We start from the raw sequence: 144,179 nt of genomic DNA on the forward strand, positions 1-144,179 counted from the left end.
TTATTATCATACATTCTGGTTGTCAGGCACCCAAATTTTGATCACGTAACAGCAGGGATGCTGTGACAATCATAAGTGCAAAGACTGGTCATGTCACTTTTTAATGCTATTGTAACTTTGAATGTTCATTAAACTAAGGTTCACAAGTTGAGGATTACCTGTAATGTTCTAAAGCTGAGGTAATGTACTTGTGCAGTAGAGTTTATTATGCTTATACAAGGCAACACTTAACTTCCCTGACTGTGGCTGTATTTATATTCAAGCTGCATGAACTATATAACATGAGAAGGGGAAAGAATAATTTTTGCAAATGCACTAAAAGCAATTTAAAGGATCAAGTAACTAGCTTGCTTTTTTCAGAGTTTCTGTGCATCGAGATGGTTGAATCAAAGTCTAATTTACCAGACAACAGAAGATGAATTCTGAAAATAGACACAAGATTGTCTGCATCAGAATTGGCCCATGTATGAATATTAAAGGCTGCACCAAGTAGTTTGTGAGAAGATGTAATCCTGATTGCATGACTTTTCACCACGGAAGTGTGAAGTAAGATTGTTAACTGGTGTGTGAAGTATTTTGTTTCATAAATACGGTGTTCTAGTTACAGAAACAAAAATAGAAACCAGCAAACTAGTTATTCTTCGGAAGGCAGCTGTGCATTGAGTGTAAAACATTTACTGTGTGGCTTTTTTTAATGAAAAATAAAATTGCAAAATAAGAGATGAATTCAAATCCCTATATTGAGCGTGCCTACAGTCATTCTACATTTATGTCAATGTATAAGTGTATCTGATCCTATTGTCACATAGGCATGGTAGGCAAAAGTGATAGCCATGAGTCAAGTCATTTAGATAAACTAGAACCCAGAAAAATATATAATCCAAAATTCACAGGTTTTAAACTTGGATTTGATAAGAAGTACCAATAACAACCAAATTAGTAATACTAATGATGAGAAAAGACCTTTTTAGAACTTAGAAGCATGAGAAGGGAGGCATATGCAGAGTTGTTATGAAATAAACATAACAAAAATACAAGGAATCAATAGAAACACGGGGATGTATTTCCCAAAATACGGGAAAACTAGAAGAACAACTAAGCGTAGACATTGGTGGCTGCTAAAAAGAATACGTGAGTACCCTGTGGTGTAAGCACTTCTATTGGGAGGCCTGCCAATTAGACTTTATGCCATTTCTAGAGTCAACTACTTAGCTAACAAAGAAAAGGAAAGTAGATTTAACAACTACCAGCTTGCACAATTAGACAGCCAATCCTCTAAACCAGGGGTATCCAACCTTCACATATTTTAAGAGTTGTGGATTTCACCTCCCAGAATTTTCCAGCCAATATAGCTCGCTGGTGGAATTCTGGGAGTTGAAGTCCACAACTCTTAAAAGTTGCCAAGGTTCGACACTTGTGCTCTAAATAATTCTTATGCAAATCAGAAGAAGAAAAAACAGCAATAGATGTGCTGCCCTAAGCATAGTAGGGTTGGTTCATTTTTCTCTCCTAAAACTTTTAACCCTACAATATTTTTTTTGAGTTGATAGAAGTGGTAAACTATATGTGTGATCTACAAAGTCCATGAAAAAATGGGATAATTGAATGTTATTTTTAACTTCCTTTACATCATATCTGTCTACAGAAAGCGGTACTTTATCTTGAAATTTATTTGCTGTATATATATTTATTTTTTCCTCTTAAAAAAATAAAACGTATGTCCATGTTTTTCTCAAGTCTTTTCCTATGCACCTCATAAAACTACTTTAGTAGCCAAAAAAATGGAACAGTGTGTTAGATGATTGTGTGGTAATATTCAGAACGTTTGGTAAAGATAATACAGGTAGTCTTTGACTTACAACAGTTCATTCAGTGAGCATTCGAAGTTACAACAGTATTGGAAAAAGTGACAACCATTTTTCATACTTATGACCATTGTAGCATGCCCATGGACAAGTGATCAAAATTCAGATGCTTGGCAAATGACTCATATTTATAATGGTTGCGTGTCCCAGTGTCATGTGATCACCTTTTGTAACCTGATAAGCAAAATCAAGGGGGAAGCCAGATTTACTAATACCTGCAGTGATTCATTTATCAAGTGTGGCAAGAAAGGTGGTAAAATCGGGCAAAACTCACTTAACAAATGTTTCACTTAACATCAGAAATTTTGGGCTCAATTGTGGTTGTAAGTCAAGAATTACCTGAACATTTTTTTTTTTTTTTTTTTGCAAGATACCTGCCATATTTGTAAGAATAATTATTTTCATGTTAGGAAATAAAGTTTTCTTTCCACTGTTCAAGGCTTTATTAAATAACATTATTTGTTGCATTGTAGAGAAAAATATGTTGTACGTAACTAGTGAAATGTTGATGTGAGAGGCTTTTCATAAAATAGAAACATCCTTTTTAAAGTGCCAGTACTCATAAGACCATTGGAAGTGGAAGACTGCATTTTTGCTCATAAATCTGGCTAATGTTTTTTACATAGAAGAAATAAAATAGAACTGGATTAACTGTACTAACAATGGTCAATGTTCTAAGTAGTACTTCCCAACTAACTTGATTTCCTTATTCTGTAGATGTCATTGAAAGTTGAATTTTTTTTCCATCCTCTTGTTTGCAGATTTTCATGCTTGTAGTCAATTTTTACAAAAAAAAAAAAAAAAATTACATGCACAGCATTCCAGGACCTCACAATCAGCTAGGAGAAAGATGAGAAGGTCAGTTATACACTATATACTATATTTCTCATTTCAGCTCATATTTTCAAATCATTTTCTTTCCTCCCCCCATTGCTGTTCCTTTCTTTATCATCATGCCTCATGAAGACTACAGGGGAAACTTTAAAAAAATTCACACTATTTTGTTTTCCTTAAATTGTCCTATTATAGATTAGAGGAACCTTCCAATATTGGGGATCTGTGCACAAAAAAATATAGATCTGTAAATTTACTAATATTTAATGTTCACTATAAAGTATGTTTAATTATCAATAACTATATTCACATCATTCAGGACAATATTGATATAATATTTTACTTGAGATGTAAATAACTTGTGATATTTGGGAAAACCATTAGTAATTTGAAATTATCAAATTCTCCATTTATTTCTTAAAATATTTTGAGATTCTAATTTTAAGTTATGAAAATACTTTGCGACTTCCTGCTATTACCAATCAATTACCAATCAAAAAGTCGTGCCTTCTTAGCTTTTTTATAAAAAATCTCAAGATTGAATCTAAAAGTTCACTTCTTATAGTAGAGGAATGCGTTTTAAATGGTACCATTTTAAAAGTACCGTTTGCAAAAGGGAGGGACATTTTGATTGTGGACAAGGAATATCCAACCACTACTTTACATCTTACAGTTTGCCAAGATGTTAATATTCAAAATTATGATGTGTTATCATCGCTACTTGACCAGTTTATTTTTTCAAACATTTAAGTAAGCTAATAAAGCAACGTTTCATTTTGCAAAAGTGCTGATTCTGTGTAAGCAGCATTTATTTAAACAACTCTAGCCCATAGCTATGATAAATTATTAGTAGAATATTTTAAAAAGATGTGGTACAGGACCCACCAATCAGCCTTAAACTTTGCATTAAATGCATATATTTCCGAGAAGACATCACAACTCACCAGGTTTAAATGAATTTTTTAAAGTTCCTATTAACTTTTAAATTAGCCTTAGAAGATTGCTGAACAAAAGGTAACTGTACTGTCCTTTCTTATCTCTGGCATTGTTGTCTAACTGTTATGGCCCGTCAGTGGCCTGTGCAGCTAGTAGCTAATTCCGACAGCGAGGAGGCTGGTGTGGTGTTGCGCCAGCAGCCTGTGCAGCTGGCACTCAAGTCAGACAATGAGGAGGCTGGAGAAGATGTGGTGCCAGAGGCGGGGATTCAGCCAGGGCCTTCAGAACTTCCAGAAGCTCCCATAAATGAAGAGGGGGAGCCTCTTCTCGATGCATGGGCGCACAGAGCTGCCAAAAGGCAGGAGTGGGTCCTCAGGAGGAGGTCTCCTCGAGAGTAAGGCTTGGAGCTAATTGGCCACTTAGCCTATTTAAGGAAGGACGACGACTGAAGCAATTTGCAGGGAACAACTTCATTCACTCTTCTTTGCATCTGGATCTTAGTTCTCTTATCAGTTTCCTGAAAATTGCTTCTGGGCTTTCTGCCAACCATAGTAAGATTACAATTATTTATTCTTTGGATTCTTGTAGGCTGTTAAGAAAGTTAATTAACAGCCTTTGTTTGAAATAGACTGATTTTAGTAAACTAAGATTTGTACAGACTTTGTGTGTGCTGCATTCTTTGGGGTCCGTAGCTGGGGCAGAACACTAACCAACTTCTCTATTTAATGAGTTCTAGTTTATTTCAGCTAAACAGATAACCATTATTAATTATTACTGACAAGTTAACTGCTACAGTCTATCTCTGCTCTTCATTTTTGCTAAATATTACTGATCCTGATACTGTCTTCAGCTGACATCTTTTTCTGGTAAGAAGGCTTATTATGATACATAATTATGTCAGTAATTCAGTTATTTATGTTTAAATGTGTTAGTTGAATGCTACCAAGTTATTGATATTTTTAAAACGGAAAGTACATCCTCAGCTATATTAGATTTTCTTCAAATGTTTACCTTTTACCCACTTCATTGGAATTTCCTATCTTCATTTGGTTTCTCTTCCATACCATTTTCACGTCAGATTTTTCTATTCTAATCATTTTTCAATCATTTAAATAGAATAGAATATAATTTTTTTTTATTGGCAAAGTGTGATTGGACACACAAGGAATTTGTCTTGTTGCATATGCTCTCAGTGTACATAAAAGAAAAAATATGTTCACCAAGAATCATGAGATACAACACTTAATGATAGTCATAGGGTACAAATAAGCAATCAGGAAACTATCAATATACATCATAAGGATACAAGCAACAAAGTTACAGTTATATAGTCATAAGTGGAAAGAGTTGGGTGATGGGAACGATGAGAAGATTAATAGTGCAGACTTAGTAAATAGTTTGACAGTGTTGAGGGAATTACTTGTTTAGCAGAGTGATGGCGTTCAGGAAAAAACTGTTCTTGTGTCTAGTTGTTCTGGTGTGCAGTGCTCTATAGCGTCGTTTTGAGGGTAGGAGTTGAAAAAGTTTATGTCCAGGATGTGAGGGGTCTGTAGATATTTTCACAGCCCTCTTTTTGACTCATGCAGTATACAGGTCCTCAGTGGAAGGCAGGTTGGTAGCCATTGTTTTTTCTGCAGTTCTAATTATCCCTTGAAGTCTGTGTCTGTCTTGTTGGGTTGCAGAACCAAACCAGACAATTATAGAGGTGCAGATGACATACTCATTAATTCCTCTCTAGAATTGTATCAGCAGCTCCAACATATATTGAACTGTTATTAGTGATAATGATGTGTTGTGACAATGTAAGTTGCTACACTGAATTGTGTAAAATGTATGTAAATGTATTAAAGGGTAGCTTATTTAAAAATGACACAATAATTTAAGAAGTATCATTAAGTAGAATAATGCAGTACAGGCAGTCCTTGACTTACGACCACAATTGAGTCCAAAATTTCCGTTGCTAAGCCAGACAGTTAATAAGTGAGTTGCACCCATTTTACAGACTTTCTTTGCTACAGTTAAGCAAATCACTGCAGTTGTAACCTGATCATGCAGTCATTAAGCGAATCTGGACCTCCCACACTGACTTTGCTTTGCAGGGCAACTGTCATAAACACATGCTAATTGCCAAGCGCCCAAATTTTGATCACATGATCATGGCAATGCTGCAACGGTCCGAAGTGTGAAACCAGTCATAAGTCATTTTTTTCAGTGCTGTGTAACTTTGAAAGGTCACCAAACAAGAGGTTGTGAGTAGATACCTGTAGTACTTTCTGCCCCCGAAGATGTGTTTGTAACATTTTTTTGAGATGAAAGTTGCAATTTAATGTTATACTTTCTTTAATATATTGAGTGTGGGCTGCTGCTTCTGATAAGATGGTGTGGCAGAATAGCTTCAAAAAGTTTGAAAGAACATTCATATTTTATACAGAAAGCAAACAATCTCTTTTTGGGGGGGGGGGTTGAGTGATGTCTAGGAGATGAAAATTTGTGGAAAACATGTAAAGTTTTAGACTTCTATTTTACTATGCATTATTAAAAAGTAATTAAATTTCTTAGCAACCTTCTTCATAGCAACATCTGAAAAAGCCTAATGTTCCAACTGAAAATATGGCACTTATTTTACAAGTGAGTTTCAGATTTATAACAGTATTTTGAGTCCTGAAGGCATGATTAAATTTATTTACTCATTAAAATAAATACTAAAAAAACAAATTTTGCATTTAAAATGTGTGTGCGCGTGTGTGTGTGTGTGGTTGTTTGAGTTTTAAATCTCAGTATGAGACTTTTTAATTTTGCAGGATAAGGATTCTGTCACAAATATATAGTTTCACCCACTCATCACCATCTGCTGTGGAGAATTAAATGTACAACTAAAAAATGAAATGCTACAGCGTTGATGTAAAAAGGTCTTTGTTTGAATTTAAACAAGGCTGTGGAAATCAGCAAACATATTGTAAAATATCATAAAAACAACAACAAATGTGTTCATCTCTGGGTCATCTAACTATGCTTTTTTCTGTACAGTACTGGATCAACTGCACTTCTTATTACACTTCAATGTGTAATAAACTTGTATCAGCATCTTAAATCCATTTTTTGCCAAAGCTTTCAAATGGTACTTTCAAATATGACAAATTACTCTATGAATGCCTCAGCCATGTTAAATAGAATTAAGAAGGTAATCTTAACATTTGCAGTTTTAGCATCAAAATAATAAAATTTCTCACTTACCGTATTTTCCGGCGTATAAGACGACTTTTTAACACATGAAAATCTTCTCAAAAGTCGGGGGTCGTCTTATACGCCGGGTGTAGTTCTCCTGTAACCAGGCTGACGAGCCTTAAATGGCTCTGGCGATCCCAGCTGAGTTCCCTGCAACTCAGCTGGGATCGCCAGAAACCACGTAAAAGGGAAAAAGTTTTTTCCCTTTTACTCTGAGGATCCCAGCTCTGACGATCCCAGCTGAGTTCCCTGCAACTCAGTTGGGATCGCCAGAAACCACGTAAAAGGGAAAAAGTTTTTTCCCTTTTACTCTGAGGATCCCAGCTCTGAGGATCCCAGCTGAGTTCCCTGCAACTCAGTTGGGATCGCCAGAAACCACGTAAAAGGGAAAAAGTTTTTTCCCTTTTACTCTGAGGATCCCAGCTCTGACGATCCCAGCTGAGTTCCCTGCAACTCAGCTGGGATCGCCAGAACCATGGCTCTGACGGTCCCAGTTCTGACGGTCGATCCCATCCCAGCTGAGTTCCCTGCAACTCAGCTGGGATGGCCAGAGCCATGTAAAAGGGAAAAAGTTTTCCCCCTCCAGCTTGCTTACCTCAGCTGCTAATCGCAACGCTTGCCTTGCTTTGCTTGCTTGAATCTATTCAGGCAAGCAAGCAACTCCCTGCCTGCAATCAAGCAAGGAGTTAGTTGTGGACTTCAACTCCCAGAATTCCTCAGCCAGCAAAGCAAAGCTGGCTGAGGAATTCTGGGAGTTGAAGTCTACAAGTCTTAAAGTTGCCAAGGTTGGAGACCCCTGTTCTATTGGGTAAGATTTTTCCCCTTTGGGAGCTTTAAAAAAAATAGTCAATTGGGTTTTTTTTAGTTGTTCTTTTTTAGACCTAGCCATTTAGGAAGCCGTTTAGGAAGTTTTAAATTTAGCTTTCATATAAAAATTAAAATAAAATAAAATAAAATAATATTTGTGCAGCTTTCTGAGATTTAGTGTGTTTCTGTAGTGTTTCACTCCAACTACACAAACACACAAAATCTCACAAAGCTGTATGTGGAATTTTGTGTGTGTAAAGTGTGAAAGTTGGTTTTTTGGACTTTTTGTGGCTGTGTGAGGTTCCTGCTTGTTGCAGGGGCCATTTTGGGTCTAGCACAGCTGCTTTTACATTGTGGGTGAGCCAGTTGTGTTGTGTTGTGTGCGTTTAGAGTGTGAAAGTTTTTTGGGGGGGCTTTTTGTGGCTGTGTGAGGTTCCTGCTTGTTACAGGGGCCATTTTGGGTCTAGCACAGCTGCTTTTACATTGTAGGTGAGCCAGTTGATGTTTTTTTAATTTTTATTTGGTGTGCATTGGAAGAGGGGCAGTCTTATATGGCAAGTATAGCCCAAACCCTATATTTTAACAGGAAAAGTTGAGGGTCGTCTTATATGCCCAGTCGTCTTATACGCCGGAAAATACGGTACTTGGAATATTACTGAAATACAAGTGGTGGTCATTATTTATAGTTTCACATATCAGCAATTGATAAATAGAATACATATCTTGATATATACGTTATGGTAATACTCTTATTAAGTAAGGTTAATGCCCTTATCTTTTGTTACCTTATGAACCTATAGCTGCAAATGGGCTTCTGCACAGATACAAATTTAGTGTTTTTTAAGGGCTAAGAATCTGCAGAATGCGTCAATATTTGCACCTCCTCATTTAGTTATGGTAGATCTTACCAAGTCAGTCTTCTTGTGATACTGCATGCAACTTCCTTGTAGCAGTGACCTTTGGAGGGAATGACTTGATACTGGTGGTTCTTCCACAACCTTAGTGGAAGGGCACCTTGACCATCTGGCTGGTTATTAGTGCTACCCGCCCCACCCCCCAAGAGATCATGATAAGCTATGGAAGAGACATATATAATTATTTCAGTCAGAGGGAAACACATAAGAGATGTAACTTGAAAATGCAAGATGCAAGTACGAATAAAGCCAAATAAAGTATTATTTTTCAAAAGGTAGAACAAAATAGAGCACTTCTTTTAATTAACTATTATTCAGTCTCTTCCAGTAATTTACTGCAAATAACTAGTTTTGCTTAACTGTGTTATACTACATATTATCTCCCATTATATGCTGTGCTACTTAAAATAATAACGCTATTAAAGTTCTTTGGTCTACTGATAAAGGCACCAGGCTAGAGACAGTGATTTCTAATCCCACCTTAGCCATGAAAGCCGATTTTGGGCCATTCATTCTCTCTCAGCCCAATTCACCTTGCAGGGTTGTTGTGGGGAAAATAGGAAGAGAAAGGTTCACTGCCTTGAGTTATTTATAAAAATAATAAAGGTGGGGTAAAAATATATAATGTAATATAAAGTTATGTAATGTTATGTAATATATAAATAAAATAATATATTTATTTATTTTATTTATTTTATTTTATTTTTGAATTTGTATACCGCCCTTCTCCCTGAGGACTCAGGGCAGTGAACAGCCAAATAAAAACATCAAATACAAATATTAAAATACAGTTAAAATATATATATAAATTTGGCCCCATTAATTAAAACAATAAACAAAACAATTAAAAACACTTAAAAAGAATTAGGCCAGCCCGGCTTGTTGGAAAAGGAAGGTTTTAAGGGCACGGCGGAAGGCACTGAGGTCATGGATTCTCCTTATCTCAGGGGGCAACTGATTCCAGAGGGTGGGAGCCCCCACAGAGAAGGCCCTCCCCCTGGGGGTCACCAGCCTGCATTGTTTGGTTGATGGCACTCCGAGGAGGCCCTCTCTGTGGGAGCGCACGGGTCGATGGGAGGTCGTCGGTGGCAGCAGGCGGTCTCGGAGATAGCTAGGCCCTATGCCATGGAGCGCTTTAAAGGTGATAACCAACACCTTGAAGCGCACCCGGAAGACCACTGGGAGCCAGTGCAGCTCGCGCAGGATATAAAATATAAAATTTATATAATTAAAATAACATTAATATAATATAATAAAACATTAATATAATATAATATAATATATAACATTAATATAATTAATATAATATAATTAATATAATATAATATAATATAATATAATATAATATAATATAATATAATATAATATAATATAATATAATATAATATAATATAATATAATATATTTAACAGGAATTAATTCCAAGATTGGATATGTTCAAACAGTCTAGACTGTCACTTCTCAGGGATGCTTTAATTTGTATTTCTCCACTAAACAGAAAGTCCATTAGCTGACCTAATAGCCCCTTTCACTCAGTAATTCTATGGGAAAAGCTGCCATATTATTTTAAAACTTTATTCAAATGCCGAGCAGGCCTTTGATTTGCTATAGGGAAGCAGCTGTCTGTTCCTTTTGTGCTAAAATCACTATTTTAGAAAATAAGGCTGCCCAGTTTTATACATTACATGGTGAAACTCATTACCGGTCACTGAATGAGTATATACTTGACAGGGACTTTGAGCCTGTTTCAGCCCTCTGGGTCAGCATACCAAGTAATGAATGTCTGAGACACTAATAAGTTTGTACATGAGTACATAGAATATTTCATAAGATTTGTATTTATTTATTAACAATATTTATAGCCAAATCATTATTCAGATGCTTTTGTAACCAGTTAGAGCCGATAAGAATGAGACAGAGCTATAAAACTAAATAATAAATCACTCAGTAATAAACAAGCAATACTAACAGAGTGACACGTCAGGGACAAGAGGCACACTCCGACTGTGATTGCTAAGTCCAAGTGAATGAAAAACTAGCCTGAAATGAAATGAAAAACTAGTACCGTGGGAAAAAAGATTTTTGGCGGTAGGTTTTGCGACATCAAGTTCAGAATTCCCACAAGAGGGAAAGCTTTCTCCAATATCCCTGTAGATAAAATATTTCCCTCAGCTATGGAATGTTGACATTAGAGCAGATATATTTTGGGAGAAGCACTCCCTTAGCTTTCAGAGTACAAAACCATGAAACATCTTTATTACTGTAGAACCTTGACATTCAACTAATAACATATCCCCAGTCAAGGTTCAGTTAAGGGCTGGAGAACTTGGAGAATTTACCTGAATGGAAGAACAGGAATGCAGAGAGTATAAACAAGCATCCATTATCAACAGATTCTAGGCTATAGCTCTACAAGCTCTGGGACTGAATTTCTGTATATAGAACCATAGTTGTGTTCCTGAGTTTTTTAGATATGACATGGCAAGCAGATAAAATGCAGCTTTTTTCACTCCATGTAATAGTTGTGATTGAGGAATTTCTATTGTACAAATGGATGAGGGTTTTTAAAAAATTTCTTAAAGAGAATTTACTGAAATTTCTCAAAGTCCATCATAAATATTTTTTAATATATTATATTTTTTAATACATAAATCTTTTTAATATAATATATAAGGGGAAAAAATCTGGAAGATTCTCTGTTTCCAAATAATTTGAAGTATATGGGAACAACTGAGGTAAGGATCCTAGTTTTGTTCCTGTGAATTATTTGACCTACATTTGACCTACATTGGGGAATAAGGGAGAAGATATAGGAGGAAAAACATGACTGGAGAAAAATAGACAGAAAGCACATGCCCATCTCCTCTCACGTGAAGAATTACAGTATCTGTATCTACAGTATCTAAAAGTGAAAAGGAAAAGATCGCCTTTTATAATCCAATTCCATTTCTCTATTTTGAGAATGTATTAAAACTTTGAAACTATGCCACCTTGCTAAACAAAAAACAAAAAAAATCTCATCCACTCTTTCAGGTATTGTGTTCATTCTTTCAGATGGGGGACTCTTGCAAGATACAGTGGGACTTTCTTTTCACCGATACTACTACTTTAATCCCTCTGTAATCTACATAATTTTATTTTTTTCAGTTTGTATCATGTTGTACATTTATTTATTTATTTATTTTTATTTATTATTTTTTCTTTTATACCGCCCTTCTCCCGAAGGACTCTGGGCGGTGAACAGCCAAGGTTAAAATACATACAGTATGAAAATTAAAATATTTTTAAAAATAATTAAATCAATTTGGCTACCCAATTAATTGGCTTAATTAATTAAAATCTTAAGCCAGCCCGGCTCGCTGAAACAAGAAAGTCTTCGGAGCTCGACGGAAAGTACGGAGGTCCGGGATCAGTCGTATCCCTAGGGGTAGTTCGTTCCAGAGGGCGGGTGCCCCCACAGAGAAGGCTCTCCCCCTGGGGGGTCGCCAGTCGACATTGCTTGACCGACAGCACACTGAGGAGACCCTCTCTGTGGGAGCGTATTGGACATATTAAATGGGAAGAGATTAGACTGTAACATCCTAATGCTCATGTCATCATTTATCTCATCTCATCTCTGCTGCCTGCTCCCACCACCCCACTGCTTTTCTCTTCATTACCATGGCCAGCTAATTTGCTTAGAAAAATTGAGAATGCTGGAACAGACAGTGAACCAGCTCAGTCCAAAAGTACAAATATAGAATAAGACAAAGCAGCACAAAGTCAAAGCAAACTCCACAAAAAGACCAGATATCCAACATCATGGATGCAAAATAGCAGCTACATTGGCCAAAAGCTAATTTAAAACTAGTGTTGGTACTGAAAAATTGGGGAAAACAGAGCCTCTTAACTTCTTGTGACCTATGCAAGTCAGCTAAAAATTTTGCATGCCTATTCTAGAATACCTCTGATCATAAAGAAGGTAATTTTTCAACTGAATACATCTTCGGAAGAGTCAGTCTTCATCTTGTGAATCACGTGGTATTTTCTTAACATGAGAGTTTAAAGCAATTCCAGATATAGAACCAAGTCTCAAAACCAGCTGTTTTCCTCAGACATCTAATCTTCAGTGAAAATTCCTCTTATGACAGCAAGAGCTGTCGTACCACTGTTCCAAAGGAATTCATAGGTTTATAAAAGCATTATCCAGTATAGCACCATGTAAGCATAAACCACCTTAAATAATATCAAATACATTTCACTGCCTAAGTATTATAAGACAATCATTCTGTTCACTGAAACTATTCTGGGTGTTTTGGGTTTTTTTTTTAATTTCCTTGGGGAAAAAAATCTTCTTTTCACTCTGCCTTAATCTGAAATGGGAACATTACACTTTCGCAAGCATTTCAAGGAATTTATACAAAGTCTCTGCCATAATTACCATGCTTTCAAAAAGTGATATAATGGCCATGGTATTTTATTTATTTGCCTTTTTATATACCCTTTTAGCTTACCTTTTGGGACCCTCATAGTTAAAATAATGTGAAACAGCACAAAAAATAGTATGAAAGAAGCATCAGGTAAAAAGAAAGTCAGCATGAGTAAAATAAATTAAGCCATTAGGGACATTTAAAAGAAATGAGATCAACTGGCACTACCCATTATACATCACTACTAAAATATTTCTCTCATCTCTTTACAGGTAAGGCAAGCAGCTTATGCATATAGAAACAAAGAACAAAGCGCTTGCTCGCTCTCTCCTCCCTCCCTCCCCCCTTCTCTCTCACACACAGAAACTACTCTTTTCTATGCAGACAACAAGCAGGACCTATAGCTGCAGAAACAATCTGAGAAATTTTAGGTAGGTATTAGATGGTAGAAGTGCCTGGGAAAGTGGAGTATTTTGAGTATTTAGAATTGAAATTCTATCAAAATAGAAGATGACAAGGAGCAAAATTTGGGAAGCTTTATGCCAGGGAAGGGATGTGCAGACTAGTGTTTTGCTCATCAGTAAGTTACTGAGAAATGAGGAAAACATGTTAAAGTAAACTTCTTACATCTTTGGCATGTCTTACATGGATATGGCATTGAAGACTGGAGACTTTATTCAGTAAGAGCAGTATATGATGGAAGGAAGGTGTGAGAATAAATGCAATTAAATATATATATAAATTCATATTGGAGACAAGGTAAGAAAGAAAGGCAATGTATTAAATAATGTATAGATGGTCATGCAAGCAAGGATGGTTTGTGAGAAGAAGGTATGGAGTTGTAAATTGTATTGGTATAAAATACATTGAACTTCTGATTTTATGCCATCAATGTCTTTGACATGGCATTTCTTTATCCCTTTCTGCAATTTGCAAAATGGATTCACTAGGAATCCAGTGTTATGAATGCTAATCCTACTATTATAAGGTTACAGTAATAGAATCTTGAAAGTTTGAACATGCTTTTCCCCATCCCCTCTTTACAGACATGAGACTAAGGAAGGTCAAATTTGAGATGCTTTCTGAAATTACATTTCTGCCCGAGACTCAGATGTCTTTTATCTGACTCTTGACTGTGGCTCTTCCTCCTGGTCCTCAAAAATATTCCTACTGCCTATTATAATATACATCCTAATCTGAAACACAGGTGAAAAGGGTCCAGATAATCAATTTTTCACCAGGGCCTTCTGAAGCTGTAAACTTACAACCACCTCAGCAGCCTTCCCTAGGAATGGAGGAAGACAAGATAAAAATTGTGCTGTTGGATCCAGAGATGGTTTCAGATCACCACCTTTTTAAGAGCCAACAGAACCACCTCATCGTTTTCATCACCAGCTGATTGGAACCACACCTTATCTCAGAAAACCCTGGAGAGCTATGAATCTAATACACAGGTGGTTTCATTTAACAGCCCCAAGGACCCTGTCCACGTCTTCAGGACCAACTACACTAGAGTCGGCCTAAATCAATTTCAGAAGACCTGCATAGGCAAAGTCCAACTTGGAATCAATCCAAGCAATTTTATCTGATGGATGCATCATTCAATGCTTATGCAAGCAGGCCTGCATAAGTTCCTTTGGTCCTTCCCTCTGTTATGATAGTTATATCAACAGAAAACACAGGGGCACAAGTTGTTATATTTTAAACTATAACCATTTGTATAGAGATCTAAAGAATACCTGTAAAATTTATAAAGGTGAGAGCCACACCGATAAATTGACTGTGGTGTATCTCACGAGGGTATTTAACAGGCCACATGCTGTGCTGATACATTCTGAAGTATTAATGATTGCACATTTGATAATATCTTTTGACCATGGTTCTTTCAAACGCTTTCCCTTAAAAGAAAGTAACAACTAAAAGTACATTAAATACATTAAGAGAATTTACTGATCTGTGAATATGCAGTTTATTTCTTTTGTACATTAGAATTAAGGCTCGTGGAAGAGCTCTGACTTATCGGGTGCCTGAAAAGACTTGTCCTGCCTTTTTTTTAAAGTCCATTGATTTGTTTATTTCAGTGTTTTTTTTAACGACACAAGCTAGAGAATCTGAATGGTGTGCAACAATATTAAAAAGGCATTCTTGAATGCCTAAAGTAAAGGGGCCAGGTACAGGTAGTCCTCAATTTACGGCCATAATTGAGCCCAAAATTTCTGTTGTTAAGTGAGACATTTGTTGTGATTTTCATTCTTGCTTCAGTTGTTAAGCTTCCCCATTGACTTTCCTTGTCAGAAGGTAGCAAAAGATGATCATATCACCTTGGGACACAGCAACGGTCATAAATATGAACCAGTTGCCAAACACCTGAATTTTGATTCCATGACCATGGGGATGCTGCAAAGGTCATAATTGAAAAATAGTCATAACTCACTTTTTTCAGTGCTGTTGTAACTTTGAATGGTCACTAAAAGAAGTGTTGTAAGTCAAGGACTACCTGTATACTTCTGGCATCTGTTCTGCAATGTGGGGACAATCACCAAGATGGAATTTTGATCCATGTTCCTCCTTTCTCCTGTTAGATGGGACCTTCAGTATACCATTTATAGTTGCCCAATATGGCAGGCAGGCAGTCCCATAGATGTTAAGGAGGTTTCTTGTAGTTATAACCAGGGAAGGGTCATATCTTCCTAATGTATCTGCCTCTACTACCCTTTTTTTCCTGCTAAAAGTCTCTCAAAGCTGCAGATTTGCAAATTCAATGTACAATAAAGGATTTAAAAGTAGAATAAACTTTTTTTTAAATAAAGTATTCAGTCTGGAGTGTCTATGCAAGAGGATAGTATTCTCTGCAACTCCCTTTTTACAACCCTGTAATCCTGAATTGCATAAAAATAATACCAACTTCACTTCCACCTGCAAGGCATTCAACTTTAGGAGTGAATAAGAATGCTATTGGAAAAGAGTGCTTTGAGATAACAGAAACTTCATGTGGAATTTTGTCTTTGGAAGTGAAGTATTATAAAACTCACTAGCATACACAAGCACTTTCCTCAGGTTATTTAGACAACTTGCATATTTTGATCATTGAAATTGTTAAAGAAAGGAGACAATAGCATATATGATGTCTGTATATTCAAAAATCTGGAGCATGCCTTCATAAAGCTATCTTTCTCAGGTTGGCATACTTCAGATAGGAATACAAGAAATTGTGGGTGTTACATTCTAGCATACAGTGTACGCTACCCTGTGAAACCTATCTGCCTTCAAAATAAAAGGCATAGATTCTGGTATTAAGCCAAAATATGCTTCTTATACAGAGTTCCTTTATGTTCTAAGGTACTTGTAAAACAAAATCTCTGAAAAATAGGAACAAAAGTTGAAATAAGTTATTTTTTCTCAAAGGTAGGCACTCAGCTGAGGTGGATTTGCCCAAACTCAAGTACTGAAATGGAGCACATTGTCATCACAATATAGTGAAGTATATCTCCTCCATCCAGGCCTACTTCCTATTTAGTTGGTATAAACCATAAATAAGACAATTAAGTTATAACTTCTTCATCCTTTAATTAACTCTGAAGCTTCAGCATAAAAGCCACGTTCATATGACATGCTTAAAATAAGCACCAGCAAATACGTGTGCAATATTTTTTAAGCCTTAACTGCTCTTTAAATCAGGTTTAGAATCACTCAAAACTCAATCTCTTTTGAACCTCTTTAACCTGTATGCAGGGCTGCTGGGATTAAAAGAAATATAGTGGCTGTGAACATGCAGTTCGAGCCCTTTGGGGCAGGGCTACATGCAATCACAATTGCCATCTTGACCCCCATGTTCCAGTGTTGTTGTAGGTCATAACATTAAAATTAAAATGTTTTAAGATATTTTTGCTGAATGTAGTGATAAGGTACATACCATATTTTCAAGCGTTCTATTGGAAAAAATGAAGTGTGGGAGAATGATAAATGACACTGAGAAGAAAAGGAATTTACTATTTATAGCTAGAGAAGCAAGTGATTGAGACCTTGATAGAGTCTTGGGTGTGACCTACAAAATTAATTGAATAAGCAATCTGCCTAAAAAAAATAGGCATATTTCACCTGCAGATTTTGAAGATTTAAGGCAACCATGCTTGTGAACTAGTACAACTCAAAAAAACCAACAAAAAATATTCAAATGTTCCATAGCCATATTTAATGGATTGCAGTGGCTCATGGGGTTAGGACACTAAATCAAAAGGCCATTGAGAAGTTGACAGTTCAACAGTTCAAATCCCAAGAGAAAGCCGAGTAATGGAATGAACTCCAGTCAATTCAATGAACTCCTGCCCACCTAGCAAATTGAAAGCATGCAAATGCAAGTAGATAAATAGGTACCACTTCGATGGGAAAATAACGGACATGAAAGGAGCCCCCTCAGACATCCCCTGGGCAACAATGATGTCACCGGCTAATCCTTTTAACCCAGAAGTGCCTTGGTAGAAGCTTCCGACATGAATGGAGTACTATTTTAATCATATTTAAAGAACAACATTTTCTAAGATGGCTATAGATTATAAAAATAATTCAGCAAAGATGTTCACCATCTATCTGGAGTTAGATATTTCATATAGCTTGCAGGATTCAGATAGTTGTCTACGCTTGAATCCAAAGAGCAGGTAGTATCTAGTAATGGGAAGTTAGATGTCAAATTTTAGTTGTTTAATTTGACAACAGATAAAATAACATATCAAATCATATTTGCAATATGCCTTCAATTTTTATTTTATTTTAAATTGTTTCAAATTTTATTTTTTTAAATTAGAAGTGTCAAGACCAATCGATACTGAGAGTTATCAAAGACTTAAATTTTCATCTAAGTGAATATAAAAACAGTCTGATTTCTGTTTTCCATTTGGCAAAGAACTATAATTTTATGTAAGTTTCAAATAATTTTGGTTAATACTTGGAATTTAAATTTCCAGTATATATATATGTATATATGTATTAAACTATAATTATATTGTGAATGTTTTTAAATTTGGAGTATAATTATTTAAATTTGAATAAACTAATGGCCATGAACAGTACTTGTTATAGATTCTGAACTGAGTAGGATTTCAAAGTGTCTAAACATACAGCAAATTGCTGTGTTATTAATAGTGGGACTTAGACATCCATTACTCCATTTCTCACTTTTTGGAGTGTCTAATTAAAAGAGTGATTGAGGAATTGATGTTCACTGTTACAACTTTGCTAGTTGAAAGGTGCAAAGTAAAAGCTCCTTTCATACCCTTGAAAGTGTAATGGAGTCTGTCTGTCAAAAATTTTAAAAGTAAATGAAATTACTACCAGCCTTCACTCATAACCAATAAAATCAGACTGAATAAAAAATTAAGCAACAGAGAATTTACATAGATGTTTTCTCAGAAAAGTCACAAAATGTATCAGGTCTAAAACGCTAAAACAGCATTTTGCATGGAAACAGATGCTTTTCTCCTACTTCAGCCAATTTTAGAATGTGAAGTGGTTTTGAATTTCAGAAATGGATTCAGGCTTCCCTGTATTTGGCATATATCAGGTTTTTATCTCTACTGGGATTCTATTCAACTCTGCATTGCAAAAATAATGCAGGTCATTGCTCCCCGCTGATTGTACATCCCCCACCATGAACATGCAGAATCAGCAAGTTCATCTCTTGCTTATGCATATTTATGCATTGGTCAGGACCAGGTGTCACAGTTGTGCTTCCACATACCAGGCTTCTGAAGTTACTGTCTTTTTTTTCTTTTCTTTTTCTTTTCTTCATTATTTTGTTTTAATGTGACTGAGTGCAAGAGGGAACCTGCTGATTCTGTATGTTCACTGCTGTGGAGAGGAGGAAAAATCAATATGAGAGCCAAGCACAGCTACAATGGTGTACTGCAAAGTGTAACATTAAGCTCTTTCTGGATGGAAACAGAGCTGATTTATTCTTAATGACTTCACTTTGCTGACCATCGGTTTTTTGTTTCATTATTCAAAGGCAAAGACTGAGCCAGCATTTTCTGAAAGTGCCAAGCACTCTGGAGTGGGAGCAAGTAAGCACAAACTACGTCCTTCAGATGTCTCATTTATTGAATACATATGATTTTAGGGAACCCTTTGCTCTTAAAATGCATGTAAAATTGTGTCAGCCTTGCAAGGTAATCCAGACAGGAAGCACATTCAGATGAGCTAATTCTCCATTATTGTAAGGTGACATTAACACAATCATGCAAGTCTGAAAATAAGATTTGTCTCCTGCTGCTTTTACAGCCCCCAAAACTAGGGAGGTGTTTGCCATGCGCACATTCCTTCTGCAGGTCAATTTTCCAACCAATCCCCCTGGCTGTGACTCCCCTGTCTCCCAAGGTCATTCTCACATACCGTTACAAACTGATCCCGTTCGAGTAATAACATAACAGACACACAAACACAATTTTCATATTCATGTAAGTGATGGAATGGCCACTTATGCAAAGAATATCACTTCCCTTCAATTTATTCCTATATATTATGCTTCACTTGGGGGTGGGGAGGAGTTTAATGTATCAAATCATTTAAATTCTACAGAATTTAAGAAATTGCATTTTGTATCATTTATGACATCACAGATATCAAAAGTGTCAGTGTGGTGTTGAACCCAATCATCTTGGTAAACTGTCCTAGAATTATCAGGTTATGCAGCTTCTTGAGATATGGTAATATATTAAATTTTTAAAAATTCAGTGTTGGAAAGAATAAATAATGATGCTATTTTATTCCTAATGAATATTCCCTAGCTGAAGCTGCACATCTTGTAACACATATACAGTAGCAAATAAGCCATATATACTGGTGTTCTAGTTGTTTAACAATGCAATTATTTTACTGCCCAGTGTATAGCATCCTGTACATCAGGCTGAATTAGAATTTGCAGTCTGTCTTTCCTTAGATATTCATAGTAACTACTTTTGAAATGATACTGAAATTATTTAGTTACCTGGAAGATGGTGTCTGTAGCTATACTTAAAATCTCAACATTTCACCCGATTACACAGAATTTTGAATACAATGATGAGAGAAAAAAATATCCACTGCTGAAATTAAAATTCAGGTTTCCCAGTTGGATTAATTTATAGTGCTGGGAATTCTAGAAATAACAAGCAGAACTTATGGAAAGCATTAAGCCAGAAAAAGTAGAGATATGTAGAAAGATAAGTTGTAGTACCTACTTATTCAGATTTGACTTCTGGCCCCATGGTTAAGAAGTAATATTACTTGGGGATTGGGGTGAGTGCAGGAGTGGAGATTTGTTTCTCTCTAATGTCTAAAATAGACATTGATAAGAGCTCCACTGAAGCCCTTCCTTGAACCAGAGATCTATGCAATTATAGACCTGCTCTCAAACATGCCATTGCTAGGAAAGGTGACCGAAGAACTGATGGTCTTGCAATTCTAAACCTTCCTGGAAGATAATGATTTCTGGATCTATTTTAATCAGGCTTTCTTGATGGATGACCTCTACTAGAAGCTGGATGGTTCAATGCTGAATTGCTAATTCTTTGGAATTTCTCATCAGGTTTTGATAGCATAGTCCTTGGTGTCCTTCAGTAGGATTTAACTCATGGAGGCTCCTTGTCCCCGCTTCCATGCTCCAGGCTCCCCGCTGTTTAGCATTTCAACAAATAAAATCACTGGTGAAAACTTCAGAACTTTTAAAGTGACATCACAATGCTAATAACACTGAACTTGACTTACCACCCATTTTCAGAGAAGCAATTACAGTGGGGCAAAAAAGTATTTAGTCAGCCACCAATTGTGCAAGTTCTCCCACTTAAAAAGATGAGAGAGGCCTGTAATTGTCATCATAGGTAGACCTCAACTATGAGAGACAAAATGAGAAAACAAATCCAGACAATCACATTGTCTGATTTGGAAAGAATTTATTTGCAAATTATGGTGGAAAGTAAGTATTTGGTCAATATCAAAAGTTCATCTCAATACTTTGTTATATATCCTTTGTTGGCAATGACATAGGTCAAACGTTTTCTGTAAGTCTTCACAAGGTTGGCACACACTGTTGCTGATATGATGGCCCACTCCTCCATGCAGATCTCCTCTAGAGCAGTGATGTTTTGGGGCTGTCGCTGGGCAACATGGACTTTCAACTCCCTCCAAAGGTTTTCTATGGGGTTGAGATCTGGAGACTGGTTAGGCCACTTCAGGACCTTGAAATGCTTCTTATGAAGCCACTCCTTCGTTGCCCGAGCGGTGTGTTTGGGATCATTGTCATGCTGAAAGATCCAGCCACGTTTCATCTTCAATGCCCTTGCTGATGGAAGGAGGTTGGCACTCAAAATCTCACAATACATGGCCCCATTCATTCTTTCCTGTACACGGATCAGTCGTCCTGGTCCCTTTGCAGAGAAACAGCCCCAAAGCACGATGTTGCCACCCCCATGCTTCACAGTAGGTATGGTGTTCTTTGGATTCAACTCAGCATTCTCTCTCCTCCAAACACGATGAGTTGTGTTTCTACCAAACAGTTCTACTTTGGTTTCTTCTGACCATATGACATTCTCCCAATCTTCCTCTGGATCATCCAAATGCTCTTTAGCAAACTTCAGACGGGCCCAGACATGTACTGGCTTAAGCAGGGGGGCACGTCTGGCACTGCAGGATCTGAGTCCCTGGCGGCGTAGTGTGTTACTGATGGTAGCCTTTGTTACGTTGGTCCCAGCTCTCTGCAGGTCATTCACTAGGTCCCCCCGTGTGGTTCTGGGATTTTTGCTCACCGTTCTTGTGATCATTTTGACCCCACGGGGTGAGATCTTGCGTGGAGCCCCAGATTGAGGGAGATTATCAGTGGTCTTGTATGTCTTCCATTTTCTAATTATTGCTCCCACAGTTCATTTCTTCACACCAAGCTGCTTGCCTATTGCAGATTCAGTCTTCCCAGCCTGGTGCAGGTCTACAATTTTGTTTCTGGTGTCCTTCGACAGCTCTTTGGTCTTCACCATAGTGGAGTTTGGAGTGTGACTGTTTGAGGTTGTGGACAGGTGTCTTTTATACTGATAACAAGTTCAAACAGGTGCCATTAATACAGGTAATGAGTGGAGGACAGAGGAGTCTCTTAAAGAAGAAGTTACAGGTCTGTGAGAACCAGAAATCTTGCTTGTTTGTAGGTGACCAAATACTTATTTTCCACCATAATTTGCAAATAAATTCTTTCCAAATCAGACAATGTGATTGTCTGGATTTGTTTTCTCATTTTGTCTCTCATAGTTGAGGTCTACCTATGATGACAATTACAGGCCTCTCTCATCTTTTTAAGTGGGAGAACTTGCACAATTGGTGGCTGACTAAATACTTTTTTGCCCCACTGTATAATAAATGTGAAAAAGGCTCTTCTTCCCTTTGCTTACCACTCAGTCTACGCTCAGAAAGTAGGGCTTTCAATTATTAATACATTTTAGCACTATTCTCATTTCTATTTTTTTACCTTTATACTCTGCATATTGTTATTAATTTCAATTCTATATTAATATGTTTCAGTAGACAGGCATGATATGAATATAAATGAATAAATAAATAAATACTATAGATCATTGTTTCCATTGACACATATTAAGACTGTGCAGATCCTTTGAATGAGGGGCTTTGGAATGAGCCAGAATATTTACCTTAACTACTGAATTCCAGATTCAAGACCTTACTGATAAAATTACCACAAACACCATTTTTTAAAGAAATTGAAAAAGATTCTGTTCCCAAGGAGGGGGTGAGCGAAATATTTAAATTCTATTTTTCTAATTGCAGTTAAATTATCTCAAACTCCACAAAACTGGTAGAGGATTGCAGCCTAATATATATAATTTGACAAACGGTAGTTTTACTTATTTGTTTTATTTTCATTATTTTCTTAAGTTATTATTTGGTTAATATAGTATTCTAAATTATATAATCTCTTTAGTTAATGATGGATTGGGGTGGAACTTTGTTGCCTCTTTAGAAAATAAAGTTGTTTTATAATGGAAAGCAGGATTGAATAGATTGTAAATCCTAAAGCAATTTATTGTTCTGCCAATATGTATTACAACAATATTAAATATATGCAGCTTCACTTAAGGATTTTATTTAAGACCAAAGGAGTTGGTTTCTTGCACTTACTGAAATTTAATAGTTTCATTTTTCCACTGGGCCTAGTGAAAATCCGTTGAGAATTAAAATTCTCATTAAGGCCACAAGAAAGCAGAATTTAATCAAATGAATTCAAAAGCTCCCTATTTAAAAATATGCAACTATAAATTGAATTTCTACAGTAGCTGGCATAGCTTTTGGTAGCAGCTAAAGTCTTATTTATTATACTATGAATGCAAAACAAAATAAAAATTGAATTGTACATCATCTGTAGCTGCAGTCTAGATGTGTTCCTTGCACATGAAACTATTCTGTTTTAAAAAGCATCATCATATGTCACCTTTCCAAACTCGTAATCTGAAATTGGAAGATAAATATAAGATGTGTGTCTTTCTGTCATGACTTAAATAATGTTAAAATTGCTGAGATATATTCTTCTAACAAAGGTAAACTGGATCTAATGAAAGATAAAATGAGTTTTCATCTCAGTAATTTTGATAGCTTGTAATTTGTACTGATATTTTTCTCAGTTCTGCAAAGATTACAAGTGAATCCTTCCATAATCATGGGATATTTTCCCCCATGTTATTTCTCTATATGCAATACACTTCACTTTCAAAAAAGAAAAGGACTTTGAGTGCTTGAGGCAATAAATATAGCATTGAGCCAGTTGTTATTGGAACAGATTGCCTGATATTAAAGTATTGTTAGGAGCCACCTGGACAGTTCTAAACCATCTTGACCTCAGACTTCTCTTTACAATGGATGTTATTTTTAAAATACACACACACAATCTTTGTGCTGTATGACATTGGTCTGTAAGAAACTTAAGAAATCCACTTTAGTGGAAAGTAACAATCCTGCTCGTAATAAAACTCCGATTAACAATATTGACTGTGAGGCAAATGACTGCATTTTTTGTTACAAATGCTATGCATAGTTAATAAAATTTAAATTATAAATTTAAAACGTGGCCTTCTCTTCCCTTGTTATTTTTTTGTCACAGAGCTTTTAATATTGGAAAACTTCAGTATCTACACACACATTAGACTTCATTGTCAAGTACATCAACATACACAACATTAAAGTGTGCACTTGAAATTCCATTTTGGCTCAATATATTTCCGAGATATGGATCAAGACAACCAGTATCAGAATGTGAAATGATGGCATCCAGAAGTCTAGACATTTCAAGAAAGAATATACCTCATTAGCTCATACATTAGTGTTTTCCCTCCCTTTCAATATCTATTTCAATTTTCCCTTTATACTTTAAACAGGCGTCCCCAACACCTGGGCTGCGGCCCAGTAGTGGGTTGCCCCCGGTTTAGACCGCCCACCCAGCCCAACGTAATCAAAACGCTTCTGCGCATGCACACAAGAGTATGCGAGCGAAGCAAGCACGCATGCACGGCCCTATTGTGAACTGGTAGTAAAGGTAAGTAGAACCCACGCCTGCTGCTGCCCACTACCAGACTGTGGCCTATTTGGATCCAGGTTTCACAACTGGTGGGCCAGTGCGCGTAGCTCAACTTGCGCAAGTTGAGATGCACGCATGGGCGCTAGCCCGCCGTTCGCACAAGTCAAGTTCACGCCGCCCGATTCCTCTCTCCACCCACCCACCCCACCAAGTCACAAAGGTTGGGGACTGCTGTTTTAAAACAAAAGAACTCACATATTGTCCTTAAATATTCCCTGTTTTTCCAAAGTCTAAATTTTGGTGAGTTATCTTTTCTGCCTGGGGTATGAAATATTCATATAATAAATCAAGTAATGCTTTATAATAAATGCAAATAATTTTTAATTAAATAAAAATAGAGTTAAGTCATTTTTCCTGTTTACTCTTCTATGTGTGAATTTTCAGAAATGTATATTTTTCAAATAAATTATTCAATACTATAATTGTTCAATTGTTGATGTTCTTTAAAAAATTCCCTCTTGAAACTGAAAATTTATTTCTGAGGAAGTCTGAAAGCTGAAACAACCAAGTCGGGTAATTGGCTACATTTGCACATTGTGCAAAGCCAGTATTTATTTAGTCAAATGAACCATAGTTCAACCCATAAAATGCGGTGTTGCTACATTGAACCACAGTATCTGGATCCACAATACATTAAACCAAAGTAAATCACATCATATCTGATTATGTTGGAGAAAGGAGATTTCACATTTTAGAAACTTCTTTTCCAGTTAAATTCATAACATCAGATGACTTCCTAGATGAATCTATTAGTCAAAACAGAGAAGAACAACCCTATTCTCAAGATCCAAAGAAGCAGTGAAGGAAATGTAGATTCTGCACCAATGCTATGAAGGATTTGTTTGCTCATTATTCATATACAGGTTGGCAAGCTCAGCTTAGGCTATTCGTGATGCAGACTGGAGACACAGTAATATCCAGGTATTCTCTTATTTGAGAGGCAATCTGCATTGTACCAGACCTTAAAATATATTGTGCATTGTAATTTTATTACTGGAATGAAATCTGAGCTAAGGGAGAAGAGTCTGAAGAGGCTTATTCTGACACTCTGGAATATTGAAGCTAAAATTAGTATTCAAATTACAAATCCATGACCCTTGGCTATATTTTCTTGTCAGTCCAGATCTCACTGCAAAACTATGACTGTGATTTCTTTGGCAGTAAATTCTATTTGTTTCCAGTTAGGAAGATACTGGGAATGTCCTTACTAGATCTACAAGTTTTTCTTGTTGCTAGCCATTTCTTCACTTTCTCACAGGTAAAAATACAATTTTCTTTAAAAAAAAAAAAACAAGAAAAAAGGAAAATCAAAGTATGGGTCATTTTCAAGTTCAAAAAAAAGTTCACAATCACACACATTAATATCTCAGACTTCTCCAACTGTGGATTTGTTCCTATTGTTAATGGTTAACTTGTATGTGAGATTCAGATCGTGCTTTACTATTTATTTATTTGTCAAATTTATGTAGTCATTCATCTTCCTGAAAATGCCTCTAGGCAGCATACAACAATATAAAACCACAATAAAAAAGCAAACATTATAAAACATCATAAAAATATGGACACAATTATTATAAATTAAAAATCAGGGGAAAAAATTAAAATATACAAACAACAAATGGAAAGAGAAATATCATACACAATAGAGGAGCTGCCCTAAATGTTGCCAGTTCTCTGGGATTCCCAAAAGAGCCTGTTCAGTCTAAAGCCGTGATGGTGAACCTATGGCACACGTGCCGGAAGTGGCACACGGAGCTGTTGCCTGTTGCTCTTCCAGGTTCCGGTGCGCTGGCCAGCTGGTATTCACGCGCGCGGGAATGCCGGAAACCAAAGAGCAGCTACCCAATGCACTAAGAAGATAATCTTCTGTTTTCTGGCACGTGCATGTGCACGGGCCACCTGGTCTTCCGCTTTCTGGTGCTCATGCATGCTCAAAGACCAGCTGGCTGGTGTGGATGTGCACACCGGAAACCGGAAATCATCTTCCTGGCACGCATATGCGCATCGGGGGGCTGCTGTTCTGGTTTCTGGCACGTGCGCATGCACTCCCATTTCAGCACTCAGTGCCGAAAAGGTTCACCAACACTGGCCTAGAGGTTAAGATATCAGGATAGAAATCAGAAGACTGCAAGTTCTAATCCTGCCTAAGGCATGAAAGCTAGCCCAACTCATATTGTAGGGTTGTTACTGTATGGGGAAACTATTGGGTGTGTTTATAAAAATAATTAAAGGCAAGAAAAAAGTATTAAAAATTTAAAAACATCGTTAAGAAGCCTGATGCTACAACCAGTTTTTGAGGGCCTACTTGAAAATTCCCAGCAAGTTTGGGGAGAACATATGATAAGGTAGGTGCCATAGCAGAAAAGTCTTACTTCCTGGGACTCTTCAAATGTAGGTCCCTTGCAGATGGAACTTGTAGAAGTTCCAGATCTATTGGGATGAGGTGATATAATTGGGGAGAGGCCATCCCTCAGATAACCCAGTTCCATGCCATGAAGGGCTTTAATGGTCAAAAACAGCAGCTTGAATTGGATCTGTAAACAATCTGGCAGCCAATATAGCTCACAGAGCAGAGGTATGACATGCTAATCTAAGGGCACACAAATGCACCGCTGCATTTGGCACCAGTTGAAGGTTCTGGATACTCTTCAAGGACAGCCCTATCTAAAGTGCATTATAATAGTCCAATCTGGAGGTGACCAAGGATGTAAGTGATCATGAATAGAGCCTCCTGGTCCATGTATGGGCACAACTAGCACACAACATGAAGCTGCATAAAGGCCTCTTAGCCACAACTACCACTTGCTCTTTGAGCAGGACTTGTGAGTTCAGGAGAAACCCCAGATTACACATCAGGTCTGTCTGGAGCAGTGCCACCCCAATTGGAAACAAAGATGGGATTGTCCTAGAACCAAAAGTGCCACTCAGTCTTGTCAGGATTCATCTGCAGTCTGTTGTTCCTCATCCGGACTTTCACAGCCTCGAGGCATCAGGATAACAGTTCCATCCATAACATTGCTTAATTTGCTGGAGCCGAGATGTATAGTTCGGTACCATTAGCATACTGATGTTACCGTGCCCCATGGTGATGTAGATCTAAAATGGAAGAGGAGAAAGCACCAACCCATATAGTAGCACAAAGAGTGGGACTTTTGCCCAATCATGACCATCTGGAATTGACTTGAAGAAAGGAGATGAACCCACCTCCACTCCTCAACTGATCCAGAAGGATGGCATGATCAATGATATTAAAAGATGCTGAGATGTCAGGTAGGGCAAGGATGAATGCACAATCTCTATCCACCCAGAGATCATCCAAAAGAATAACCATTGGTGCTTTTATCCCATACCCAGGCCTGAATCTTGACTGGAAAGGATCCAGATAATTCAATCAGAATATAACTGGAAGGGACCTTGGAAGTGTTATAGTCGAAACCCCTGCTCAAGCAGAAGACCCTCAAATATTGGAATACTGTTATGATGTCATCCTTAGTTGTCCTTTTCACTAGACTCGACATTACCCAATTCCTGAAACTATTCTTAATATGTTTTTGGCTCCAGGCCCTTAATCGTCTTAGTTGCTGTTCTTTACACTTTTTCCAATTCTGTGGTTGTCTACTATATTCTCAAGGGAGAAAAACAATATATTGTTCCACATTTTGTTATGTTTCTTTACATGGAAATATAGTTCTTCCTAGGACACGGGAAGTGAGTTGAAATGCAATTACTAATAAGTACTACTCAACCTAAAGGGATTTTCTTTTAAACAAAACTACTTAGGATTAAGGTCCACCAGCTATCTCTAGACATAGACTGGGTGGTAAAAACAGACTCCTATTTCATATTCTAAACTGGGTAATATGCAGGAAGGGACGGTCTTAAAGGTGTTGGCCACAATTGTGTGATTGCAGCCCCACCGCTTTTTTTTTTTTTACACCCAGATACTCATTTAAAAAGGCAGGTCTTCAAAATTATATGGTTGTGGCAAACACCTTGAGTTGTCCCTGTGTGGACACTCGGTTTCTAAGGAATAACCCATGTTTAAGCAAGTGGAGTCTTATTAGCATTTCATTTGGTAGATTTCAAAGGTGCATCTCTTTCTCAGCGCATCTCTTTCTGATCTGACAGGCCTATTCTTTTCCTTGTGGGAATATTTTGACTCCTGCTGAGACTCTGTTAGAAAGACAACAATGCACTGATTCATTGTCATGCTCCCAGAAAAACTAGTGGCTGAATAGCAATGTTTAAAATGGGGAGTGGTGAGTTATTGTAAAACAGAAAGAAATAGACAGTAGTCATAGTAGAATGTTAGTAGTTATAGTATACTGCTCAAAAAAATAAAGGGAACACAAGCAGAAGATATCCGAGATCTGAATGAATGAAATAGCCTTATTAAATACTTTGTTCTTTACATACAGTAGTTTATACACTGCTCAAACTAAAGGGAACACAAAACTACTGTATGTAACAAACAAAGTATTTAATAAGGCTATTTCATTCATTCAGATCTCGGATGTCTTCTGCTTGTCTTCCCTTTATTTTTTTGAGCAGTGTATATATAGTAGTAGCAGCAGCAGCAGAATGATGTTCAGTTATATTGAGAACATAAAATACTCCTAAAGTTCTACCTTGTATTTACATAGATTTGCATGAAAAGAAGCAAATGGGTGAACTTAAGCTGATCATAGAAAGCTACTCAAAGTCTAACTACAGGTAGTTTTTGTCTTACTGGAGCCTGCCCATCATGGTCATAACTTGTGATGATCGTAAAATGGTTGATGTTTTTTGCAGCAGTCATGAAATGAATGTGGTTGTTATAAACTAGCTATCATGGTTATTAAGCAAATACCATGGTTCTTAAGCAAATCAATGGTTTGCATAGGATGGGATTTTGCCGGGAACTGAAAATAAATGCTAATTCTCAGCAAAACTGTCGTTAAACATGGTCATGTGACCATGGGACTCTAGAAACAACCATAAATGTGGTCAGGTTATCGAGCACCCAAAGTTCGGTCATAGGACTGTGGGGGAGGGGAAAACCATTGGACCTTCAAATCCAGGTCCTAAATAATACCCAGGAGGTTCATCATAAGCTCAAAAGTCACTAAATGACCGGTCATAAGTCAAGGACTACCTGTACCTAGTACTTGAATGAAAAACTACTAGGAAATTTTAAGATATAAGCTAGATGAAGATATTGAAAAAATATCCCAGAAGGCAACCAGAACAAACCACTGCCACATTGCTGCCAAGATAACTACATGGGTGTGTGTCCATGTATTCATGAGAAATCCCATCCAATTTAACTCAAGAGAGAGTTACCTTCACTTCACTTGAGCTTCTGAACTAAGGACTCATCAGCAATATATTTACGCAGAAATATTTGTGTCGTTATAGAAATGTGGAGAGAAATTTCAGAATTGTATGTGACATTGCATATAGGTGGTCTTGAAGACACTGTTTTGATCTTTTACACTTCCGTGGCAAATTGGAAGTGACTTTAAAAATGAACTTACATAATGAATTTTGGATTCTTGTTACAGTATTATTCTTCATAATTATTTATCTTAAGCAACTTTGGATAATAAAATTACATAAATACAAGCACAACGAATACCAAATAAAAATACAAAACTCAAGATATCACATCCATAATCTTCAGTTTCAAATTCACCAATATCAGGTTTCACTAACAAACTGGCTGCTGCCTATAGAACATCATAGAGAACCCACAATCATTTCAGAGATTCCAGAGTACATCCAGCATAGTCTCAATTTTATTTATCTTTTATAAAAATATGTGTAGGGAAGCTAGGACTGTGATGGAACATTCAGACAACTACCTAATCTGGGAAGACCTATTGCAGGTATTCTGTATCTAGGTATGCCCATTTTATTTTTATGACCCTGTTAATACCTTGCTTTATGGTGGGGACAGAGTGGCTGAGTGGACCTAAGTGTTTACTGGCCAGAGGCCCTTCCTGATGCCTACACAGAGTTCACAGCAGATGTTTTCTCTTTGCACCCTGATAAAAAAACATCTGTCGCTGCCTGGAATTGAACTCTCAAACTTCCAAGTGGGAGGCAAGAATCTTCATACCCATATTTGGGCATACACTATATCACTCATACCCATGTATGCCCATATATACACATAAAACACAAATGTACACCCAATACTTATTGCTCAAAAGCAATTGTGTTAGTGATCCTTACTGTGGTAAAAACATACAGTTCTCCATTAAGTGTTGTCTCAAATATGGTTGATCAAGAATCTTGAGTACTATCTTATCGTGCCTGTTGAGAAAAAATGCACTATGGATTCAAAGAGGTTCACTTTCAGCAGAGTGGATATAAAATTGCTAGCAGTATTTTCTCTAGAGACTTTTATTTGTTAAAAAAACTTGTTAAAAATAAGCTAATGTAAGATGGATCCTTTTTGAGCTCTCTACTCATTGTTCAATATTACAAAGTATGAACCAATTTTCATAATACAGTATAAATGTTTCAGCTTCTTCTCTCTCTACTGTCATATAATTCCTTACTTATTTTATGACACAGAACAACTAGTACGTGTAGTCCTCAATTTACGATCTTAATTGGGACAGGAACTTCCGTTGCTAAGTGTTGTGATTGTTAAGTGAATTGTTATCAATTTTATGACCTTTTGGCCAAAGCCATTAAGCGAATCATGTCAATAGTGAGTGAATCTGGCTTGCCCCATTGTCAGGAGCCCCCTGGGAAGGTTGCAAATGGCAAATACATGTTACTGGACGCTACAACCATTATAAATATAGGCCAGATTCCAAGAACACAAATTTTGTGACTGCAAAGATGCTGTGATGGTCATAAGTGCAAGAAACAGTCATAAGTCACTTTGTTTCAGTGCCATTGTAGCTTTGAGTGGTAGTTATAGACATGGTCATAATTTGAGGACTAATGTATAGCTTAATTGAATGAACAAATCATGACTTCATTATTAAAGCTCCAATCTTTTTTTTTTAATAATGCACATAAAAAGGAACAGGACTTTAGAATTACTATTTTGACTTTTTTGACCATCCCAAGGTTACTCTAATTGGTAACTGTTTATTTGGTAACTGTTTATTAGACTCAAGAGCTCAGTACAGATAAACTATTATTCATGTACCATATTTATTTTTAATGTAAACATTAAAACAGAGAATTACCAAGCCAATATTAATATGCTGAATAAAATGGTATTAAATAGGATAAATTTGGAAGCTTTGTATAAGCCTTCCTATGATTGTAAGCATAGCTTTTACTAAGTGTTTGCATACTATGTATTAATATAATGTGATTTTACTTATTCATATTTTATTCTTCAGATTTAATAACTTTTCTAAATTTGCGAAACATTAAATTGCAAAATGCAGAGCAACAACAAGCCCACAACAGTAGTAATGACATTTCATGTTATTAAAATGTATGCCCACTAATTATTGATCTGATGCTGTTCTATATAAAGGTGGCATGCTTGGTTGCATAGAAATATTCAAGATCATTAATATACATGTGTTATTTTGCTGAGCCTGAATTGGAAGTGCTAGATTATTCCTATTGTCTAACAAATTAGGAAATGTGACAGCGAATGCCATGTAGCCCTGATATATGATTTCTTTCCCCATCTTCTTATTAATTTCTGTCAAATTAAAACTAAAATACCATTGCAAACCTTGCAGAACGTAATATGAAAATCAAATATGAATAGCTATTACAAAAAAATAGTACTCTCAATTGCGGAGGGAGGGAGGAAAGAGAGAGAGAAAGGAAAGAAAGGAAAAGAAAGAGAGAGAGAAGAAAGAAGGAAGGAAGGAAGGAAGAAAGGAAGGAAGGAAGGAAGGAAGGAAGGAAGAAAGAAAGAAAGAAAGAAAGAAAGAAAGAAAGAAAGAAAGAAAGAAAGAAAGAAAGAAAGAAAGAAAGAAAAGGTCTAATTAAGAAAACTATGGAACTTATAACATTCATAACATTCAAAATTCTAATTCTTTTGTGCTATTGATTCCCATTACCACTTTCAGTTTTTTTCTCAAAACAGAAACCTAAGAATTATTCAGTATGCTGCTAAATTGCCAATCCATCATTTAACACTGAGGGCAGATTAATAATTTTCTATCTTGTTTCAGACACTTTTCATAACCAAGATATCCTGAAATTTTTACACCTCCTTGAGATGACCTTTCTACTGTCCTTATTTCACCAAATATCACAAGCTATGTTTTTCCCATTCCAGCAACCTTCAGGATACATAGATCTTGATATTACTTTGGAGCTGCTATGCTATAGAGGCCTCTGTAAATAATTGATGACATATAGCCCATTCATTGTGAAATTCTGAAGAGTCTTAATACTGGGAGAGCACATACATCTTTAATGCATTTTGTATAACTCAAAGTTAACCTTTAGAGAAGGTACATGCTTCTTTTGTATGAATCCCTAAATCAGCTTTTCTAATCTAACACTGGATAATCACATATCCGTCTCTTAGCAGTAGCCAAACTCATGCTGTGAGTTTGACTTACAAATATAAAGCATAATGCAACCTGATAGAATATGCAATTAGGTTTAAATATTTTTTGTTAATTCTTTAATAATCAGATTCAGTTACACTAGTATGGGTATTTTTTTTTTAATTCTTTGCTACAATAACCATTCATCTGATCACCATCACAGTATTTCACAAAATATTTGAAATTACTGATGCCATAAAATATAGTTTGTTCACTTGATGAAATTCTCAGATTCTCCCATTGATAGCTGAACAAATTAAAAAGACTGGCTGAATGAACTGACATGAGTAGCTGAATAAAACGAGAAAGCATACGCAAAGAAATGCAAAATCTAACCAGCTAATGCAATTACTGATCACAGATCACACTCTTTATAGTTAGAAACAGGGTTAACAATGAATCCAAAGTATTTCTAAGACACCCCACTCCTGAAATATTCTGTCTGGCAAGCAAAATAATGAATTAAAATACACTTCAATTAATACATTAAAAAATTCAAATCATCATGGTGCTCTATCCCCATTGACATAAACCAAAGGTTTGATCTAATAACATTGTTTTAAACCCCTCCGAGAGCGAATCCCACTCCCTTCTAGCACTGAAGATGTTATCTAGTCAGGTAATAAAATGTCTACAAGCATACCATCAAGCTCAGAGAGCTCCAACAATTCTACAACACTGTTTTAACCTGGCCAAGGGAGTATGAGCTATATGTATATCCAAGGGAATAAAGTTCTATAAAATGAGAAATGCTACAGAGAAAGGTTGCCACTTTGACTCATCCCATGTCCTCCAGAAAAGAAGAGACACTTAGTAGGCTATCTCATGATGACCAGACTGGATGGACATATTCTATTCTGGCAACTCATTGCTTGATATAAGTTGGTGTTTGGTTAACAAGCAGCATCTGAATTGGGACTGGAAGCCTGTTGGTAACTGGTGTAGCTATTTTAAAATTTGTGTTATTGTACACTGATGAGACAGAATCACAATCACTCTAATCACTGTTTTTCACAAATTGTAGGTTCCAAGTCATTTCAAAAGGTGGACCAATACAGATTAAATTGCAGTTGTACAGCCACATTACATTTAAGCATCAGGACATCCTGATTCAAGTAGGGCAATTGAGTGAATCCAACTGGGTGGACTTCAGACAACAATATCCCCATCTTTGCCCACTAGAATTTCAGTAAAACTGTAGATGTCCAGGCTGAACCTAAGGGAGGGGTCAAACACGTCATCAGTCTCAAGTCCCTTTCATAGCCACAAGAGATCTAAGTCCAACCCACCTTGAATTCCATTGACTCTTATCTACCGCCAATTTGCTTTGACTGTTAGTAGTTCAGATTCTTGTAGAGACCTTAAGCTTGCAATAAATCCTTATATTCATTTGAACTGCCTGGGTTTCTGGATTTCTGAGCTTGACAAAAACTCTCTCTTAGCCCAATCCACTTCACAGAGTTGTTGTGAAAAAATGGGAGGAGGAAGGAGTATTAGGTATGCTCATGACCTTGAGTTATTTATAAAAATAGTAAATGGATGATATAAACTGTTTAAAGATGCACACAACTCAACCTGTTCATCCATCACAATATCATATATGCACTTGATCTTATTGCAGTTCACCCTCATATTTACCAGGCAATTAAAGGCCAAAGTACACACAAATTTGCTCATTGGGATCTACCTATGCCCCCGCCCCATCCTTTAATTCTTATGGTCACAACATCAGCCTTCATTTCCTCACCTAGAAAGGTTGAATAAATTTTCCAGCCCTTTCTGTCCTTGCCTGCCCCTACTTACCATAACCCCACAATGTGCAAACATCTCTGTTTGTCTAACCTGTTAGGCACAATCAACAACACTACTTCTAACCTACCTCAGTCATTCACTCAATTAGCTCACATATATTCTCTATTTCTCCATTTAACATACTATATCCCCCAGCTTTCCTCAGGCTTATGGATCTAGTTTTCATACATATCACCAATCATCTATTCCTCCCTCCCCCCTCGCCCCTACCCCATGTACTATCACTCCAATGGGGTGGAAGAACCATCTTCTATCCATACACAGATTGTGACTTTATTTAAAAATGAAAAGAATCCGACTACTTTTTAAGTAGCTATGTATCATTCATTATCTCAATTGAAGAACAATGTTACAATACAATTACAGCATCAGTTAAATACAGTGTAGGTGGATTTGACAGACAGGAACAATTTTAAAATCAATTCAAATTATTTAATTGTCACAAAAGAAAGATCTTTCCTCTCCAGGGGAAAACAGGAAGAGAGAGTACTAATTTTTATAGTCCTTTGGTATCCTGGGCAGATGTTAACTTGCGTCAGTAATATTTATGGCACCAAAAAACAAACTGGTAATTAATATAAGTAATGCACACTTGGTATAATATGGCCTTACATAACAGTGCTGACTAACTCCTTGCCATCAGATTGAACAGTCTTCAAAGATGCTCCAACATAGATAGAACCAAGTCTTGCCTAATCATAGCCAAATCAGTTCTTAGGAATGATGGCAGGTGATACCTTATCCAAAGCTGGGTCAAGAATTATTGGCTGCCATAGTTAGTTCAACAATCAAGAGGAAAGCCAAATCTGAGAACATCTTTAGGGTCTCAATTCAAATATTATTCAGTTAAGATACTAGGAGGAAACAAACTTTGCAGATTAAGAAAAATATGCAATATTTAATTTCTAATGAAATCTGGACCTACATGTGTATTAGATAACAGTATGAATCGCTAAGAAAGTATTGAGAATTCAATTACCATATTTCCATGGGGAAATATGTTGTCTATGGGTCGGACACAACTTTGCAACTAACAACAAAACATAGATACAGATACAGATATAGACATATAATAAAATTAAAAGCTGTAAAAATTGTTAATGTCCATTGGAAATTACTATGGCAGCAGAAAGGACAATGTTATAGAGTACAGTTTTATTCTTCTGTTTTTCCTTCTAGAGTTTCTTTATACCAGACTTTATGATCAGACTTGCCAATGTACCCAGAGAAGATAAACAGGAGGAGGAACAAAAGTTTATAAACATGAGCACAGTAAAGTGTGTGTGTGTCTGAGAGAGAGTGAGAGAGCGAGAGAGAGCATATGTATGTGTGTGTTGTGTGTGTTGTGTGTGTATACACACAGAGACACTTTTTCAGATCCTACCCAACATGTTCTCATTGCCAAAGATAATTTGCAAAACAAATTGGCAAAGGGAGAAAGGGAGAAGAAAAACTGCAATAAATTGTTTAAATATGTTTAAGGGTTCTTTGATATCTCCATCTGGATTTAGAACTCATAAGTATGAGGAAATTTCAAAGGTTTACAACTTTGAACTATGAAATGTCATGCGAATTCTGTATGCACAGATTACTTTATATTACATTACATTAGGGTGGCGCAGTGGCTCAGCGGTTAAGACGCTGGAAAGCCAGCAGCCCAGGTTCGAGACCTGAGCGCCACGTGACAGGGTGAGATTGCCCCAGTTCTGCAAACCTAGCAGTTTGAAAGCATGCAAATGCAAGTAGATAAATAGGTATCATTTCAGTGGGAAGGTAACAGTACTCCATGATGTCATGCTGGCCACATGACCATGTAAATATCTTTGGATTGTGCTGGCTCAATGGCTTTGAAACTGAGATGAGCACTGGCCCCTATAATTGGCAATGACTAGTGGAGTAAAATCCACAGGGACCCTTACCTTTTACTCAGTGGTGAAATCCAAATTTTTTTACTATCGGTTCTGTGGGCGTGACTTGGTGGGCATGATGTGGCTTGGTGGGCGTGGCTTGGTGAGCTTGGCAAGGGAAGGATACTGCAAAATTTCCATTCCCACCTCACTCCAGGGAAAGGATACTGCAAAATCCCCATTCCCTCCCCACTCCTGGGGACAGCCAGAGGTGGTATTTGCCGGTTCTCCGAACTACTCAAAATTTCCGCTACCAGTTCTCCAGAACCTATCAGAACCTGCTGGATTTCACCCCTGCTTTTACCTTACATTTATTATTTTACCTATTCCTTCTCTTCTTGCTTCTGCAATTTCTAAATTCTGAAAAACAAATTTAATGCTTTTTGAATTTTAATTCAGTGATCTTTAGCACATCTATGTGGGAAATCCACCTGCAACACGGGAAACATTTTCAGAAGCGCTTATTCAGTTGGAGATATTTCCCAATGCTAATGTGTGAATCCCAAAGAAAATGCTATATTTAAGGTGAACAGTTCTTTCACAAATCTTCTGTTATTACCCATGATCCCAATACAGTACAACTCTAGTTCTGTCAAAAGAAAAAAATTGAAAGCAAGCAAAACAGAAAATAGCTCAAATAAATGTAGTTTCAGTTATACAAATAACATGAATAATTAAACAACAGCATATAATTAAGAAGTGGCTCATTCAAAATAAATACTAGATGGCAAAAAGGACAAAATTTTACACTCTGAAGGAGAGTCAGTAAATTATTGTCCCATCAATGGTATTAGGAAATATCCTTTATCCAAGGAAGTGAGCCAATCCACAACAGGGAACACAACCAGGGAAATCTCTAATCTATGGCCTGTTTTGATTTTTTTTGCTTTATATTTCACATGGATCTTTCCTGTTTATACATCTGAGCAAATATTTTCCCCTGGCTGCCAGTGGTAGTTGTGTCTCACAATGTTGCAGTCTCATACTAGATTATTAACATATTGATTACATTACTGGAAACAAATGTACTTGGGATATATTAAAAATTCATGCGAGCATTGTAACCAACCTCAATACTTCTTGGCTGGACAGGGACCAACTGTAATGGAAGGTGAACAATATTCTTCAAGGTCCTTTGTCAGCTAGGAAAAACAAAATGGCAACAGCTGTTACAGTCCACATATTAAAATGTTCCATGTTAGGAAACTAAAATGGATATGAATTGAATTTCACTTGTTTCTTAAAAATTGAGAATATTAGACATACAAGACCAGTTTAAATATCTGAGAAAAATATGAAACACACTGCATTAATAATAGCAGGGCATGCAGCAAATCATTAATAGATTTAGAAAGCATTTATAAACGTGTAACACTGAAGCCAACTGTCAATGAATCCATGGTGAAATATGCAAAGCAGATCTTTTAACTAAAATGAATAAAGTGTTTAAAAACATCACTCTAATTCCACACATTTTTTTAAAAAATATGTATACCTGGGATCCTCAATCTAGAAGAGAAACCACAGAAAATATGATAGTGACATTAATGTTCTCCTCTGTTATTTATTTCACTGCTCAGTTTTCTAAGATTATTGTGTTAGAATAAACAAGAGGCTTTTCAAACAAATAAAGAAGGTTCTTAATCTTTGGATGTCCGATTTCACTTCACATGCTCCTCATGCGTGCCAGGTTTTATTGGTGAAATATTATATTAGATAACTACATATTATGAAGAGTGCACAGGTAGTCCTTGACTTGCAGCCACAAATGAGCCCAAAATTTTTGTTGTTAAGTGAGAATTTGTTAAGTGAGTTTTGCCCCATTTTACGACTTTCTTGCCACAGTTGTTAAGTGAATCACTGCAGCGGATAAATCAGTAACCTGGTTGTTAAGTGAATCTGGCTTCCCCATTGACTTTGCTTGTCAGAAGGTTGCAAAAAGTGATCACATGACCCTAGGACACTGCAACAGTCCTAAGTATGAACCAGTTCCCAAAAGGATCTGAATTTTGACAACATGACCAGGGGGATGCTGCAATGGTTGTAAGAGCCTGTAGTACAGTGAACTAAGCACTGTTATTAACATCCGCTGCTTGCAATTACTGCAAGTTCAAATCTCACCAGGCTCAAGGTTGACTCAGCCTTCCATCCTTTCAAAGGTAGGTGAAATGAGGACCCAGATTGTGGGGGCAATAAGCTGACTTTGTATAAATATACAAAAGTATGAAGGCTATTGCTTAACGCATTGTAAGCCGCCCTGAGTCTCTGGAGAAGGGCGGCATATAAATTAAAGCAAAAAAAAAAAAAAACCCTATGAAAAATAGACAGAAATCGCTTTTTTCAGTGCCCTTGTAACTTTGAATGGTCACTAAATGAACTGTTTTAAGTCGAGGACTAGCTGTACTCTATTGGTTAAAATAACAACCCCACCAAATAAGTTTAGAATTCCAGATGCTAAATATTGAAAAAAATAAAATGCTATAAATTTATATGGAACCCACAAGCAGAGCCTATGAATAAGGGCTACATTTATTAAATGCCTTAACTTAAAAATATCTCTGATCAATTGTGCAAATTCTTTTTTTCCCCTTTCTTTCTTTCTTTCTTTCTTTCTTTCTTTCTTTCTTTCTTTCTTTCTTTCTTTCATAAAACAAAATGTAGGAAAGAAAGATTAAAATAGAAAAAGCATTACAAAAATAGTTCTACAATTATCAATTGTGTAATAGGCTGTCTGGTTAAGAAAAAGATTATTATTTTAATTGGGACTGGCAAGATTGTATCCGTTTATGAAGAAAAAAAGGGTATAATCCTATCAGTCCTAGCAATATAAGGCTCTCCCTCTGTTTTTTGAGCAGATGAATTTTTATCAAAGTTCTTTTAAACCAGGACTATTGACCAAATTTTATCAAGCCATTTTTGAATAAAAAAAATTGCCTACCTTTCCACTGCTACACAATGATTAGTTAAAAGCAGGTGCACAATAAGAAGCACCCTTCTACCAATAATAGGATCTGATTTCTGAAGATGGACGGGTGGGACAACTGAGACGGCTCCTGCTGTATTACCCTTCCAAATGAACAGCTATGCCCCTGTCCAAGTTGTGGGTTGCTGATGAATTTTTCCCAGAGTTATTGTGGCCTTCCTTGTGGGAGGGTGTGGTAGCAGTTAAAGAGGACATGAGTGTCACAGCAAGCAATGGCTTGTTACAGGTTGTTAAGGGCCCGAATCAGAGGAAGGCCACATATTAGTTCTGGGTACTCAAAGCAAGTTAGATGTGATTAGAGGGTGAAGGACACTGCTTGGTCAAGTTACTACCTAGTTGCCAAACAGCTAAGTGCCACTTATTTCCAAAGATGATGGATCCTTTCAACTGGGGTTTCTATAGGCATTTGGGTGGCATTCTGTGGCCTTTTCTATCTAGGCTCTAATCACGAACAAATAATGTCAGTAATGTACACCAAGAAAACCAGATGGTTAGAATCACACCGTGCATGTTTTGGGCAATAATTCCCACAGAATTCAAGACTCCACATTCAGGAATGTATTTATTCCATTTCCACAGGATGAATAGTGGGCTACATTTTTATACAGGGAATCAGGTATTTCTATCAAAGACTACTGACCACTGTAGGCAACCTCATTTCATAGAATCCTTTCGGCAAAACAATGTATTATGCTTGATCAATATAAACTCATAATATACATCAGCGGTAAAACAACAACAACAAAGACTAGCTTAGTCTCAAAATAGTCTAATGATCACCATTACTGTGGACCTGAAAGCAAAATTTTCTTTCCAAAATTGTGTAACTGTTTTCCTGGAAATAAGTACTACAGCTACCAGCTTATATGGAGATAATTAAAGACAGATACATACCTGATTTTCAGTTCTTATAGTAATTTCCTATTTGGGGCAGTATAATAATACAGGAAATGCATGAATGACCACTTAATATAATATCTCTATCATATGTTCCTCTGGTAAAACGTTTTATTCTATTATGGCTGCATTTCAAGAAGATTAAAACTATACTCTTTTTTTTTTTACATGGAAGAGGTTTCCAGTAAAAGCTTCCATAATATATTTATGACATATCTTATACTCTCTCTAATGTGCCATCTAACTATGCAATCCCATTAAGTCGTAGAACCTGAAATGTCCATGAATTTGATTAGAGGGGGGTGGAAATCATGAGCTTTGTACATATGCCTCTTTAATAGGATTTTCTTTGGAACTAATCAGATAGGAACTTATTACTGAAAGCTAAGATTATTTTTCCAAGAAATATGTGTACCATCAGGATCTGAAATTTCAGCCTCAATTGCATCTTTCCATCCCCTGCTTAGGTTTACACATAACTCTATTAGATTTTGCTGATGACATAATGAAATGACACTGCTGTGGCCAGAACGCAGAGGGCTGTTACTGTTTTATTACAGAACATCCCTGGTGCCTCAAGTAGACAGACTCAGAATTAGAAATGTTAGACAGGAAAGCTTAAATGCCACAATTTGGGGGAATGGGATGTGTCTCTGTTTTTATATAGGCTTTAACTCAACATTTGTTCTTTGGCACTTGATATTTATGCCAATCTTCTGCTTAAACGACAAAGATTTTACAGCTGCCTATACAAGTTTTTAATACATTCATACCCCTCCTCGTCCCTTTCTGTGATGAGTGTCAGTCAATGTCTCTTCCATGAGTTAAATATCATCAAATCATAATAATGCTTATTAATTTCTCTCCCTGTTGAGTCATGACTGCTTAAGAGTTTTATATTCTCATTAAGTACTGGTTGCTCCTTTCAAACACAAACAGTCTTGAGCTTGGAATCACTAAACTGTACCTTTGAAACCTAATACAGGCTTGGTATTAATATTACCAAAGAGTTTAACCTCTCATGAGATAGGAATTGCAGTATGTTTAGAATTATTTATATACTATAGTTTGATCCCATGCTTTTAACTGGATTGGTTTGATGCAAATTCAAACCAAGGCAAGTTGCAGCCCAAAGAATGTATACTTGTAAGTAACATCAATTACTGTAATTGCATAAACCTCACTTTTAAATAGCTAGACAAGTTATTACAAGAATTCCTTCTCTCCATGAATCCCTCAGCTATGGTCTAGTATATTATGTTTTCATATGAAAACTACATTGCAGTCAATTAGAATTAGAATAGAATCTTTATTAGCCAAGTGTGATTGGACACAAGGAATTTGCCTCTGGTACATAAGCTCTCAATGTACATGCAACAACAAAGTGATAGGCCATATGTCATAGATCATAGTTACAATCATTATTCATAAGATAGAACAATGTGATAAATCATAGATGCCAATGGGAGAAAGATGTAGTAGGAAGGATGAGAAGATGAGAAGGATGAGAAGGTTAATATCAATACAGCCCTACTACATGGATAAATATCTTTAGGCCTAATGCTAAAATGCTGATGTTGTAATGAGGAAATAGGCTATCTGTCTAAAGATAAAAAGATATGATTGTTTATGCATTTGTTAAACTTATATCTGTTATTTCTTTTAGAATATCTAGATGGGATGTACCTTCCTCTAATTTCCCCCCCACAACAACTCTTTGAGATAGGATGATCTGAGAGAAAGTAAGTAACTAACGTCACATACTGAAGATTGATGATTATGAGTGGACTTGAATTTGAGTTTTTCTAGTTTTAATCCCTTAACTCCTATACCGCACTGCCTCTTACTAATGTTAGTTATTAATGCTAAAATATTGTTTTAATTAGAAATTCTAATTAATGCTAATGACACAGTTAGAACATTCACCGGAAAAGAACAAAATTTCATGCCGAAAAAGAAGATAACAAAATACTCTCGACTATTTTGTGTCAAAAAGCTATAATAGAGAAAAATAGAAAATGTGATAAATAGGGAAGGCTGATTGTTCCTTCAAGCAGCAAAATGCTATTACCTGACAAAAAATAAATGAAGGCTATTTTTCTTTCTACTCTGTGCAAGGTATATTGCTACACTCGTGGTTCATCTACCATTTGCATATTAGTTCAAAAAGAAATATGTTACCATTTTAACAATTCAACTAGGTGGATCAAGAAATTCAGTGAAATACCGGGAAAGTGGAAAATGTTCTTAGAATGGATAAATTCCACAACATGGAAGCAAAAAAAAAAAAAAGCACAAATATTTTAAAATAGAGGAAATGAAATACAACAATGAGTATTCCTAAATTACCTAATTAGATTTTTGTTTGCCTTTATCTATCAAAGACTGGTTTTCTTCTCTCAGTCTGGTCTTTATAAATGGAGTGGAATCTCTTGTCTTGTGAAGAGACATGCTTGCTTGCTTGCTTTGTTTTTCACTATTTAGGAAGTCACCCAAATAGCTCAAAGGGGCATTCGAGCCTTGAACTCACTGAGATGAGAAATGTATAGATCAGTCAACTCAACTGTTTGAATTACTAGAATATTACACACTGATGAGGTTTTTATTCACTTAAAAACATTACAAATTGAATGCATAATCTTTCCTAAAACAAAGTTTCTAATATTATTTGTATTAACTAAGCTACATAGTATTAATTCCCAAATAATGAAAGGAAGGACTGGAAGTTTGCTGTGTCCAGTGAGCAAGAGGCACTGAACTGTAATTGCAGACAGAGAGAAGAGAAAAGAATGGAGAAAGTGGAATCATGAATGGAAACAAATCAATTGCTGGAGCAGCTGGATGGAAGTCAATGGTGCCAGTGGCTGGGGAAGATTCTGGACTGTTTAAAGCAGGGGTGGGCTCAGGAGCATGGTTGGCTCAGGAATTCTGGGAATTGAAGTCCACAGGTCATAAAGGGGGCCATAGTTGCCCATCTCTGATTTAGAGTAGGTGAGGAACTAGTGGAGTGAGACTGACTTGCAGATGAAGTCAAATGGATATTTTTAGAAGTGAGCTTGTTACCTAGCTCAAAGCTTTGGGCTAGTCCTCAACCTACGACCACAATTGAGCCCAAAATTTCCATTGCTAAGCAACACATTGTTAAGTGAATTTTGCTCCATTTTATGACCTTTCTTGCCACATTTGTTCAGTGAATCACTGCACAAGTTAAATTAGTAACATGGTTGTTAAATTAATCTGATTTATTGAAGGTCACAAAAGGTGATCACATGACTCCAGGATACTGCAACAATCATAAAAATGAACCAGCTGCAAGTGGCTGAATTTTGAACACGTGACTATGGGGATGCTGCAACAATTGTAAGTGTGGAAAAACAGTTATAAGTCACTTGTTTCAGTGCCGTTGTAACTTTAAATGGTCACTAAACAAACTATTTTAAGTCGAGGGCTGCCTGCATGATTTCACTCATATATTCAATTTGAAATATCAAAATAAAAATGCCACCATTATTGATTGTAAGAAATGCAATGAGCGAATGGAAATTAAAATTAATTCCATTCTACAAACAAAAGCCTCTAACACTAATGAAATCCTACTAGCCTATGAACTGTGACAAACATTAAACTGCAACTTTGCTGAAATGTGAAGACTTTTATAAGAGTGACAGCCTACTGCAATGCATGTTAAAAATATTTCTTGTGCATTTGGATGATATAGTTAAACTTTCTACAGTGCACAACTGGAATGGGAGTAACAGATTCAACCACATATTGATATATATTCTATACAAAATTTCTTGTAGTGTGCTTGATGTGTTCGGTTGATGTGTCCTATATCCCACTATATTGAATGCTACAAAGAGTTCCTCATTATGATGAAATGTATTATATTTGTTTAAACTGTAGAAGTTATTTCTTCTGCGTATGCATATACTGTATACAATGATTTATGCACATTTATATCTTCCTTTTTCATAATGCATGACTACAGCATATTTCCAACAGTAGAGACCTTCAAATTTCTAGATTCTACCATATCTCATGACCTAAAAGCGGACACCCAACATCAAAAACATCATCAAAAAAGCACAACAAAGAATGTTCTTTCTGCGCCAACTCAGAAAGCTCAAACTGCCCAAGGAACTGCTGATACAGTTCAACAGAGGAACTATTGAGTCTGTCATCTGCACCTCTATAACTGTCTGGTTTGGTTTTGCAACCCAACAAGACAGACACAGACTTCAGAGGATAATTAGAACTGCAGAAAAAACAATTACTACTAATCTGCCTTCCATTGAGGACCTGTATACTGCACGAATCAAAAAGAGAGCTGTGAAAATATTTACAGACCCTCACATCCTGGACATAAACTGTTTCAACTCCTACCCTCAAAATGATGCTATAGAGCACTGCACACCAAAACAACTAGACACAAGAACAGTTTTTTCCCGAACGCCATCACTCTGCTAAACAAATAATTCCCTCAACACTGTCAAACTAATTACTAAATCTGCATTACTATTAATCTTCTCATCGTTCCTATCATCCATCTCCTCCCACTTATGACTGTATGACTGTAACCTTGTTGCTGGTATCCTTAAGATTTATATTGACTGTTTCCCTATGACTATCATTAAGTGTTGTACCTTATGATTCTTGACGAATATATCTTTTCTTTTATGTACACCGAGAGCGTATGCATCAAGACAAATTCCTTGTGTGTCCAATTACACTTGGCCAATAAATAATTCTACTCTATTCTATTCTATTTATATTTTATATGTATCAGGTTTTGGTATTCTTAATTTCATAAAGATGTCTAAGAAATACAGTAGCAAAACTGTTGAAGCCACAAGTGATTTCAAAGTGGCTTCTGTGACTTCACTTTGAATGCAGACCATGTTTATGAAAACTATAATTTTCCAGGTACTATCTTTCACTTAGAAATATTTTACTATATTTTATAAACAGAGATTGGTGATGCCCTCGGGTATGAGGAACTATATCCTGTAATAATAGAATTATTTTTAAGTAAAGATGGTTAAGATCAATAGCCAATGCCAAGCCCAGATTAATGATTCCTCATCAATATGAGATGTATTCATCCAATTAATAATCATTCATTTGCTAGAAATGGTGAATAAGTACTCACATCTTCCAAAACTGACTTTCATATCCCAAACTAGGCTAATTCCTTGCTAGAGGACATCAGCAAAAGGACTTCCCGTGCCATTTGTATTTATTTTTTCTTCTCTTAGTCTGCTGGCATGAAATTATTTTAAAAGCTATTTTCAACTAGGGCAGCAATAACTTTGATGGCTGCACATACAAATGTGCTTGCTATTTTAAGAAAAACAAATGAAACATTCAGCAAATCTCAAGGGATGTACCAGGAAATCATCCAGTGGACTTCCACAATGTGCTAAAAAAATTATGGTTTGTTAGTTTTGCCTTAATCTGTTGTATGAACCCTGCCGTTATAAATTACCGAACAAAATATAGATAAAACTATGGCTTTAGGTCTCCTCCCTTTGTTTTAAATTCTGTTGGGTTTTCTCTGCCTCATCAAATACCTGCCAGTTCATGAACATGGAAACTCATTCAGCTGGTTTCTAAACTGCAAATGTTGGAGACAGAAGTGCGACTGGAAAGCAGTGATAACTACCTTCCATTCTACTTTTGGCAAAATAGTTCCATTTGAATGTAAACCTATGTTTCCTGGTACAAGCTGGGAGAGGTACTTACATACTCTTTCCTCATACTTTTTTTTCTCTCCTTCCTCCCAATATACTGCTGCAAGACAAAGATCCTTCAGTGAAAAAAAAAGAAAAAAAGAACAGTAAGTATGATTGGGTAAGCATAGGAAAATCAGTCTCTTTGGTTTAGGCCTCAGATAAAGCACAATGCAGTGGTGGGATTCAAATTTTTTTACTACCAGTTGTGTGGGCGTGGCTTGGTGGGTGTGGCATGGCTTGGTGGCCATGGCAGGGGAAGGATACTGTAAAATCTCCATTCCCTCCCCACTCCAGGGGAAGGTTACTGCAAAATCCCCATTTCCTTCCAGCTGGGACTCGGGAGGCAGAGAATAGATGGGGGCAGGGCCAGTCAGAGGTGGTATTTACCGGTATTTCTCCAAACTACTCAAAATTTCTGCTACTGGTTCTCCAGAACTGGTTAGAATACCACCTCTGGCACAATGTGATGGTGGGCAAACTTTCCCTAGAAAGGTAAATTCTGATCATGGTATGTTATTCAGAAAGTGGTGTTTTTCCACAAGAAAAATAAAGTTATATACATCACCAGTACATTTTATGCTCTTTACACCACCCAGCCACACCTTAGTCTCTGGAGTAGTGTTACTGTTGTATTCCAATTCTAGCCATAACCACCCCACTTTCCATGATGAAAACCAAAGGGGGGGGAATACCTTTGTTATTTATGCTGGGAGCTTGAGCTGACCAACATTGAATTATAACTTTGTTCCACTAATGAGCCCTCCCAGAAGAGAAGATCTCCAGTATGTATAGCCCAAGAGAACTTCAAATACTTCATCTACCAATTGTGCAGATTAGTGACACCTTCCAAAGAGGAAGCTGCTGTTTTAGATTAATCAAGTCAGATCCTCCTTTGAGATGTAAAATGTCTTAGCTGCTTATCCTTGGGAAATTAAAGATTAATCAAAAAGGACTTGCTCTTTTTTAGACCAAGAGGCCAATTTCAATAAGTTGTTTTCCGATGCTTCCATGTCTCATCCACCCCAGCGTAAAAGAGGCTGTAATTTCCTAATAAAAGTATTTTCCAGCATCAAAAGACAGCAACTGTCACCATGTAATTTCTTGTCCAGATACACATTTGTCCAGGGATAGGAATAGCTTCTGCATTCCTAACTCAAGAGAAAGCAAGTTAATTACTACTAGTTAAACAAAGGCTCAAAGACTTGATGGAACAGCTTTCTTGCAGACTTCCCTACAACATATTCTAGCTATCCAAATTCTCAGTGCCATATGTGACTTGGCTTTCAAGTCATTGTGGCAATGAAGTAGCACAAGTTACACCACCTGATCTGCTTCATTAGTCTGATTTTTACCTCCCAGATTCCTCTTTTCAGCAGTCTGCTGCTTCTGCAAGTGTGAGAAACATATGAATTCCCTGCAGAGTTATCTTGAGTCTTTTGTCCTTCCAATCAAAGCAGACGGCATGCTTTTTGTTTGTGCTTCATTCAGGAGCTAAAAAACACAAAACCAAGTAAAATATGCCTAATTATGAATAAACTGGGAAGCACAGAAGAGAAAGAAAGAAAGAAAGAAAGAAAGAAAGAAAGAAAGAAAGAAAGAAAGAAAGAAAGAAAGGGGGGAGGGGGAGGAGAGGGGGAGGGAAGGAGAGAGAGAGAGAGAAAGAAAGAAAGAAAGAAAGAAAGAAAGAAAGAAAGAAAGAAAGAAAGAAAGAAAGAAAGAAAGAAAGAATTCAGATTCAGTTGCTATTATAATTTTGAGAAGTTCACTTAATGATCCAGATCCACCAAGGTTCTAGAGCAGGGATGTCAAACTCACAGCCCGCAGACACACTGGCCATGCCCACCCCATTTCCCCAAAGGAGGAAAAAGTCGCAATACTTTTGCGTAATACTCATGTGATGACAACGTGATGCCGTGAGTTTGACACCCTGTTCTGGAGTTCAAAACATTGTGGTTTTTCATAAAGATCCTATTCCCTCCCCCATATCCCTTAAAAAATATATCATAAAAGATAATGGGTTCCAGAAGTCAGTGAAAGAAGTTGTCTGTAATTTCACCCACATGGAAGGTTCCCTGTAATTATTACTGTCCACTAAATTACTGGAAAATAGCTTGTCTAGTAGATAGGTTGCTGGGCTAGGAGCAGAGAAACCAGAGTTCTAGTCCTGTTTTAGTCATACACAACCGGCTGAGTTACTTTGGGCCAATCATTCCCTCTCAAAAAAAAATGCAATGATGATCTTCTAAAATGGTACCTGGAAAAATTCCATGAATGTCTCCATATAGTCACAAGGAATCAAGTGTGACTCCAAGCCCCTTCCCTCTCCTAAAATTAAATAAACACTATTAAATATTATTTCTGATGTTTTGGAAGCGAACCTGCAGGCATTCAGAAATATGGTTGGGAATTCTTTTGCTCTAAAGCATTCAATCTATTATGCTACTTATTTAAATAAGTCCCCTGAAGGGACTGAAATGTTAGTAGTTTTTCCATATCACATATAGCTTCACTAAAGTGCTGTGCCACTACCCTGATCTGAGAATTGGCTGGCAAAATGGAGGAAATATTTTATGAAACCTAATCCTTCCACATACGAGAATTGAACAGAAATCTGCAATTTAAAAAAAAATTAATTGAAGTAAACATGTTTGCATTTAGGTACTTTTATAACCCCCAATGTTAAGTATGGTTATTATTGATGGAGAATGCCTATGCGAATGAATGTAGTATTATATATACATCAATAATATATGAAACCTACCAAAAGAAGACAAAAGGGTCAACCAATAGAGGCATAACTGTCAACTATCAAACCACAAAAAGTAATAGTCCTACTGTATTCTGGAATATTATCTCCATTGTAGATGTTGCACTTTAAGGATTTTAACACATTGAAATGTTCATGGGAAATATTAAAGGTAGTCAGGTAGTCACCATGAAATAAATGCCAAGAAAGAAGGATAGTCTGGGCCCAGTGGTGAAATCCATTTTTTTTTTACTACCGGTTCTGTGGACATGGCGTGGCTTGGTCAGCGTAGCTTGGTGGGCATGGCAGGGAAAATATACTGCAAAATCTTCATTCCCTGCCCACTCCAGGGGAAGGATATTGCAAAATCTCCATTCCCACCTCACTCTGGTGCCAGCCAGTGGTGGTATTTGCCGGTTCTCCGAACTGCTCAAAATTTCCTCTACCGGTTCTCCTGAACCTGTCAGAATTTCACCCCTGGATTTCACCCCTGGCTGGGCCACTCGCCTATTGGCCAAGTGGAAGAGACACTAATTGGCTCATTAGGAATTCTAAGATTTGCACAGATGATAATGTGGGAAGCCCCACCCCACCCCAGAAGAATGAAATATTTTGGGAACTATTAAAAAAGGCAGAATATTATATTTCCCCAAAGGAAGAAATTGAGAAATATGTTTTAGAGGCAGAAAGCAGCCCCCAAATCTTTCTTAATAGCCCACAGCAGATGCCTCATTTAAGAGATAAAAAGCTTATTAAAAGAGGAAGACAAGAATCTAGATAGCTCTATTCATAAGCAAAGCAAATACTGCAGGCAGAAATCCATTTAAGACAGGATAGTTCGAAACTCCTTGCAGCAAAGTTTGACAGCTAAAAAAGGCAGAATGGTAGGGTTAGAAAGTAGCCCTCACCCAAGATCCAACACAAGACGAAAGCCATTAGCCACTATAGGAATTGCCCAACACCCTTTCAGAACAGTTCAAAAAAAAAAGTCACAGAAACCTATAAAGATCCATCCACTCATTCAACCGTTTGTTCAGCTGACCCAGAACTGCACACTATCTTTGTGGTTCTGTTCAATAAACTTTCTTTCCAATCAGCCTCCATGTTGTTTCTAGAGACTTTCTCCCAGCTTGGAACTGAACCAATTGGATTTTCCTTCCACCGATAGCAGTGAGTAGACCTGCAGGCTGACTCAAAAATGTACTTGAATCTGGCTTGTGACAGTACAGTAGTACTCTTGCTTTCTGAAGCTTTAGAAAGTAGGAGTACATGGATCCAATGTTTAAAGTAGAAAAGACTTTCATGAGAAATGTATTGGCATAGCAGTTGAAAATGGAACCCATTATCTAGAGAATTGATAGATTCTCCTCACTGGCAATGTTCAAGTACAGTCTAGACCAGGACTGTCAAACTCCCGCCCTGCGGACCGGATGTGTCACGTGCTGGCTACGCCATTCCCGATTTAGCAAAGGAGAAAAAAAGTCCTGATACATCACGTGATGCTGCCATGATGACGTGAGTTTGACACCCCTGGTCTAGAGAGCCTTCTCTTGATAACATTTTAGCTGGAATTTCTAGCATCAAGCAAGGTGATGAACTACCAAATCCATTTGACCTCTGATGCAGCATTGTTAATACACAGATGGAGAAATGTCAGTGCTAGTCAAGTGTCCTTTTTAACTTAAATCAGCTGAATTATCTTTCTGGCAGCTGTTGGAAAAAACCTGAAGAGATCAACCATCAGGAATGAGGGCAGGGAGCGAAGAAAAGATGGAAAATGTATTCAAACATCTATTCTGTCAAGGACATCTGTAACACAAGGCACCTGAAGTAAGCCTTGCTGTCAAAAGCGTAAGAAAGGCCTTTTTGTTTACATTTGTTTGTATTCCATTATTGGTTTTTTCCCTCCGCCTAAATGACTGCTCTCTGAATTTTCTCTTTTACGTGCACTGCAGTTAAATGACTTTTACCTGATAAATATGGAGAACTTGATGACTTGAAAAAAAAAAATCCTTCTGTGTCAATTTGGCAGTTCATATTCATGCTGAGATTGTATCTAATTTTGAAAATCTTCACACTTGTGCCCTGCCATCATGTGTAATCTTTTATGCATGGCTACTTCCGCTGCTGCTGCTGAGGCAGTTGCTATGCAACAGATGAACCTGCACCATAGGGCCCTGACATTAGTAAAAGCAAATTGACCACGGGAGCACTAATCTAGCATGAAAAGCAGTTGGTGCCATATATTTCCTTGAGAAGGATTTCCTAATCAACAAGCAAAACCTACCTTCAAACGTGAGCTGAATTACCTGGGCTTGGAGTTCCCTCATTCACACCTTCTTTGCTGCATCACATTATTATCAAGGGCTAATGCTTTGGGGCTAAAAAGATAAGTAGAAGCTTGTGGTACTTGCTGGGCATTTTCAGTTAATTCCATGTGCTCCTCTCATATAGTGACTGAAAACAGCTTCTTTTTTCATCCTTAGGAATTTGAGCCCCTTTTTACTATTAGGGATCCTCTTTTTTTTCCAGCCCATTCACCTGTTGAGAAACTGCTGCACTTTTCTGAGGATCACATCTGGTGCATATGGAATATTGCCTCTGCTTATCAGCTTCAATAACTGCCCTGTTATGAGTAGGAGTTATAGAGATTTACCAGATTGTCTTCTAGAAAGGCTGGGGGAGGTTTAGGGCAGGGGTGAAATCCAGTAGGTTCTGACTGGTTCTGGAGAACCAGTAGTGGAAATTTTGAGTAGTTTGGAGAACCGGCAAATACCACCTCTGGCTGGCCCCAGAGTGGGATGGGAATGGAGATTTTGCAATATCCTTCCCCTGCCACACCCACCAACCATGCCCACCAAGCCACACCATGTCCACTAAGCCACACCCACAGAACCGGTAGTAAAAAAAATTGAATTTCATCACTGGTGTAGGGTTTTTTTGTTTTGTTTTGTTTTGTTTTGTTCTTTTTTTAAAGATCTTTGCTAAGCAATAAAAGAGCGTCATTTAGCAGCAAGCAAATTGCCCTGGGCAACATTTTCCAAGTATGATTGTTGAGTTGTAAAGGCTCCAGTCTCAGATTTGGGGCATTTGATTATGGGGAACAGTTCCATGTAGCATTTACATCCCACACCTTTTGGAGTATTAAAGTCAAGCCACACTATTTTTAATTGTCTTATAGTAATTTGAGAGTATTATAGTAATTTGGGAGCTGACAATATGTGTCTTTTGGTCAAAGGAAGGATTTGCATATTGCAATATGCATATTGGCAATTTGAAGTCATACAGAGTTTTTTATTTTATTTATAATGCCTTGGTAAGGCCACCCTTGGAATACTGCATCCAGTTTTGGTTGCCACGATGTAAAAAAATGTTGAGACTCTAGAAAGAGTGCAGAGAAGAGCAACAAAGATGATTGGGGACTGGAGGCTAAAACATATAAAGAACAGTTGCTGGAATTGTGTATGTCTAGTTTAATGAAAAGAAGGACTAAGGGTGACATGATAGCAGTGTTCTGATATCTCAGGGGTTGCCACAAAGAAGAGGGAGTCAAGCTATTCTCCAAAGCACCTGACGGCAGGACAATAAGCAATGGATGGAAATTAATCAAGGAGAGAAGCAACCTAGAACTAAGAAGAAATTTCCTGACAGTTAGAATAATTAATCAGTGGAACAACTTGCCTCCAGAAGTTGTGAGGTCCTCCTATACTGGAAGTTTTTAAGAAGAACCATTTGTCTGAAATGGTATAGGGTTATGGTTTCCTGCCTGAGCAGGGGGTTGGACTAGAAGACCTCCAAGGTCCCTTCCAACTATTCTATTGTAATCTAATCTAATCTAATCTACCCCAGTTCTTCAACAGTTTCCTTAAGCAGTTTACAAGAAAGGAAAAAAACCCTAAAACATATTAAATAAAATTAAATAGTTTTTTGGTTTCTGGTCTATCCTTTATGATAACATGTTACCAGAATGATATAGGATAATATGGGATTCAAGTTAATGTGTAACAAAGGTAGAAGGAAGGAACTTGAACTGGAAATGAGCACAGTGGATGATATAAATTTTACCTGCACACTATAGTGCAATTGAGGCAAAATTGTTTGAAAATTCAGCTTTCAGAAAATAACTGTTTTTCAAAAGCAAAGATTTGCTGGGAGGCCCCAACAGGCAGGTACTTAGAAATCAGTCGGTATGAAGATGGCAATTGTGTGCAGAACTCAGAAGTTAGGAAAACTTTAGCTTAGTTTAGTTTAGTTTTATTTGATTTGTATACCGCCCTACTCCCGAAGGACTCAGGGCGGTGAACAGCCAAGCAATAAAATACATAAATACAAAAATTTAAAAAACCAGTTAAAATCAAATTAAATCATTTTGGCCCAGACAAATTAAAACACCCCAATAATTTAAGAACAGATTTAAAATTTATATATTAAAAGAGGGAGGAGATTAGGCCAAGCCTGCTTGATGGAATAAAAGAGTCTTCACAGCGCGGCGGAAGGTGCCAGATCCGGGATCCTCCGTATCTCTGGGGGAGCTCATTCCAGACGGTAGGTGCCCCCACAGAGAAGGCTCTCCCCCTAGGGGTCGCCAGCCGACATTGTTTGGCTGACGGCACCCGGAGGAGTCCCTCTCTATGAGAGCGTACTGGCCAGTGGGAGGCTATTGGTGGTAGTAGGCGGTCCCGTAGATAACCAGGTCCTAAGCCATGGAGCGCTTTAAAGGTGGTAACCAAAACCTTGAAGCGCACCCGGAAGACCACCGGGAGCCAGTGCAGCTCGCGCAGGAGAGGTATCACATGGGAGCGCCATGACGCTCCCATTACTAAATCTCCCAAATCTAAAGGCAAACTTTAGATTTTAAAACATACATTTTTGTTCAACTCTGGATCATTTGAATATTTGTAACTTGCCTTCATTTCGGTGAAGGCTATTACAGAAAGTGCAACAAGTGCTCTACTGTTCATTCCATTCTTTGTACTTTCTTACTTACGTGCCATCAATATGCCCATTTATTAAAAATTGCTCTGGAGACATTTTTCTTGGTACTCATGTTATCATGGGAATGTGGCAGGAGGATGAAAGCATATTTATTTGATTTATGCCTTGCCTTTCATTAAAATGTGCTCTCTTCTGCTATATTTCCTCACTGCAAGCTTGAATGGTAGATTGGATTGAGAAAAAGAGTAGCTTAAAATCATTCAGCCATTTCTGTGGCTATTCTGAAGTTTCCCTACTCAAAGCCCAGGGCCGTCAAACTCCCAGCCCATGGGCCAGATGCTTCACGTACTAGCCACACCCACACCCGGTTTAGCATAGGGGAGAATCCTAGCCTAACACCTTAACTATCATACCTCTGGCTACCATTCCTGAACTTATCTTTCCCATTCTGAAATAATGTTCTACTTGGACAATAGTGATGGCTGAAGGGAGTGATAGAGGCCATTTCTTTTTTCTAGGTAAAATAAGTTATCACAGACCTCAGAAATACTGAATCAAGATAATTATATTTTACAGTTTAGATGATATGAGTTAAGAATATAGAATAACAGAGTTAGAAGGGACCTTGGAGGTCTTCTAGTCCAACCCACTGTACCATTTCAGACAAATGGTTATCCAATCTCTTAAAAACTTCCAGTGTAGGAGCATTCACAACTTCTGGAGGCAAGTTGTTCCACTGATTAATTGTTCTAACTGTCAGGAAATTTCTCCTTAATTCTAGGTTGCTTCTCTCCTTGATTAGTTTCCACCCATTGCTTCTTGTCCTACCCTCAGATGCTTTGGAGAACAGCTTGACTCCCTCTTCTTTGTGGCAGCCCCTGAGATATTGGAACACTGCTATCATGTCACCCCATTCCTTCTTTTCATCACACTAGACATACCCAATTCCAGCAACTGTTGTTTATATGTTTTAGCCTCCAGTCCCCTAATTATCTTTGTTGCTCTGCTATATGGACTATAATGCCCAAGAAACTAAAAAAAAAATGATAAAACCAGAATGATTGGCTTTCCGTACGATTGATTTCAAGCAGTTGTTAGTCATCCTGTTTTCCTAATCAATTGCTGTGACTCAGTTTTTCTTGCTGAGGTGTTAACCAATCAAATATTTATTTATCAAAACAAAATGTAATGATTATACATCAATTTATCTTTGACTTGCTAAAAGCCATACTTTTTAGTTATCACTTTTTAAGAATATTTGGCTACTTCTGACACTTCTTTGCCTTTTTTTTTCAACAAAAGATTTATCTAAACAGAATGAGAAAGAAAGTACAATGTATGTTCTTTTTAAAAATAGCATACCATACTTCCCTTCAGGAAAACATCCACGGTTCATGCATTCAGTATAAAATAGCTATCACTTTTAGAAACTCTTTTAAAAATTGAATAGAATTGAAATCTTCATCATACTTCTTAGTTTGTAAGACTGCTGTTTCATTACAAGTCTGAGACTGAAGGTCAGCTGCAGAATTATATTAAATGTGGAATTAGCAATTACAATTTTTAAAAAGTATCTATGATCCTCAATTTATTTTTAGACTGCATTGGCTATGCAGCTGTTTTGTGTCTGGGTTCCAGTAAACCTCATATTCCAATTTTTTTTAAAGGAAATGTGTTATTGTTTCCACTAGTAATTATTAATCTGAGTGCATATTGTATGTACAAAATCATTTTCCATAGAAACCAGTTTGACTTTCGGATTGTTTGTTACAGGCTGCTAAAAGATGCAGTCTTGAAAATCTAATGGTTTGTTTTAGTCAATATGAGTGTTTCTTTAATAGTTTCAGACAGAAAGCCGCTGCTCTGTTGACCTCAGAGAGGGAAAGATACCAGAAAGGTAAGGAAACTACTTTTATAGGGCTAACATCTGTTAACGAGAGTTCAAGCTTTTCACCTCAGTGAACCCTGCATGAAGAATAGCACTTAGAAGCTTATATATTCCCTCACCAACAGATGCCAGCCCAGTAAAAGGCATCATTTCACCCCCTCATATCTTCATGTTCCTTTAATTATTTCATAATGAGATTACACTAGAGTCTAAAACAGAAGGCCTGCATTTCTGAGCTGGAGGAACATTATTGCCTGGTTCTGGAAAACATGAGAAGCAAAAATCAGTCCATTTATTGGAATCCGATGATTACCATGAAATGTTATGGAAGCTTACGAATAAGCTTTCCATTGTAGTGAATCTTTAGAGTAAACAAGCTTTTGAATTAGAAAAAAAGCCTTTTCAAAAACTTGCATAATTCCCTGTTGTTGTTGTTGTTGTTGTTGTTAATTACTTGTCCTCCCCTGTGTCCAAGATTAATGAACCAGGATTCTACACTTTTCTAAAACTCCCATCATATTTCCCCAGTATCCTAACTCAATAATTGCATTTTGGAAAGTTTTAAATCCACTTAGTGTCTTTTTTTCTTTCTTTCTAATGGTTGCCAGGCAGGCAACAAAAAACTGTAGAAAGGTTTGTCTCTATAGACCACAATAGTTTAGATACGGTTACATCTAAGCATATTGAAGTACTGGAGAATTGTAGAGAACATTATGGATCTTTGTGACTCAAAAGCACCAGAAAGGCAGACATTCAAATGAAAATAATTAAGCATTGTCTGCCTTAATCTCTGCTCTCCTTCAGCATAGTCTTAATTTTCACATGCAAAACAAAACAAACAAAATTACTCTTTCATTTACTGCATCCAATGAATTGCTTCTGTAGCACCACTGCTATCTATTTCTTAGATCCTGCTAAAACAAAAATGGTTGGGGTGACTGACTATTCAGCACGCAATATTTGGGACTTAGCAGTACAGCACTCATTAACTGTAACCGAGATTCAGGCGGCTTAATCTCCACTCTGAATATTTAACCCTGACTGTCTTGCTTTTTCAGTCAGTATAAACTCCCTTGATCAGTGAGATAAATAACAACAAAAACTCTTTGATTTTTAAAGTCACATTTATTTTAATGTATGTATTTTAATGCATTTGGGGGCTTTGAATATTTCATTTATATCCTTCCACTGCATTTATGCTTTAATCTACTGCATGAGAACAGTGTAAATTCAGTATTGATAAAACGGATTGGTCTCTTCAGTGCACCTGTGGAATAACATTTATTAATGTTTTCCATGGCTTGGGTATTTTAAGAATAAAACATCTTCCTGGACACTGTCAGCTAAACACATCAAGATTCGATCTAACTTTTTCTGATGTGCTTTTTATTTTACTTTCATAGAATTTCTTTACATTTTAGAATCCTTTTTCCTGAGTTTACTATCTTTCTTATGATATGTGTGTAAATAAGACATACAATTCTAAAGATTTCCAAAATGCACTTTCAAAAAAACATATTTGTAAAATTCTTCATAGTATCCACCTGGCTAATTTTTTAAAAAAATTCTACATTCCTGCATGAGAATAGAATTAAGCAAACAGAACAGAATGGGTTTTTCCTGACATCCTGTTTCCTCCACTGGGGATTATTGCACAAGGAAGCCCCTGAAAGCCTTAGAGCTTTGAGAGGACAGTTTCTTCAGTTGGTTTCATGCCATGGAAAGTAAGTATACTTAGAATTTTTTTAAGATTTAGATTTTTGCCTCCATTACAACCTCGCCTCATAAGATGGAAAGTCCCATCAACTGTGTTGGCGAAGCATGGTTTCAAAGTGGAGACATTTTGATATTTGATGTATTTATGAAATATATAATGATCATGAATGGAAATGATTAGCATTCTTACCAACATCACCCTACATCAGCTCCTCCATGAGAGATGTCCTGAGGATGATGCCTTCCTTGAGCCCATATATATACTGTATGAACTTCTAGGCAGAGGGGAAAGAATGGGTAACACAGATAATTGCATCATTTGTACATTGATGTAGTAACACAAAATTGCTATTTTTGACATCATTGTGATTTCTGACACATATATATGTGTTGTGAATTAATTACTAAACTGCATTTGCCTATGGAAAGAGAAGAGACTGTAATGTTGGGATATGCTGTATTGCTTACTTTCTGTGAGGAAGATCTTCATTCCTGATGTAAATTCTCATGTTGAAAATATTTGTTATGACCATTATTATGGCTTCTTCTCTTCTAAGTGGTATTATATAAGAAATATGCTGCAAATAATATCAACTGTGAGAGGGATCTTGGGGTCCTAGTGGACAATGATTTAAATATGAGGCAGCAGTGTGCCAAAAAAAGTTAACACAGTTCTAGGCTGCATTAAGAGAGGGATAGAATCAAGATGATGTGAAGTGTTAATACCACTTTATAATGCCTTGGTAAGGCCACACTTGGAATACTGCATCCAGTTTTGGTCACCCACCAAAGAAGATGGAGTCAAGCTATTCTCCAAAGCACCTGAGGGCAGGACAAGAAGCAATGGTTGGAAACTAATCAAGGAGAGAAGCATCCTAGAACTAAGAAGAAATTTCCTGATAGAACAATTGATCAGTGGAACAACTTGTCTCCAGAAGTTGTGAATGCTCCAGCACTGCAAGTTTTTAAGAAGAGATTGGACAGCCATTTGTCTGAAAGGTTTCCTGCCTAAACAGTGGGTTGGACTAGAAGACCTCCAAGATCCCTTCCAACTGTGTTATTCTATTTTATTCTAAATGGATTGGCAAATGAAAAAGAAGCAAGGTCATGGGGACATCAATTGTTAACAAGCATAAGTGAAAATTTAAAATTGTCTAGTACACCAATGGGTCAAGGTTGCTACAAGTAATTTCTTTTCATTGAATTAAACAGGATTCAGATATAATCAATGTTGAAAATACAGTATCTAAAACATTGCATGTACATACATATTCTTCTATAGCTCCCCTTGCCTGCAAATGTCCAACAGTGTCTGCACAGTGTTTTCTTCAGGGTCCCAACTGAGTTACCAAACTGCTGTTCTCTGTATGATAACAACCTAAAGTGCTGACAACACGCTACCTGTCAACAGGCAAATGAAGGCCTACCATCTGTTCTAGTATAAATTGTCTCCAGTTCTCTCAACTTGAGAATCGATTTTAAAGACTCTGTAATTATGTAGTATAACCTGAGCCAAATGAGGCAATATTATTATTTTAACTGGATCTTCACTGCCACAGGGGAAAACAAACCTTGAAAGAAATGAACAAAGAAAATATATTTCTAAAATCTTGGTTGTCTGAATGTCTGCAAATGACCCAACTTGCTCTTACAGCAAACACCAGTGTAGTTCAACCAATAACTATAATGGTTACATTAATAGGACACATAGAATCACAAATTAGTCAATTACATATTGGCAATCATATTTTTAAACTAAAATGTTATTTGAGCCCAGTATTTGTAGCTTATGATTTCTTAAAGTTTGAAGTTTAACTTAATACATTGAGTATACTGTATGTAAGATGATTGTTTACTTATCATGTGAACACAAAAATAATTAGGCCAAAAGTGATTAAAGGTTTTCTATAGCCAGTGATATTTGTATAAAAGTAAAATCTTCTTCAAGTAAAGTTCTATTGAGTTCATAGCTAGATCCATATAGTGTTCTTGGGATCAATGCAGATGCTGTTTGCCACTCAAGTCTTCTAGAACAATGTTTCTCAAGCTTGGAATCTTGAAGATGTGTGCACTTCAACTCTCAGAATTCCCCAGCCAGCATGCTATCCACATATCTTCAAGTTGCAAGGTTGAGGAACACTGTTCTAGACAGTTTTCAATCCCTCAGTTCCTTTCTTCTTTAGCAACTTCTTATGAATGGAGCTCCACTTATGAGTTGCTTCAATCTCAGACATTGTTCTTAAATCATTTGTTTCATTTTCATCAACTTGATGCATGTTGCTTCGGGAGAGGTGAGTTTTCTTAAAGGGTGGCTCAACAGAATAGAGTAGAGTAGAGTAGAGTAGAGTAGAGTAGAGTAGAGTAGAGTAGAGTAGAAGAGAAGAGAAGAGAAGAGAAGAGAAGAGAAGAGAAGAGAAGAGAAGAGAAGCTGGAAGGGACCTTGGAGGTCTTCTAGTCCAGCTCTAGAATAGAATGAGCACTCCTCTCTAGAAAAATCAGATTATTAGATACATTGAGATTCAATTTGCTAGTTCCAGAATTCCTTAAAGCAATAGATCTGTGATGGCGAACCTATGGCATGCATGCCAGAGGTGGTATGCAGTGCCCTCTCTGATGGCACCTGAGCCATTGCCCCAGTTCAGCTATGTTGCACATATGCATGCGCCTCCCACTGGCCAACTGATCTTTGGAACTCTGCTGTGCATGCACGGGAGCGGGGCATGTGCAGGGCACATGCATTGCATTTTGGGGGTTCAGGCACACACGTGTGCATTGGCATGTGCACATGCACACTTTGGGCACTCAGTCCAGAAAAGGTTAGTCATCAGTGCAATAGATCTTAGACTTATATACTGCCCCATAGTGCTTTACAGCACTCTCTGAGCAGTTTACAATGTCAGCATATTGCCCCGAATAGTCTGGGTCCTCATTTTACTGACCTTTAAAGGATAGAAGACTGAGTCAACCTTGAGGCCCATCAGGAACAAACTCCAAGCTGTGGGAGAGAGCTTGCCTGCAATACTGCATTCTAAACACTGAGCCACAAGGGCTCATGAATGAGAGAGGGGCAACTAACAGGAATCAAAACAAGAAGAGGTAAAGACAAGTAAAGATTATAAATTATAGGGCAACTATCATCTGTCTATTGATAAATTTAAGGGGGGAAAGCCAAAGTTGAAGAGCAAAATGATTATTGAGTATCAAATCTTACTTCTACCACATGCCATGTACAAAAACAAATTGACACCCATGTGTGAAAGAGGGACCTCATCTGACATCTTTATCTGATGAAGATATCCTAACATGAGTTTCCAGTGAGTGATCATGATTTAGTTTCTCACTTTAGCAGACATATACAAAGAATAATAGATCAAAGTCATAGAAAATCTTAGCTCACATCTCTTCCTTCTGCATCTTATATTCAGATTCTTTATCACCTGCATGTTGAGAACAGAATGAATAATGATGGTGGAGAGAGTGTGCTAAAACTCTGAAAATCTGAGCTGTTATGTACGAAGCTAACACATTCAGTAATCAAGCCCCCTCCCTTTTTTTCAGAAGGGCTTGGGAGCCACATTATATCTGCATGTTATAGTAGTTATAAAAATGAGTATTTTGGTATAAGCCCCACATGCAGATCAAACTGACAGGCTCCTTGGGGAATAAACTCCCATCATCTTCTGAATGCAAGACAAGCATAAAACTAGTGCAGCAGCAGGAGGAAAAATATCAGCTTGAAAATAATTAAACAGCAAGTCAACCACCCATAATGATATTCAGCAGTGCACATTAGGGACAGTTTGCTGGGAATGCACAAGAGCACTCCAGTTGTTTAATTAACATTGAAACGGCAGTTCCACAAGAACTAAAAATCCTGTTAATTTATGTGTCTGTTAATGATGCTCATTTAAATACTGTCAACTTTTCTTGGGTTTAATATTCATGATTTCTAGTCATTAAAACACCAAGGCTCAGTTTGAGGATTCATCACAGAACAAATTGTTGGATAAGGCTGAGAAGATGACTGTATTTTAAAGTTAGGGTACTACTCTTAAGTATAAAGCACTTCGCAGCACTTCAGTTTAACAAGGTCCCAAGGACCGTCTATGAAGAATCTCATTTTGGAAATGCAATAAAATAATAAGGTGTTTTTTTTTAAATAGAGGCTCAATTTACTACATTAAAAATACTTCCATAACAAGAGTTATCTTTCCAATATAAAATGCTTTTGCTCCATGTAAATATGTAGTAAGAGTTTATATGCAAATTTTGTTAGAATATATGACTAGTGAATTGTGTCTAATAGTATTTTTGTAACTAGAAAAAGGCTGTCCCTTTTAAAGGAGAGTGAAATTCTCTGCTCATGAAATAGGGAAGTGATATTTGCTTACACCTCTGACTCTTTATATCTGTTCCACGTTGTGCAACACTGGAAGTTGCCATGGAAAGAAAAATAATTATGCATCCAAACTTTCTATAATATATATTGAAATGAATTTGAATTTTGAAAAGTTGTTATTTTTCTGATCTATGCTAATAGTCCTAACATTAGAATCATAAGCATGTCTATATTTTTAAAAGAATAGAGTTTGCAGAAAAATGTCAACCAATCTGTGTTCATTTTCAGCCAGCATTCTTTGGGTCTACCTGAAGGTCCCACCCCATGCGTCAAAAAACTTACACAAGTAAGTAAAATAAAAAAATAAAACTAAAATAAAAAAATAAAAAAGTAAAATAAAAAACTTGCTTATATATCCCTCTCTTCCAAACTCCATGATCCATGCATCTATTTCCATTTGTCTTAACTTTTTACAAAACATTTTTTGAATGTATAGTAGGGAGGAAAAATCGATGTTGCATAAACAATGCTCTAGACCGGGGGTGTACAGTACAGCTTTGGCAACTTGTGGACTTCAGGTCCCAAAATTCCCCAGCCAGCATTCTAAAGGAAACTAAAGAATGTCACTATAGACAAAAAACTTGCATGAAAAAATAGGGCTTTGCAGGTTCAAAGATAGGGCCATGCCACGCCCACCAAATTTTTTCTGTAGTAAAAAATTTTGAAACCCACCACTGGAAAGGACTAAGTTTGGATTAAGAAACTATGGACAGATCAGTGTTGGGTTTCTACCGGGTCACCCCAATTCAGGCAAGTGAAGCGAGCACACACTCACAGTTCCGAACCAGTAGCAAAGGTAAGTGAAACCGGGACAGATGAACCCAGTGCATCTCAGAAGGACATTTTTGTATTGAAGGTGAAGTGCTACAGAGCCGTATTAAGAATAATTTAGGACTACTAATGTCTTTTTTTTTTTTGACCTGCTTTGTGTACATTCAAAAGTCCTATATATGCATGTAGGAACTGAAATAACTAAAAGAAAGAACCCTGAAAGAGGAAGGTGAAAAGACTGATGATGATAATTTAAGGCACTTACATTAAAACAATAAAAACAATCAGCATTAAGCTAAGCTATGAAGAAATATATTTTAAGAAACAGTTTCAGGAATTGCATATATTTATTTTAGCTGAACAGAGTTCAAAAGCATCTAGTACATAGAGTTTGAAGGTTGTTCTGAACCCATTTCTAAAAGTATGCCATTGCAGAATAAAGATAATATATCCCACATTCTATCCATAGAATTGATACGTTCTTTTTTTCTATTCATAATTTATATTTCATCTTGCTGGCAAAATAGCTCCAGGAGTTATGTGTAGTTCTTTAACTCTGGGTGGTAAGTTGATCCAAGGGTTAATTATTACTCTAAGGTCACCCGGTGAGTTTCATATCTAAATGAGTTTCCAAATCTAGATATTTTTTTTAAGGGCAAGATCTACCTTAGCATTACTTTCATTTCTGAGGCACCATACTGGTCCTTTTCCAACTGCAATTGCTGTTCAGTTGACACACCTTAACTAATGCAGTGTGGTAATTGCTATCTTTATAACACAATTTAGTCTTACACCAGTACATAGTATCTAATTTCAGGAGATGTGGGTGAAATTGGAAATGATAGCTATGTTTTATCATATGTACTAATAGCATTTGCTCATGCTGCAAGCCACCTGTGGCATAACAAATGTGGCAGATGCCAGGAGCCCCACTGCCATATCAGATCGCAATTTCACAAAACCTAGTCACTGCACAGCTGCACAGTTGTTCAATAAAACAGGTTTTTTAAAAATGAAAAGCTAGGTTATTTATAGGTGTTCAGTTTTGTAGGTGTGTGATGGAAAAGTGACTTTTTAAACCATGGGTTTCACACCTGTTCATTCTTTCCCCTTGCCTTTAATTAATATTTATAAATATGAGTCAGATATATTGGAGCATGCGTAGCTTGGTAGCATAGGAATACGGTAATCTCCCCCAAGTCCACAATAAAATAGTTGGGAAAGAAGAATGAATATCGAGTGAGTTGTCTTGCAGCGAGTTGGCCATTGCAAGTTGGCTGTGGTGAGTTGTCCCATTCCAGAATGCAGAAACCCACGTGCTGACAAGTGAAAATTATTACAGCCTACTATGGTGCGATGCTGGAGCAATATCTCTAGATTTCAAAGTGCTGTTTTTTGACCTTTCAGGTGTCAAATGGCTTGGCTTCCGGGTACTTGCAGGATCACCTTCTCCAGACAGAACCAAATTATTCAATATAGGTTTTCACTACATAAGAAGTAGGGCCACAATGATAGCTATGCTAGGTAATGTTTGAAGAGTTGGGGATCACAATTAACAACCTTCATGAACATTGCAAGGATGTGATTGATGATACCATGATTTCAGTGGAAGAGGCACAGCTGCGTGTTTTCAGCACTTTGTGATAGTGCAGGGGTGTCAAACTGGCAGCCCGCGGGCTGGATGCGTCACACATAGGCCACGTTCACCCCAGCTCCACGAAGGAAAAAAGCATCGCAAAACGTCACGTAACACGGCAAGTTTGACACCCGTATGATAGCGTGAAAGGTTGGTTTGATGTCATTTTTCAGGTGGGAACAGAAACAGGAGGACTCTGGGAGGCAAACTGCTGCCAATCTATTCTCCCAATACAATTTAAAATCATAGCTTCCAAATTCAACTATTTTGCTACTGTATTTTTACCACATAGTTGGAAATGCTGGGGTCAATAGGATGCTAGGAGAAGTGCATGAACTGTCTGACCTTGGTTCTAAATCTTATATCATAATTCTACCAACTATTTTCCAATAATTGAATATTTGTTTTTCTTAAGAAATAGGAAGCTGGCAATGGTGGTTCCAACAATAGTCAGAATTCCTGAATAACAGGGTGAAGAAAGGAGCTCCACGCAGAAATTGAAAAGTTTTATTAATATATATCACCTATAGCCCACACCTCAATTAAATCAAAATGTATAATTAAATCACTAAACTCGTATTGGTGATCTTCTGTGAAATCTTGTGTGAAAACTCTGAAATATCACTAGATGTCAAGCAATTTCAAAGGAAGAGCCCCAGCAATTTTGTGGAATTATTTCGCCAGAAGCCACGCTGATACTTGCTAAGCCAACCCTGAATGTTACCTTACCCTCAAAAACATCCACATACCCAGTAAATATCTACTGCTTCCTCAAGGGGAAGGAAGAAATTAAAGACATCCCCAAATAATAGAAATTAATATTGATAGAGATTTAGTATAACCATCTATCTAAAAGATTTTATTGGAACAAAGCCTTGAATATCTACAGGGAAATGTTAAAACACTCCCATAGATTACTGTATTGGGCTGAATTTGTAAAATACTTGGGAATTAAACCACTTCCTAATGAGAGATCAGCATCAAAGCAATTTACCAAACAAATTATCTTTTAGTTATTAGTGGCAGTGGTATATATTTTAATTAACTAGAGGGACCAAGAGCTGTGGATATAAATACAATGGTATTTAAAATACAAAACACAGTTTCGTAGAAGTCCACATTATCACTAACAGAAGCAGCTTCAGAATAAATTCAGATTTAATCTTATCTTTCTGAAAACATATTTCTTTTAAAATGAAAAGTTTATTATTTATAGTAATCTTAGTGAGAGTATCAGATTATGGATACTCTCCGTAAGAGTACTGGAGAAGATAAAACTTTACTGTTTCCTTGTGGCCTATATTTGCCTGTCACACATTCACTTAGCTAGGCTCCTTAATGTATCAGTTTACACCAACCATTCTGTACTTTATACAAACAATTGTGAATAAATTATTACTTGTGTATAACAAGTGCTTAGACGTCTGCCCAACTTTACTGTGATGAGGCAGAAATAAAGCAATACTTCAGCCCTTTTTTAATTTTGGCTTCCGAAATGGATAGATTATAAAGACTATAGCATGAGAACTTTTGAGATATAATCCTACAATCTATTGTGATTATAAAATGGTGCATAGGATAGAAGACAACAAACCTGACACAAGCATACTTTTAACTTAGCATTGGGACTTAATATGGAATATGATGCTAGTATATTATGTTAATATTAGTCTGTTTCTTTATGGTATTTCTTAAGACTTTTATGTAATCAGGCACGATAACATAGAAAATTAGTGTTGTAGCCATTTTTATCACAATAAAGAAATATCTTCCAAGCATCATTCAAGTGTGGTGCCATTTTATAATTTATAGCAGTAAATATCATAGAATTGTGATATTTAGCTAGGCAAGCAAATGGATCCATAAGATCATTTGTATATCATGTTTCAAGATAGTGAGTTGACATATCCAACTTCTCTCTAGGAGAAATATCTAATCATTATAATTTACCAGCTGACGCCAAACTGACTCTAGGCTTCTCAGAATATAATAAAAAAATAAAAGCACAATACTGCACAAAGCAGTTTGGATTCCAGTCAATCTATACAGAAACATACCCAACCAAGCAAGGGCTCCATGCATCATAACCTAAGATGGAATACAAAGATGGATTGGAGCAACTTGGGCTTCAGGGAAAATTTCATTCTGGAAGATAAGATAGTGTGACAGAGAAGGCACACTTCCTAAGTTGCAATGGATGGCATTGTTCAATTGAAAAAACTCAGAGCACACCAATTCTGCTGGCATATACCAGCCAGAAAGAAATCATGGGATAGGTGGTCCTCCATATAACCTGGTCCTATGCTATGTAAGTCTTTGAAAGCGATGGCCAGGATCAACCTAAAAGAATAGTGGTAAACAGTATAGCTCATAACACAATGGTGTCATATGAGCATACCAAGTTATGGTCTAGGACAACTCGCTTGGCCAGGTTTGTCATGGCCAACTTGCCGCAGGATAACTTACCACATAACTCTCTATGGGATGACTTGCCATGGACAAGAGTTACACTAATATCAAAGAAATGTGGAATAGAATCATTAAAGAAAGGATGCAAAAAGAGGGACAAAATGAAATGTGAATGACAAAAATTAAAATATTTTAAAAGTTATTTTAAATAAATTAATTGAATTGTTGAATTGTCGCATGGCCAGTTGACTGCAGCAATTTAGCTACTGCAAAACGGCTGTGGCAAGTTGACAATGGCAAGTTGGCCACAACAAGTTGGCCACGGCAAGTTATTCCATTCTGCCAAGGCACATCTCCAGTGCTTTTGCTGCTGCACTTGGAATAATCATGTAGATAATCATGTAAATGCCTCTATGAATCCCACAATATTTAATAAATTTCAGCTAGTTGTAGGCATTCCATTCCTCAGAGAGCTACTTACATATGGCATCACAGCTCCAGCTGTTCCCAGATGATACAGTTCATAATCCATTTTAATCCAGATACCCACATAGCTATGGAACAGGAACAAAATTTCTGTTTTGAAAATTACACTAGAATATTAGAAAAAAACTTGTTAATATTCTAATATAATTTTCTGCCATTATTTATGGGCAAACAGATCTTTAGTAACCAGTCCCTTCCAGTAGTATCTCAAGTGACTACATCCTTAGAACCACCCTTCGTTTGAATTAGTTCTTAGTTTGCTTATTGGTAATGTATAATTATCAGTACATGAGACTAGAGGTGGGTTTCAGCCGGTTCTGACCAGTTCTAGAGAACCAGTAGCGGAAATTTTGAGTAGTTTGGAGAACCGGTAGTAAAAATTCTAACTGGCCCATCCCCATCTATTCTTTGCCTCCCAAATCCCAGCTGATCGGGAGGAAATGGGGATTTTGCAGTAACCTTCCCCAGATTGGGGACGGAATGGAGATTTTACAGTATCCTTCCCCTGGAGTGGGGTGGGAATGGAGATTTTATAGTATCCTTCCCCTGCCACGCCCACAAGCCACACCCACAGAACCGGTAGTAAAAAAATTTGAAACCCACTACTGCATGAGACCTATAGCAACCGTATATAGAATCGTAGGTTTGAAAGGGAGATCCTCTAGTCCAGGGGTCTCCAACCTTGGCAACTTTAAGACTTGTGGACTTCAACTCCCAGAATTTGCTGGCTGAGGAACTCTGAGAGTTGAAGTCCACAAGTCTTAAAGTTGCCAAGTTTGGAGACCCCCTGCTCTAGTCCAACTCCTTGCCCAAGGCAGGGGTCTGTATACCATCCTGGAAAATGTGTTCATTCTATTTATTTCATTGTCTTACAAAGCTCTTGTGTCTTTGCTTAAGATCTTTCTTCTAGTGCGTGACACCGCATGTGCCAAACCTTCTGAGCATCTCAACTTTACTGTATGTCTCTAGCAAGAGAGTAACTCCAATTTTCTATTACAAAGACCCTTCCAATAACTTACATTCAGTTTTAAAGCCTGGCTCCTCTTGAGTCCTTCAAATGTCATTTTCCAATTCATTGTGAATTGCCCTACCTTTGGAACAATAAAAAATTAAACATAAATATAAAATACACATATTTTTTGCACTATGGGACAGAATGGAGAGGCAGCAAGAGCTGGAAGCAGAGGTTCGGAATAAGAAAAGGCTGTGAGAATAAATCTGACATGAAGCCGCTACTTGTGGTAACTCTGGGAGCAATTGCCTTTATTTTACAACCACGGAGATGTGTGAGAAAAGGCTCTGTGTTATCACTGGCTGCATTCAGTGCTGAGCTTTTTATTTCTAGACTTTTAAGAACTCAGTATCTGGCACATGTCCAAAGAAATCCCATCTGCTTTAGCATGTGGTAGGAGGTTAATGGTGACAAAAAGTCACACTTTATGAGAGCTTTTCTCATTTCTTCAGTTTTCCTGACAAGTGGCTTTGCCAGCTTTCAAGCCTCTTTTTTCTCACAAAGGGCACCGATGTTTCATTAACCCTTTTCACTCCACAAGATGGCTTATTCATCGAAGAACGCTGCTGCTGCTGCTTCCTCAACCTTCTGCCTTTACTGGCAGGGCTGTCAGGAGCCTTTAATTTAACACAGTTTGGGGAAAGACCATTTCTTTTCTTTCTTCAAATGCCAAGGTGAAGCCCAGTAAACTTCTCCCTCTGCTTTGTGCAAGGCTATTAAGGAAGAAGAAAAAGAACTTCCATTATTGGCAGGTCAAAATTCTTTCCTGATGTCAAGCAATGCGTTTCCAGACTGTAACCATGCTGACATTTGCTGTCGCCCTTAGAAAGCCAAAGCATTGAATGGAGTCATAAATGACTTTTTGACTGAGTTCAATCTTGCTCCTTGTGAATTTCATTGCTTCACTTGATACAAATTGCTACCGGAGGTTTTCTGGAGCAAATACTAAACCTCAACAAGTTTCCTGTGGTATAAACGCATGCTAGCAAATAAGAAGAAATCTACACATATTTGTTTCAAGAGATGTTTTGAAATGCAGAACTTTTTCAGGAAGGAAGCACGAGCGTCTGTGTCGGTGAGCAAGAAAAGATGTGCAAGAAGATGGAGTACGTTTGCTACATGCTGTGAGCATTTTCCATGTGCAAAATATGTGTGTGGGGGGGGGCATGTTCAAATGAAAAGGACTTTGTTTGCAAATACTGTTTGCAATCAGCATTGTCTAAGAGCCAGACAATCTTCTGAAAAAGAATATTTCATTTATCCAACAATCAAAATTAGAATGAATTTACATAAGAGGCAAACTAGTGTGTTTCCATTATGTATTTCCTTTAATATTTTACATTTAACTCAGCCAGATTTTCTATCCTGCCTTTTTAGATTATAGTAAGTGATCAGTAAGGCTTCATTGCTCACAGCTTTTTCTTTGTATAAAAATAGGTTATCTTTATCAAATGGAACAGGAGAGATTTCCTTCCATCATTCATGTTACCTATCATGAATGATGGAAGGAATAGTCTCAATAACTATTTCCATGTGTGTTGAATGGGTTAATGCTTGTTGATAATGACTTAGTGTCTGACAAATCTACTTTTAAACTGATGATGATTTACCTATGGTGACATATGATACTGTACTATACTATACTGCATCTGTAAGTCCTGACTCCAGGCCAGTGGTGAAATTCATTTTTTTTTACTACCAGTTCTGTGGGCGTGGCTTGGTGGGCGTGGTGTGGTGTGGCTTGGTGGGCGTGGCAGGGGAAGTATATTGCAAAATCCCCATTCCCTCCCCACTCCTGGGGGAAGGATATTGCAAAATCTCCATTCCCACCCCACTCTGGGACCAGCCAGAGGTGGTATTTGCCGGTTCTCCGAACTACTCAAAATTTCTGCTACCAGTTCTCCAGAACCTGTCAAAACCTGCTGGATTTCATCCCTGCTCTAGGCCCTTGATATCACTGAACAGCATTGATTTTATCAACCAAGTCCAAACTTTCCTAAAATTCCCCTAGATTGGGGTAGAAACCTTATAACATTAGGTTGCATATAGCCATCAGTTCCATTTCCTGAAGAGATGTGTTCACTTCAGGCTTTATCCAGCCCACCCCCACCCACAAATATTAAAAATATTTATTGGATAAAGTAACCAACTAATAATGAAGAATAATTATCCCTTAGTCAGCAATAGTTTTATTAAAGCAAAGGGAAAGAATCTTCTTTACGATCGGTGAAGTGGATTTGGTTTTCTCAAACTATCAATGCACTATGTTGTGCAAGGTATCAAACAATTTCTTCCCCAATTCGTGATAATAGTAGTAAGCTTAACGTGAGAGCTGCCTTGCTTTTTTCAGCTTTCCTCTCAATCATAATTATCATGGTGTGACATGATTTTTTTTACTATAAGTCTGAGAATGATGAATTTGAAAGTCATTTTTTTAAATAAAGAGAAAGGTAAAATTATGATGATTATAAGCATAAATAGAATTATAGGATTAAGTCATCAGGTGTGAAACCTGCTTAGTGAAAGAATCCAAAGTAATTAATACTAGTGCTATCTAAATTTCTAACATAATACAACTGACTTCCCAGGGTTTTTTTTTTAATCTATTCATTTATTTTATTCATTCATTCATTCTGATCTGACCTTCATTCTGTTCTCTAACCATACTCCTCTGACTCCATTCATCTTACCTAATGCCACTCATTTTTCCACTTCTTCATCTGTAACAGATGGCTTTGGAAGAAAATGTTCTTTGATCGGCCGCTTTTATGACAGCTGGTCCCAGGGGCATATGCAGGGGAGAGTCGAAATAGTTAAGACAGTGGCCATGTCCATGCTGGTGAAGCCCACCCTTTTATAAGAATTATGCATCCAATGCATGTAAAAATGAGCAGGACTTTGATTTCATTTGTGCTGCAACTATTTGGACTTTTTAATCTTCTCCTGCAAATACTTTATATGTTGTGGCTCCCTTACCTGAGCCTGTGTCATCGGCAGGAGAGGACTCCGAGAGTGAAGGAGAGGAGTTGGCATGGCCTCCCTCTCCAGGACCCTCCTCTTTGGCAATGCCTTCGGTGTCTGCTGAAGGGCAAGAGATAGCATGTCCACGCAGCCACAGGTGGACAGTGATGAGAGTAATGAGTCTTGGCTGGATCCACGCCAGCGTTGCAGAGATAAATGCGCACAACAGAAGAAAAGGCGTGCCCGAGATTAGGTTGAGTCACTGGACCACACCCCACAAGATATAAAAGAGAGCGTGGTGGCCAGTCAAGCCTTGTGACGAACAAAGCTGAAAGCTTCCACGCCATTCTGCATTGCCGGACTTTTGCTATAGACTTTGCTGGATTATCTTTGGACTTGATTGACTCTGTAATTATTGAGCTGTTTCCTTTGATGTACCAGAAGCGGGGAGAAGTTATCTCTCCTCTTTGTAAGAAATAAACTCTTGGCAGGCAGCCACTAGGTTGTTGCCAAGTTCCGTCATCATAAGGAAAATGATTTTGCCGGCTGGTTTAGTCTTTAACTCTTGGACGTCTGTTGGTGTGCGTGCGTGTGGGATGGGGACAGAACGTTATCTGGTCCTAATAGTAGGAACAGTGCTATACAAATGTACCTTCTTATTGGTTAATTTTCCGCAGTTGTATTCTTGCATTCTACTTATAGTACTAGTGGTTAGAAAAGCTAGAAAGCAAGAGGCTGTGAGTTCAAGTCCTGCCTTACCCATGAAAGCCAGCTGAGTGTCTTTGGGCCAGTCACTCTCTCTCAGCCCAACCGACCTCACAAGGTTGCTGTTGTGGGGAAAATAGGAGGAGGAAGGATACATTCACCGTGTTGAATTATTGTAAAAATAATAAAGGTGGGATACAAATTAAATAAATAACTTGATACAAATTGCTGACTCTCCAAATTGGTTTCCAAGCGTGGAACTGACGATATAAACAGTGTTTATAGAGAGCCATGGTGGCACAGTGATTAGAATGCACTATTGCAGGCTAATTCTGCCCACTGTCAGGAGTTCAATTCTGACAGGTTCAAGGTTGACTCAGCCTTCCATCCTTCCAAGGTTGATAAAATGAGGACCTAGATTGTTGGGGGCAACATGCTGACTTTGTAAATTGCTTAGAGAGGGCTATAAAGCACTGTGAATCAGTATATAAGTCTAAGTGCTATTGCTATTGCTTTTGCTATAGAAATGCATGTTCCCCTCTCAAACATATGCATACAGAGAAAGACAATCCTATTGTGTGATCAGTAAGAGAATTATTTATTCACTTGTTTCCTACAAATCACACTATACTGAAATTGAGGGTTTTCAAACTGGGTTTGAAAGATTCCATGAAGACATGAATGGGTCAGATTATATTAAAGGAGATAAAAATGCAAATGTATTCAGCCATTCACCCCTAACTTAATCCTGCTCTATTAGAGGTGTCCACAGCAATTTTTTAAAAATACAGCAGAAAACGAGAAACTAACTGACATTGAGAAACTAACTGCTACCTCTCTTGACCATCTTCTTCAGCACCCACTCTTCCATTGTTCATATTGTCTGAGTCAACACTTATGCATAAAAAGTCTTGCTGCTGTTATCATAAATAAAAACAAAATTATAATATATAAAAACAAAGTTCCATGACTTTTTGTCAATAAATCCCCCCCAAAACACATCTTTGGCTTCAATTGTATATTAATCCTTAAAGTCTCCTGAATTAATGGGTGTATTTAAATGACAACTAGACAGATCTTACAATGGAAAGAATAGCTTTTTTCAATTAGTGTTTCCATTTTTACTAGGAAAGGAGAAGGCCCAAAGTGCCAAATTGTATCTCATGGCTTTAAGCATGTAAGTATTTAAGAGCTGCCAAGATCATTGCAAAATATGAGACAATTCTGGGTTTGCTGCTTGGCAGCAAAACTTAATGAAAAAGCCAAGAGACCAGCAATGAAATCTTTAAACTGCAAAACATATAGACATGATTAGGTCATGTTCTTGATGGTATTAGAGTACCACAGAAACATCTGTCTGGAAATCCAAAAATAGGTAGTCAAGATACAGCGAACTGTAGATTGAAAATATCTATGCCTCACCCAAGACATTTCCTTACCTGAGGCAAAGCAGCAAATAGCTCTCAGCTTGTATGTCAAGGTGCAAAGTACTTAAAGTCATCTCTGCACATGAACTAAAGGAAAACACAAGAACATCTATAAGTAACTTCTCCTTATCTGACAGTTGCAAACAATTAAATAATAAATATTTTGCCATTCTTTCACAACAGTGTTGCCTGAGGCAATTGCTTGCCTCCATCTGATGGGACTGGCTCTGAATAAAGGCTTCAGAAGCTGGTTGCCCTAGAGATGTGTGACCTCCTCCCTCCCAACAGGTGTGGCTTTGTTTGTATGGGCACATCTGCCATCTTGACTTTTTCACATGTCTACAAACCCTCATGGATGTCCCTTGTGTTATACAGACAGAAAATATGTCTTTGATGAACTGGAATGTAGTTACAATGCAGGTAACTGTACTTGAAAAGAGCTCTAGTTTTTTTCCAAAAGATTTTTCATATATCCCAGTCATGATGTAGTCCAATTTATGTTCAAGAAGCAATTTTAGCAGTTTGCCTTGGCATTATATTTCACCCCTACAGGATTAATTGTGCCTTGAAAGTAAAATCTGCAATGCTTTCTACATGGGGCTCCCCTTGAGGAGCACCCGGAGGCTCCAGCTGGTCCAGAATGCGGCCGCACAGATGGTTATGGGAGCAGCGTGACCCACCTCCTGGGCGAGCTGCACTGGTTCGCGGTGGTCTTCCGGGTGCGCTTTAAGGTTTTGGTTACCACCTTTAGAGCGCTCCATGGCATCGGACCGGGGTATTTACAAGACCGCCTGCTGCTACCAATAGCCTCTCACCGACCAGTACGCTCCCATAGAGAGGGGCTTCTCAGGGTGCCGTCGGCCAAACAGTGTCGACTGGCCGCCCCCAGGGGGAGAGCCTTCTCTGTGGGGGCACCTACCATCTGGAACGAGCTCTCCTCGGAGATACGGAGGATCCCGGATCTGCGCACGTTTCGTCGTGCTCTCAAAACATTTTTATTTCAGCAGGCTGGCCTGGCTTAACTCTCCCTTTTAAATTTTTAAATAGTTTAATCTGTTTAACAAATTGGGTGTTTTAAATTTGTTTTCGGCCAAAATATTTAATAATTTTAATGGACTTTTAATGTTTGTATTATCTGTATTTTATCTTGGCTGTTCACCGCCCTGAGTCCTCCGGGAGTAGAGCGGTATAGAAATTTGATAAATAAATAAATAAATAAATAAATAAATAAATAAATAAATAAATAAATAAACAAACAAACAAACAAACAAACAAACAAATAAAAATCCTAGTTGGTACAACTTTTTTTTTAAAATAATGAACAATTTTGTGTTACTTTGCAGGAACCAGCATTCAGTTCACAAGTGTAACTTGAGAGAGGAGCAGGCCTGACTTTAAAAACAGCAGAACTCCAGCCCATTGCTAAAAGAGGCAAGCCAAGGCTGGTCTCTGAACAAAAGATGATTACCTGTGACTTGTTTTTTTTTTTTAATTAAGTTTTAAACAGAGATATAAAGACAATACAAAAAATACAAAGACATTACAAAGACAAACAACTCCAAAACTCCGGCATAAATATTGATTGGTGGCCCTATACTCAAATACACTCAAGACACATAGCAGACAAAAAGCAATATGGAATCTCGAATAATTTGAACGAATTGGACAAGATTTTACAAGGCCCAGAACAAAAGATGATAACCAAATTATATAACTACTTTCTTAGATATAAATTATTGGAAGAAACAGTAAAAGAAAATATGATAAGATGGGCCAGGGACATAGGGCACAACATTCAATTGGCAAACTGGGAGAAATTGTGGAAACAGAACATCAAAATGACAAGAGCCATACCCTACAAAGAAAACCTCATAAAAATGTTTTACAGATGGCACTTAGCACCAGCCAGATTAGCTAAAATATACCCGAACACCTCTCCACACTGTTGGAAGTGCAAAACAAAAAAGGGGACATACTACCATGCCTGGTGGAAATGTACAAAGGCCCAACAATACTGGAAGGACATAAAGGAAATTATTGAAGAAATAATAAATCAACAAGTAGAAAACACTCCAGAATTTTTTTATTTGGAATGATAACAACACAACACAACACAACAAAGAAACAAAATACCTCATCATACACATTTTGACAGCAGCACGGTTACTGTTCGCGCAAAATTGGAAATCAGACCAACTCCCAACCAAAGACAAACTAATCTCAAAGATAACAGAATGTGCCGAAATGGATAGACTGACACTAGAACTCCAAGATAAAGAAGAAAGTGAATTCTATCTTGTGTGGCACCAGTGGTATCAATGGCTGGAAAAGAAAATCAGTACAAATATAGATGAAAGAAAATAGGGTAGAAAAATTAAAATCGGAAATGAATAAAGAGGAGATGCAAGATTATTTCTAATTTAAAACACCTGAATTGACAATGTATCATTTATATATTAACTTATAAAGCAATATATATTCTGATGATGATCAAAACATATATGTAAAGTATGGTGTGGGTAGGTTGGTGATTACCTGTGACTTGTTGCTTCTTTTATGCAAACAATCTTTTATAAAATGGAGCTGAATTTTAAGGGGACACATTCTCAGCGCAAAAGGGATCTTATTAAGTGTTAAGAGATCTTGATTTTCTTTTTTCCCTCAAAGCAAAATAAAATACTAAGGTTCTGTTTGATTTTGCATTGTTCTGCAAAAACGTTAACAACCTGTTCTATTCCTTTTGGCAGTTGTTTGGGTACATATTGTAAAAGGAGCTTTCTTTCTCTTTAGGTCTATGGCAGTTTTTTCAATCTTGGCAACTTTCAGAGGTGTGGACTTCACCTCCCAGAATTCCACAGCCAATCTTAAAATTGCCAAGTTTGAAAAACAATATGAGATCCCAACTGTAGGATCAAGTAATTAATGAGATGAATCAGCCCAGAATTGGCGATCTTGTACTCCCCCGTGTGCTTTAAATTGAAACCCACACAATCCCTTGCCACTAGTGTTTCTCAATCTCAGCAACATTAAGATGTGTGGACTTCAACTCCCAGAATGGCTGGCTGTGGAATTCTGGGAGTTGAAGTCCACACATCTTAATGTTGCCAAAGTTGAGAAACATTGCCTTGCCACTCCATCTGACGATCCCATGGATAGAAATCCAAAATATCTATAGGGCAGTATGTTGCCTTCCTTTGAAGGGAGACAAATGTATCTGCTTTCCTGATATCTTTCTGAAAAGGGAAACATTTTCCACCCTATTTTCATCTTCTTTATTAGGCCTTTTTCAGCCTTTCCCTTTCTCTTGATACATTCACAGTTTCTTCATGTGGGAGGAAAGCACACCACCACTGCAGAGGTGATATTCAGCAGGTTCTGACCAGTTCTGGAGAACCAGTAGTGGAAATTTTGAGTAGTTTGGAGAACCGGTAAATACCACGTCTGACTGGCCCCGCCCCCATCTATTCTCTGCCTCCCGAGTCCCAGCTGATCTGCTGGGTCTTCTTCTTCTTCTTTTTTTTTTTTATTTGATTTATATGCCGCCCTTCTCCGGAGACTCAAGGCTGCTTACAATGCATTAAGCAATAGCCTTCATACTTTTGTATATTTATACAAAGTCAGCTTATTGCCCCCATAATCTGGGTCCTCATTTTACCTACCTTAGAAAGGATGGAAGGCTGAGTCAACCTTGAGCCTGGGGAGATTTGAACTTGCAGTAATTGCAGGCAGCAGATGTAAGTGGATGTTAATAACAGTGCTTTAGTCTGCTGAGCCACCAGAGCTCTTTTATTGCCCTGCACAGGGGAATGGAGCTGGAAAGCAGGTTAGTGGGGTGGGGTGGGAATGGGGATTTTGCAGTAACCTTCCCCTGCCATACTCACCAAGCCACATCCACTAAGCCATACCACGCCCACCAAGCCACGCCCACAGAACCAGTAGTAAAAAATGTTGAATCCCACCACTGCACCAGGGGTGGGTTTCACTTAACTTTTCTACCGATTTGCAACAGGAGCGCGCTCGCACGCAGTGCTTCTGTGCATGCACAAAAGTTTCTGCGCATGCGCAGAGCGTCCATGATGAAGTCCAGGGGGGTGGGCGGAGCCTCCCACCGCTGTTAGTACCGGTTTTCAAGATCCGCACCGAACCAGTAGCAACCCACCACTGCATTGCACCACTGCCCACATAGTGTACTTGTTGCCACACCTTCAAATGAGGCCAGCAAAGGTCTGCAGTTCGCAGAGGGATGCTTTGGGAAAGCATAGACTTAAAATGGAAGCATGGAAGCAGGTCTGGGGACAGGAAAGAAAAGGGGTGAGCTCTTAGGTTTGCTGCTGTTGCAAGGCTCTGGTTGCCAAAGTGGTTCTGTTCTATACATCCAACTGAAATCCTGCAGGTCACCTTCCTACCTCAGGATTCACCTCCATGCAAAACAGAATGTTTGCATAGGAGGATAGATTTCTGCTGGATTACTTTGATCTGTCTTCAGCCTGCCTCAATGACAGGCTAGCTTCGAGATACCGGTTTGTTATAAAACATGGCCTCAACAAACAATTGGACAAAGAGGATGTGTGGATGAGGCCTTACGCACAGAGAAGGCTCTATCCAAAATGTGATTCACTGTTTAAAATTATTAGCTGAATCCCCATTTTTCATTTGAGGCAGTAAAGCTAACTAGACTAGTATTTGGGGCTCCCTTCATATTACAATTTACTAGGATGCAAACCAATTTTTTTCCCTTACATTCAATCAATCAATCAATCAATCAATCAATCAATCAATCAATAAATTTCTATACCGCCCTTCTCCCAAAGGACTCAGGGCAGTGTACAGCCTATTAAAAGCACAAAGACAGACATCAGTTAAAAATAATTAAAATTATCAAATAATTTCGGCTCAGATTTAAAACCGCAAAAATTTAAAACACCCAATTTAAAAATCATTACATTGATAGGCCGGCTTGGCGGAACAGCAGGGTCTTGAGGGCACAGCGAAATACACGGAGGTTGGAGATCTTACGCATTTCCGGGGGCAGTTCATTCCACAGGGCAGGGGCTCCCACAGAGAAGGCCCTCCCCCTGGGTGTCGCCAGCCGACATAACTTGGCTGATGGCATCCTGAGGAGACCCTCTCTGTGGGAGCGAACTGGCCAGTGGGAGGCTGTTGGTGGCAGAAGTCGGTCTCGAAGGTACCCGGGTCCTATGCCATGTCTGACACTTGGAGACTGCCTGGAGAAGTTCCCACAGTTTTCGTAGTGAGGTTTTTCAGAAGTGGTTAGCTATTGCCTCCATCCTAGGACTGAGAGAAAGAGACTAGTTCAGAGTCACCCAGTTGATTTTGTGCCCAAGGCAGGACTAGAACTCACAGTCTTCTGGTTTCTAACCTGATGCCTGAACATTAATAGACAGATAGGACTATGAAACAGATGAATTCCCTTTTATTTTTTTGTTCTTATTCTCTTCAACACTCATAATCTGTTTTATGACTTCTTTCTTACTCCTGCTTCCTGTTAGAAAAACAAAGTACAGTTAATCCTTGATTTACAATAGCTCATTTAGTGACCATTCAAAGTTACAACGGCACTGAAAAAAGTGACTTATGACTGGTTTTTCACACTCACGACTGTTACAGCATCCCCACAGTCACGTGATCACGATTCCAACATATTTATGACAGTTACAGTGTCCTGAGGTCATGGAATCCTCTTTTGCGACCTTCCAAAAAGCAAAGTCAATGGGAAAGCCAGATTCACTTAACAACTGTGTGACTAACTTAACAACTGCACTGATTCACTTAACAACGGTGACAAGAAAAGTCATAAAATGAGGTAAAGCTCACTTAACAAATGTTTTACTTAGCAACAGAAATTTTGGGCTCAATTGTGGTCCTAAGTCGAGTACTTATACAATATTGTATCAGACTGTACTTATCAATATTGTAGAGGTATCATATCTATAATGTGCATTTCTTATGAAGTTTTGATTTGGTTTCCTGTGCTGGTTAATTTTTAGTGTACAAAGAAACCTCATCCTATCCACTTAAGTCTTTTTGAAATCTGATCGTCTCAAATGCTACATCTCCATTTAGTAGATTGTTGTTGTAATAGTCCTTGAAACATCATTGTTAATGTGCACTTAAACAAAGGGCATGCATCAACTTTCCACCGGGGGTGGAGGAGAATGAAAAATTGGCAACCGGGTTTAAGAATCCATTTACTCCATTAGCAATGCCATATACATAAGAATCAGAAATGAAGGATTTGGTGTTTGTTCCTACCACTATGCATTTTATGCCAATCCTTTTTTTAAAAACCTGTTTTAGTAGGCTGGAAATACGGTCTTACTTTTTAATTATTATAGTCTAATATGGAAATTATGTTTTATTCATGAGTGTTTTCATCCTTGGAAACTGAGAGCATTTTGGTGTTTCAGAGGTTACAAGAAGTCTGTTTATAGCCTTTCATGTTCCTATTCAAGAGTGGAGCGGGGGGCAGCATTGAGGAGAGGGTCTGGGTCTGACAAATCTACTTTCAAATTACAAAATATTTTATCTAGTATCCCTTGACCACCGTGAAGGATGGGTGTTCAGTCTTTGCTAATAGGAGTTTTTCTTGAAAACTTTCCTGCTTTGGGCACAAAACCAACTGGGTGATTCTGAACTAGTCTCTTTCTCTCAGTCCTAGGATGGAGGCAAGGAGTTTTCCTTGAAAACTTTCATAAGGGTAAACAAAAGAGGATTTGTTTGTGCCTTCTATGCCTTTCTAATCTAATATTCTCTTCCAATTCCTGCTCCAGTTTCCCAGTTCTTCCTACTTTCCGCTTCATTTTACACCCTAATCCCGTGATGGTGAACCTATGGCATGGGTGCCAGTGGTGGCACGCAGAGCACTCTCTGTGGGCACGCGTGCCATCGCCAGCTGCTCTTCTGGTTTCTGTTTCCAGGCCTTTTCCGGGCTGTCTTCTGGGCTATTTTCAGGCCATTTTTGGCCTGAAAAATGGCCTATTTTGGGGGCATTTTTGGGCCATTTTTAGGCTGCTTTTTGGCCCGTTTGTGGGCTATTTTCAGGCCATTTTTCAGGCCCCAAAACAGCCAAAAAACAGGCATGCGTGCACCGGCCAGCTGGTGTTTGGGTTTCTGGCACTCCGGCACATGCACAGGCATGCATGCCCATTCCAGTTTGGGCACCCGGTGCCGAAAAGGTTCACCATCACTGCCCTAATCCCTTTCCAGAAGTTAAATTTCATTTATTATTATCCTTTTTTATCTATTCCATTTGTACAGACAATGGCACCATCCTCACCTTCCCTCTTTTCATCCGGGTCCTTGTTCTAAGTTTTGTACTTGTTATATATGTCCCTGTAACTGACCTGTCTTGATATTCATGGCATGTATTACAATATATTATTATTGTATATATTATTACTTTCAGAGGCAGTTCCAAGTTGAACAAATTAAATGGTGGCATCACAGTTGCCTAGGGGGTGCCCAGTTGGGGGCTCCTTTCATGTCCCCATTAATGAGCCCACCAAAGTGGTATCTATAGGTAGTCCTCAACTTACGACCACAATGGAGCCCCAAATTTATCTTGCTAATTGAAACATTGGTTAAGTGAGTTTTGCCCCATTTTACAACTTTTCCTGCCACAGTTGTTAAGTGAATCAGTTGTGCAGTTGTGAAACTAGTCACCCGGTTGTTACGTGAATCTGGCTTACCCATTGGCTTGGCTTGTCAAAAGGTCGCAAAAGGAGGTCACCTGACTGACACACTGCAACTGTCATAAATGTGAGTCAGTTGTCATGCATCTGAATGTAAATCAAATGAGCATGAGGATGCTGCAATGGTCAGAAGTGTGAAAAATGGTCAGAAGTCATTTTTTTCAGTGCTGTTGTAACTTCAAATGGTCACTAAACGAACTGTTGTAAATCAAGGACTACCTGTATTTACTTACTCGTGTTTGCACGCTTCCGAACTGTTAGGTTGGCAGGAGCTGGAGCGAAGGACAGGAGCTCACCCCACCACACAGCAGCATTCAGATCTTGAACATGGACTTGTAGACTATCAACCCAGTGTTCCAATCATATGAGCCATCACACTCCTTGGCAAAATGGTTGCAAAATGGTTCACCTTTCCTTTTGTACCTGTGTTTGAAAATCAAACATAACTTTTGGGTTAGATTTCTATCTAGATTTGGGTTACATTTTTCCTCCAGAAGATCAAAGCCATATCTGTATTTGGCATGCAGAGTCCCTTAAAGTTTTGTGGCTCAGCCCTTCTACTTTCTCCTGTAACTCTTGAATCACTGCTACAACAGTCCATTGCCTTTTTTTAACTTATCTCTTCCTGCCATATCCTGTATTGCTTCCTTCTATTTTCCTTTCAAACTGCGCAAAAAGATCTGAAGGGAATACACAAACAAAATGAGGATTTTCAAGAATTAGTGTGCTTTTCCCCATTGGGTTACTCTTGAAAAAAGCTATTTGCAATTGCTGTAAGATGTTAGTTTAGCAGTAAGCACTTTTTATTATTCCATGGAGATTCCACCACCGAGTGCAAAGTTCTGCCTTTAAAGTTGCTTCTTATGCTCTTAGAAGCAATGCAATTATACTTAGAGGTTTGGATTTATTTTCTTCCTTCTGTCACAAAGTGATAACTGCCATCTCAGTTGTACTCCTTTTCAAGAAGATCCTACTTCTGACACCAAATGTGTTATGCACGGAAGTTGTCACTTAATTCCATGCACGTGACTGGGGAATTCTGGGAGTTGAACTCCACACTTCTTAAGAGTTGCCAAGTTGGAAAAATATCCAATTCAGAGAGTCGTGTCCCTAACATCCCCGAGGACCAACATTTTTCTTTCAGGTATAATTGTATCTGAGCACTCCCTCCATTCCAGAGTATGAGCATCCAAAAATCTTATTAAAAATTTATTTATTTATTTATTTATTTTATTCGGCTTATATGCCGCCCTATCTCACAATGGACTCAGGGCGGCTCACAACAATAAAACACAAGCCACAATAAAAATAAAGACTAAAATCTAAAAAAATTAAAATTAACCCATTAAAACCCTTAAAACCCCATCATCAGACCAGGTCAAGGGATTTGAAAAGCCAAGTTTTTAATTCCCGGCGGAAGGTGCGAAGGTCAGGCGCTAGTCGGAGCTCCAAGGGGAGTTGATTCCAGAGGGTGGGCGCCCCAACCGAGAAGGCTCTACCCCTGGGGGCCGCCAGCCACCACTGTCTAGCCGACGGCACCCTGAGTAGGCCCTGTCTATGGGCGCAAACCAGGCGATGGGATGTTGTTGCTGGCTGTAGGTGGTCCGCCAAATATCCTGGTCCTAAGCCATGTAGGGCTTTATAGGTCAACACCAGCACCTTGAATCTCACCCGGAGGGCAACCGGTAGCCAATGCAAACCGCGCAGGAGGGGTGTAACATGGGAGTATCGGGATTCTCCCATCACAACCCGCGCGGCTGCATTCTGCACCAGCTGAAGCCTCCGAGTGGTCCTCAAGGGCAGCCCCATGTAAAATACATGCAGCACTTGTATTTCTGCTATTATTTCTGTTTTGCCACACAAAACAGAAATAATACCAGAATTTTCAGCAAGCTAAGCTGAGAACATGATATAGACTAGAACAGCTCTCGATAATAAACCTCCTGTTCCTTCTAATTAAGTTAACTGATTGTCCCCAATGGTCATTTTTTAATAGAAGCAATGGCTGCAAATTGGACCACACAATTTGACCCACGTGATAGCTTGTTATGTACAGCAAATCTTCTTAAAAGAAGGATTAAAGCAGGTGGCCCGAGTGGTGGGAAATGCATTTAGCTAGTCTAGTCTTTCTCTTACCAGAATCCAACCAGCATATAAATTGTGGCCACAAGAGTAATGTTGCATAACTGAATGATAGAAAAGGGCAGAGAAGGAGCAAGACTATTCATCAGCGAACAATAGCAATGGTTCTTTAAAACATGGAAATAAAAGAGGTCTTCAAAAGGGATAAAGCAAAGAAAACAGAGGAAGACAGCAAAAAATAGATGAAAGATAAGAAAACACCAAACGAAACCATAAACGAAATATCTCTAAAAACAGATATAATATGTGCACAAGTATTTACCCTACAGAGAAAGGAAATTCAGGTTTTCTTATTCAAAAGGGAGGTGAATAAAACAAAAAAAAAATCTACAAGTGATAAAAGCCACAGTATAGAAAAAAAATCCTTGCAAACCACAGACACTAATGACGTCCACGTATGTGCATGTAAATCCATGCAAACAATAGAATGACTTAAAAAAAACAATTTTAAACATGTGAAGGCAAAAAATAAGAATGTATTGGAGCTCCATCTCTACTCCTCAATGGAGGCAGTACTCAACTTTTCAAGAACAATTCCAGGAGAATGGAAAATGCAGAACTAGAAATTTTTAAGAATAGGTAATGAGTAGAATTTGGGAAGAGCACTATGCCTCTCACAGATGAACCAAACATATGTCCATCAGAACTATTTTATCCAGCCATTGGGAAATTATGCCTGTTAAATGTCTGCTTTGAAATACATCTCTAGAGTTCAGTGTTGACTTGAATTGTGAATCAAAATGTAGGTGCATGGCCTTGGCCTTGTAAAGTCATAATATCATTTGTGATAGAGCAGTATTTCAATTTATAGTGGTGTATAAATTGGAATACTGCTCTATCACATATGATATTATGACAAGTCCAGGTCCACGTGCTTACAATTATAGTTTAATTGGAGTCTTATATTGGAGTTTCTTGAATTTAACAATCCAAGTGGAAATTGAATTCTATTCTCACCTTTAAACAGAAGGTTGATATATATATATATCTATATCTATCTATCTATCTATCTATCTATCTATCTATCTATCTATCTATCTATCTCTCTCTCTCTCTCTCTATATATATATATATATTGTGTGTGTGTGTGTGTGTGTGTGTGTGTGTGAATATATATAAGAATGAACCAATTAGGGAAGAGTTGTTATCACTGAATCCTGAAGCTTTAGATGTCACCATTGTAGTGTGATGAAAAGAATATTAGCCCTGAAAATCCTGTTCCTGCTTTTCAGTGCACTTATTTTCATCAACAATACCTACTTTTGCTCCCCGGCTCTTGCTTCTCCCATGCTAGCAATAGAATTAGCATAAGCTGAAGATGATTTCCAACCCAAACATATTGTTGTTTTAGCCATTCTTATCAGTGAAAAGCAGCCACATTAATGCAACGGTAAATAATACCTGGTGCTTGAAAGGCAGTGAAATAAAAAGCCCAAGAACACACTAAGCAAATTATTCATTGCTGAATGGGAAAGAAAATTTTCCTCCTGATTTCCACAGTTGATCAACTTATGCCTTGAAGCATTAGACTTCATTGTGCTAATCATTATTTTAGCTTACATAGCTGCAAACTTTATTAGTGTTGCCCAGTGACTTTGCTACTTTGGGAATTTAATCAAACAGTTAGAGTAAATGGAGCTATTTGCTTTATCCCTAGAGGCAGACAATTTTTTTATATAAAAAAGAAACCCACTTCAAATATCATTGCAATAAATATTAGACTCTATACTCCGGTGAATTTCAAAAGGTTTATATTATTATTTTTTAAACTTCAGATGCCTTTACACCAATTCAGTCTTTGCAATTTCCCTGCAGTTTCTTCTAAATCTCCACTCACTCAGCAGCATGATAATATTGAAGGATACCAAGATCTGGATTTTGCCATATTTTATCTTACAATACATTTATGCTATTATAATATTATAACCATAATCAATGATTTGATGACCAGAGCTGACCCGGATTTTAAAAATTCATGTTTTCACTTTTCATTTAATAATTAAAATTGCATGCAGACTTAGAAAAGTTCATTCTTCCTGGGGACCTCTTAAAGCAAGGGAAATATTTGGCATGGTGATTCCTTCGTGTTTACATGAGGTATAGACAGCTAGAATATATCTTGAAAAATATCTTGAGGTGTATGGTGATAGATTACAACAGAGCACACTTTATAAGATTTATTTTTAACTAGGGCAGGATCTACACTGAAACTTCTTTCATATTTGAAGAATTATACTTGAAGAATCATTTCGGCATTGTTGAAAAAAGTGGATGGTATCTCCACTTTTTTGGTGGAGATTTGGTCAATTTCCTTACGGTTCTCACTGTGTAATTTTCATACCTAATGTGAAACAGAACTCTCTAGACCAGGTGTGTCCAACCCAGAGTTCAATGGCAGTATGCAACCCTGGAGAGCTGCTATGTGGCCCCACAAGATTGTATCATATTCTTTTAAAAAAGGAAGTTTGTTATTTATATACATTAATTATATTACACACACACACACACACACACACACACACATATATCCCAAGATAATTCGTCTTCACTCAATGTGGCCCAGGAAAGCTAAACAGCAGCTATGGGCCAGATACATCACGTGTAGGCCCCGCCCACCTCAGCTCTGCAAAGGCAAAAAACTTCACGATATGTCACATAATATCACGTGACGCGATTAAGTTTGACACCAGTGCTCCAGACTCTATTTTTACTTAGATGGATCTATCTGGAAAAGATCAATTATAGCCAAGCAAAATTGTGAGGGTTCAGATGGATAATGGATGGATTAACTATTCTTTAGCACTTCTTTTTAGAGATTAATTTGTATCCAGCAAATAATGCCTTTTTTATAATCCACATTATAAAAGGCGTTATTCCATTTGTTAGTTCCTCTTTAGAGAAGCTTTAAAAAGCTTTCATCTAGCATGTATATCATAATGTTCTCTGCTTTTTGATCAGCTTTGGAAATCACTTTTTAAAAGAAGAATAGAACATTTTTGCATATTTGTTTGTTTCATTTTAAGCAAATCTGTCATTTTTCATGAGAACAATGTATTATTTAATGTCAGTATCCTATTCCATGCAGACATAACTCAAAGTATCTGTCAGACCTTCAGACTCCATTATTAGAACTCACCTGTATTGAGATATGCTTAAATCTGTTACATTTGCTTCATTCCCCTCTACATCCCGCTGTTGTTTGCCTTGCTAATTCCTAGCTTTTTCATGGTCTTAAGTGGGAAGTAATTATTCTGCAGAATTTACATGGCTTTGAATCACAAATCAGCAATGTTTTAATCCCCTTCTATGTGCCACTTCATCTTGCACAGATTTATTTTTATGACCGGATCCAGAAGAAGGTCATGTACCTGATAATTATCATCCTGAACTTAGTCTGCTTTTGCTGAAGTTGATTAGCATGTTTCCAGCCTCACTGCTAATCACTCTATCTTTGCTTTTGCTTGCCAATTCACACTGCCTTTCTGGCACAACAAATATTTTCTTGGTCCAAACTAATTCCCACTCATTCTTTTGTCTTGGTGACATAAAACATATTTTCCTTTTTTACAAGGGACTGCCAGGCACTGTGAAATGGAAGGAAGGAAGGAAGAATAGAAAAAATAGAACAGAACAGAAAAGAACAGAACAGAACAGAACAGAACAGAATAGAAGAGAATTCTTTATTGGCCAAGTGTGGTTGGACACACAAGGAATTTGTCTTCGGTGCATAAACTCTCAGTGTTCATAAAAGTTATAAGTGATAAATCATAAAAATACATTCATCATAAATCATAAGGTACGAGACTTAGTGATAGTCACAGGATACCCGTGTTTTCCTGAAAATAAGACCCCGTCTTATATTTTTTTTGAACCCTGAAATTAGCGCTTGGCCTTATTGCCATGCACTCAAAAGCCCAATTAGGCTTGTAACAGGGGATGTATTATTTTGGGGAAAACAGGGTACTAAATAAGCAATCAACATAAATCATACTAGGAAACTAAATAAAACAATATAAATCGTAAAGACACAAGCAACAAAGTTATAGTCATAAGAAAAAAATGAGATAGGTAATAGGAAAGATGAGAAGAATAATAGTAATACAGCCTTATTAAATAGTTTGACAGTGTTGTGGGAATTAATTGTTTAGCAGAGTGATGGCATAGAGGGAAAACTGTCCTTGTGTCTAGTTGCAATGCCCTATAGGGCGTGCAATGCCCTATAGCGTCGTTTTGAGGGTAGAAATTGAAACAATTTATGTCCAGGATGTAGATATTTTCACAGCCCTCTTTTTGACTCCTGCAGTATACAGGTCCTCAATGGAAGGCAGGTTGGTAGCAATTGTTTTTTCTGCAATTCTAATTATCCGTTGAACTCTGTGTCTGTCTTGTTTGCTTGCAGAGCCAAATCAGACAGTTATAGAGGTGCAGATGACAGACTCGATAATTCCTCTGTAGAACTGTATGGAAAAAAGGAAGTATGTAAAGCATGTAAACTGTATGTAAAGGGAGGGAGGGAGGGAGGGAGGAAGGAAGGAAGGAAGGAAGGAAGGAAGGAAGGAAGGAAGGAAGGAAGGAAGGAAGAGATTCTAAATTTAAGAAATTATATCCAAAAAGGTTTTATTCCTAGCCTTCTGATGATTGGATAGCTGCTCTGGTGCTTAATAGAAGTTGGGCACTTGCAATATGTTTGGATATTTACTATTTCTAACTTAGTAACCATTGGTTCTAACTTATTGGGACCCCTTGTGGAATAAAATAGATATTTGATATGATATGGCTAAAATCACCCAAACTGTGCAAGATTTACTTAAGATAAATAACCCCTTAAGGAGCTAACCATGGAGCTTACTTTCTTCTTAACCAATCTGAGTGATACTGTACTTCACAGAGCTCTGGAGTGAGGCACAAAGGAATCTTGCGCCAAACTATTTCCTACTAGTATATGTCCTATTGCACATTATTGGTTCAATCATGTGAAGTTTAGATCCAGCAAGGTTAGAACTCAGTGCCTGAAATCAGGCTGGTCCATTATAATATACAATTTCACAGGCATGCACCCCTTCGCCTGCCTACAAACAAATGGCCCTTAAGCTATCACAATGTACAGGGAGGGAAAATAGATGTAAAATTTGAAGTTTGAAATATGGCCTGAAACTTATGGTTTGTAGTTTTTCTTCTTTGATTTATCCTAGCAGCTTTTCTATAATAAAATGATTATATTTCGCTCTTGAATCTCTGCCTGCAAGTCTCCTGGTTCTGGGCCTGGCCTGGTAATGGTGCTTTTCTTATCAGGTTGCTGAGAAACTGCCAGCTCATTTCCACTTTTGCCTCCAACATGTTAATGACTTCTGTAAATTAAATTTGCACCAAAGCAAATTCCTCCAAGTAAGTAGGATAACATGATGATGTGAAATAGAATAGTCAAAGATACACAAGTGATGCAAGAGATGATGACAGCCAGCAAGTTTGGCATTATGAAGGGAGAGAGGGAAGGGAGAGACACAGAACATTGTGAGGTAAAAGCTCACACAAAGAGATAGAAATATACACATTTCTAAACTTCACTAGCAGAAAAAAGGGCAATTTTATATGTTATGTTTATGTACAATTGTCTTAATTTTTTTAAGGGGCAAATTATATGGTTCAAGTCATCTAATTCCTTTTCTTCCTTTACCCCAAACTGGCCATCTCCACTTCACTCCAATCATGTCATGCAAGAAGACAAAGTATAAGCAGGATAAAGATACAGAAAGCATGCATGAATCCTCACTTTGTTGACCAGCTTGATTATACGTTGGATGTAATCCATATGCGTACAGGTAGTCTTCGTGACCACAACTGAGCCTGGAATTTTGATCATAAATCGATGCGAATGATAAGTGGATCACCACATGACCTGACTCAATTTGAGGACCATTTTTACAATTATTATTAAGCGAACCACATGTTTGTTAGCAAATCATATGTTCATTAAGCAAACCATGTGGTTGTTAAGCAAATCCAGAATATCTAATGAGCACTTTCTGCCAGACAACAGCAAAAAAACATCATAAATTATAGTCATGCGACCAAAAGACACTGCAATTGGTCATAAATGCAAGTTAGTTGCCAAGCACCAGAAATGTGATCACTGACTATGGGGAAGGCAAGAGTCATAATTTTGAGGATGGATCATAAGTAGCTTTTTTAAAGTGAAGTTGTTGTAACTTCGAACAGTCATTAAGTGAGGACTACCTGTTCACGACAGATATAGAGGCATCTATAAACATTCCCGTGCATATGAATTTGCTTCTATCTAAGGATAGAAGTTTCTGTGGTCTCTCAACCATTGTTGATAGTCTTTTTTTTTTTCAAAAAAATAGCTTTTTTGTAAGAATTGATTAACAAACTTTGATTTTCTCATGACAAAACAAAGTGAATTAAAATATAAAGTCTCCTTTAGCTCAGGTTCAAATCCTACTGAGAGGTCTATGTAGATTTCTGAGAAGTGGACTATCATTGCCTCTTTTGGGGATGCTTTTATGACTTCCCAGGTTGGCCTCCAGCTGGGAAGGTATTCTCTGGGGATATCTCATCCTATGCTAGCCAGGCTCAACTCTGCTTACTTGATGAGCCCAAACAAGGATAGCCAGGTGTTGCCACCTAGGAAGCAGATTACCTAGGAGGATATTGCCTAGAAGGGCAGAGCAGAGTGAGAGAAGGGGTCCCAAAGGTATAAAGCCACCTCTTCTTTAGTGCACTGTTTCATAGGAAACAGCATTTAATTAGTTTACTCCAGACAAACAAGCTTCTCCATTCGGAGAATTTGGTTAGGCAGCTGTCTCCCATCTGCGTCCTTAGAATCGCCTTCAATTTCCTATACAGTACATCAAAGCTGAAATGCCGTCTCAGCAATTTGGCCTACAGTAGAAAAGTCCCTTCTTTTCCTATCAGTAATGTATATGGCATCTGACATCATACATCCTGGTGACAGAATGCACCTGCTCATCTGGGGAGGTTTAGCATAATCAGGGTTTTGTTTCCTGATGTGAACAAATTGTTCACCAAATTGTTTCCTTAAGTGGTGCAGAATAGAGGGAAGATTTGCCTGGTGTCCTACTTCCTATCTCTATTCCATTGCTGTTATGAACACAAAAGGGTACCGAAATGGCCCTTTGGTGCCATCCATGCAAATTACCCTCAGTCCTGTTTCCTCATAGCTGTTGGAAAGATCTGACCCTTTTCATAGATAGTGATAAAAACAATATAAGTTCTTCTCTGATGTTCTTACGTGTGTCTCTTTCTCCTGGCTTTTGTCTTTCTTTTGTTTCATTTTTGGCACTTACATGTTTTTGATGCTTGCTACTGCTTAATAAATAAACACCAAGGTCTCCTTTTAGCTTGCTGAACTGTTGTGTGTGCTTGCCCGGATCTGAATATAGCGATTGGTTGAGTATGTGTTGGGTCTTACCAGGGGTGAAATGCTCCCGGTTCGGCCTGGTTCAATGGTTTGGAGAACCGGTAGCGATTGCAACACAAGGCTCTGCTCACCCACCCGGTCGTCGTTATTTCCTGATTTTAACTAGGAAGTAACCTGGTTTTTACCCTCTGTGTTTGCACATGCGCAGAGGGTTGGCGCACGCATGTGGCACACACGGGGCACATGCACTTCCGAACCAGTTGGGAAGGTAAGTAAATTTCACCCCGGGTCTTACCCATAGTAATTCCAACAGGTGGAAACCCTTCAATCGGAAAAAAAATATATGATAATCTATATATCAGCAGTGTGCAGTATCAATTCTTTTTTTTCCTTTTGTTAATGGTGGAGTATTGCTGAGTTCTATAACCATGTTGTTGTGATGGGTGTTTTTTTTTATTCTTTGCAGTCTGGGGTTCCCTTTAAATACATACCAGGCTAAAGATGTAATCCAACATCACTGGAGCAAAATAGGACTTTCTCCTTCCCCTTAGATTCCCTAATCTAATTAGGTCTCCTAATCAGATCTAGAGAAAATATAAAGAGAGGGAGAATCCCTCTTTCATAATTGGAACATCTTCTTCTGGTAATAACAACCCCTGGATCCATTCAAAGCAGGAGTGGGTTCTAAATTTTTTTACTACCGGTTCTGTGGGTGTGACTTATTTTGTCGGCATGGCTTGATGGTCATGTGACAATTCTTTAGGATTTAGCAGAGGTACTGGTCTACCAGGCTTTTAACTGCTTGCAGAGCTGTACCGGTCTACTGATTTGTTTTTGGAGGCTCTGGTCTGCCCATTTATTTTTGGAGGCACTAGTCTACTCATTTGTTTTTGGAGGCACTGGTCTACCCATCTTTTTTTGCAGGCATCGGTCTACTCATTTGTTTTTGAAGGCACCGGTCTACCACCACACTGCCTTTTAACACTGATCAGCTGTAGGGCGGCCCTTTGAAGCCCCGCGACAAGAGTTTAAACAGTTTTTTTCCTTCTAGCCGATCAGCTGGGACTCAGAAGGCAGCAATAGATTGGGGGTGGGGCCAAATAAAAGGTAAGAATAACGGGGGCAGAACCAGTTTGGTGATGTCATATCGTCACCGCTACCGCTCGGCAGAACTGGGCAGAACCGGGAGGAACCCACCACTGATTCAAAGGTAATTTTGCATCATCAAACATCCTGATGTTTCTTCTGATTTGATGCCTTCAATTAAGAACAATATCACTACAGCCATATGACAATGATGGTATGTCATATAGTACAGAAGATAGCAGGGATGTCTGCAAAGTACACTCAAAAAAGTTAAGCTGTTGGCTGCAATGATGTGATCAAAAGTTCACCTGGGTTTTTGGGTTTTTTTAGATGTATTGGTTTTGGGCTCCAAATGGCTGGAGTTTGATTATAGTATTACAATCATCAACTTGACTTTTTAGACGTACCCTACAGATCCCCCTGGCAGGTAGCTACACAAGGAAACAGCTTTTCAAGACCTTCCTCAAGCAACTCCTGAGTTTGAATGTTTTTAATCACACTCTGCTGAAACCAGAGGGACCTAAGAGAAGGGCCTCTTAACAGTGTCTGAATTACTGCAATATCTTCTCAAATTTGTTCATTGAGAAAATGTCTATTCATTCATTCATTCATTCATTGAGAAAATGTCTATTCTGATACTGTGCTGGGGCTCTAGAGTAGTTTCCTATACAGAAAGGGCACTTTGTTCTTTGTTTCGTTTTTTGTTTGTTTGTTTAAAAAAAGTTGGTATCACAACTCAGGGGTCCCCAACCCATGGGCTGTGGCCTGTTCGAAACTGGGGCATGGGAGAAACTCCACTCATGCAAGCATTTCTGTGAATGGAGCTTTGCATCGAGCACCCTCTATTCATGCATCAAGTTCTATTCATGCAAGTGGAGGGCGCACACACACGCCGCTCGCACAAATGGAGCTATGTGTTGTGGTCCGCCAGCAGCATGCGGAGCTGGCAGCAGAGTCGGACAGTGAGGAGGCTGAGGAAGAGCATGAGCCAGTCCTGGAGGCTGGGGAAGGCCCGGATGAGGCAGAGATGGGGCCAGGGACATCTGGGTTATGTGCGGACTCCGGAGCCCCCAAAGGCTGACAGCAGAGAGGCAGAAGAACAGGAGGAGCCTGTTCCTAATGCACACATGAGAAGAGCTGCCAGAAGGCAAGAGCAGCTAAAGCAAAAAGGACGACTCGGGAGTAAAGCCAAGAGATGATTGGCCCCTCCCATAAGGCTTAAAAGACCAGCCATGGCTCTCTGGCTTTGTCGGGAAACAACATTGATAGATTTGTTTCTTGTCTTGCTGCATTTATTTCTTGTCGGCATCTTCTGCTTCTGATCTTTTGCCAGGAAAAGCCTTTGGCAGGTTGCCTAATTAGACCAAAGTTGGTGATAAGGCTGAAGAATTGTGTTACAAAGAATTTGTTTTCAATTTGTTTGGACTACGCAGAGAATGAGTTAATTCTCAGCTGTTCTAATAAAGTCCGTTTGTTTTTGAACTGATTGCATCTGATAATAACTACTTGGGCCTGGGTCAGAACATATGCCACACACACACTGGCCCGGGCTGCCAAGCTGTAAAGGTTGGGAACTGCTGTCATAAAATACGGAGAAATATAAATGCCTTGGAAGCCTCTAAGTTGAGAAAGCAGTCAACCCTGGAGAGAAATGTCCATCTATAAATTAGACCTGGGGCAGGGAACCTCACTATTCTGCTGGGATACTAGTAAAAGTTAAAGAGTCCTATTTCACCATGCTGTATCTGTCTAACAAAATTCAAAATGTGAAGTGCAAGAGAGCTGCTTCTACCCTCCATCCCTATCTGACTTGGAAGTGCCAGCTCTAAAGTCACGTGAGCTGTCTATGTGGTTTGGAACAATGTAAAATCAGGGCTGTGCATTATGCAGGCGGCCTATAACATCAGCCCCATGTGGCTTCAGAAGCCCCCCTGCTGTAGAAGTTATCTCTCCAACTCATCAAGCACAATTGAACAGCAATGAGAAGTCCAGAGGTCACACCTCTTGTATGTTGATTAAAGTCAGAATTAGAATGCCTGGACAGCAGTCAAGTAATCCTCACAAAATGGCACTACAGAGTCACAACACTCCAAAGAAAAGCTTTCTGCACAGAAAGAATGCGGAATTTACTACCTCAGAATCTGATTATCGTCAATATTTGAGATGGCTTTAAATAGAGTTTAAATGTGCTGAAGATATTAAGTTATTCCGCAGCAGTACTGTAGACAGAATTCCAGATTCAGAAAGCAGAATTATTTAGTAAGACATTCTGGGAAACTGAATGATGAACTTGATAAGCTACAGAATAACTTTGGTCTGATTCATCAGATGCAGCCCTTGTTTCTCTCCTCCTCTTGCACGCTTTTCATCTTTCAACTTCATGGTAAGTCTAACTGTGATGTGCTTTCTAAATTTATCCTTTGGACAAACAAAAGTTTGATGATAATTTTGTGGCAAATGTTAATATCTCCACATAACCATATGGCCACAATGAAGTGAAAGGGTTTAACTTTTTTTCCCCTGTCATTGAGCGGTTATTAATAGGGCTAACAATTTACTTAAAAAAAAATATTTAGCAGAACACATTATTAATGTGTTCCATAATATTGGGCCTATTTGACTCATTGTCAGTTTATTTTAGACAAATTCAAAACCGTGAAAGGGAGGTGCCAGAAGCTGCAAACAGCTTTCATTCTCTTGATTGTTTCAGCTCAGGCCATACTGGCAATGCTACAGAAGGCACCATCTGGCACTGTCGATGCTTGAAAACAAGCCATTCTCTTCATTCAGATCCTCGGGCCTGTAGCCCACAGCCCCAAAGAAGGTGTTTCCTCAGCTACTTTGAATGGACAGCATATGGATCATTAGGGGTGATATGTATAAAGTAGATCGGCTGATAGTAGGTGACAAGAAGAGAAGTAACATAAGCAAGATATAGTATATACTGGGGGTGTCCAATTTTGGCCACTTTAAGACTTATGGACTTCCATAATTGAGTACCAGTATCTCCCTTTTTGGGAGTTGAAATCTATAAGTCTTAAAGTGTTGGACCCCCACCCCCCCGAGTCCATACTACAGAGAGAAACATCTCATTTTTCTGGATTTTCCTTTTTTTAAATAGAATCTTTAGGTCTACTTATAGGAACTGTGTGCCAAACAACAGTGGGATTGAGCAAGAGGCTGTGCAGTTTCTAAACCATTTGTTCTCTCTCAATATTTTCAGTCCATCTTTCTCAAGCTTTTCTTACTTCAGCTATCTAGCAAGGGATGGGAGGAAAGAGAAAATTTTTGTTTTAATTATTTCTTTTCTTAAAAATTTGGGAGGTACTAATGCCTGCAAATCTACAATTCATCTGGAGGTCTACCAACAGAAATCAAAACTCCTTCACTGATTAGTCTAATTAGGCTAGGAAATTAAAAGCTCATAAATGACTCTAGCTATCTCTGTCTTACCTGTGAGTGGAAAGACCTCCACAATCTTAACTAATATAGTATGTAATACTTGAAGGGAATACACTACTGATAAGCGGACGGAAATATTATAGGTTTGTCATAACCTACCAGCAAGAAAGTTCTGCTGTCTTTTGGAAAATATTGCAAAGCACGCAACGAAGACCGGTGTAATACACTGGGTTGGATCCAGATATATGGCATCATGTAGATGTCATCATTTAGGCATCATGATCACAGTTTGCTGCAGCTACTACTGTACATGAAGCTTAATTGTCATGAAGCCACAACATTCTTTTTATATATATTATCCCATCTTTATTTATTTGTGCAAATAACTCAACAAAGATAATATTCCTTCCTCCTCCTATTTTCCCTTACAACCACAACCCTATGAGGTGGGCTAGGCTGGCCCACAGCTCACTTTCATGGCTAAGGTAGGATTAGAACTCAGTCTCCTGGTTTCTAGCCCGGTGCCTTAACCACAAGACCAAACTGACTCTATTTATAAATTTATAATTTGTGTACATTTAAGCCTATTGAAGACAATATGCTGTCATTATATAAAATAATATATTATACAACATTCACTAATAAGCCAACCCATTTTATATGAAAAAGAAATTGCCTACAGTTATTTTAGCAGTTACTGGCAGTGTGATGGCCCCGCAGTTAAGGTGTTAGGCTTGTCAGCTGAAAAGAGACCTAAGGGCCTTGTGTAACAGGGTGAGTTCCCATTGGTTGTTCCAGCTCCTACCAACCTAGTAGTTCAAAAGTGTGCAAATGCAAGTAGATAAATAGGTATAGCTTTGGTGGGAAGGTTGCTGCATTCTGTATTTTTAAGCTGGCCATATGATGATGGAAGTGTCTTTCAGACAATACCAAAGACTGAGAACTGGAAATGACTGGACAGGTAAAATCTTTAAAGCTTTTCATTATAGCAGTTATGTTTGGGGTGTAGCTATTATTGGGCTTACTAGAAAATTATAGATAGCAAATTTCTTGTCTTGATATCAATTGTAACTGTATTAGCAGAAGCTGTACACATCTGTAATAATATCATAACATGATTGCTTATGGATGCATTTTTATTTTAATTAAGAAGTATCTGGTTGAATAATCTTCTGCATTTTAAAAAGCACATTTAAATAACATTCATTGTTATTATCTGAACATAGCCTAAAAACTGAGTACCATCAACCTTGCAATGAGAATATGGTTGAAAGAACAAGTGCATTTTCTTTTAATCTCTTGTCTACTAAGTTCTCTACTTGGTTTCATAAATATGTGGAATTTATTCATCAATAATTTATAATATTGTATATTTTGAGACTAGTATATTATATGCCATATTAGCCCTGGAAAAGAATATACCTTACAGTTTTAATAGCTAGGGAACACATTCATAACTTCAGTTTTAAATTTGTAAAAATTAAGTAGCGCAGGCTTTGCTATAGTATCTGACTCACATGAGTTTCCTACTCGTGGTTAATTTAATGAAGGTTTACTCAATTAACCAGAGACATTCTTAAGGTCAAAAAAGTCAAGATGGCAGCTGCACTCCTGCAAATAAGGCTGCCATCTTTATGTTTTTAACTATTCTCTGCAAATGCCCCTGCAATTAACCTAATTTTTCAATGCAGGAGAATATTTGTAGCTCAGGAGTGGAGTGGAGTGAGTCCTTGGTGCTTTTTGATCACAGTTGTTGGGTTTTGTTTTGTTTTTTGCAGATGTTTCATTACCCATACTAGATAACATCCTCAGCACTAAATACAACATAAGTGTATAAATATAACATAAATGCATGACATTTGCCAAGCTTCTGAATTTTGATCACTTGACCATGGGAATGCTGCAACGGTCGTAAGTGTGAAAATGGTCATAAGTAATTTTTTTCAGTACTGTTGTAACTTCAAATGGTCACCAAACAAATGATTGTAAGTTGAGGACTACCTGTATTAGATGTTTATCCTGCTTTTATTATGTTATCAGTAACTCAAGGTGATGAACATACTGTACATAATCTTGCCTTCAAAAGTTGTGGGAACTTCATCACTGGAAGCTTTCAAGAAGAGACTGGACTGCCATTTGTCAGAAATGGTGTAGGGCCATGATGGCGAACCTATGGCACACGTGCCAAAGGTGGCACGCGGAACCATATCTGTGGGCACACAAGTTTGTCCTAGCTCAGCTCCAGCATGCATGCACACACCAGCCAGCTGATTTTTGGGCCTTCAGGGCCCACCGGAAGTCGAGAAATGGGTTGTTTCCGGCCTCTGGAGAGCTTCCGGGGGGGTGGGGAAGGCAGTTTTCGCCCTCCCCAAGCTCCAAGAAAGCCTCTGGAGCCTGGGGAGGAAGAAAAATGGGCCTACCAGGCCCACCAGGCCATTGCGTGCCAAAAGTGGAGGGAGCGCGCGCGCATGCGTGGGGGAGTAGGGCACAAGGGGGCATTGAGTGTGGGTACGCATGCACATGATCCCCCCCGCGCTCCCCCTGCTTTTGGCACGTGATAGCAAAAAGGTTAGCCATCACTGGTGTAGGGTCTCCTTCTTGGGTGGGGGGGTTGGACTAGATGACCTACAACTCTGTTATTCTTTATTCAGTATATCATAAGACCTCATCCACTGTGGAAAGGTTGTGTTCTGTCTCTCAAGCATACAGTAATTAATGAGCTTCAAAACAAATCTTGATGTTTGCATTTGTTTAAGGGTGAGTGTATAACTGCACAGAAATAAGACTTATTCCTTTCTGGTGTCTACAGTTTCAAGTGTGAGGAACTAATTGATGACTTAGCATTCACGAATTGCCAACCTGTGCCCATCCATGTGAATCTAACCACGAATAGCTTTCCCTTTTGCATGAAGCTCTGGTTATCCAATTTTGTTCAAGGTCCCCCAGGCAATTCACATATAGGAGGTTACCACATTTTGTATTTTACTCCAGGAACTGCTTTATGATGAGTGATAATTTTTATTCTAGGACCTTTGCTTGCTAAATATAATTTACTCTATTGTGCCCTCTGGTGGCTCCCCTAACATTTTGTCTGTTTCTGTGTCTATAAACCTTTTCTTTTGGTTCATATGTGGCAGCCACTTTTGAACAGGTTATGTCTCCTTAACTTCATTGGTCAACTAAAAAAAAACAAACAGTTTCTGAAAACCTTTTCTTTAGGGAAGCATGAGCCCCTGGGCAATATTTCTTCTTTTAAGGAGGAATCAGTTTTTACTTGTACCTGAAATCCTTCTGGTTCCGAATTGCCTTGTGATGTTGGGCGACACCTTTCATATTTACAAGATGAACTCTGCTCTGTATGTCAAACTATTTATTGATCTTTCTTCATTTGGTTCAAAGAGCAACAATTAAACAGACTCGCTTGACAACTGGCCATTCAAAAGAAAAGCAGGGAGAGGACAAAAGAGGAGAGAGGATGGAAAATCTAAGGTCTAGCCATTTCGTTGATCTATGAGATGTCACTTGTACTAAGCCTGGGTTGCTGTCTAGAATTTCTTAGATGCCTCTTTCAATGTCACCACCTTTTACAACTTGAGCACCAGTGCAAATGGCATAAGAAAGCTGAATGACGTAAAGAGAACAGAAATAAAATTAAAGCTTTTTTCAGTGACATAATTTTGAACAGTTGCTAGACAAATGGTTGTAAATAGAGGATTATCTGTACTTTCCTTCTTTCTTTTTAGGAGTAAGATCCCATTCTTTCCCACTGCTTCGCAACATAGAACAGGACAGCTTGGCGCAGTCAACTCGCCACAGCCAACTCAACATGTCCAGTTCGGCGTGGCCAACTCACCATGGAACAACTTGCCGCAGGGCAATTCAACAATTCAGTTTAAGTATTTTTTAAAAAAATATTTTAATTTTTGTCATTCACATTTCATTTTGTCCCTCCTTTTGCATCTTTCTTTAATTATTCTATTCTACCATTTCTTTGATATTAGTGTAACTCTTGTCCTGTGGTGAGTTGTCCCATGGGGAGTTAGCTGTGGCAAGTTGTCCTAGACCAGGGGTCTGCAACCTTAAACACTCAAAGAGCCATTTGGACCAGTTTCCCACAGAAAAAAAACCCACCAGGAGCCACAAAACGTTCCCGTGCCTGATTATTTCTTGAGCAGCCACAAAACTAGCATATGTAGTTGAATTAAATGTTCTGTTTTCTTCTGAAAGTTTCCTTTTCTTGGATTTATCCATGGTTGGCCTACCAGGGGTTGAAAAGCTCCATAAAACCTGTGCCAGTAGATGTTGTACATTGGCTGTTGTGATGCATATTTTGAGTGACAAGGAGCCACAGCAGAGGAGTGTAAGAGACACATGCGGCTCCAGAGCCGCAGGTTGCTGACCCCTGTCTTAGACCTTTCCCATCATGTTGTCAATGTAATCCACACACACACACACACACCCATGCTTTAGATATTGTTAGGAATAGGGGTGAAATGCTCCCGGTTCGGACTGGCTCGGGTGAGTAGGTAGCGATGGCGGCAGGCAGTTCGGAGAACCGGTAGCAAAAATCCCTGCCCTCACCTCCTATGCCAAGCTGAGCCACGCAATCATCAGAGCCTTTTTATTCTTTTAAATGGCTCTGACGAGCCAAACTCTGACAAGCCAAGCTGAATTGCCTGCTATTCAGGCAAGTCATCTTGGATCGTCAGACCCATTTAAAAGAAAAAAAGTTTTTTCTTTTAAATGGCTCTGACGATCCAAACTCTGATGATCCCAGCTGAGTTGCTTGCTAATCGCTAGCAAAAATCCCCCCACCCAGCCTCTAGCTTGCTTACCTTAGCTGCTGGTCGCAACGCCTGCCTTGCTTTGCTTGCTGTAATTCCTGCAATCCATTGCATCTGTAACTGAATCTCCCTGCCTGCAATCAAGGTCATCAGTGAGCAGCTCTATCTGCCTGCCTGCCTTCCTGCCTGCCTTGGTCTCCAACCTTGGCAACTTTAAGACTTGTGGACTTCAACTCCCAACAAAGCTGGCTGAGGAATTCTGGGAGTTGACATCCACAAGTCTTAAAGTTGCTAACGTTGGAGACCCCTGTTCTATTGGGTAAGTTTTTTCCCCTTTGGGAGCTTTAAAAAAATAATTAATTGGGGTTTTTTTAGTTGTTCTTTTTTTAGACCTAGCCATTTAAAGTTTAGGAAGTTTTAAATTTAGATGCTTTTATATAAAAATAAGAATAAAATAAAATAAAATAATATTTGTGCAGCTTTCTGAGATTTAGTGTGTTTCTGTAGTGTTTCACTCTAACTACACAAACACACAAAATCTCACAAAGCTGTATGTGGAATTTTGTGTGTGTAAAGTGTGAAAGTTGGTTTTTTGGGCTTTTTGTGGCTGTGTGAGGTTCCTGCTTGTTGCAGGGGCCATTTTGGGTCTAGCACAGCTGCTTTTACATTGTGGGTGAGCCAGTTGTGTTGTGTTGTGGGTGTGTAAAGTGTGAAAGTTGTTTTTGGGGGGGGCTTTTTGTGGCTGTGTGAGGTTCCTGCTTCTTGCAGGGGCCATTTTGGGTCTAGCACAGCTGCTTTTACATTGTGGGTGAGCCAGTTGTGTTGTGTTGTGTTTTGTAGGTTAAAAAAGGGCAAAGAAGTGACATTGACTTGGCCACACCCACCCAGTCACCTTACCACCAAGCTCCGCCCACTAATTAAGCCACGCCCACAAAACCAGGGGCAAAAAAATTTAGATTTCACCCCTGGTTAGGAACCACAAGCACTTTGAAGTCTGTAGATCTAACGCTTTCCTTATTTGCCATGCTACACCTCAATTCAACCCCACCAAATTCCTTGTATGGAGAAAAATCACTGTTCTTCCCCATTCGCAGACCCAGTTCCAGCCCAGATTGTGTTCAGACTTCCCATGTCCTTTGTCTGTTGTTAGAAGGGAAAGCTAATGAATCCTTTCCACCCATCTGCTATGTCTTCTACTGAAACATACTAGCTGAATAATGCAGGTTCTTAATCGTTTGTAGTCAGTAGCAAGGCAATGATACGACTGAAGAGCTATCATGTTCGTTTGCTGACACTATACATGCTGTTGTGTTATTGCTGGAGTAAAATCGAGCTTCTTCTCTCCTTGTCGTTTTTTGCATACAGAATGGGAAGAGACAACATTTTGTTTCCCACCCCAGGCACTTAGAAGTACTACCGTGGTATATTCTAGAAAGAACTTGTCTAATCAAGGCCTAATGTAGGCAAATGGTATAAAATTTACATCAGTCACATAATTTTCATAACTGCACCATTGTTAGCAAGCTTTGTCTAGCTAGAATAAGGCGGGTAGCAATTAGGTCCTTAGAAGACACCCTTTTGTAAATTGTCAAGGCCTTCAAGTTCTTTACATGTAGCAGTGATGTTTGTAAAGAATTACATGGGATTTTACAAAACTTCCATCCATGTGGCTATTTTTACCCAGCTCATCTAGAAGGAGGAACAAACAAGATTCATGAGATGGACATTGATTTTCTTTGTAGTCAGTTATAAAATTCATCTAAATGCAAAAGATCAGCTAGAGGTTGTGTGTGTTTGTGTGTCTGTGTGTGTCTGTGTGTGTCTGTGTTTTCTTCTTGTCATCCAGTCTGAAAGATTGCTCTGCATATCCTGGTACATTAAATCATAGCAGCAGAAGAAAGCAGGGTGATACATCTTTCTGTGCATATTTTATATAATGCACCATGTCAGCAGAATTTGCATTAATTATCTAGCAGGGAATTGCAACTGATCAGTTTTCATTTCCACAAAAAAGAAAGATATTAACATACATATTGTAGATGTGTACATATTCATTTGATTTTGTTAAAACAGCATGTATTTACCATACATAAAGATGCAAATTATTATTAAACAAATGGCATTGTGCATGTATAGAGTATAGCGATGATCATAATTTAAATGTCATTATGGGCTCTTCAAGATAAAATTGTTCATTATGCCCTATTGGATGGCTTTTGTGTTTTATGGTTTTAAATCTTACCTTTCTTCCCATAAACCTCTACATTATTCACAGGAAAGTCAAGTCGGCATAAAAAGGCTACAACCTATATTTCAGCAGAAAACTGGTTTTTGTTTTTTCTTTTGTTAATGATATGGACATTTTACTGCACACCTTTCACTTAACAACTGTGGCAAAAAAAGCTCATAAAATCAGACTTAACAACCTCATTGCTGAACAACAGAAATTCTGGTCCCTGGATTCATTTGTGAGTCAAAGACTAGTGAGGCAATCCTCAGTTCTGCCTTGCTTACAGAATCCATAGGACTTTTAGCAGAAGCTCCATCACCCTAACTGACTGCAGCAAGTTGGGCAGCAAACAAATTTAACAAATAATAATAATGACATGAGAGGTGGACAAAAATGTCAAACCCAGCCTGAACATCTGGCTGACTGTGTGACAAATCATAATAGAAGAAAAGTTCAATTTGCCAAGCAGAAGACCTAAGATTTGTGATATATCCAAACAAGTTCCTAATTCTGTTTGGGTTAATAGGCATAGGCGAAGGGATTTTGCTGATCTGTTTGTGTCATAAATTTGACTATTGTCCTCAAAAGCAGATGAGATCAACTGTGCTTGATATCTGTACACATACCCCCCTTTTTTTAAACCTGATTTTTCTCTGTGCAAAATGTATTGGCTTATTTAGCTTTTGCTTGTGTGTTCGTTTTGGCTTTGGCTTAAGAAAGAGGCACATTTGGCCTGCAAACCACCTAAGATTATGTGGCTCATCCTAGGAAGACTTATTGGTTTTCATTAACGCTTTTACATAAGTGGTTTTGTTTAATTTAATTCAATTGTGCCCATCTAAAAAATGACAAAGAATAAAAGCACCAGGCAGGATCCATCCCTAACTGCAGGGTAAGAAATAGTCTCTGTGGAGATTATAGCTGTGGGCAGAAGGATTAAATGCCTTCGCTTTGGGGCTTTTGACTGAACTATCTGGGGCTGCATTACAGTTAAATAAATGAACCCCACAATATGATTATCAGACATCTCCAATGCTACACTTTTTGTGTTGGCAACGCAGAATAGCAATAACACTTAGACTTACATACTGTTTTACAATGCTTTACAGCCATCTCTAAGCAGTTTACAGTGTCGGTATATTGCCCCCAACAATATGGGTCCTCATTTTACCCACCTCAGATGGATGGAAGGTTGAGTCAACCTTGAGCCTGGTGAGATTAGAACTGCCAAATTGCAGGCAGCTGGCAGGCAGCAGAAGTAGCCTGCAGTACTGCACTCTAACCACTGTGCCACCGTGGCTCATGGTTACAAGTGCCCACAGTTCTTCTCTTCAGAGAGTGGAATAGAGTGGATCACTCACTTTGGTTAGAGAGACACCCTGTCACAAGTGCTTCCTCCCATCCTTCATGGAAAGTTGATGTCAGTAGTGAAAAAATGGGAGGATTGAGAGGTAGGAAAGGGATTATTTTAAAAAGCCACAGGAAGAGGCAAAAATATTGCAGCTTACTCCTCTTTGCCCTGATGATGCAAACCGTATCAGGGCTATAGATAATCCGTCTACCATCTGTGCCCATTAGGATTGTTCATTAATCTGATCTGTAACTAGCCTTTAAATCTTTCTCAATCTAAATGGGATATTTTCTGAATACAGGTAATTATGAAGAAGATGTAAGTGTATTCAGTCCAGTGGTTTAACAGTAGATATATGGAACAGTGCATAGAGATAGATAGATAGATAGATAGATAGATAGATAGATAGACAGACAGACAGACAGACAGACAGACAGACAGACAGAGATAATAGATAGATAGACACATATATACAATATATATATACAATAAATTTATACACACACATGCACATATGCATATTTATGTATGTATGTATTGGGTGAAATCCAGTAGGTTCTAACAGATTCTGGAGAACCGGTAGCGGAAATTTTGAGTAGTTCGGAGAACCGGCAAATACCATCTCTGGCTGTCCCCAGAGTGGGGTGGGAATGGATATTTTTGCAGTATCCTTCCCCTGGAGTGGGGTGGGAATGGAGACTTTGTAATATCCTTCCCCTGCCACGCCCACCAAGCCACGCCAACAGAACTGGTAGGGAAAAAAATTGGATTTCACCCCTGGTATGTATGTATGTATGTATATTACACACAAACACACATATATCTAAAGGAGGGATAATTTTCTTAGAAACTAGAAACTGTTTCCAGTTACAGGGCACATACCACCAAGGTTGTCTCCCATGCAATAAATCTGGAAGAAATTATTAAGAGATGTGTGAGAATACAAATGGAGAAAGTCCTTACAGATATGCCAATTGCCAGCCCTGCAGGGGACCTGATCATTTATTTATTTACTTTTAATTCCAGCAGGCATTCAGGACATTGATTTCTTCTGCTTTAATAGATGAGAATCCTTTTATTGGGCTTTTAATGCTGCTCTTTTTACTTGTGAATATCGGTAGTATACTTTTATGGTTGGCATTGTTGAACATATGCATTGGAATTAATAGAAGACATAAATAATCCAAAATAAATATTAAGTACAGGTCAAATGAAAAGAATTTCCAACTTGCAGTGGAATATGGCACCGTCTGTAGTTTCAAACCACATTTTATGTGCTTGATTCATTGTATTCATCAATCATGAGCCGACTGCTGGAGGATGACTGTTTTCTGAGACACTCTCCAAAACAATCATGTTTACAACCATGGAGATGCATCAGTGGTCAATGGAAGAATAGTCTATCTGCTAGGTAGAAAGCAGCTCTTCTTCCTGCTACTGGACAAATTAAAATAAGATCCATAATGCCCACATAATCCTCCTCCCCCACCCTTCCTCTCCTCCTCCTCTCTCTCCCTTCCCCTCCCCCTCCTTCCCCTCTTCCTCCTCCCTCTCTTTATCTCTTCCTCATCCTCTTCCCTCTCTCTTCCCCTCCACCTCCTTCTCCTCTTCCTCCTCTTCCTCCTCCCTGACCCTTCCTCTCCACCTCCACCTCCTCCTTCTCTCCATCAAGAGAGGGCTATCACTGGATCATTCTCTCCAGTTTATAACCAAAGATATTTCTGAGATTTTCCAGCCTCTTAGGCTATATATTTTCCTTTATGAAACCCACACTGTGTAGAGAAATGAGCAGAATAAATTATCAGCAATTTCATTTGACCCATACAGAAGAACCTTGAGAACTCTTTAAGTTGTCAGCAAATTCAGATCCCCATAAAGCTAATCATCTGGACTATTTAATTCAGTCCACTAATTCCAGGTTTAGTGTATATAATATTAAATATTCAACTGTAAAGAGAACTATTAACATATGAGCTGAATGTTTTGTTTTTGTTATCTTGTATAGTGTATTTGAATTGAAAAAGCATATAAGAGCTAGATCACATGAAATATAGAGAGTCTATAATCAGATATCCTAATTATTTTGGGGAAAAAACATGTGTAGGGAAGGGTATTTAATCTGATTGAAGACGCAGCAGTTATGGAAACAGTGATTAACCCTTCCTTTAATCTTCTTCCCAATTATAAATTCCCTCCCCCAAAGCATCTTTTAGATAAAAACAAAAGTAATGTACAGATTGCAGAGAATATGTGCATGCACACAAACAAACCTCGTTATACAGAAAATACATTTCTAATGTCCGAGCTGTATTTCTGGTAATCTTGTTTTTTTTTTTTTAATTATGCCTTATTCCTTTAGAACTGAAGCTGTGTTTTTTAACCTTTTCCTCTGCTCAGCTTTTTACAAACCACAAAGATGGGGAGGGCATGTAACTCCACAAAATATCTGCATTTTTTAAAAAAGAGAGAAGGGGTTTTCTTGGGGAAAATGTGGGTGCATAATTTTTTTTCCATCTATTTTTTTTTAAGTCTATAAAGAAAAAAAAAACACCTATTTGTTCTGCATTGCAACAATGCCAGCTGCATTCAATCAACTAAAAAGCTGCAAGCCATAAACCTTCCTCCACAGCCATAGAAGGAGGAGGGGGGGGAGGCAGGGCCATAAAAATTCATCAGGATAATGTAGAGATGAAATGCGTTTGAATCACCATCCCTGCAATCAACCAATCACTCATCTGTGGCATTTACAGCACATCTCATTCCCCTGTTCCTTAAGGACAATTGATTTTCCTGATTCCATTAGCATAACGGCAAGGAAAAAGACTGCAGTGTAATATTTCTGGAAAGTTCCAACAAGTAGGCTGTGTGTTGGAGTGTGACCACAATAATAAGCTACCTAGTAGCTTGCTACTCTGTGTGCTTCTTTTGCTGCAGTCAGGGTATCACAAACTATGGAAACCATTTAAGGTCCAAGAACAGAAAGGGGAAAAAAAGCTATTTACCCCAAGAAGGGCCAGGAGAGAGCTATTTAGGCTAATGTTTTATCATTCCCTTTCCTGTACTTAGCACTTTCACTTCCTTTCCAGGGCTGCACTAAGGATAGAAAAAGTCGCATCTTCAAGAACACACATTCCATAACAACATATAGAAATCATTTGATGGATCCCACATCCCCAGGAACATCTGTAATCCTATGGAGAATTGCTTGATTACCAGCCCCTAAGCAGACTCATTCTTCAAGTTTTCTCTTGAAAATGCAATGAAATAATAATACGCATTAGCACTTCTTTGTTCAAGAGGCTTATCTGCAGTGAACTGAACCATGGTTTACTCCATTAACCCAATTTCCTGGGTTTGCACAACATGCTGAATCATAAATTAGCTGCATTATCTGGATTTGTGACTCTAGAGTATTGTGTAAACTCAGTCCTATTATTCCCAGTCATTTAACTTCATGAATCTTTACCGGTGATCGTGTACTACCTAATTTAAAAAATTCTCATAAACAGATCTTTTAAAAATGTTTGTGTTGTTCGAGCACAATTTAGACACAGCCCTTTCTCAAACTGGATAATGTGAAACTTCCTTTAGACTTCTGATGTCCTATCTGGTCTAAATGGTTGTAAGCTCCATGGGTTGTACATATTCAAATCAATTTTAAACTGCTTTCAGAGTTGATCCAAGTGCTGCCTGCAGAAAGCCTTGGTTGTTAAAATCAGGAGGAAAAAAAATATACTTAAGTTGTCCCAAAGGTGCTTTTTCAAGAGACAACTGAACTTTCTGGTTTTCCTTTGAAGATGTTTCACTTCTCACCCAAGAAGCTTCTTCAACTCTGAAGAAGCTTCTTGGAACCGAAGAAGCTTCATGGATAAGAAGCGAAATGTCTTCAAAGGAAAATCAGAAAGTTCAGTTGCCTCTTGAAAAAGCATCTTTGGGACAACCGTGACCTGGATGACTGAGAATCTCCACAGACAATCATACACTTAAATTATTGCATTAGTAAAAGATGTACAAAATGCCATCCGGCATTATTTGTTCTAGAATTACACGAGTGCACTCTTTCTATCAGCCAAATATATCCTCCCATTTGGTGGTAGGTTTTTTTTTTCCTTTTAGATTGGATTACATTGTACCATTTGTATTGACTCTGTTCCCACTTTATACTGGCAGAACTTTGTCTTTTATTCTTCTTCTGATTCCTTCTGAAATGCCTTATTTAGAACTTTTTAATTCAAAATTAATTCCTCAGTCATCTCCTGCATTCCACTGTGCATAATACTACAAAACCTCCCTATCGTATCTTTACGATTTATATTGATATTGTTTCCTGATTGCTTATTTGTACCCTATGACTATCATTAAGTGTTGTACCTTATGATTCTTGATGAACGTATCTTTTCTTTTATGTATACTGAGAGCATATGCACCAAGACAAATTCCTTGTGTGTCCAATCACACTTGGCCAATAAAAATTCTATGCTATGCTATGCTATGCTATGCTATGCTATGCTATGCTATGCTATGCTATGCTATGCTGTGCTGTGCTGTGCTGTGCTGTGCTGTGCTGTGCTGTGCTGTGCTGTGCTATGCTATGCTATGCTATGCTATGCTATGCTATGCTTTGTATTCTCGTTACTAAAGGTCAGTGGGGTCTTTGACTGAGGTCATTTTACATTTTACTGGAAAGGATTTATAGGTTTTTCTGAAGTTTTGGAAGGAATGGCTCAAGGCTTTTTTTATTATTATGTCAAGGCTATTTTAGACATTGCAATTTAGCTTCCCTCTGTTTTCTGCTTCAGAATGATAGAAAACTTATATGTTGCAACCACAGGCAACTCAAGAAGGTATCAATAGAAGAGAATATTTGTAGCTTAGAGTTGAACTGTGGAGTCCTTGATCTCTCTGAACTTGGTGGTTTTCTTGCAGATGTTTCATTACCAAATAAGGTAATAGAATCAGTGTTTCGTTATCAAGCTAGAAAAATCATCAGCACTCATAACATTGATGATGTTACCTACTTTGGTAATGAAATGTCAGCCAGAAGACCAGCAAGCTGAGAGAGCACCAAGGACCCAGGGGTGAAATGCTCCCAGTTCGGACCGGATCGCCCGATCCAGTAGCGATGGCGGCGGGAGAACCGGTAGCAAAAATCCCTGTGCCCACCCCCCACCCATGCCCAGCTGAGCCACACAATCATCAGAGGCTTTTTTTTTTACTTTTAAAAGCATTTTTTCTACAACCTCTTTGGCCGAAAAAATGCTTTTAAAAGTTAAAAAAAAAAGCCTCTGATGATCGCGCAGCTCAGCTGGGATCGTCAGAGGCTTTTAAAAGCATTTTTTCCTATAAAGAGGTTGCAGAAAAAAATGCTTTTAAAAGTAAAAAAAAAAAAAGTTGGCCACGCCCACCCAGTCACATTACCACCACCACCACCAAGCCACGCCCACAGAACCGGTAGTAACAAATTTTACATTTCACCACCGCAAGGACCCCACAACTCTAGCATATACCAAATGCTCTCAGGGGCTACCAAGCACCCTCCATTCCTGTAAGCCGAAAGATATATATTTCCTCTGTCCATTCAGGTCTTGCATGGGTTGATCTGTCATCTATTTCTTTAACCACTTCATTTGCTGTCAAGGAATTTAAGTAACTTCAGTGCTGTTTCACTGAATTCAAATTGAACTATGAGGACTACCATTGAATGTTGCTATGGTGCTGAAAGAGAGATGCAGAATTCTTGGGAAGGTTAATAGAAAATCTAGAATCAATGTTTGTGTTACCAATTAAAAGAAACTGTTCCTTGGCTCTGTAACAACCAGAATTATTTTATTAATATTTTTATTATTGATTTATGGGTTCTGAAAACAAAGATTTTTGTTTTTGTTCAAGTTATTTTAGGTAAGCATTTGTATAGCATCTAAGAGGAAGAATGGATTATAAGATTATAATTATCAATTTTTCCAGGTATATTCAGTGTGTGTGTGTGTGTGTTTTAAAAAAGGAAGATAAAAACTCATCCCTATGCATATTTGAATCTAAAACTTTTTAGCTTTTTTACACAACCACAATACATGTTAAAATAGCTCTTCTTGTTATTCATGTTCCCAACATAAATTTGAAGTGCTTTTATACATTCTAGACAATTTCTCTGGTGACATATACCAACGCTAGGTACATCATTTTACAAAAATTCTCTTTAAGATTATAACATAGTGTAAAATTCAGTCCTTTGAACCACACGTTTTCCCAGTGGTCCATTTGCACATTATAACCAAAGATTTCAGCCCACTTCAATATACATTTTTCACTTGTTCTTTTTTGTTTCAATTTTTAATAAAAGTATATATATATAAAAGCAATTATATGATCATCATTTTTACAGAATTCTATTTCAGACTCAGTCTTACAGTGTTCAAAATCATAAACTCTTTTTGTCTACAGGTAGTCCTCAACTTACAACTGTTCGATCAGTGATTGCGATGGCACTGAATGAAGGGATTTATCATCTCTACCCAAAGTTATGGCTGCTGCAGTGCCCCATGGTCATGTGAACCAAATTCAGGTGCTTGGAAATCTTCCTATCCTTATGACCAACCTCAGGGAAGCTGCAGCGCCTCCCTGCCTCCTTTCTCCCCATCACATCCTGCTGGGAAACCTTAGGCTTTTTTTCCACACTGCTGGATTCCACAACCTCCTCCGCACACCTTGTCATTAATTAGTCCACTTACCTTCCTTTGGAAGCAGCCGCTTTGCCCAGAGGTGGTATTCAGCAGGTTCTGACCAGTTCTGGAGAACCGGTAGCGGAAATTTTGAGTAGTTCTGAGAACCGGTAAATACCACCTCTGACTGGCCCCACCCCCATCTATTCTCTGCCTCCCAAGTCCCAGCTGATCAGGAGGAAATGGAGATTTTACAGTATCCTTCCCCTGGAGTGGGGTGGGAATGGAGATTTTACAGTACCTTTCCCTTGCCACGCCCACCAAGCCACGCCCACAGAACCGGTAGTAAAAAATTTTGAATCCCATCACTGGCTTTGCCGCTCAGTCTTCCTACATAAAGATCTCAGACATTGCCTTCAGGAAGCAGATCTAGCTGACTTATTTCTCATCTGTAAAACGCTCCTTGTGCTGAGAGCCACAAAGAAGGATTGTCCATATGAGTGGTCCTCAATTTATGACCGCAATGGAGCCCAACATTTCCATTGCCACAGCTGTTAAGTAAATCGCTGCAGTTGTTAAGTTAGCAACATGGTTGTTATGTGAATCGACTTAACTTGACTTTGCTCATCAGATGGTCTCCGAAGATGATCACCTGACCCTTGGACACTGCAACGATCATAAATACATGCCAGTTGCCATGCATCCAAATTTTGATCACATGACCATGGAGATGCTACAATGGTCATAAGCGTGAAAAACGGTCACAGGTGACTTTTTTGAGTGCCATTGTAACTTTGAACAGTCACTAAATAAATGATACTATGAGCCGTGGAGGCACAGTGGTTAGAGGGCAGTACTGCAGGCTGTTTCTGCTGATCACCGGCTGCCAGCAGTTTGGCAGATTGAATCTCACCAGGCTCAAGGTTGACTCAGCCTCCCATCTTTCCGAGGTCGGTAAAATGAGGACCCAGATTGTTGGGGGCAATAGGCTGACTCTGTAAACCGCTTAGAGAGGGCTGTAAAGCACTATGAAGCAGTATATAAGTCTAAGTGCTATTGCTATTGTAGGTCAGGGACTACTGTATCTATTGAAAAGATCAGGGGTGAAATTCACTTAACTTTCCCTACCAGCTCGCAAATGTGTTGGATTTGTCTTTTACTACTTGTAAAAGTGTAAAATAAATTGTAGCTACTTTGAGCATTCCAATCCTTATGCACACGGAGAAACATCTGAGGGATAAAGAGATGGCTGCAAATGCTGTTTCAAAATGCTCCACCAAATCTGTGAATGGTCTCTCTGAATTTCTCCAGGGGAAAAGAAAAATTCTCAGTTTTTTAAAGGCAAGACTTCCTCTTAACACTGACAGTAATTCTGCTATTGAAAAGGCCCGGGGGGGGGGGGGGGGAGAAATTCCCTCATGATGTCTTTCCTTGAGTTTAATTTATCATTGGAAGCCACAAACTAGAGTAAGAGATTATTGAATAGTATAAAACAACACACAAGCAAATGCACATGCACACACATACACAAACCCTGGCTTTTCATTTTAGCAAGCATGTCTAAGAAGACCGCATCACAATCCTAATATCTTCAAAATTATTTTCTCTGTAAGAAATCCTAAAGCAAATTTTCTTTTATAAATTTGAAAGTCCAGTTGCCTCTTGAAAAAGCACCTTGGGGACATTTTAAAAATAAGCACAATATTTTTACTTTTCTCTTCCCAGTGTTAAAATAAAAAGAATATTTTTCCTCCAGTGATAGAATGTAGCCAGACAGACAGCTTGGTGTAGTGGTTAAAGCACCAGTCTAGAAACCAGGAGATGGGGAGTTCTAGTCCCACTATAGTGAGCTTTTGCAAGTCACTCTCTCTCAGCTCTAGGAAGCAGGCAATGGCAAACCACTTCTGAAATATTGCCAAGGAAACCTCAGGAACTGTCCAGGCAGTTGCCAGGAATAAAAAAAAATGTGTAACCTAGAATTTGGTCATAGATGCACAGATCCTCTGCAGTGCACAGTTTGATGCACTGCAGAGGAATGTGATGGAGTTAAACCTGGTTGCAAAGGTCTATACCTGGAAAAAGTTACAGCAGGACAGAACTTCTTAACAGGAAAAAATACCGGATAGAAATTCAGGGGAAGATAAAGTGGCTGCATTAGACAGCTTGAAGCCAATGAAAGAAATTAGATTTAGGGCCCTCAGACAACGGAGAAAGTTTATCCCAAGGAATAAAGAGGTAGAAACCAAACAGAAGTTAGCAAAGCTATAAAAGTAAGTCATGTATAGGAAATACACCCAGGAGATAAAAGAATGGAGCAGAAGAAAATTGATACAGTTAGAAAAAAGAAGGGTTTCTAGCAAGGGTGGCCTCAGAGAAAAGGCTTTAAAGCCAGAGTCAAAAAAGGAATGGTTATGAGATTCCAAAAGCATCAGGTCTTTCTCCTTATAGCATTCCACTTAGCTGGGATTTCATTCCCTGCAGCTAATAAAGGAAGAACTATAGCTAGTAAATGGGCATAGGAATCAGGAATATCAATTGGCAAAGTCAGCCCACATATTATGAGAGCAAAAGAGGGTAGCAGGCATTCACTATTAAGGAAATCACCCAGTGAACAGCCTAGGTCAGCATGGGAGGCTTGAAGACGCAGGAAGAGAAGCAGATTGGCTCAGAAAAGATTCATACTCAAAAACCAGAATCAAGCAGTGAAGAGGGTGAGTGAGAAAACCGCTATGTGCCCCAGGTTATGTCTTGGGGGGGCTGTGTGTGATAGGGAGGGTGTTGCTTGATTTGTTTAAATATATACTCTGCCTTTGACATGTACAATGTCTTAAATAAAACTGTTCAATTTTTATTCTGCGTACGCATGAGTGAAAGAGACAAAAGGACTGCTGTTTTTTCAGTAAGCCCCTCTGCATTGTGTTCAGCAAACTAAGGTGGTTTATCCTCTACCTGTATAATCCAGACATTGTCTAATGGTAGTGGCGCAGTTGTTCTTGTACATTCATACATAGGAGTTTTTTTTTATTTTTCTTACTGAATTTGCAAAGAGGAAAATAGGGCTGTCAGACCTGCCTCAGCTTGAGCCTCTAAGTAAGAACAATCCTTAACACCATCGGGTGGAGAAAGGCATGGTTTCCTAGAAGCCAAGTGAAATACAATAGTGCAAAGCCAGAACTAAAATTCACGCTCCAAAACTCCAAGTGAAAACTTTTCTCCGCTTAAGCACTTCCAGTTGCTGGTCCTCCATTGTCCAATCAATTTCGAAGAAGATGTTTTGGAAACTGCCACTCTGATTGCAAGCTGACTTGCAGCTGCATTCTTCTCATTGGGGAGCAACCTTGAAACGCCATCTGGGGCAGGTACCTTCACTTTCTTCACTTTCACTTTTCCCCCAATTGCTCCCCTTCCCTCTCCCCCTTCCCCCAGGGTTCATGGCAGACTGGTACCGAAGCAGAGAGCAGGCATGAGGTGGCAGATCTGACAAAGACCCTTCTTGCTGGTTGAAACCCTGGCAGCAAGCTTGTTGAAATGAACTGCTTGGGGGAAATTGAGGGAACTTTTTTCTTGAATTTAGGACAGTTTATTGATTCAAGCAGCAATGGCAGATATGTTGTAGATTTAGTGTTTTAAGATAGTTCAATAACTTTGAATCCAAAAGTGCTGCAATTCTTGAAAAGTAAGGTCAGAGACTGAGTGAGCAGAGGTAGATATAAATCAAACTCTGTTGACCTGCTGCTTGATATGCAGAGCTGGGAAGAGTTGCTTTGGGTCCAAATGGAAATGTTGATTAATATCACAGTCTCAGCAGAACAGCATATTAAACTAGTTTCTGAAAACTATACTGGGCTGCCAGAGACATGCTCCTGCCAGAAAACTCAGATGAGTTAGGAAATAAATCTGTGACTTATTTCAAAAGAGCCATGGGAAGGCAGTAGACATAGATAGTGATGCCTACAGTAGGAATATCAACATTGTTCAGCTAGCATTCAGAGGCTCTGTCAAAAGCAGGCAATGTGAACTAAGGCGTTCCATTTTTTCCATGTAAGACGTATGGTTTGAGCCTTGGGATCTATGCCATATTGAATTATTCAGCTGGATTGAAGCTTTGCCATACTTTTGAAAAAGAAAGTAAGAGTGGGGAAGCAGAAAAGCTGTAGGCTTCTAATCCTAAATGCTGAAGCAATGCAAAGATTTAGCCGTTTCTAGAATGACAACTTCGGCCAACAGTGAAAATGTTCTGATCTTCTTTACAATTCCTTTACTTACTTACTTACATTTCCTACATTTACTTTATATTTTGCTCTCCCTTCTGTCCCTGGGATGACTCCGTACCTCTGTGATTTAACTCTGAATAGAAAAGATATGGGGGAGGCAGGGAGAAGTGAGGAAAGAAGTCATTTTAAAGGGCTATTCTGGCAAACACAGTTTTCAACAGCTTTAATAAATGACTGCATGACTGCAAGGGCTTTAACCATTTTTTATTAGATGTTAAATTGGGGGCATAAATCCAATCCAATTTAGAAAAAAAGAGAGAGAGAAATTGGGCTACATATAACTACAGGTAATGTAACTAGAAAAGAAATCCACTTTCAAAAAATTCAGCGGTTGATGAACTCAACAGAAGACATTATTAGCTAGGGGTTACCATGGGGATATTAAAAGCAGGTGGAGGTGGTAGCTACAGACACAGGATTGAATCCCTTTTCAACATACGTTGCATGCTTCAATCATAGAAGTGTGGCAGCCATCTGAATTTTTTTTAACCCCTATGTCCCTGATTTAGCACTTTGCACCAAGTGATAAAAAAAGGAACAGAGAAGAATAAATTCAGCAATGGATAGATAGGACAAAAATGAAGAAAAGGAGTAGCATAAAGGCACTTTGTTCTTGACTCCTACAGTTCTTCTGCTACCATTGGAGAGATCCACATAACTAAACTGTTAACATGTGATATTCCTGCTCCCCAGAACATTTGAAGAGTGCCCTCTTGAAAGGTTATCCTAGATTCTATCAGGGATGAAGGCTGTTTGAGCTCAAAGGACAGAAGCTGTAGCCAGACCTACAACAAACCAATCCGTTCCCACCTGATATGTGATTTAAAACTGAAATTCGGTGTGAGCAAACTTTCAAATTAAGCCATGCATCTAACCAGAGATTATTTTGTTGATATAAATTACAAATTGGCAACTATCAGATTTAAAGGGAAAGCTAACTCCTCCTGCAGCAAACATCAGCTGGCACCCCATTCCAAAATCTGCCCCCTCTTTTCTCCAAAGGCTATAGATACCAATCTATAGTCTACTGAATGTCTACTGAAAGTAGCCAATGGGTGAAGAAGCGTACATTTCTCATTGGGTATGAAAACTAGATTCCTGCACAAGAGAAGAAAGATTGTTGGCTTTCATATAATATTTTACCTTCCATCTTTTAGCATCTCATGTTATTTCCCAGCATTTCAGACACTGCTTGGATTGTTTGGCCTTTTGTGTTTAGCAATGTATAAACAGTGTAAACGAAACTGTAAGGTTTTGTTTTGCCTCCTTTGCTGATTATATAATTCAGACTTGCATGATCAGTCATAAATATTTTCTGTTGGGTTCAATGAAGTATGCAGAACCTCATTAGCACTGCTTTCCCTCCTCCCACCTCCCTCCCTCTCACTCCCCCATGTTTCCATGCCTACAAAACCTGAAGCTATCCAATTCACAACTGGTGGTTTTGCGTTTGTTTATTTGCAGAACATCAAGAGCATGTGAAGAGTGGGCATGTGTGAAGGGAACTGAGGAATGAGCAGCTTAAAACTGACTTCTCTGGAGTGCAAGTTAATGCTTTTTTTTTTCACTGTTAAGGTAGCCATAATATGGTAGATGCAGGAAAGTCAGAGGAAGAATGGTCAAGATTAGGGGGGGGCAGAGAGAAAGGAAGACAATGTTATCAGTGCACAAATGAATGTTGTGTCATTTACTCCGGGGAGGATTTTTAAAGCCGTTACATTATTAGGCATGTTGTATGAGCAAACTCCATACCCAGACTTCTCCTTTTCTGTTTCTCCATTGCAGATACAAGTAAATGTTACCGGTTCGCTCCAGTTCGGGCAAACCAGTAGTGATAAAAACTACCAGTTTGGGCAAACCGGTAGTAAAAAAAATGCTTTAAAAAGTAAAAAAAAAAAAAAAGAGGTTCCCGACAATCACAGCTGTGCCTTGTGATCATCGGTACCTTTTTTAAAAACTTTTTAAAGCATTTTTTTTACTACCTATTCGCCCGAACCAGTAGTAAAAAAAATGCTTTAAAAAAGTAAAAAAAAAAAGGTTCTGATGATCATGTGGCACAGCTGTGATGTCAGAACCTTTTTTTTACTTTTTTAAAGCATTTTTTTACTATAGGTTTAGGCGAATAGGTAGTAAAAAATGCTTTAAAAAGTTAAAAAAGCAAGTTGGCCACGCCCATCCAGTCACATGACCCCACCCACCCACCCACTAAGCCATGCCCACCAAGCCATGCCCACAGAAGCGGTAGCAAAAAAATTTGCATTTCACCACTGAAGTAAGGTGGCCCAAACCCCTTCACACCCGCATTCACACATTATACACATCTATGGTACTTGCAAACTGAAAGAGGCTGAGCAAGGATCCTGCCTGTCCTCCTAACAACGCCTCCCATCTTAACATTCTTCTGTGTGTAAAAAATCAGCCCAGTGTTGATGTAGAGAAATATTTGGCCTGCCTTTTGTTTTCTGGGTTTTGTTTGTTTTAATCTCCCACCTGGGTTGCTATGCAGTTTCCTTCTTGAATTATAATGATCACTGTGTACCTTTCACCCCCACTCCCATTGCTTTTAACATATTTGCCTAAACAGAAAGGATATAATCCAAATAAATGCATAAATATTGAAAGTGAGCGTGAAGAGGTGTGGGGGGGGGAAGTCCATTAGATAAATGAATATGGAGATAGGACCTGTCAAGCTATGACTACAAATGTTGTGGAATGAAAAATCAGAACACAAATTGTTACATATTGAGGAAGAGAATTTGATCTGTTTCCTCGTGTGGCCGCCTAATTCAAGTAGTGTTTCATCTGAGAGTCAGTTTGATGTAGTAGTTAAGGCATCAGTGTAGAAAGTAGGAGACTGTGAGTTTTAGTCCCATCTTGGACACAAAGCCAATTGAGCCAGTCATTCTCTCTCAGCCCTAGCAACTACCGGTAGGCAATAATTTTTTGTTGTTAAAATCAAGGTTGAAGATCTTGGTTGGACCATAAAATGAAGAAAAACAATTCTAAGATATACCTTTGAGTCCATTTGTTGGAAATAGCTTTAAATTCCATTAGGATTAAAGGATTATTCTTGCTCTACAGATATTTTTTGTTCCAGTTTTATATTTCTCTACTAATATAACAACAATTGTCACTAAGTGTAGTTTTTTTCATTTAACATCAATTGGAAATTACTGATTTTCTGTTCCGAACAGCAATTATCAATTACTCTTTGTAGTGCCATGAAGTGATACAGATATTTCAATTCTCACCTTAACTTCACAGAACTTTGGGGATCTTTTTCAGTCCTTTGAAAGGGATGCAAGGATGGATTGAGATCATTCATTCATCAGTATTTGGGGTATATAGAGGTATTTGTATAGAACAGTTAGATGTATGTAAAAAAAAAGCATGTCAGAAGCTAGAAAGGTAGATAAGAACTCTTTCCCTTTGTGAATGTCCCAGGATGATAGCCTGATTTTATTTGTTAGTGTTGTACCCCTTTTTATAGTCCAACCAAAATTTTTAAGTTTGCATTTTAACAATATAAAATTCAGGATTATGGAATTGAGGAAAGCAAATAATTCATGATTACCGTCTTTCTTTTAGAGAGAGAGGAATTACTTTGTCAATATAAAACATAAGATTAACACCAATACTTTGCTCTCTAATGTTTATCTTTCAAAATACTAAACACCGTCTAAAATGTGTGAATTTGGTTCTGAGTCAGAGCTGGTTGTTGTATCAAAACTGAATAGATGATGAATATTAATTTGACCTGAGATGGCTGCTGTTTTCTACCTACCTCAAGATCACATGCTCTAGGCTGGCAGTAACAGCAATTTTCTAAAATTTCAAATAAGCATCTCTTTCAATTCTTTTAGCCAATAATTATTGCTACCAACCTGCCTTCCATTGAGAACCTGTATACTGCACAAGTCAAAAAGAGGGCTGTGAAAATATTTACAGACCCCTCACATCTTGGACATAAACTGTTTCAACTCCTACCCTCAAAACAACCTATAGAGCACTGCACACCAGAACAACTAGTCACAAGAACAGTTTTTTCCCAAACGCCATCACTCTGCTAAACAAATAATTCCCTCAACACTGTCAAACTATTTACTAAGTCTGCACTACTATTAATCTTCTCATCATTCCCACCACTCAACTTTTTCCACTTATGACTGTTTGACTGTAACTTTATTGCTTGTATCCTTACGATTTATATTGATATTGTTTCCTGATTGCTTATTTATACCCTATAACTATCATTAAGTGCTGTACCTTATGATTCTTGATGAACGTATCTTTTCTTTTATGTACACTGAGAGCATATGCACCAAGACAAATTCCTTGTGTGTCCAATCACACTTGGCCAATAAAGAATTCTATTTTATTAAGTGCCAAAATAATTCAGTCTACAGAGCATCATACTATCATATGCTAAACAATATACAGTAATCTTATGGGATAGAGAGAAAGTGCTGAGATGGGCAACCTTTATATACCCCCACAAACACTGGAATTGGTTCCCTAGAGGAATATGCTACAAAATAGACTTTTTTTCTATTAATGAAGCAAACTTGGTTTATATATAAAAGAAAAATCATATTGTCAACAATAGTATCAGATGTTTTAAAAGTATTTAAATAATTAAACATAAGAATCTTTCACCCCAGAATTCTGTTAACATAGTTCTTCCACAGTAAAAGAAATCAAAAGTATATATAGTAACTGGTGATACTGGTAATATTTTATTCTACATTTTAATCTATTATTACTTTTATTGTGGCTACAATACAATGATATAATCAGAGGTTTTTTACACATCCATTTCTATTCATGTTCATCCTGATTATTTCAATAATCTCAAAACCATGCTTGCATCTTTATATTCATAATGCAATCTAAACTGGACTAAAGATTTACATATCTATTGAATGTTGAATTAGGCACAAAAAATTAGATGCTATTATTTTACAAAAACTAGGTTGAAAAAACATAGATATGTTCTCATAGGCTAACAGTAATCTCTCTGCCATTATAGAAGAAGGTTTGGGTTTTTTGCTTGTTTGTCATATTCATATATTAAAGGTCCGTTGCATTATGATTCCATCACAGAAACCATGTTGCTAAGCAAATTTCAGTACTACAGAGTTGAACTTGGAAACAGTCTTACCAGGATGATAAAGCTTCAGAAACAATCTCTGTCATGGCTAAAATCCAAGGCCATAATTCATTAATGGTATTGAAACTTTTTTGTGATAAAGCTTGCTGAGCTGTTACCCAAATAAATACATAAAGCTTTAAATGAATAAATTATGCAAATACATGCTAATGTGTACATAAATTAACAGAACATAATAAGGAGAAGCAAGAAAGCAGATTTTATTTTTTTTCTGCACTTTCAAAATATGTGAGTGATATTTGCTTTCAGAAGAACAAACTCATTTAGACAGAGAGTTTACAGAGCCAAACAAACACGAATCAGCATTGAAACCTAATTTTACGTTTAGCAAAGAAGGGAGATCTGTTTCTTGACTCAATAGGCAGAAACCAATTAAATTAGGCAAACTTGAAAACATGAAAACAAATCTGTTCTAATGCATAAAAAAAGTTTTGGGGCATCTAAACTTGTGCAAAGTGAGCCAAGGGAGGTCTGGCAAGATCAAATTCAATTCCAGAACATTGTCATGGGACATAAGATGATAACAAATGTTATATATTGTAACACCTCCGAAATGAAACACATGGCATTTATGTGTCTGGGAGCAATTTGAAGCCAACTGTGCTATAGAAATCTAACACTGTTCTCTTGGAGAAGTGGAATAATAGCCCAGGATTCTATAACAGTCAAATGAAAAAGACTCAAATGTACCCATGAAAGGGTCATAATAGGAATGCGTTGAATGTTTTAACAATTCCATTTTTGTATTTGCAAATTCTGATTCCTTCTGAAACCAGCAAATTAGAATGAATCCATAGGAAGTTCTATTTCACTGAAGTACTTCAAATATTTTAGAAAGATATATTATGCCCAACATATTGTTCTATATGTAACAGAAATAAGTCCTAGTTGAAATATGAACAGCTACAATTACATTAATCTGAGAATTATATTTGGGACATCCAAAATATTAAAGGGATTGCCTCTGTTTTTTAATATATTGAAAATCTAAACTTCAGTAGTTCTTATGATATTATTAAATAAAACAATGTTTCTAGTATATATTATCATGTACTTTCTTGGAAACGCCAGTTCTACAAAAAATGAGAATTACCAAAACAAAAAAAATTACACTTTTTCTTTTTTCCTAAATAATCCAGTCATCAATTGCTTCTCTTTGGATGATGTTTTATATCAGATTTAATAAAATGAATGGATTTGTTTGGGATGCAAAAAAAAAAAAACCACACACAATCAAAATCATTTTAAAATATAAACTAATTTCCAATCTATCACTGCAAAAATGAAGTCCATTTTGCGATCTCTGGAGATGACAGCAGTTACTATAAATGAGTTTCCAGTTAATTACCTGTTTAGAAAAAAGAAGAGACTAGAATTCCCAGGTGTTCGAATCTGTAACTTCAATGCCTGCCTCATTCCATTGAGTATGATAAATACTATATTATCTGCCACCCAGGCTATCAGGCAGTGGCCCCATCTAACCCTTTGGAGAGGTTGCTCTCTCTCGGCCATGTATTAGAGGCAATGTGGAAAACTAGAAATGAGATGGAGTTTAATCTTAATTCTCTCAATCCAATGTGGAAGCCACCAAGATTTAGAGAATAGCTTCCTAGTGGTCTGGAAAGAAATGACAATATTACTAGAAATTACGAAAGAGTAGATGAATAAATTTGGAATATATTTAAAATTCAACCCTTACTTTATTCTTAGGTCTCTATTTATATCCGCATATAAATTGTCATGTAACACACTGCTTAATAGAATAGTGGTGGATGCATATATTCAAACAAACATTGGACTTATATGGCATGCTTCACAATTACATGAACCAACATATTATGTACCATTTCTATAAAAAAAAAAATCACCTAACATTTCTACTATCTTTATTGGAGTTACTCTGTATTTGAAGGGTGTTTCATGGCCTTTCCAATCTGACACATTCCAGATTAATTGAAAAAAAAAAATTAGGTAATATAATCATTTTGATAGCCGAAATTCTTCCTAGGAATGAAATGTGTAAATTTTCCCATTTTTCTAAATCTTTCTTTGTTTGTTCTAGTAATTTATCATAATTATTTTCTTTAATTGCTGATGTTCTTGTGGATAAGCAGATTCCTAGATATTTTATTTTTTTTGTTGTTTGAATTTGTATATTATCTATCAAATCTTTTGTTTGGATTTCCGTAAGGTTTTTAACAATTAGCTTCGATTTATTTTTATTAAATAAATAAAGAACATCAGCAATTAAAGAAAATAATTATGATAAATTACTAGAACAAACAAAGAAAGATTTAGAAAAATGGGAAAATTTACACATTTCATTCCTAGGAAGAATTTCGGCTATCAAAATGATTATATTACCTAAATTTCTATATTTGTTTCAGGTCACCCCAATTAAAATAGATAAACCGTTTTTTGAAAAGCTGAATAAAATAACATCTAAATTTATTTGGCAAGGGAAAAGGCCACGAATAAAATTTAAACTGCTTCAGGATACAAAAGATAGAGGAGGAGCTGCACTCCCTGACTGGGAGATATACTACCAAGCAGCAGTACTATCGTGGGTCAAAGATTGGATAGAATTAAAGGACTCTAGAACTTTAACAATTGAGGGACATGAACTTCAAACTGGCTGGCACTCCTTTATGTGGGATGAGAAATACAAAACACATTCATATTTTAAAACACATACAATAAGGAACTCACTATTACAAATTTGGCTTAAAATTAAAAAACAACATTATATGAAGATACCAAATTGGCTAGCACCGGCGGAATCAATTAGACACCCAAATTTAACAGATAAGACAAAAATAATTAGATATAAAGATATAATTGACTATCAAGGCAAACTAAAGACAAAACAACAATTGGAGACAGATTTACACAGAGGAATAGACTGGTGGACTTACACTCAAATACAATCTAAATATAGAGAGCATATAAAAACATATGAAATTTACAATCAAAAACAAGAAATAGATAAAATTATATTAGATTCAGAAAATAAATTAATTAGTAGAATTTATAAATTTCTCCTACGCTATAAATTGGAAGAAGAGACAGTCAAAGAAACGATGATTAAGTGGGCTCAAAATATCAAACACACAATACCTTTGGAAAAATGGGAAAAGTTCTGGCAGGAAAACCTAAAGTTAACGAAAGCAACGGCGCACAAGGAAAACCAACTGAAAATGTTTTATCGGTGGCATATGTCTCCAACCAGATTGGCAAAAATACAACCTAAAAATAGCCCAATTTGTTGGAAGTGCAAAAAGGCACAAGGGACTTTCTATCATTTATGGTGGACATGCCCGGCAGCAAAGAAATTTTGGTCTAACATCAAAAAATGGTTGGAACAAATAACAAAAACACAGATTGAAAAAGAACCAGAAACATTTTTATTAGGAATATTTAACAAATCATACCCTAAGGATATTAAATATCTTACAATTCACATATTAACTGCTGCAAGAATAATCTACGCAAGAAATTGGAAACAAGAAAAAATACCAAGTGAAACAGAAGTAATAGGGAAAATTTTAGAATGCGCTGAAATGGATAGGTTAACTAAAGAATTACAAGAAAAAGAAGAATCAGACTATTATAAAATATGGAATAGTTGGTATAATTGGTTAAAAATTAGAAATACACAAAAAATATAGGGGATATATTACCGATTGATACATATATATGTAATAAAAATATTATTAGATTACAGAAAGGTGAAGGAATATATTATAAGTAGAATTGTAGAACGTCACTCTGAAAAAATGCTTAAGAAGAAATTATATTCTTTTTGTGTATATGTTGTATAAATGTTCGTTGTGTATATGTTACGTATGTCTTTTTTAATATTTATATTCAATAAAAAATATTTAAAAAAAAAAAAGAAAGAAAAAAAAAGCATGTTGGCTCGTCATGTGTTGAGGAAGTACTTTGGGGAAATGCTGTAGACCAGGGGTGTCAAACTCACAGCGACACATTGTCATCATGTGACGTATTGCAACTTTCCCCCCCTTCATTTTAAATGGGGGTGGGCGTGGCCAGCACGTAACGCATCTGGCCCACGTTCCGCGAGTTTCACACTCCTGCTGTAGACCACCGAGAATAAGATAATTTCCCTGTGCTGTCATGCAGGCTTTTATTATTTTTAAAAAATGCTTTAAAAGCTTAGTTGTTAACCTCTAACTCAGTGATGGCTAACCTTTTCTGGACCGAGTGCGTGCAAATGCGTGCATGCATGCCTAAACCCCCAAAATGCGATGCATGTGCGGTCCCCATGCATGCGCTCACCACCTGTGCATGCATGTGCAGCCCCCTGCACATGCCCTGCCCCTCACATGACTGGGGGGCCCACACATGCCACCACCCTGCGCATGTGTGTGCAGCCCCCTGCACACACCCCGCCCCTTGTGCATGCGTGGCAGAGACTCAAAGACCAGCTGGCCAGCAGGAGGCACGCATGCATGCATGGCGGAGCTGAACTGGGGCAACAGCTCGCGTGCCCACAGAGAGGGTGCTGCGTGCCACCTCTGGCACGCTTGCCATAGGTTCGCCATCAAGGCTCCAACTTAACACCAATTACTAAAGGTGTACTATATGTATACATATGTCTGTGGCTATTCCCATCTATGTATCTATATTCTGAACACTTCTATTGTGAACATTTCTGTCCTGTTTTGGCTTTAGCCACTATCAGTTGTCTCCTGTTGTTGTTGGCTGTTCTGTACTGCTAATGAAACATTGGCAACTACTGAAGTCTTTCTATCTGCTTTTCTGGAGGAGAGGGGAAGAAAGTGAGTTATAACTGGCTGTAGGTTCTCAGTGTCTTTGCTGGAGTGGTGAGGCTGCTGGGTTCTGCTTCCCTTTCAACCTGTCAGCTGTTGGTGTGCTGAAATCCTGTAATGTGGGGATGACCTTGAGAGACAGATGGAAGAGCCGTTGTCTAGGTCATTGTCAGATAAGCAGCAGCTGAGTCTACAGAAAGAATGGGGTGTGGCAAACATCTCAGAAGGGATCCTCTCTAGTTGTTGTGGTCCGCTGGCGGCCTGCGGAGCTGGCCGCAGAGTCGGACAGTGAGGAGGCTGGGGTGGAACATGGACCAGTCCTGGAGTCTGGGGAAGGCTGGGACGAGGGCTCTGCATTGGAGGCAGGGATGGGGCCAGGGCCATCTGGGAGTTATGTGCAGACTCTGGACCCTCCAGAGCCGGACATCAGCAAGGCAGAGGAACAAGGGGAGCCTGTTCCCAGTGCGTGCATGCGCAGACCTGTCAGAAGGCAAGAACAGTTAAAACAAAAGGGACGACACGGGAGTAGGGCTTGGAGATGATTGGCCCCTCCCAGAAGACATAAAGGAGGAGCAAATGCAGATGAGCCTTTGCAGGAAGCAACTGTTGTTTGTGCTGGCCGGTTTCAAGACTACAGCTCTGTGTTAACTCTGTGTGTGGCTTTGCAAAGTTAATTGCCAGTTAGGTCTTGGCAGCGTGTCAAGGGAGATAAAGGTGGGTGTTTATCACCATTATCCCGAAGAACTGTGGCAGACTTCTGTCATACTCTTTACAATTATTTGGGACTCCTCCGTGAATGAACAGACTGGGAATGAACAGGCTCTGAATGAACAGAATTCACAGCCGTGGAAATAAAAAGAGGGTTTTTGGTACTCATTGTGTGCGTTTATTGTATTAGGAAGCCTAGGTCAGAACACTAGCATCAGACTATAAAGGTGACATGGGGGCGGTGCTTTCAGACTTGTGAGATTTGTTAATGTAACCTTACAATAAAGTTAGAGCTAGTATTTCTGGCTATGTTTCTTGCCTAGGCTACCTCATAAGGCTGACAAGGCCACAATCACGCCGTCTTCACCATAAATCACCTGTTAAGCTGACATCTCTTCCATTCCCTCTCCAATCTCCCTCACTTTACCAATTGTCCTCCCAAATACACCTGCATTTAGCTGTTAATAGCATTTTGCTTTTGTAATTGGAAACCAGAGGTGGTCCAGTGCTCTTCAAGATGATTTAAAAGCCCCAGGAGGAAAAGTAAAGGGAAGGAAGAGCTCATGCTGGTCTGTCCTAGACTTTCTTTCCACGAAACGTTGAATACTCTTCATCTTGTCTTTTTAAAATTTTTATTTATGACACTTTTAGCCATTTTTCATTCACATAATCTGGCTTGAAACGCATCTGGAGGACAGTCAAAGAAAAGGTACAGGTGTTATGACCCCTTGAAGAAGTCAACAACATATTTTATTCCTGTAAGAACCATATTTCATCTTTACAATTCAAAAAGATTTAGGACTTAAAATGGACCATAATAAATTTTACAGCAATGGTTTTGGAACCTTCACGATTAATGCTAGGATAAAAGACTTCAGGGCATTGGACAGGGAAGTTCCTAACTTGGATTGGGAATTGCAGACCTGCACAAAGATGTCTTTAGAAAAACTATGCAGAGGCACTTACAGAAACAAAAGCATGTGTTAAGCATGAGCTCCACCTAATTTACAGGGGTATAAAAGGGAAGGAAGGGAAAGAACATTTTGAAGAGTCTGTATTATATAGCCTATATCAGGGGTGTCAAACTTGTGGCCCACAGGCTGGATGCATCACACGCTGCCCACACCTGGTTTAGCGAAAGGGGGGGAAAGTCACAATACGTCACATGATGATTAGAGGTGGTATTCAGCCAGTTCTGACAGGTTCTGGAGAACCGGTAGCGGAAATTTTGAGTAGTTCGGAGAACCGGCAAATACCACCTCTGGCTGGCCCCAGAGTGGGGTGGGAATGGAGATTTTGTAATATCCCTCCCCCAGGAGTGAGGAGGAAATGAAGATTTTGCAGTATCCCTCCCCCAGGAGTGGGGAGGGAATGAAGATTTTGCAGTATCCTTCCCCTGCCACGCTCACCAAGCCACATCATGCTCACCAAGCCACGAACCGATAGTAAAAAAACCTGGATTTCACCACTGATTATGACACCATGACAACGGGAGTTTGACACCTCTGGCCTATATCAATAAAAGGATTCCAGTCCGGCTTGTGAAGTCTGTTTTCTGACCCTGTCAACCTTGAAGAGTTCACATCAATCTTGAAAGCATATGTTTTCTCTTCACTTCCCCCTATAGTCTAGTAAATTAAAGAGGAGTCAGTCTAAGAGCTGTTTTCCCTGTTTCCTAGGCTTATTGTTGCTTCTGTAACCATTTCTGGTTGTTTCTCCAAAATGAAATCCATAGTTATCTACAAATAACATGTACAAATAAGTAATCCTCTAGCCCAGGGCTGGGCAAATGTGGCCCTTTTACAACCTGTGGACTTCAACTCCCAGAATTCCTGAGATAGCCAAGCTGGCTCAGGAATTCTGAGTTTGTAAAGTCCACAGTTTGTAAAAGAGCCACATTTGCCCAGCCCTGCTCTAGCCCAATCTAGCAACAGCTTGGACTCTGCAACAAAATTTGGAGTTAGGCCAGTTTTTACAAAAGTTGTCCCACCTCCAAGACTAAATACAAATACTGTATGTATAATAAACTACCATTCTTTGTAAAACTTTGGCTTTTCAGAAATACATTGCTCCAGAGGGTCTATATTTTGCAAGTTGGTAAAAGGAAACAGGGATAACGTGGGGGTAGATTGCCAACCAACCTTCTAACCCCAGAGACTTGCCTGAAGCTTGTATTCCTACAAAATGCTAATTTACAAATAATTGAACCATACTAAACTGAATTAATGCAATTGCTTGAGTCTGCGTAATACATCACACCATAAACTAATCATACGGATTGCTTTTGCACAACACACTGAACTGAAACTACTCTGCTGCTTTTCCGCCTGGCACATTGTATAAATAGAGTTTTGAAAATAGATACTGCTCCCTTAAACATATTGCAAAACCACTTTCTAGGCACCAGGCTAGAAAGTGGGAGAGTATGTGGGTTCTAATCCCTTCTTAGGCATGGAGCCAGTTGGGTGACCTTGGGCCAGACAGTCTTTCTCAGCCCTAGGAAGGAGGCAAAGGGCAAACTACTTCTGAAAACCTTACCAGGAAAACCACAGTCCAGTCAGTTGTCAGGAGTCAAAGATGAATGGAAGGTACCCCCCAAAAAAACCCCACATTGAAAGCCACTTTATTAATTTTCTTTCTTTCTTTACCCTACCATATTAAATTATATATGATGTTTAAAAACAACCCATCTCCCTCACAGAATGACTCTGGGAAATGTTACTTGTTATTTATCTGAGTTCCAAAGGAATAATAATTTATCCTCATGCTGCCCAACTCTTAGTGACTCTGAGTGGCGCACAACAAAGAACTTAGAATTTAAATATTAATAATAATAATAATAGTAGATGGCAAGTGCAATGAAGTGAGGGGATCGCACTCTCCCTGCAACCAACCTTCACAGCTCTTCTAAATAGCAACAAAATAGAGGACATCTGCAACAACCTCATTCCAGAGAGCAAGCACTTTTTAGAGAAGACACACTTCCAGAGTCTTGATAGATCACATTGCTTAATTATTATTTTTTAAATTTGATTTATATGTCGCCCTTCTCTGGAGACTCAGGGTGGCTTACAATGCGTTAAGCATTGAAGGTATCCTGAGCATGCTAATCCTGGAGATTCAAATCAAATCTGCAGATGCAAGGGGAGCCATGTGATTCTTCAAGTAACCTATGCCATATAGGTCAGGGATGGGCAACTGTGGCCCTTTTACAACCTGTGGACTTCAACTCTCAGAATTCCTAAGACAGATTGGCTGTCTCAGGAATTCTGGGAGTTGAAGTCCACAGGTTGTAAAAAGGCCACAGTTGCCCACCCCTGATGTAGGTTGTTATTGTAACAACCAGCACCTTGAATACCACTCAGAAGCAAACTGACTGCCAGTGCAGCTTGCAAAACAGACATGTTTTGTGGACATACTGAGGCATACCTTTTACTACACATGCCACTGCATTCTGGAGCAACTGAAGTTGGTGTTCAAGGGCAGCTCCATGTACATCACATTGCAGTAGCCAAGCCACCAGGTGACTAAGGCATGACTGACCTTCAGATAGAGAACCATTCTCTAGGATAGGGTGCAATTGGACCAGATGGAGTTGTAGAAAGATCTTCTTGCCACAGACAGCATCTGCTAGTCAAGCAGGAGCTAAGAATCCAGGAAGATTCCCAGATTATGTACCAAAATTGAAGGGAGAATGCTACTCCATTGAAAGTCAAATGTTTCTTTGGCCACTAAATGATAGCAGAGCTACACTTTTGTAGCTCAGACATGGCAGTCCTACAGTCACAATATATCTTGGTCTCCATGATAGGCAGACAAGATTTCTTTCCATAGTTTCTTTCTCCAGTCTTATTTCAATGTTAAATGTGGCAGAATGTTGTGGGAGAGTAAATTATTGGGAATACTGAATACTAGTTTGTTAAAGAGTTTATTTAGGCCAAACATTAACGGGAGATTTTGATACAATTAAAAGGAGCTAAAAACAAAAATATTGGACCAGTCTGCAGAGTGATGTTGAAAGAACACATTCCGAGTGCATTAATTCCATCCAAATGGTGTAATGAATCAATAGTATTACCTAAAATACTGATTCATGGTATCATTTCTTTTTCCGGCATATTTCTTATTCTGCTTAAATGCACTCAAGTGTTCAGATCCATTTGGGAACATTTATGGTGCCTTTTATTAGGGATCCAAGATTGCAGGGTTGTAGCATTTCAATTATGCCCCACCCTGCTTCTATGATGTTTACAGATAAATTTTTATTGTATGTCTCATATCTACTTCGTTTGAGTACAGTAGCCAAAAATAGATTATTTATGTATTTTGCTTTAATAGCAGATGTAAGGTTTTTAGCGAGGTTGACAGCATTGCCCTCCAAGTTCATAAATATTTGTCTGCTTAACAGCAACATTTATCTCACAAAGGCAGACAGACCAGTTTGATTCTGGCATGTTTCTTGTTTATTTATTACCTTAATAACAAATGGCCTGTCAAGTTTGCTGGGCCTCAAAGATTATCTAGGTCTGCTGGCACAAATGATTATGAAAACCAGTGTTTAAGGTGTTAAGCTAGGACCAGGGAGATTCAGATCCTGGTCTGTCTTCAGCCATGGAAGCTCACTGGGTCTTTGGGCAAATCATGATCTCTGATCCCAGTCTAGCCCACAGGCTTCTTGTGACTGGGGGGATAGGAATAGGGAGCTCTGAGTAGAAAAGGGAAGTACATCTCAGAAAGAAGTAAATAAATTGGAAATGGTGGCTAATTATATTTTAAAACTGTGGAAAATGGGAAGGAAGGAAGCGTCAGAAGAATAATTTGGGGTTCCAACTTGAGCTAGGATTGCATAAGAATATTTTTTTAAAAAAAGTCCAGACAGCTATGAGGAAAGAAGAAATATTTATTCCTAAAAGTAAAACAGTTCACTTTTAGGGGCAGGTTGCAGAGAAGTGGGGTAGAAGCAGCAGATTTTTATAGGGTGAGCTTGAAGTATCTATGTGCTGATTCTAGGGTGACACTTGAGGGGGTGTGTGTATAGGTATGTTTATTCTTGTGAACATGAAATTCTTCTGGGAGACCTAATTTACTCTGTGTTTGCAGACCTTATCCTTTGATATGTGCATTAGGTCTAGGTAACTTATTTCAGGGTTTGAGAAAGTTTGCTAATTTGATTAACTTGGAGACACTGATTCTCAGATCACTGTGGATTCTCTTCATATTTTAAGGGAAGATGGAAACAGTATACAGAATAAAATATATTTGGATATAAAACTTCTCACAGAGAGAGGGAGGGAGGGAGGGAGGGAGGGAGGAAGGAAGGAGCTTGTGCAGTTTTTATTTGTCAACCTACTCTGGCTAACTTTTTAATCAAAGTGCATATCTCTAGTAATTTAGAAAAACCATAGTTACAGAGTTCAGTAATAAATGTATGTTTACCACATGACCATTAGAAGGCTCTGTTTACATTTAATTTCAAGAGTATTCTAATAGTATATTAAGGCTGTTCATGCTTGGGAAATTAATTTAGAAGCAGTACTTCCAGATCTCACCCAAGCATGATACCTCTGCCCTATTCATTAAAGCAGTCTGTCTTTTATCAGGATTCTGCGTGAGCCTGAAACTCCTTAATTAAGAGTTTAAGTAAGAGTTGAATCCTTAAAGCTGATGCATCATTTCTCAGCTGATACAGAAGCTGCAGGGAGGGGGGGAGGGGAATGCTGTTTTAATGAAAAGCAAAAAGGGATTTTGCTCAGACAAGATCTTCCAAATCATTTTCCAAATATGTACAGGTCTATTGCATATTACTGAAGTTCTTTGTAAGATCAACTAACTGAACTAAAAATATTCACTGTAGCATTTATCTTGATAGAAAATGCTTCAGGCACCAGGAATATTTAACAATAAAGTTAATATTTTAGTCGAAATTAAAATTGGGCCAAATATTTTCTCATAGGATTTATCTGCACTGTCTGATTGATCGATTGCCAGAATGGGACAAATAGCCATTTTTGAGGGTATGAATAGAGGACACTGTTCTATGTTCACCCCATTTCCCATCATACATGCAACCTCCAAGTGCATTTTCCTATTGCAGTTTTAAACAGTTATTCTTCCCTTATGTATCTTCAACTATACTTCTCCATTCTGGTTGGCAGACTTTACTTCATTACAGGTGAACCCAGGCAGTTCACTGGTTATTTCTCAGAGGGAGAACTTCTCCTCAACTGAGTCAGTAATTACTGTGATCTCTAATATTTGCTAAAAATGTTATTAAAGTTTACAAATGCAAAACTAAGAAAAATAATGCAAACTAAGAAAAATATCAAAAGAAAAGAAAAAAGTGAAATGGAAAGAAAGAGAAAAAAGAAAATAATAAAAGAAGAAGAAATATATATGTAATATTACAGTATAATGTGATGTGATGTAATATAATTAATACAATACAATACAATACAATACAATACAATACAATACAATACAATAATATAAAAGATTCTTTCCCCCTCTCCCTCCAGGTATGTATAAAAAAGATCTCTTTTTCTATAACCAAATTATAAAAGCTTACCATTAAATCCTAATTAGCAAAAGTTTATTATGAACCACCAGAAACAGTAATATATGTATTAGCCAAATAAATCCATTTTTTATTCCAATTTACCACTTTCTCTAAGAAATAAAGCAAAAAAAAATATATCACCATTTATAAAGAGATCCTTCAGGCCTGGTCAAAAAGAAAGTAATTAATTAATTTATATACCTGAAACTACAACACATATATTTCAACTCTGGTCAAATAAGCTCACCTTATATTTCTTCCCTTCACTTTTAAAAAGTTTGATGTTTAATCCCATCAAATAACATCCCACAAGTCGATTTATCATTTTCTCTTTCTCTCCTTTCAGGAACAACTTCAGTAGTTAATACACTCCCTTTGTAAATCCAAGATAAGAAGGCTTTCCAAATCATTCTTCTGATTTGTCATTTATATAACAAATAACAAATTCTCCAGGTGTGATTAAAGTTGCCCTTCGGAAGGTTCTTAGCATCCAGAAAGTCAATAATAAGCAACTTCCTAAAGTTATTAAGAGAGGTAGTGGGCAAATCCAATATTTATTTATTTTATTTATTTGTCAAGCGTATATAAAATAACAGATAAAAGTATAAACATGATTTGAATACCTGAAAAGGATATGAATAAAAAGGGACATTGGGACAGGGACAGTAGGCAGGATGGTGTGCTTATGCACACCCCTTAAGACCTCTTAAGAATGAGGGGAGGTCAACAGTAGACAGTCTAAGATTAAATTTTTGAGGGTTTTGGGAAGAAACCACAGAGTCAGGTAGTGCATTCCAGGCATTAATCACTCTGTTGCTGAAGTCATATTTTCTGCAATCAAGTTTGGAGTGGTTTACCTTGAGTTTGTATCTATTGTTTGCTCGTGTATTGTTGTGATTGAAGCTGAAGTAGTCATTGACAGGTAGGACATTGTGGCAGATAATTTTATGTACTACGCTTAGGTCAGACCGAAGTCGGTGTAGTTCTAAATTGTCTAAGCCCAAAATTTCAAGTCTGGTGGCATAAGGTATTCTATTGCGGGTAAAGGAATGGAGGACTCTTCTCGTGAAATATCTCTGGACTCTCTCAATTGTATTAATGTCCGATATGCAGTATGGGTTCCAGACAGATGAGCTGTATTCGAGAATTGATCTAGCAAATGTTTTATATGCTCTAATTAGTAGAAGAATATTACAATAGAACAATATCCATTAGGAAGGTGCAAAATCACAGTTTAGGCAGGATGATTTTTTTCCCCAGCTTCCAGAACTCTCAAACCCACTTGGGATCACAATTTTATGATCTCTTCATGGGCAGACTCTGTATGGAGCAAACTTGTGGGTAATCCTAGTCCTCTTGGAGTTCTGAGGAGTCGCTCTGTTCATCGGTTCCCCTTATTCCCACATCACCAGCTCTGCTCTTGCAGAGCTAGCTTCAGTCCACCATTACTTTCCCAGAGGTCCCCAATCTCTAATATTTTCTGATGCAATCTTTAGCAGGAATTATAACACAGTTATAACACTTGCCTTTTAAAGGGGGAGTTCTAGTTTGAAACCCAGTACAAACATTTTTTTAATTGTCACTTTTCCTTCCCTGAGTCACTACTTTTTGCTGGTTTTTTTTTTTTTTAATTAGTCAACTGGTCAACAACTCCCATTGTTTTCCAGTCACTTAAGATAGAAAAGTTTCACCCTTGACTCCCAAACAGCCTATACATTTTTGCTTCTGGAAGAAAATGGACTTAAATTGAATGAATTAATGAATAGGTACTAATGAATTAGTAGTGTTGATAGAGAATCATAACTGTTGTAAATAATTGATAAAATTTCCCTATATAGTAGTCCGCATTGCAGTTCTTTCTCCCTTGCATGGATTCTAGCTCTTCATAAATCATATTTTTAGGGAATAGGAAAATCATGGAATTTACTTCTTGTAGCTATATCCATACAGTTACAGTTACTTGGTCCTTAGTTTGAAATGTTTAAAAATAAATTATTCAGCATTGGCCAAATAACTCCATATTTTTTAGTTTCCAAAAAAAATCAGCAGTATACTTCATATTACGACAATTTATTCTGCAGTGTGATTACATGTTGGCAGCCATCCCTGATTAGGATTTTAAGCAGGAGCTAGCAGCAGTTATGTTGAATATGGTTTTTACTAGATGAAGCACAATACCATTGATTGGATGCCAATTATATTCAGCATTAACTCCAACTCTTTAAAAATATCACAAAGGAAGTAGGTCTGGTACCATCAGATATTTCTAATTGCACGGATGAACATTGCATGTTGTGACTTTAGATTTTACAGTCTAAAAAAGCAATGAATATAGCATGTTGGAACAAAACCATTAATCCCAGTCATTATTCAACATTTTCCTAAATGACAGTAATGGCTTCTTTTGACTTTGCATGGCTCAACAGGGTGAAAAACAGCATGCCACATCAAATATTTGTGGTGACCAATGATTTTCAGAGATCTGATAAATTCTCTGGAGAGACATATTTGCACTATTGCACAAAGGTGCATCTAATACTTTTTAATTCAGTATTTGGTGAATTCAAAGCCCACAATGTGGTTTCTGATTAGTAGCTTACCATTTTACATTCATAATTGTAGGGACATGCATCTTGTTTTTACAATGTGTAGTTGGCTACATGTGGGCTTCAATTAATTAAATATGAATTAAACAGGAAGCATAAGACCTGAGAATTGCTTAGCAGTAGAAATTTTGAATAAATCTTAGTCCAACCACAATGGTATTTTTGCTGAATCCTTTTTTATACAGTATATTTCTATTTTCTCTTTCTGACATTTGCTGGCATTATTTTGTGTCTTGCCCCATGTTACACGTTTGTAACAATACCCCTATTGTATTTTTTTCTATTTGGAACATGAATACCCAAATACAATAAACACTGAGAGCAGAAGTCCTGTATAGCTCCATACACCACACTATCATGGTTGTGTATATAGAATGGGATGCCATGTTCTAAGAGAACCACATTTTCCCTCATTTATTCCTATAATTGCTTCCCTCAAGCCTTATGCCAATGTAGTCACTATTCACCTACATGATTTTCAAGCCAAGTGGGCTTTGACCTCTGCTTTGTTCTAATTTGTGTAACCATAGTGAGTAGCTTCTTGGTTTCTTTTAAAGGAAATCATAGTAGTCAATGGTCGTGAAAAAACACAATCATTAGAAAATCTGAAATGGAACATTTCAGACAATAGCTTCCGTTTTCACAATTCTCATATTAAGGTCAGAAAAAGAAAATAAAACAGCTAACTCACTGCTCGCTCTGGGAATTCAGTTCTGAATGGCTCAAGGTTGACTCAGCCTTCTATCCTTCCTAGGTTGGTAAAATGAGGACCCAGATTGTTGGGGAAAATATGCTGACTCTGTAAACCACTTAGAGAGGGCTGTAAAGCACTGTGAAGCGGTATATAAGTCTAAGTGCTATTGCTATTATAGATGTATCTACTTACTATTTCCTACAGTAGGAAAACTGAATGCAGAAAGCTTCAGAGTTGCATCGTAGAACACTGTTTCGTGTTATTCTCGTGCAGGGGTGAAATCCAGCAGGTTCTGACAGGTTCTGGAGAATTGGTAGGTAGCAGAAATTTTGAGCAGTTCAGAGAGCCAAAGTGGGGTAAGAATGGAGATTTTGCAATATCCTTCCTGCAGGAGTGGGGAGGGAATGGGGATTTTGCAGTATCCTTCTCCTGCAATGCCAATCAAGCCATGCCCACCAAGCAACACTACGCCCACCAAGCCATGCCCACAGAACCGGTAGTAAAAAATTTTGGATTTCACCACTGTTCTCGTGGCAATTCTTTCAAAGTAGGAAAGGGTGCAAAATTGGCTATCTACAACATAAGATGTATGTTAGGAATAGTTGATATATTTACAAGTTGGTAAAAAACTGGATCTCTGCTTGATCAAGTCACAGTCACGGGGAAGTTTGCAAGCACAGAAGATTCTATGCAGGGATGTTGGGAGGAAATTTGCTCTCAAACATGTTAGCTCTCCAGGATATAATTTAAATTGCCTTATGAAATCTATCATGCAGTAGGAGGACATGTTTTCAAACCAAAGGGTTGCACCATATTTAAAAAAAAACCCACCTCAATAATAACAGGATGTTAATGAGATGACATCACCAGACCAACAAAGACCAAAATATTAGTGCCTTTATTGACTTCGGGCAGTTTTTAAATGAAAAATAGTGGCATTGGCTTATCATACCTATTTTGCTTATAATTCCCTTTTTTGGAAAAAGAATAGGATGTGCTGAGAAAACAAAAGATTGGTACCAACATTTATTGGTTTATCACCAACTTCTATGGCACAATCTTTTGAGACCAAAGGGCCTTAACCTGATGGCTGTCCGGGAACTAGTGTCAGAACTGTCTTATCCTGCCTGTCTGAATGACTGAATGACTGATGACTAAAAAGCAGTTGGCAAATTACTAGAAGACAATGTCTCCAGAAATTGTGCTGCACAACATGTCTAAGGTCTGAAGACAATACAATTAAAGTTTTTATCATGAACCAACTGCATATTTTACTCTTACTTGGTGCTGTATCATGGTTATCCTTTCGGCTCCTAACTTTATGGTAGCTTGAACATTTTTTGTTAACTATTTAGGGTGCGCATGAAATAAAAAATGTGTTTTGATCCACACATGGAGAAAGCCCCTATGGCTCAGAGGATGGACAGTCCTAGAAAAGTTGCAGTTCTTCTTTTAGGTTTATCCTTTTATTGTTTAGCAAAATCACTCTACAGGAGTCTTGTGGGTGATTAAAGCAAGGCTGATTCAATCCACTTCCACTGTCTTCGTCTATGTCCTATGCACCTGCCTGATGACCAATCTTCCATCTTCCTTTTCCTTACTTTGCATTATCCATCACTTTCCCAGTGCTTGAATTAAGCTCAACATTCTCATTTTCCTTCCTTTTATCTCTCCTGAACTGCCCATCGTTGTTTTCTCTGCCAGCATTGATGCTCAGCCAACCACCTATCCCTTTTCTATTCTTCCTGCATCTTCTTTTCCCTTACCTCTCTCAAACTACCACCATGCCCATGGTCAGGGGTGGGCTTCAAAATTTTAGTGACGGGTTCTCTGCCCTGTTGCTGGGTGGATGTGGCCATGGTGGATATGGCCTAGTTGGTCTCCGGCACCATGGTGGGGGGGCGGCAATTTTGCCCTCCCCGGGCTCCAGAGGCTTTCCTCGAGTCTCCGGGAGGGCGAAAATGGCCTCCCCAGGCTCTGGAGGCCCTTCCAGCCTTCCTGAACTTCCAGTAGGCCCATTTTTTACCCTCCCTGAGCCTCCGTGTGCACCGTGCACTTACCTGCATCCAAAACAGGCCATATGGGGACTCCTGGGAGGGGAGGGGCAGAGTGGGAGGGGAGGGATGGAGTGGGAGGGGCCAGTCAGGAGTGGGATTTGGGGGTTCTCTGAACTGCACAGAATCTTAGCTAGAGGTTCTCCCAAACCCCTGTGAACCCCCAGCAGCCCACCCCTGCCCATGGTACACTGCCACTTCAAATGGCACCTCCTATGTTTAACTCTCTCTGTTCTGGAACCTCTTTGTCCCAACCAAACATGCACATTTCAGTACTGGCCCAGAACTGGCTGTTCTATGAAGGGAATGGCTATGTGCATGGAACAGTTTGCACACCTCTCCCATCAAAGAATTTAAATAATTTTCTATGTATATAATAATAATAAACATATTCCTTTCAAATGTTGCTTGAATTCCCTTCTTGTAAAATTCATCAAAAGTCTAAATGAAATGCATTACATTTTGTGTTGCACTATAGAGAACATCAATAGCAACTGTCTAAATTTTCAAATAACAGGGTAATGGAAATGTTCCCAGGTGTGTTTTAAAACTGCCAAGTCCTGACTATCTATGTTGATACTGTATTATAACTCACTTTAGCAGCATCCATGTATACATGCACACATATCCATCGTGCTATTCCCTTTCAGGATAAGAATGTAATGCTAAGTGCAGAAGTGAATACAAAATAGTGAACAAAAATAAATAAATAAGCAAAAACACGAGGTAAAGAAATATAACGAAATCTAATTTACCTCAGCAATGCTCACTGTAACATTCCATATATCAGTATATCTTTGCCCACCATCCATAATTGGACCATATCCATTGCTTTATCCACTGCCTTTTGCTCTTCCTTTATTTAGGATTTCATTATCTCTATGCACAGATGACTTTCTTGGTCTTTCCCTTCTTCATCACCTATTTATTCTTCCTTCAGAAATTTCTTTTGTAATTTGATCCTCCTTCACTCTCTCTATATCAGGGGTAAGCAACCTTTTGGACCTCGGGGACCACTAAATTCATAATTTTAAATCCCGCGGACCACTAATATGATCTGCCTAATGACTGGCTGGGTGGATGTGGCTAGGTGGTCATGTGTCTGGGTGGGCGTGGCCAACTCAATGTCACTCACATCAAGGGGCCCCTCGCCAGCCTCTACTCACCCCTTCCCTCCTGGCCACTTCTCACCTGCCCGCCCAGGCTCCTTAGGACCCCAACAGGAAGCAATTGTTGGAGCTAAGATAGAGTTGGCAAAACAGCTCAGTTCAAATTGGATCTGACCAAGAAGGAGGCTCAGCAGAAGCACCTGAGGACTACGATCATAGGCTTTCCAAGCAGAGGGAAGACCTGCGGGAGTGCAAGGCCAGGTACTGGCACCTGGAGGCTCAGCGGGCTGAGATGGTCAGCCAGTTCCAGGCCATGATGCAGTCCCACTGGAACGAGGCCCTCCAGCTCTTCGCCACCAGCAGCACTTCCCTCAGCCTTCACCCAAAGCCCCACACCAGGAGGCTGAAGCAGAGCCTGTTGGAATTTCTGCCCCCCTCCGACCCACACAAGAAAACCCCTAAGGGGGAGACTCTCTGCAGCAACACAAACATTCATTGCACCGTATCCGGCCCAGGGGCTGTAGTTTGAGGACCCCTGATTTAGTGCAATATAAAAAATGCAAATAATTTTTCTGCGGACCACCAAAATTTTCTCACGGACCACCAATGGTCCATGGACCACCAGTTGGTGACCGCTGTTCTATATTATCAAATCATTTCAGCATACTTTTTTCATGGTACTCACTCTCCTTTGTACTCAAACTTAATCTTTCAGCACCCATTCATTCTTCACTCACTTTTTTTTACTCTAGACACTTCCTAAGTATCCCCTTTTCATAGCATACAAATTACTTATGTGTTTCTCTGATATTCCCAAACAATTATAAAACAATTGTTTGTTTTATATAACAATGTTATTTTTTTTCATTGCAACTTGCATTTGTACACTCCATTGTCCCTGTTAAACTTAATTAGCTTAGTCTTTGATACATTAATTTTCAGATCCATAACTCGTTGTTGTTAGATATAACCTGTCTAAAGCTTTCACTACAAATCATTCAAGTTCTTAGCCAACAATCCAGTGTTATTTGCATATGAAAGTACACATAAATTCATGTTTCCAATCAACACATATCTACCACAAGCATTCCTTATTCATTTTATCTATAAGTACTATAAACAACCATAGGACATTACACATCCTTGCTTTCTCCCTTTTCAAAGCTGAACAATTCACTAACATTCCATTTATTCTCACACATGCTTTATTTCCATGATATATTGTTCTTATGGCATTCAGCAATCAACGATAGATTCCATATTCTTACAGAACATTACATAATTCATGCCTGTTGACTTTATCGTATGCTTTCTCTAAATTGACAGACTGCATAAACTTTCTTTCTCATATTCATCTATTTCTCAATGTCCCACTGAAGAGCAAAAATCTTATCAGCACAACCTCTGTCTCCCACACTGCATTTTGTTCATTGCTCATTTTTACCTGACATATCTATTTTATTTCACTTCTGCCAAATACTTTCTCAGGCATATTTAACAAAATAATACTCCTGTAGTTTTTGCACCCACTCTTTCTACCTTTCCTTTTATTCGTGGGAACAGTGTCAGCCTTCTTCGAATCATCAGGCAGAGATGCAATCTTTGCAAATACATTAAAGAAGTCAAACAGCCACTCCATAAGCAAACCACTTCCAAGTTTTCTTCAGTTACACTTCTGCACCTACAACCTTACGTTTTTTCAGCATTCCCACAGCATTTCTTATTTCCTTTCTTTCATTTTTTCTCAGATATTAACATTGATAATATTGTTTCAGTTCTTTAGTCTATCAGCAGTCTTCCAGTTTCAGTTCAATTTAATTTAATTTAAGTTTAATTTCAAATTCTTTTTTCAATGTTATTTTACTGGTTACTCTGTTCAGCCTTCACCCACTGATATTTTATTTTCATCAAAATCTCTCTGCATTTTTTTCTTTTTTTTTCTTAATCATACTTTGCTCTATTTGATTAACATTCTTAGCTACTATATTTTTTCTTGTTATATAAGGCAAGCAATTACTTAACTCATTGGAGAAAAAAATACAGGGAATATGCTTTAAATTCAAGATATTTAGACAAACAGAAGTAGGCATGAAGTACAAAATACAGAAATACTGAAGCACACTATAAAAAGATGCCTGAAATGGATTGTTATAAAAATAGGTCAGGTTTCATTGACACATGACATTTAGTGTTGGTGGATGTACAAGCTGACAATTTTCAAAGCTAAAATGCTGAACACCCAATGAAACAGGAACAGAGTTGCACATTTAAGATTCTCTAGATGTTGTGTGGATCAACTTGTGCTGGGTATATTTAGTAGTCATAAATGATTTATGTTTTAGCCCAGGGGTGAGCAACCTTAAACTCTCAAAGAGCCACAAAGGTCCTAACCGGAAGCCCCCCACTCAATTCTGGAGCCAACCAGTTCCCCCACCATAGAGTCTCCTCCTAGCATGGCGTCCTTTTTCCTCTACCTGTCCTAACCAAAAGCCCTATCAATTGCAGAGCCAACCGGTGACAAGGAGCTGCAGTAGAGAGATGAAAGAGCCACATGCGGCTCCAGAGCTCTGGGTTGCTGACTCCTGTTTTAGCTTAATAAGATCTGAAAGCCATGAGTTCCCTACCACAGTTTTAAAGACTTTATGTTCTTTTTCTGTGTACCTATACCACGTCTCTGGATTTTTCTCCCCTTTTCATTCCTCTAGCATTATAGGAATGCTCAGGCAAGGCTGGCAAAAGTGCTTGAAGTGAAGAACAAGATAGCACTTTGTCTTATTCCAGGGGCAGAACCTGACCAGAGAGGAAGTTGAATCTTATTTTAGCAATAGCAGTGGGATAGCTTCCTAGGAGAGATAGAATTTGACTCAGGTAGCTACCAACATCTCAAGGCTGACCCTGCTTTTAGGAATGGTTGTCTAAGATGATCTCACACCACCTAAAGGCAGCCCAACCTTATAATTAGGTTCAGATACTGTGAGTATACATCTGACTGTGATTTTGTTCATGTGAAAAGAAGCCATAGATCAGCAAAATTTTGTAGCCATGGGAACTTCTGTACAAATTCATAAGCAATTTTTCAAGGAAGAAGAGAGACAATGCCCTAAATCCAGTAATCTCACAACATTTTAACATTTCTTATTGCAAGAATTTATTTAAATGTGTTTCCCAGCTAAGATCTTCCAGAAGTGTAGAGTTCCATTTCCAATGTTTTCAAGAAGGGCCATGCTAGTTGAGGAATTCTGAGCGTTGAAATCTACATACCTAAAGAAAGCTTGGGAAGGCAATCAATAGTTTATGTTCAGGAATACTGATCCAGCATATGATTTACTATATATTCAGCTTGCTATGCCAACTTCAGTCTTCTCTATCACAAAAGAGCTCAAATCCATTAAGATAACATGTAATCGATCTGCTGATTTAATTGCATGCAAATGTGAAATACTTGCATTTAGACCAAGAACGCTTCTTTCAAATAAGAAGAGAGAAAATGCCCTAAATCTCATATATTACTAAACCTGCCAACATTTTAGCTATCTTATTGCACACAATTAGAAGAAAGCCTTCCTCACTCTGGGAACACCACTTTGTGCAGTTCCATTTTCCAACATTTCATAGTGGGTCAGACAGTTTGCTTGTATCATTGATGTTAGTACATTTTTTTTTTTTTAAAAAAGGAATTTATTATCCAGGAAACAGAAATCTTTGATTCTCTGTGAATGAAGTTTTCTGGGAGTGAAATGCTTGGAATAAGTCTCCAGTGTTGCCAAACCTAATGAAAAATAGCAATAACTTTGTCTCCTATAGATGCAAAGCAAAAATAAATTAGAGGAGTATTTTTTTTTCTTCAGAAAGGTTCTGAATTTATTTCTCTCTCCTTTCCGGGAGAAAACAAAAATGAAAATGCAAACCTAACATTGTAAAGTAATGCAAAGCTGTCACCACTAGCATGCTTTTGAATGCTTCAGACCCCAGAGTCAGAGAGACTCTTTTGAGCATTTGGTGACTAGTTTTTCTCCCTGACAAACTTTTTGCTTTCATCCATGAAAATGGCCTTCACAGCTGATTCTGATCATGGGATGTGTGATAGGTTCAGTCTTTTACATGACTTTTCCTCAGAATGTACCTGGAAAGATACATTCTCTTTGTCTTATTTAAACACGTGGGCCCATACCCATTTTTTGTGTAGTAGGGTAAAAAAAGAAGGAACCAAAATCTCCCATTCAACGATAGAGCTGCTTTGATTCTTATTTGCCTTCACAGGTCAATTAACAATTACCCCGAAACCAGAATTTCTTTAGCAAAGAAATTGGGGGAATGGAAAAGGAATTACTGTAAATTGAATACAAGATATCATTAAATTGGGATAGACTGAGGGTGTACTCATGGGTCTGCCCAATGTGCTATCCAGGGGCTAATCGTTGGCAGGAGCTTCAGTGCCTCTCTCTGGCTTTCTTTTGAATCGTAATTCATCTAACGTCCAGAAAATGTCTTCAGATAAAAGCACCAACTGAGACAGGTGCAATTATCTCAATTTCCTGCCCTAACCCCTTTGGAAAATTGCATTGTATTTCTGTCTAAAGTGTAATTGTTCTAAATACACCATTTTACTTACATTAGAATGTGCAAATCTGATTTAAATTTGTATATTCTTTTGTATTCTTTATGGGGGAAGGAGATGCAGTTCCTCTTTTGATGTGGTATAACTAGCCATTCTAGAGGCATTTGAAGGAAAGGTGATGGGGCAGATGTTCCACAGGTATTCAGCCTGGAGCATTATTTTTCAGTGTTTGCAACTGAAAGGATGGGAAGGAAAAAAGAGGAGGATCACAATGGAGGATCTACCAAAATCAGTAAGACTTTTTCTTCCTATCTACGGTACATCTAGCTGTAAATTCAGATATGCCAGGAAGTCTGCTGAAGCTTCCCAATAAAACAATAAGTATGCAGCACAGAGGAGTAGCTCCACAATGAAGATGGACCTGGGGAAATTCCAGCAATATAGAAAGGAGCAAATTGTCCAGAATGGAAGACATGAAGGAGAGTCACTCAAGAGAGCAATAGGAAGAATATTGCTTTGCTGACCACCTAATCCAGAGAGGTATTTTGCCTGTAGATCCTTTAAACTTTGGGCTAAACCTAGTAAATTTAAGTACGCAAAAAATATGAATAAATGGTTACATGTGGTTTAACAAATAATGAAATTATTTTTAAAAAATGTGTGTAAATAAGCAGAGTGCCTACATGAAAAATGTTGCATGTCCTAAATTTGCTTTGAAGATTCCCTGCCCTCAAGACAGCCATACAGGCAGTCCTTAATTTACGAGTGTTCGTTTAACAAGATAGAGATAAGTGACTGGCCCAAAGTCACCCAACTGGATTTCATGGCTAAAGTGGGACTAAAACTCACAGCCTTCCAGTTTTTGTCTGGTACCTTATCCAGTAGACCAAACTATCTGTCAATTTGTGTGGCAGGATGGGGAGAGAGGGATTCCAAAGCATTTATAACTTCATAAAGATCATTGTACAAAAGATTCTGAGAACCAATTTATTGTACCAAAAACAGTGAAGTAAATTTCTCCCATTAACCAAATCTGCTACATCTAATACAAATACAGAGAATCTTCTCAATCGAAGCCAAAATTCTGGTGTATTTATTGAGAGTGTTCATGAGGATGGAGATATTGAGGTGGAAAGGATGGCCAGATAATGCTGAAATAATACATGCCAACATAACCTTTTTAATCAGACAAGACAGATAGGAATCTGCAGTCCCATAATGGTCAGAGAAATAAATAAATAATAAATAAATAAATTTAGGAAAAACCCACCCTAATGGTTCAAGTAGTTAAAAGTGAAAGCAAGAAAATTCTGTTAACATAGCTTTACCATAAGACAGAATTCATCTTTC

At 38.1% G+C, this 144,179-nt stretch overlaps 2 long non-coding RNA genes across 2 annotated transcripts; one reads left to right on the plus strand and one right to left on the minus strand.

The window, feature by feature from the left end:
- Positions 1-2,283: 2,283 nt before the first annotated feature.
- Positions 2,284-51,351, minus strand: LOC117664206 (uncharacterized). Its single transcript, XR_004590962.3, has 5 exons — positions 51,168-51,351; positions 47,804-47,942; positions 46,462-46,525; positions 37,906-37,978; positions 2,284-2,704 (listed from the first exon to the last, which is right to left on the minus strand). It is a non-coding gene; the product is annotated as an uncharacterized LOC117664206 (long non-coding RNA).
- Positions 51,352-62,361: 11,010 nt separating this feature from the next.
- On the plus strand, positions 62,362-65,107 carry LOC117664408 (uncharacterized). Its single transcript, XR_004591038.2, has 2 exons — positions 62,362-62,421; positions 64,958-65,107. It is a non-coding gene; the product is annotated as an uncharacterized LOC117664408 (long non-coding RNA).
- The last annotated feature ends 79,072 nt before the right edge of the window (positions 65,108-144,179 follow it).

Source organism: Pantherophis guttatus, chromosome 3 (genome assembly GCF_059756535.1).
Source record: "Pantherophis guttatus breed Tessera chromosome 3, ASM5975653v1, whole genome shotgun sequence".
NCBI lineage: Eukaryota > Metazoa > Chordata > Lepidosauria > Squamata > Colubridae > Pantherophis > Pantherophis guttatus.